The sequence below is a fragment of the Protomyctophum parallelum genome (genome assembly GCF_964188405.1).
Source record: "Protomyctophum parallelum genome assembly, chromosome: 5".
Lineage (NCBI taxonomy): Eukaryota > Metazoa > Chordata > Actinopteri > Myctophiformes > Myctophidae > Protomyctophum > Protomyctophum parallelum.
The window spans coordinates 27,645,791-27,789,969 of record NC_139702.1 but is presented as its reverse complement, the minus strand read 5'-3'; the positions used below and the strand labels follow the sequence as shown (position 1 = coordinate 27,789,969).

Genomic DNA, 144,179 nt, shown 5'->3' with positions numbered 1-144,179 from the left:
ACCACAACCATTGCCAAAGCTTGGAGAGACGGGTAAATGGGGATGTGTCCACTGTCGAAAATTGGTAAAAGATGGTTATAGCTCCTCCAGACTTTAGAACTCGGGTCAGATCTACAACAACGTTGGGATTTGTTTAAAATTAATTCGGCAATATAAGGTGAAATGCTCCCTGGCACACATTTAAATTTCATTTGTCTCATTCTCTCAATGGTGGGCTGCTTTTAATGCCTGGTCCTGACTTGTTAATCTCCACTGAAGAACACAAGTTGTAGTAATCTTAACTTGGCTATTCAAAAATAGCAGATGATATACAAGCTCACAGCGCGTCACTTCTATTTTTGAAAAAGCTTGAAAGTTTGAGAACTACTGGCTTATAGAAGGCATTTGTAGAATTGGGCCAATCGGCCTCAGGTCTTAATAGGTTTAAAAATCTTTAAAAAAAAATCTTTACGGATTTCTTGGTTTCCTTCCTTTGTCCCACTGTACAGGTCCCAGTAGGAAGACTGCCAGGGTAGAGGCTAGAGGGCTTTGGGTGACAGGTCGCTAAAACACTGTGGTAATAATAGCTGGCAGAGCAACTCTGCAATAGCTTAATGGCCTAACGTACTGCTTCTTAACCTCGCGATCACACAAAATGTGTCACAATACACGCCATTGGACTAGCCTGGTTCAAAAATTCAACTCTAGACTTGAAGCGAGAGCCAGGACTTTAGCTTTGATAGCACAACTCCAGTGGTGGTCAGTGGGTTTTGGTATTGGAGTGTTTTTGGCGGGTGTTCTGGAAGAAAGGTTTACCACATCTGGTGAACAAAGGAAAGGGAGCCGATTTAGCTGAGTCAATGTGATTGGGCTCCGTGGGCAAAGCCCTGCATCATTAACAGCCCTGAACTCCTAATTTCACATCCTGTGTTGTCAGTGCAAGGCAATATGATTATGCCCATAATATGATATAGGTCTTAACATGGCTTGAAGTAATGATAGTAAAGGCATGTATCCATTAGTTTTAAGGGGGATTGCTACTGTGACGTGAACACAGTGGCAGGTCATAGACCGTTGTGCCTGAAAATGAGAGCAGTTTGTATACGTCCTACTTACTGTATCCGTGATAGGCCTATATTATTATTGTTTCATAGAGAATTATTAGGGGAGATGGAGAAGGTTACTGTGATAGTGTTAGTAAGGACAGTACAGTATATACTGTATAGAAAGGGATAGACAGGCCCAATTGGCTAGTTCTGCTCCATGGCCCTCGGAAGTGATTATTAATTCACAAAAATGTCACAGTTGTCATAGACTGATGTATCGGTAACTGATCGCCCACACCCTATAGGTGGGGTTGGTAAAAGGGCCTTTCTGTGTGGAGTTTGGATGTTCTCCCTGTATCGCCTATAGGTACCCTCAGAAAAAAAAACATGCCGTAATCCTACAGGTCTCTAAACTGCCTCCCCCTGGTCAGCCGCAGCGCCTGATGGAGGTGAAAGGAACTGGTTGGAATAACGTGTTCCTTCCACGTGCTACGTCCTACCGGGGAAACTTCCCCTTGTCAGGTGATAAGGAGCTCACTCCTCCTCATGCATTGAAGGAATGAGCTCAGTTCGGGGCTCTCCCCAGGTTGGCAGATGGAGAGTAGCGCTCAAGATTACATTTTAGGCAATTGGCACCGGGTGGGAAAAAAAGGGTTACAAAACCGTGAGGGGAAAAAAATATATATATATACCGCTGATTGGCAGAGTGCAGCTATATGAGATTAGCTATACGAACATACTGACACAAAGACAGGAGTGAAAGCATGAATCTCCTGGTGGAGATCAAAATCTAATACAAATATAAAATACATCTTAGCTTCTAATCTAATTAAGGACACCAGTTGCGTCTGTTCCGTCCCCACTAAACAAGATGGGTTTTTTTTTTCATCAGGTCACAGAGTGTGTCCTACACTCATTGTGGTGTAGGGATTCGCTACTATGTCTATCATGCAATTTGTCCCTGCTGGCAGTACCCCTCCAGGCCCAGAAGGGGGCGGTGTTTATCAGACTACTGTCCTCTGGCCTGTTGGGATGCAGGGTGCATTATTGTCTGGCTGCTCTTGTACACTGGCCTGTTTGTCTGGGCACTCTATACCTATACCTGTCTGCCTTTTGCCTGCATGTGCACTCACTGATGGGTAACCTGTGCCCATGCCTGCCCACCATCTCTACCCTGTTGTCTGGCTGCCGGTCTGCCTCTGACTGCCTTCCATCCTCTTCTTGCAAGCTGTCTCTCTCTCTCTCTCTCTCTCTCTCTCTCTCTCTCTCTCTCTCCTGGTCTCCTGTATGTCAGTCTATCTGCTTAGCAGGTTGTGAGTGTACTGTATACGTACCTTCCCGTCTGTCAGTAAGGCTGCCTATATACCTTGTTGCCTGTCAATCCATCTCCCGCGTGGCTGTCTGGCTGGCTGTATGGCAGCCCCACAGCTGGAAGTGTCTGGGTTAAGGTGCTGGATAACAAGCACCCTGCAGACTCGCCACACACACACAGGAAAGGAGGGAGGGAGAGAGAGAGAGAGAGAGAGAGGCAGAGGAACAGTAGGACGTGATGGATGAAAGAAGTGATAAATGGAGAGAGGAGGGGACAACAAGGCAAGGAGAGGAAATGGAGAAGAAAGAGAATAACAGGGGATGTAAACAAGCGTGGAACACATGGAGAGAGAATCGCACAGTTAACGGAGGCAGGGGGGAGCCAGACAGGAGGGTGGTGGGGAGGAGGCGGGAGGGATTGGGGGGGTGAAGCTGGCGAGACAGGAAGAGCGAGGGAGGGCGAGATAGGTGGGGAGGCAGGTAGTATATAGACAGGAGGGATGGAGAGTGGGAGGTAGAGTGGAAGGAAGGAGGGAGGTGCTGATGTGATGGTGATGGTGAGAGGAATAAAGAACAGGGGGAGACGACGGGGGAGACAGACGGGGAGATGAGGCATGAGGCACAATGCTTATTAAGAGGCTCACGCTGCGGCTGTCGCTTTATTGAATTAACAACACAGACGTATACTGTTAGTCTGAGCAGCAAAGCTGTGGCTTTGACAGAGAGAGAGACACACATTTACAGTACAGTACATGTACACCTCTGTCTCTTTTGCTGCTTATAGCGTCTGGGTTTCTTCTCTGTGTTGTCTCTCTTCGCAAACAGTCAGTAATTGTGACGACTGACTTGCATAATTTTTTTTGTATAATCTGCCTGTATATGTGTGGCAATCTTATACATTCTGTATCTGTCTATGGTCAAATGCAGCTGTGCCTTGATGGACCGTGGTTTAAAACAGTTGGTATGCCATTGTGTTGTATGTGAAGCCGCTATAGGCATGATAGCTTATTATTAGGTAAAAATATTGTCCATAATCTTTATTAGTTGCTTCTGTGCTCTGTGAGCGAGTAATGGGATGTAGTGATTCCATCCATTGAGCAAGAAACGGAACGCGCGCGCGCGTGCGCTCGTGCGTGCGTATATACAGTATATATACAAAGTAACACATAGGCCTACTGGCTAGTGGCGAGTTTATAATGAAGATTCTAAAATGCATTCTAAAGGTCCTTGCAGACTGTACGCATTTTTTGGGGAAAAACGACAGAAAAGTGCAGCTAAAAATCTGAAAAACAGCCAGTGTGCAGATACTTTAACACTGAAAAGATTGCAAAAAGGGAACGCATGGCAAATACAACCTGTTTGTTACTTATCCTTGAGCCTGCTGAATTGAGTCCCAATCCCCCAGCAGAGTGAACAGTCCATTCGTGTGGTGACACACTTAATCTTTGATGATTTTCTGGGTCTTTACCCTACTTCTATGGCCCGTAGTCAATTAGTCATGCAGGACCTTTATCTACACCCATAATAGACTATGGGTGTAGATGACATGACTTCAACTTGTTGCCCAGTTCTGGCGATGCGCTGTGCGGTCTTATAGCCACCCTCTGTAGAGCGCATGGATTAAAGTTCTCAGTTGGCCCACGGCTGAATTGTCATTTGGAAGCATATCGCCGTGCACCGGACATAGCTGATCTACAAGCTATTCTGGGCTTGTGGCCAAGAAATGCATGTAGAGGAACTGTATTTCACACTATGCAATAGCAATAGTTCATCACTGACTTTGCAGTGTTACAGTGGAGTCAGACTACTGATTTCCATACAAATAGCAGGCGGGCTTTTATAGTAAGATAAGACGGTCAGTTTACACAATTCAGCCACATTCCCTATGGTTTCCCCACACATGGACTGATTGCTCATAACACCGGTTGCTCTATTTGCTGAGCTCGGCACTGTGTGTGTGTGTGTGTGTGTGTGTGTGTGTGTGTGTGTGTGTGTGTGTGTGTGTGTGTGTGTGTGTGTGTGTGTGTGTGTGTGTGTGTGTGTGTGTGTGTGTGTGTGTGTGTGTGTGTGTGTGTGTGTGTGTGTGTGTGTGTGTGTGTGTGTGTGTGTGTGTGTGTGTGTGGGCGGGGGGGGGGGGGGGGGGGGAGGAGAGGCGGTTGTATTAGCCTTTTTCTGTGTCTTTGATCAGCAGGGCTGCACCCAGAATCCTCATTCCCTACATTGCTCTGTGGAGAGATAAGAGGGGCACAAGCCAGCTCCCACGCCCAGCGTTACAGTCTGCACGTTGCATGTTACGCCCGCCCGCGCTCGCACACACACACACGCACACATGTGAGCGTTCTCACACAATATACTATACAGATATATCACCTTGGAATGTGCCCTTTTTAAGATAAATTACTTTGACTGCTCTCTCTCTCTCCCTCCCTTACACACTCACACAATCTACCAATGTGTGTAAAATGTACAGGTCTCCGTGTTTCTTTCTTCTTTCAGGCTCTTTAGCCATCGTGTCATCCATTCAGACAAAACTTCCCCTCCTCTTTTCCTCCCTCCCTCTGTCTAGTCCGGTGCGTTTACTTTTCCATGCCTTTGTAGCTGTGGTCAGTGAGGCCATCTTATGCAGCTGTAGCTACAGCCCTAACTAAAGTTTCCATAGGGGGGGAAAGGCCCATCGGACAGCACATAACAATGGAATGTGACCTGGGCCTGTCACAGCCGATACAGATATCTCTGGCCTTGTGTATTATTCGGCAGTCTATAGTGGCAGCAGGTGGGGGGGATTTCAGCTGTTTTATCGTTCACTACCGTAATGGATAATTGTCCTGCAATACATGACAGACCTGGTATAATGCAGTCAGTTGTCATAGGAAGCTGACGGCTGCCTGTAGAGAGCCTTTATAGCTCCCTGTTTTTTTTACTGAAAGCGATGTCTCGGGTTCTCTCTCACAGGGACTGAGGGAAATGTTTCTTGACACCTAGACTAAACCCGAACTGTAGGTAATGCATTTTAAAATGTCAGTGGAGTTGGTGTCATATGGTGGCATAGTGCCGTTAGTGGTGTATAAATCCGGCTGTGCCAGTTTAACACACTGTGAATCGCGATTATCAGAAGACAAGAGGGAAAACAATAATTGAAAGAGTTATTTTCCTTCACTGAAAAATATTAAATAGGGCTGTATTTTGCGTGTCTTAAGTACCAGGTCTTATTACTTAACTTACTGTAAGACCTGGAGGCGTGATCAATGCCATTTGGCTATTCTGAGTGGCCAAAGAGCATTGACCACGCCTCCAGGTCTTAAGTTAAGTAATAAGACCTGGTACTTAAGACCATTTAAGTATTTGGCTATTCTGAGTGGCCAAAGAGCATTGATCACGCCTCCAGGTCTTTAGTTTACTCAAGTTAGGTAATAAGACCTGGTACTTAAGACACGCAAAATACAGCCCTTAGTGTCTCCACGGATTTCCAGCTAAATGTACAGATTGGCTATAACTTAAGTGACACTGAATCTCAGAATCAGTTGGGCACAAGTACATAATACCAGAAAACCAGAAGAAAGAAAGACACGATCAAACCAGACAAACAGATATCCAGTCCTCCTGTAGAAATATAAATCCCATTCACTTCACATCTGTGTTTTGCCTGTGGCCCAATGGCAGACCAACCATCCTGAAGATGATACACTCTATATTAACATAGAACGGAGTCATCGTCTAGAGGTGATTTCTTCTCTTTTTTCTTTTTTTTAAGCACAGTACGAGCACAGAATGTGCATCTGGCGGAACGGCTACCTCCGCGCTGGTGGCATCGCAAACTTGGCACGGGATGCCGAGTGGCACAGCAGGACCGTGGCAGGCAGACGAGCGGCGGCGGGGACGTGCGCGCCGTATTCAGGACAAGCAAGGTCGCCGGCAGGCTGATTGAGCGCTTGTAGGTGTGGGTGACCTCCTTCGCTTCTCCTCGGCAACAAAGGAGAGGAGGGGAGAGAGAGAGGGAAGAGCTCATATCACCACTACTATACGGGTTGTCCCACTTTCTGTCTTCTCTCTCTCTCTCTCTCTCTCTCTTGTCTCTGCATGTACTCTGCTCTGCATCGCTGTCTTGCATTCCTCATCCTCTAGTATACTTCAGGTGTGATTTATACTTGTTTTAGATGTATTTTTCCTTTCTCGTGTGCCCACACTACCACACAGTACAATATGATACAATATGGTATAACTATTAATACATACCGTGTAAAAGATCACAGATGTATCATCATTTTTGAGTGGTGCAACCACTCCAAGGAACAGCAATGTCCGTGTGTGTTCACCTATGTGTTCACCTATGTGTTGGTTAATGAGCATCATATAATGAGTACCAGTAGGGGAGCTGTTTGCCAGAAACAGAGAGAGAGAGAGACAGTGCTGCACTGTTGCAGCAGAGAGAGAGAGAGAGAGAGAGAGGCAGGAGGAGGAGGCGGCGGGGGGGGGGAGAGGGGAGTTGCACCACTCGGTTCACACGGGTGTGATTTTTTAATCGTAATGGCACACTTTTAATCACCCTAGATATTTGTAAATGCTGTATTCCTACAAAAGCATGTTGATCAGTGTGCCACTGTGCCTGCCAGTGACTACACACCGCCCTCACTCAGTGGTACGAAACTACCATCCAAGTGACTGGATGGCTCGCTTTTAGATGAATCTCAATGCGTCAAAGCGGCACCCTGTGATATAAGACCTACATTATAATAATGTATGACTTTATCTAATATCTGAGACGCATTACCTTTGTCTTAATTGGGCCTGGCATACAGGACCTCGATTAGCAAATTTAGCATGCATCAATGATTACGCTGCAGCACCATGACAGTCTATAAGACGTCAAGTCCTGTTTGTCAATTGTCACCAGGTTTTTGATTGTTTTTGCATATCTCTCTCACACTTGCACGCACGCACGCATGCACGCACACACACACACACACACACACACACACACACACACACAGAGTCACATACCAAAGGTGAATTCTTTTTGTGATTCTTTAGGAACTGGTTCAGTGCATCATGACATCTTTTGATTTCATTAAATTGATACATAATACACATGTCAATGCAGGATTATTATTAAGAAGTGGAATAGAAAGTACAGCAAGCTTCAATCTTGGTCTACATCGACAAAGTACCACTACCAGTCACCGTACAGTCACCAGTTTATACCTGTACACCCTCCTGTCAGGGTGTGTCCTTGCCCTAATCGAAGTTGACCTTTGTCGGCCTCCCTCCAACAAAGCCAACGTCCCATCCCATTACTGTAGGGATGGGACGTTGTAGAGTGATTTGGGCGACTATGGCCTATGGATATCTCAAAATCTAACTGGCAGACTTGCTAAAGTATTCATGCTCCTTGGTAAGATGTTCCCTACTGATTTTGGGGACCTAATTGCCTTTCTCCTAGCACCACTGTAAGACCAAAATTCGAAATCTAATGGCCAGCTTTAGATTAAACTTAACAAGATTACATCCTACTCATGTCGGTGACCCCATGGCCTTAAAGGGACATTTCACTGGAAGAACTCAAATGTTAATAGTATTTGTAGTAGATAACAGGAGCGCAATTTGAAATTTGCACCCTATGGCCAGACAAATAATGTAGTCTGTGTGTTTGACTGGATTGCTGAATTCCTACAATGACCATGATGCCTTGGTGCACTGCCCCACCTTCTGGAGAGGGCTGTCTTACTGAGACAACATATAGTTCAGGAAGGAAGTGAGACCAGTGCCTGTGATGTCACAGGCACTGTGAAATACTAATAATATCTAAAACCACATTACACACAACAATCCCAGGAAAGTGTTCTAAATCTTCTAAACGCTATTAACATAATGTTATTTTTTTTATTATGTTTTGCAAAAGGGTGAAGTGGCCCCTTAATGCTTTCGCCCACACTCCACAAGGGAATTTAATTGGACTTAACTGAGAAACGCTGCTCTTATAGACGCATTAACTGCATTTGTTATTTCCTCCCAAGATAATATGACATCATCTGCTCTGGGTGCTGTTGATTTCCTCAATTTGCTCATGGGATAATTTTTCCAAGGCTTGTCTTTTTTTTTTAAATATTTTTAAAATAGCCAATAGAGAACTCAAAGTTATTTCCAAAATCTTTAAAATCGGTCACACATTTGCAAATTGAATTGTCTCCCGTTGTTTACTCCTTGTAGGAATTCTATGCGAGCCAAGGTGAGAATAAAACATAAGCTTCATAGTGGCAAAGCAAGTTCAATAATGGTGAACTCGTCCTCAACAAATCACAAAGAATTGTTGTATGTGGTTGAGCCCTCTTGGCTGGCATTGGCTGTAGTTTTCTTAGTGAGCCATGATCATGAAGGAGACCATATCTGGCAAAGCGAAGTCTGGTGTGCGTTGCATTTCTGCACTGCTTACATTCACCATGACAAGATGCAAATGCTGTCTTGGCAGACAGTGGGATGCCTGGGTACAGTACTGTGCGACCCACTTGGCCTTTCTGCTAGTCTGGAAAATGCCAAGTCTGTCACTGTCACCACGTGCAGCCCACCATGTGTGTGGGCTGCACGTGGGGCCTCTAGTCTGTTACCTTGCAGATATAGGTCTAGCTCCGACTCATTACTTAATACTTATAGGAATCGGGATCAATACGCCTACTCCCTCTCTGTCTCTATTTGTCCTTCAAGAATCTCTCTCTCTCTCTCTCTCTCTCTCTCTCTCTCTCTCTCTCTCTCTCTCTCTCTCTCTCTCTCTCTCTCAGTAGTTACGTCGTTTTGTTTATTTGCTGGGAATTGTAAACACTCGCTGTAAGCACTGGACCAGGGCTACCCCTGAGCCACCGCCGCCCCATTTTACGACCTGCGGTTCTAGAGTTATAAGGCGAAATGTAAAGTGGGCTGTCATAGCGCCACCATGAGGCCGACTGATGTAATTATGTATTACATAAATTTTTAATCATTATTATGAACCTCCCCTCCAAGTGTTGTAACTGTAGCTCCGACCGTTTCTGAGAGTTAAAAGACTTGATGTGAGTTTTTGCATTTTCACATGTAAGTGGATGGGAATTTTTTATTCACTAATAAATTAATTAATAATTTGTTGAATTGAAAAAAGGGTGGCGTGTGTGTGTGTGTGTGTGTGTGTGTGTGTGTGTGTGTGTGTGTGTGTGTGTGTGTGTGTGTGTGTGTGTGTGTGTGTGTGTGTGTGTGTGTGTGTGTGTGTGTGCACGCGCGCATGAGAGGGAGAGTTGGCAGTGACTCCTCTGCAGTGCATCCTGCCAGGGGTCCATCGGGGGCACTCACTGTAAACGGATCTTTGGGGACATCAGCGACTCCCAGGCTCACACCACAAACAAACATTCACACTTCACACACGCCCGTGACGTTCCTCTTACACATCCTATTTGTTCAGCAGGAGTTTTCAATTTGTCACCTTTTTTCTGTCATCTATCTATCTATCTATCTATCTATCTCTCTCTCTCTCTCTCTCTCTCTCTCTCTCTCTCTGTCTCTGTCTCTATAAACTGATTTCCTGTCTAGAACAGTTCGTTGAGATGTGGGCACATGAGAACCTCTTGTGTAGCATTGAGCAAGAATCACTGGTTTTATCTCTTTAAGAAAGAAAACCCCCCAAAAAACATGGGTTTTAATATTATTGTGAGTACCCAAAGCATGACATTTCTAGAAATGTCCTGAAGAATATGTGAGTGTACACAAAAATTAAATAAAGGCTTCGTTAAAGGTCTCTCTCTCTCTCTCTCTCTCTCTCTCTCTCTCTCTCTGTACTGTAGCCTTAATAGCCTACAGTACAGTAGCCTTATAGCCTACAGTACAGTAGCCTTGTGCATGCTTTTATCGTTTCCAGGAAGTGAGTATAAAACTAGTCTTGAGTTTCCCTCCCCTCCACTCGAAGCTTCCACGTGGAGAAAATAGACTCAGTTGTCGCCCTTGTCCAAATTTGTCCCCGCGTTGAACTGAAAAACAAACAGTGGCGCCTGGCCTGCCTGGCCCGGGAAGACGTGAGAAAGTGTGAAACTGTTTGGAGGGCTAAAGTTGGGAAATTATGGCTCCCACTTCAAAGCCTGGTGCCTTTTGAACGGTGTCTGCTTTTCACCATTCACTTTCTCCTAGATGTCATTTATCTATCTCCAGCCAGACCGGCAAGCAATAAGTCTGTCATCGTGATTTAAGTTCTCTCTTACATCACGGCTCGCTATTATACATCATTTTAGACTCTGCGTTATAAATTGTCACCCGTGCTTTGGCTGGAGCTCCGGTGGCAATCAGTCAAATCCTCTTTTGTTGCTTTCAAGGAATAGATTATCTTTTAAATATATTTAAGAAAACGTAACTTCACCTTTAAAGAATGAATATACCCCTGTTCTAATTTAAACTGTGTTGATTCCTAGAAGGAGGCCGAATGCTTGGTAATTTCCTGGAAACTACCAATCATCTGACGACATGGTTCAGTTTCCCTTCGGAAAAGCACCTCTCTCCACATCAGACTACACAACCACATTAGCACTGCCTGGCAAAACATGGTGCCAGGAATTATAGGCGTTGTTCAATCAAATTACATATATTATAGACAGTAGACAGATTACATATCTTAAGAGCCCTGGCATCGTATTATTACACTGGGGCCTTGCCTTCATGCTGTGTAGCTTTTAATTGAGAATCGGTCATTTCTTTATGCTCGTACATCCACCCATCCTCCTCCGCTATACATCACAGCAGCACAGTGCTCTTCTGGCCTTATGGCCTCTTGACATGCTCCGTCAGTCATACTCTCACCTTTAAAATTATTTCTAAAGGTAAGGCTCAACGGGTGGACAGGAGACTTCGTTGTCTTTCATGGTGCTGCATATGGCTTGTCATAACCCCGTTTTTCTCCCCTCACGTCTTTTTCTCATGTATTCTTTGTCAAGCAGCCAAGTAAAGAAATGCCTTCGACATGAATTCCACAGCAATCACTTTTAAACTCCACACACCCCCCCCCCCCTCACACACACACACACACACACACACACACAAGACAGCTTTCTACTTCTCTATTTCTATTAGCTCTTTCAGCGCACCATGCAAACTAACTAAGCAGCCCTTTGGCACAGCTCCCTCATGTGTCTTCTATAGCCTTTTTGCTGTGTTTCAGGAAGGCCTACGTTGCCAGCAGGCCTGAAACAATAGAGCGCCGTTTGCTCAGCTTGTTGCCTGTTGCTGCTCAGCGCGAGTCTTCGCCCGCGAGAGCTTAAGGGGAACTCCGGTCGGTCATGCCCCCTCCCTCCTCGACCTCCCCCTTCTCTCTCTCTCTCTCTCTCTCTCTCTGATGACTCAGAGAAATGTGCTTGGCTCTGCTCTCCACTGCCAGAGCCCCAAACCGAGGCCTGATGAAAATGGAGTGAAATTGACAGGAGGATTCCTTTATGAGAATCTGGCGGGATTAAGGCCTTAAGCTTTTTCAGATGCACCGAGTTCAATAAGTACAGAACGTATTAGAAGAGATGTGTAGCAGCAGCCAGACTGGCCTAGTGGGTTCGTGCTCCCGCAACGTTTCGCATGTAAGTTTATGTGCTGTGTGTGCCGTCTCGCTGGACGGATGCCAGGTGAACTGCTGTCGAGTGTTGTTGAGAACATTTGCAACAGGGGATTAAAGTGTACATGTTCTTTATATCAACTGATGGCTTATTCTAGGGCTGCGAATCTTTGGGTGTCCCACGATTTGATTCGGATTCTCGGGGGTCACGATTCGATTCAAAATCGTAGTAACTTGAAAATGACTGGAGACATGGAGGTTACTGTGATTAGGGTAAGCTTACATTTCATAACACAAACACCATGTAGTGAAAACTCCTGTAACTGTAAGCAGAAAAACATCTAATTTTTCGACGCCCCTAGTTTATTGTGTGCTTTTCTGTCAATCTCAAGAATTGTTTTGCAGAAATGCAATGCTCTACAGTACAGACTGACCATTAAGGATAGTCTCCGACATTGGTGGGCGTGGTGTATTCACAGTACATGGTGCTATACAGTAATAGCTTGGATTAACACTTGCCTGGATGACTTTACCAATTGGCCCAGTTGGTATTTTCACTTAGGTCTTGTGTGTCACACTGTGGCTAATCCATGACTCCGGAGTATTTTGTGCAGAATGCTAACCATGGTTTGTGGCCAGCTGGCCATTATCCCAGGGGAACTTTGTACCAGCTGTGTAGAGTATGTGTGCAGCCTCCTACACAGTATGTGTTTGCATGCGTGTAGGTGGCCTGTGTGTGTGTGTGTGTGTGTGTGTGTGTGTGTGTGTGTGTGTGTGTGTGTGTGTGTGTGTGTTTTGCTTGCGTGCATGAATGAGAGACTGTAGCCAATGCATGCGAGTGAGAGACCTCTTTGGTATACATACAGTATCACCAGTCCAAAGGACCATTGACTGTCTGGGGAATCACTCCATTAATCTATATAGCTCCCAAACTAGTATATCTCTCGGTAGCACTTTACAATAATGACCCGTTATAAAGCATTTATAAACGTTTATAAGCAGTTTGTAGACTATTAACAAATCATTATTAACCTGTTTGTTGACATTCGTAAATGATTATTAAAACCGTTATAACTATGGTTACAAATCATTTATAAGGTATTAGTAAGTAGTAAACTATTCATTAATAAGCCATTTATATACATCTGTAAATTATTATTAAATCATTTGTAATGACCCCATGATAAAGCATTTATAAACGTTTATAAGCAGTTTGTAGACTATTAACAAATCATTAACAACCTGCTTGTTTACATTTGTAAATGATTACTAAAACCTTTATAACTAATTTACAAATAATTTATAAAGTATTAGTAAGTAGTAAAACTATTCATGAATAAGCCATGTATAATACATCTGTAAATGATTATTAAATCATTTGTAACTGATGTTATATAATATATACAAGCTATTTGTATATTTGGGAAATGTGTTTGTTCATGTTTAACATATACTTTGTAAAACATTCCTAAAATATCTATAAATCCTTAGTACATGTTATTAAGTGGAGGAGGACAGTCATACTCGGATACGAGTGACCGCCGATGATGATGAAAGTGACGACAGTTCATCATTTACAACTGTCTGTTAATGTTTGTTCATGTTTAACATATGCTTTGTAAAACATTCCTAAAACATATATAAATCCTTAGTACATGTTATTAAGGTCCCTATAGTAAAGTGACGACAGTTCATAATTTACAACTGTCTGTTAATGTTTGTTCATGTTTAACATATGCTTTGTAAAACATTCCTAAAACGTATATAAATCCTTAGTACATGTTATTAAGGTCCCTATAGTAAAGTGACGACAGTTCATAATTTACAACTGTCTGTTAATGTTTGTTCATGTTTAACATATGCTTTGTAAAACATTCCTAAAACATATATAAATCCTTAGTACATGTTATTAAGGTCCCTATAGTAAAGTGACGACAGTTCATAATTTACAACTGTCTGTTAATGTTTGTTCATGTTTAACATATGCTTTGTAAAACATTCCTAAAACGTATATAAATCCTTAGTACATGTTATTAAGGTCCCTATAGTAAAGTGACGACAGTTCATAATTTACAACTGTCTGTTAATGTTTGTTCATGTTTAACATATGCTTTGTAAAACATTCCTAAAACATATATAAATCCTTAGTACATGTTATTAAGGTCCCTATAGTAAAGTGACGACAGTTCATAATTTACAACTGTCTGTTAATGTTTGTTCATGTTTAATATATGCTTTGTAAAACATTCCTAAAACGTATATAAATCCTTAGTACATGTTATTAAGGTCCCTATAGTAAAGTGACGACAGTTCATAATTTACAACTGTCTGTTAATGTTTGTTCATGTTTAACATATGCTTTGTAAAACATTCCTAAAACATATATAAATCCTTAGTACATGTTATTAAGGTCCCTATAGTAAAGTGACGACAGTTCATAATTTACAACTGTCTGTTAATGTTTGTTCATGTTTAACATATGCTTTGTAAAACATTCCTAAAACGTATATAAATCCTTAGTACATGTTATTAAGGTCCCTATAGTAAAGTGACGACAGTTCATAATTTACAACTGTCTGTTAATGTTTGTTCATGTTTAACATATGCTTTGTAAAACATTCCTAAAACATATATAAATCCTTAGTACATGTTATTAAGGTCCCTATAGTAAAGTGACGACAGTTCATAATTTACAACTGTCTGTTAATGTTTGTTCATGTTTAACATATGCTTTGTAAAACATTCCTAAAACATATATAAATCCTTAGTACATGTTATTAAGGTCCCTATAGTAAAGTGACGACAGTTCATAATTTACAACTGTCTGTTAATGTTTGTTCATGTTTAACATATGCTTTGTAAAACATTCCTAAAACATATATAAATCCTTAGTACATGTTATTAAGGTCCCTATAGTAAAGTGACGACAGTTCATAATTTACAACTGTCTGTTAATGTTTGTTCATGTTTAACCCTACATAATTTTATGTTGAAGATGTTGTGTTGCATTGTGGGTAATCCTCAGTACAGAGGAACTCCATACTGAGGGTAAGATGGTCTCCTGTTTGCTCAGGCACAAACAAATTAATTACAAACATCTATGCTTCATATAAGTGGCCAGATATGCACTCATGTTTACATAGTGTTATTCAGTAACATTCGTTTTTGAGAATTCACTTACATGGAGTGTCAGTGAATTCTCATGTAACACAGGCTACACAGCACAGCTAACAGCTAGCTAACATGCTAACCGTTTTCCAAACAATTAAATAAACAATGTCATATGATACCATGTCATACAAAAACGAATGTTACTGAATAACACTATGTAAACATGAGTGCATATCTGGCCACTTATATGAAGCTTAGATGTTTGTAATTAATTTGTTTGTGCCTGAGCAAACAGGAGACCATCTTACCCTCAGTATGGAGTTCCTCTGTACTGAGGATTACCCACAATGCAACACAACATCTTCAACATAAAATGATGTAGGGTTAAACATGAACAAACACATTAACAGACAGTTGTAAATTATGAACTGTCGTCACTTTACTATAGGCACCTTAATAACATGTACTAAGGATTTATAGATATTTTAGGAATGTTTTACAAAGCATATGTTAAACATGAACAAACATTAACAGACAGTTGTAAATTATGAACTGTTGTCACTTTACTATAGGGACCTTAATAACATGTACTAAGGATTTATATATGTTTTAGGAATGTTTTACAAAGCATATGTTAAACATGAACAAACATTAACAGACAGTTGTAAATGATGAACTGTCGTCACTTTCATCATCATTGGCGGTCACTCGTATCCGAGTATGACTGTCCTACTACACTTAATAACATGTACTAAGGATTTATAGATATTTTAGGAATGTTTTACAAAGTATATGTTAAACATGAACAAACACATTTCCCAAATATACAAATAGCTTGTATATATTATATAACATCAGTTACAAATGATTTAATAATCATTTACAGATGTATTATACATGGCTTATTCATGAATAGTTTTACTACTTACTAATACTTTATAAATTATTTGTAAATTTGTTATAAAGGTTTTAGTAATCATTTACAAATGTAAACAAGCAGGTTGTTAATGATTTGTTAATAGTCTACAAACTGCTTATAAACGTTTATAAATGCTTTATCATGGGGTCATTACAAATGATTTAATAATCATTTACAGATGTATATAAATGGCTTATTAATGAATAGTTTACTACTTACTAATACCTTATAAATGATTTGTAAACATAGTTATAACGGTTTTAATAATCATTTACGAATGTCAACAAACAGGTTAATAATGATTTGTTAATAGTCTACAAACTGCTTATAAACGTTTATAAATGCTTTATAACGGGTCATTATTGTAAAGTGCTACCTATCTCTCTTCTTTGCCGTCCTCAATCCGTCCTCCATATAATTACTTGCACATACTTTATACATTTCCCCTTCTCTCTCATTCTCACCTTCCATTGCTTCCTCCATCACTCCCTCCATCTCCTCACTCTGTCATATTGCTCTGCTGTAAAATTACCTCTGTTATCATCTCTTAATATAAAATAATAGCACTTTGAGTTTGCAATAAATCGAGTCACTTAAGTCTATTTATCTTTTATTCCTCTCTACTCTTCGCCTTGCGCCTTGCTAAAGACCCCGTTGTGTAATAACCAAGCAAAAAGAATTATTAAGATTAAATGAGAGAGACAAAACTATAGCTACAGTACATTCTATCCTCTTAGGAGTCTGGGGTCTAATATATTCAATCGTTGCGAAGAAAACTGGACCAAAGTACAGATCCTGCAGATGAAATATCTGTAGCCAGATGGTCTAGATGTGCCGATAATGCTGTGTTGGACTTTGTTGGCAGTGGTTTTTAATGTATTGGGGTTAGCTGGCCTGTTAGATGTGATGTAGCCGGCCAACTACTGTAGCTCCTCTAAAGTTAGCATTGTTAAGAAGTCAAGTCCCCCAGGTCTCATATTTTGGCCTTTTTTCTTCTTCTTTGGACTAGTATCTGTTCTGTTCTTTTCTGTTCTGCTGTGCTCTGCTCTGCTATGCTCTGTTCTGCTCTGCTCTGCTCTGTTCTGTTCTGCTCTGTTCTGCTCTGCTCTGCTCTGCTCTGCTCTGCTCTGCTCTGCTCTGTTCTGTTCTGCTCTGCTCTGCTATGCTCTGTTCTGCTCTGCTCTGCTCTGTTCTGTTCTGCTCTGCTCTGCTCTGTTCTGTTCTGCTCTGCTCTGCGCTGCTCTGCTCTGTTCTGTTCTGTTCTGCTCTGCTCTGTTCTGTTCTGCTCTGCTCTGCTCTGTTCTGCTCTGTTCTGTTCTGTTCTGTTCTGTTCTGTTCTGTTCTGTTCTGTTCTGTTCTGCTCTGCTCTGCTCTGCTCTGTTCTGTTCTGCTCTGCTCTGCTCTGTTCTGCTCTGCTCTGTTCTGTTCTGCTCTGTTCTGCGCTGCTCTGCTCTGCTCTGCTCTGCGCTGTTCTGTTCTGTTCTGCTCTGCTCTGCTCTGTTCTGCTGTGCTCTGCTCTGCTATGCTCTGTTCTGCTCTGCTCTGCTCTGCTCTGCTCTGCTCTGCTCTGTTCTGTTCTGCTCTGCTCTGTTCTGTTCTGCTCTGCTCTGCGCTGCTCTGCTCTGCTCTGCTCTGTTCTGTTCTGTTCTGCTCTGCTCTGCTCTGCTCTGCTCTGCTCTGTTCTGTTCTGCTCTGTTCTGCTCTGTTCTGTTCTGCTCTGTTCTGCGCTGCTCTGCTCTGCGCTGTTCTGTTCTGTTCTGTTCTGTGCTGTGCTGTGCTGTGCTGTGCTGTGCTGTGCTGTTCTGTTCTGTTCTGTGCTGTTAGGTATCATTCCACAGAACAAGTATCCATTTCACTATACTGTTTTTAATAGCCTGTGAACACCAGTGGGGGAAAAAGTTCTCAAATGTTTTACTTAAATAAAAGTATCAATACTGCAATGTAGAAATGCGCTGTTACAAGGTAAAATAATTCTAAATCTACTTCAGTAAAAGTACAAAGGTATTTGTATCAAAATATACTTAAACTTTACCAAAAGTATGAAAATCCTTTGAAAATACTGATGTACAAGCTTACAATGTGAGCTTGTAGATCGGCTATTTTCAAATGGCCAAGTGTATACAGTATATACATAGGGCTGAAGTGGTTAATGTATGTTTTGTATTACAAAACAATCTACAAACTAACTAGTAACTATAATGTTTTCAAATAATTGTAGTGGAGTAAAAGTACAATACTTGCCTCTGAGATGTAATAGAGTAGGCCTAGTAGTGAAAATAAAGAAATAGTAGTAAATGTTACTTTACACCACTGCCTGTGAACACACACACACGCGCGCGAGCGCACACACACACACACACACACACACACACACACACACACACACACACACACACACACACACACGCACACGCATACACACACAATCACACAATAATAAACAAATGGCCAGCAACTCTCCTTGTTCACACAAAGCATCTCACAGCCAATTGCGCAAAGCATATCAGATGGCTTGAACAACACTGGTGATAAATCTGTATAAGGAAATGGCCTGCTCTGTAGAGGAAAGAACAAGATTAGGCAAACACAGGGTTGTTGTTTGAGTGTGTGTGCATGAGAGTGTGTACAGTATACATGTCTGCACTTGTGTGAGTATGGCCATGCACAGTACATCATGCGTTCTTGTGCATGTGTGTGTGTTTGCGTGCATGACCGATGTCATGCACACCCTGGTCATCTTTGAGCAGCTAGGCCACCATTGGACAGGTTAAGAAAATTGTGTCTGACCCCTCCCATGTACTACACCCTATATGTATCGGCTAAGGCCATCAGGTAGGAGGTACGAGGTCCATGCGTGCAAATATAATAGGTATACAAGCATTCCTTTGTCCCTCTGTCAATCACACTCCTTAACAGAGTCCTTGCAGAGGGCAGACAGGGTAGGGGTCGAAGGTTTTGAGGTGATGTTCTTCCCCTCTTTTGCACTAGGTATGGTGGTGTGTGGTATTTTAATGTTGTACGGGTCACTGTGTGCCTTTGTTGTCTTGTATTGTGTATTGTATTGTATTGTATTGTATCTGTATGCTGCAGGGCGGGTCCTTGGGGTCCAAGACAAATTTCTCCCTCGGGAGACAAAATAAAGAAACCTTGAACCTTGTCGGTGTGTTTGTGTGCATGAGCGAGCATTTGTCTGTGTGTGTTTCTGTCTATGTCATATGTTTCTGTCATAGTTCTGTCTATGTCGCCGCCCATAGTGTTCTGTGGTCAAGATCCAGTTGGCAAACCCAACGCCTGCGTGCGCATTCATGTGTTTGTGTGTGGGAAGACGTGAGAGCATTGTGTGTACGACTATGCGTACAGTGTATGTGTGTGTGTTTGTGTCAAGCAGCACTGCAGGCACTGAGGTGTTTCATATGGTTGGGCACTGTCACTGCTGAGACTCTGTTGGAGTCTATACAGTATGTGCGCATGCATGTGTGAGCATGTGCATGTGGGCCATGACATACGTGCATGTGCAAACACACACCTTTAGACAGAACCTGATAGGCAGAATGACAGCTTGCTGGAAGGCACACCGCTAACAGTTGCACCAGCTAGCACCCACACACATAGACACATCTATCATCTAACACACACACCCACGTGTGCACGCACGCACACACAGTCATACACCTTCATAGTCAAACTGAACGGATTGAGAACAGTGTGTTGATTCTAACTGGAGGGCATTATATTCTGATTATGCCACACACAGCTGAGTGTTAATTAGAGTGTAAAATGTGACCCTTATGTGTCCAATCAAGGTTAGAGTAACACTCAGGATTATGCTGTACAACAGTGACCAGTTAAAGGGGCAAACATTTTACTTCTTTCAATAGATAAATTAGTCATGCATACATGCAGGTACAGTACGTACAAGCACATAAATCAAATATATATTTTTGTAGTAGTAGTTCTGTTCTGAAAAGCTAAAATGTTCTTCTTTGTCCTCTTGATTTAGCACTGTACCTCCACTTCTAGTATGGGAAGTTGAATGACTGTCTTTGGTTAAATATGTGGTAGGGAAATTCCTTTGTTACTCACACTAACTTAATGTAGGCGTTACCAAGCTTGCTTTGGGTTTGGTTTGGTTAGGTTCTGTGTGTGTGTGTGTGTGTGTGTGTGTGTGTGTGTGTGTGTGTGTGTGTGTGTGTGTGTGTGTGTGTGTGTGTGTGTGTGTGTGTGTGTGTGTGTGTGTGTGTGTGTGTGTGTGTGTGTGTGTGTGTGTGTGTGTGCGTGTGCGCGCGCGCGCGCGTGCGTGTGTGCGTGTGTTCTGTGCGTGCGAAGGAGAGGATTCCATCCCCACCCTGCATGGGTAGATGCAGTCTGGGTCATGACACTGAGTCATCCTAGCTTGCTAAGCTCTCCTCCTTCTCATTAGTATTTTCTGTGATGGTTGGTCTTCTCACCACAACCCTGTACTACACTAACCATTATGCTTAATTCTAGTCTCATACTGCCCTACAAGTTTTTTTTCCTTTTTTTCTCTTTCTCTCTCCTCCCAGAATCTGGGTCAGGACCCAGATGTGGATTGTGGAAAGATTCAAATGTGTGTCAAAAAATGGTAGAGAAAATGGTATTAGAAAAAAACATTGCCTTTATTAGCAATGCCCGAAGCCACTGCCTCGTAAATTGGACTGTCTGTAATAGTGTTATTGTCTTGTTGTTCGTCCTCATAAGTCGAGGAAGCATTCATAGCACATTAAGTGATGCAACTACTTTAGATAGCTGCAAAAGCCATTGTGCTGCTCCTTCAAGCGATATATTTTATGACCTGCATATATTTATCCACACTCTGTGGATGTATGCTACAGTATGTGTATACTTTATGTATGCTATGTATACTTTGCTATGCTTTTCAGGCCGCGACCGCCCAAAATAATCATGTTTGACTTTGAACTTGGGACCCCCCAACCTGACAATAGGGATGGGACAATTCACTTACCTCCCAGTTCGATATGATATTGATACCTAGAACATTTGAAAACAATTCTAAACAATATTGACCATGGAAAGTTCAATCATTCACATCAATGCAGCCAGACAGTCTAGTCAGTCTTTCTAACATGAGAACATATTTTGCCTATTAATTAATCAATCAATTAAATCATTAAATGAATAGAAATCGATTCTGAACAAAAGATTGTGATATATCGATTTTTTTCTAAAATAATAATTGCCCATCCTCTACCTGACAAGCACTTGGAATATCGGAGTTGAGGGCATTACCTGTATATTTGCAGATAGCAGATCTACAAGCTCACAACGCGTCGGGGCCCTGACCCACAGGTGTTTTGAGATAGGAGAGGCGCTAGCCCCTCCTATGTCCAGCTTTGTGTGTATACCACGGAATGTGATGATTTGATTGACTGAGCACGGAATGTGGCGATGTATGATGAGATGTGAGCGCCCCTCACTTCACACAAGTGTGATTTCTTTCTGACGATCGAAATGATGCTTGCAAATCTCACCCCCTTTACTCTTTAATTGGGACATTTAATGGGACAATTAAAACTATTGATGATCTCCAACCAAAGCCATTCACTAGGTTAGTATAGGTTCTGTCAGAATAGACCACCACCACTACAGTATATACTGTATAGATCTGGATCCACACACTGCCACTGTGCACAGCAGATAAAGCCAGCAAATCCCCTCCGGCTAATGCTTTGGATGTGGCCTAGTGTAGTGAGTGATGTAACATAGTTACATAGCACCTGGCACCTGTGTGTTTACAAAAGAACTCAAAGGAAGCACATATTATTTGTCTTCAATATATTGGTTGGTTACCCCTTTTCTATGCATGACTATATAGGTTTGAAATGTCTTAACTTTCAAGAAAGACTTACAAACAGCTGAAGTCAGTGTCGCCGCTCCGGGGCAAGAAACGTCAGTGGTTAGATTAAAGCACAGAGAAACGCCAGTACATGTCAGTCATTTTATGACCTAGATACTGATACCTATAGGAACCCAGTGCATACCGGTGAGCCTCAGTGCTAATGTAAACATGAGTTGAGCCATTCCGTCACAGTACGCTGAACACCTGCATCACACGTTTTATTAATAGGAGTGGGTGCAGTACTTAGTTTAGACAGTCTTTGGTTTAGACTGGTTCGATTTGGACGTGACCAAACTTTCATTGTATAGTCCCTGCAGTCTCTGCTATCTGCACATACTTATCTACTGGCGGAACCATCCCCCTGCATGACATTATTGAAATGCTTAATCAAATTCTGCTTGCATAAGCAAAGCGGTTGGCCTAGTAAACGCATATTGTTAGTTTCAGTCTTCCTTGGTATGTATTTGCCAAATGGCTGATAGCAGTGTGGACATGTACAGACATTTACCGTGTTGGAAAGGATGTCAGCAGTGGAAGCCTCTGTAAGCATCCATCATTATATCTAATATTTCTCAGGTAGACAGGTTCCCTGGGGATTCCTTCTACCTATACCGCCCCAGTCTTCCCACTGGCAGTATCAAAGAAACGTGTTGAATAATGAAGCTGCTCTCCGACTGAGGGTTTTGACACCTCTCCATGTCTGAACAGAATGCTCATGCAACTGAAGGCAAGTGTTTCCCAAACATTGGGTCGGGACCCGTTTTTTGGGTTGCGGATTTTTGGATTTTTATGGGTTGTTTGTTTTGTTTCCATTTTTTTTAGAAATAAACTGTGAAATGTAAAATAATTTCATAAATTAAACAAATAAAAATTAATCTAAGAAATTCCATAAATTGTAAAAAGTAGTGAAAGCAGATCTACAAGCTCATCGCGTCAAAAAACGTTGTGCGTGGCCAATTACTTGAAATACCCTCACAGCCGTGACGGCCCACATGTTGAGAACCCACTGAACTACATTCCATGAATATAGTACATAAATTTAGTTTTGATCGTATTGTTTTGCTTTAGCAATTTAAACCTACCGTATTGTTTTCTCATGCCAATAAAGCCCTTTGAATTGAAAATGTAATTGAACATTATTGATGCCAAAAATAATCAGCCTTTTCATATCGTTCATCCTTCATCACAAGATGGAAACGTTTCCATCCGAGCTACAATTCTTTACGGTAGACATCGACGGCATCAAAAAGCATTTCATAAGAAATGTAACGCAAAAAATGCAAGGTTATTTTCTGCTCACAACAATAATGTACATCTCGGGGTAGAAGACAAATTGTGGCAAATGTGATCAAAGGACCATAGCCTGGGTTTTGATGTGCTCATTATCATGGTCCATACATGGCATTGACCCTGATGTCCTATACTACCGCGTGGCCGTGACCTGCAGAGAGGCTTCTTCCGATATAGCATGCTAGTGTGAGTACTGAGTACTGGCATGAAGCCTGGAGAGACATTTTTATATGTTATCATATTTTATATTATATACCGTCACCAGGGTGAGTGAGTTCAAGTTACAGAGCATGAGTACAGACATGCCCGTGCCTAATGTATACACTGCATATACGTACATATAGACTGTACATGTTGCCATTTGGAATAAGTTCTTTGCTCTTGTTTGATTTGGTCTTAATCCGATCTGATTCAATAAACAGCATTATCTCATTATCAACGTATACCTTACACAGGTCAGAATCGTGAAGTTAATCGCTGAGGTATTTCAAACTCAAAACTGTCTGGGGGAAAAAAGAACGTCAACCAGGCTTTTAAGCCATTAAAACCGTTGGCTATTAAAAAATAGCAGATATATAAGGTTAGAGTGCTGTCACTTTGTGTTGCGCCATGAGCTTATACATCTGCTATTTTTGAATAATCTTGATGAAGTGTGAGAACTACTGAATCAGAAGGCATTTGTAGAATCAGAAGGCATTTGTAGATTAGTTAGTGAATAAATTAGTAAGTAAATAACTTTGGGCACCACCATTCTGTACATTTTGATCTTGTTGGAACAAGTAAAATGTCTCTTGAGTCAAGTCAACATTTTAATTAACCGATGTTAAACACTGGACTGCAATCAAGATCCCAAGTACAGCAGATGTAAAGATTTCCTTTGGATTAACTAGACTTTTTATTGCATAACAATGGCCACACTGATTATAAGCGCTGATGTGTGGTCCCTGAGCAGACCATTAATGTGTCATACTGGCGTATCAAGGACTCATGGACCAGTCATGTGGGACAATGTGACTTAGGCCACGGTCCACACTGGGGGCACTGGGAACAAACTAACTAACCGCTAGTGCGTTGAAATACATGATATTGTCTCTGTCGGGTGGAAACCTCATATGTAAAAAAAAAAAGAAACGAAACTGTGACTTTAGAGGATTCAAATTCAAAAGCAACAAAGGTCCACCAAGCTCAAAACGTGTGGCTTTGCGGCGTGTTTCCAACTTGTGGATCTGCTGCGTTTGCTGCTTTTGTGCGTGACGCTGTAGTATGTTCAAGAAGGGCATTAATACATTTACGAAGAAAACTGAAAAAGTTAAAATATGGAGATAACTAAGCGGTGTCTGCCCGACAGCAACGATATACTCTTTCTATGGTCTTCTTTTTGTTTGATACTTTTATTCATTTTCTTGTTTTTCCACAAAAATGTAACATTAACACAGACAAAACAAAGACGAAAAAGAGGAACGCTTTACGTGTTGTCTTTTATATCTTTTCTCTCTCTCTCTCTCTTGTGCACTCTCTTGTGTGCTCTCTCCCTCTCTCTCGTGCACTCTCTCTCCTTCTTTCTCTTTTGTGCCCCCCACACACCACCCCTTCTCTCTCTCATGCTTCAACAGAGATGTGTGATGTGGTATATAGTGGGGCCTCCAGAGGCTTGGCTCCTGGTGGTTTCTGGGAGCCGTACCAGAACGGTGACGTTGGTTCTCTCGCCAGGCCATCAGATTGGTTGAATCCATGGCCTCACCATTGGGCCATGCCTATCTCTGACTCTGCCTGGAGATTCAGCGTGGGAGTGGTGGTGGGTGGATGGAAGGGGGTGGGGCAGAGGCACTGTGCTGGCTGGGGTTGAAGTACGAGGGAGGTAGATAGCTTCTATTAAGACGAGACATGCTGGCTGGAGTTAAGAGTTGATCAGGAGTTGGTGTGTGTGTGCGTGTGCGTGTGTGTGTGTGTGTGTGTGTGTGTGTGTGTGTGTGTGTGTTGCGTGTGTCTGTGCGTGTCTGTGTGCGTGCGCGTGTGTGTCTGTGTGCGTGCGCGTGTGTGTCTGTGTGCGTGCGCGTGTGCTGAATGGTTCTTTTTGTTCCAACGTGACTCACTGTGTTCTAGCCACCATTGCAGCCTGAAGGGAGAGATGGATGGGAGGGAGAGCGAGAGAGAGAGAAAAAGGGAGAAGGAGTTGATGTGGTTAAGTCATTAGGAGACTACATGTTCCCTTGCTATGTCAAGCATCAGCCCACTTCTCTGATGAATCAATATAGGCCGACTGGGGGCTGCCCGGACCGAAACACAGGACGAAGTGAGACCAGATCCTGATCTGATGGTTGGCCGGGGCTCCGGATCGAGTTCAGCTCATTGTTGTAGCCATGACGTCTTTCCTTCATGGTCCTCATGTCGTGACTATAATGTCGAATACTATACCGTCGTATGAAGGTGTTTTACGACGGCAACAAACGCCGATCTACAAGCTCACAGCGTGCTGCGGAAGGTGGCATGTTGTGAGCTTGTAAATCGCCTGGTTTCCGGCGGCACAAGACGTGACACAGTGCACACCGCGCAGCAAAGAATACATCAGACTTAAAAGTATACATTCGCACATTGACCATGCCAGATGGTGCATGTGATTTCTCACCAGTGCCATGCCTATAAATTTCTGTTTTATTAAGCGTGCTGACATTTTGTGATGGTTCTCATTACTCTGTGAAGACAGAGATGGATTCAGTGAGAATAGGTCCTTTACTGCTGTTTTACTGTGCGTAGAATGGCCTGATTCTAGTCCATTAGACCGCTTTGATTTATCTTTTCCACAGTGACTTCCAAAGTGCAAGTGCCTTTGTAAATATACTATGTATTGTAAATACATGTTAATACGGCAAGCCGTTAGTAGGGCTACTAAATGAAAATCACCCTTGTAATGTTCCGTACTTACAAAATTAATGAGTTACTGTGGCCACTCCTCTTCTCAGCGGCCAATTTGAAACGTAAACACAGCTGAACGTAACGTTATGGTTGTGTTTGGGTTTTGGTGATACTGTGTGCCAGCATGGACAGCTCCTGTACAGTTAACCATAATGCTGGCACACAGAAACACCTTAAAATGAAACAAACCCACAATGAAGTTTATTACCTTCAGTTACGTTGCTGCTGGGAAACAGGTCCATTGCAATGAAAGTCCAAAGCTAATCTTTTGGTATTGTTTTTGTACACAGGAATGGGAGCAGTACAGGAAATGACTGTCCTATTACCATTTTTGAGTGGTGCAACCACTCTTACAACCAGCAATGTCCGTGCCTATCTATGTGGCTACCTATGTTGTCATGAGCACGAGTATATGACTATAGGGTACCAGTAGGGGGCGCCAGAAACAGAGAGAGGGATAGTGCTGCAATGTTGCCTGCTAATGAGAGAGAAAGAGAGAGAGGTGGGTGGGGGGGGGGGTGGGGGGGGGGGGGGGGGGGGGGGCTGCACCACTCAGTTCACAGGGGTGTGATTTTTCTAGTATGTTTTGAAAACTCCCATGAATAAGGTATGATGCTATGAGTCAAATTCATTCAAATTCCCCCCCCAACCACCTGTCATGTTCACGTGCAACAACAGAACATAGCAGCTTCCCCAATGCTTGGCTCCACTGTGTGTGTGTGTGTGTGTGTGTGTGTGTGTGTGTGTGTGTGTGTGTGTGTGTGTGTGTGTGTGTGTGTGTGTGTGTGTGTGTGTGTGTGTGTGTGTGTGTGTGTGTGTGTGTGTGTGTGTGTGTGTGTGTGTGTGTGTGTGTGTGTGTGTGTGTGTGTGTGTGTGTGTGTGTGTGTGTGTGTGTGTGTGTGTGTGTGTGTGCGTGTGTGTGCGTGTGCGTGCGTGCGTGTTTGTGTGTGTAATCCAGTCAAGGAGCGTTTTCTTTTCGTGTCTCCAGCTGAAAGCGTGGGCACAGGTGTACTCTTGCCATCCGAGCACACAAGGACCTCTCGTCTTGGTTTGCTGAGAGCCCCACTCCCCCTTCCACAGGTCCTCATTGTCACCCCAGCGTGAAAGAAACCACCTCTTGAGGCCCTGCACCCTTGGAACTGCAGGGGCCACCTTTCCCCATACTCTCTGAGAGGCAGTCACACACACACACACACACACACACACACACACACACACACACACACACACACACACACACACACGTGTGCCCCCTCCACCTCGCACCGTTTGCCATGGATGTTTCAAAACCATCTGACCTGGCTGTGCTAACGGGTGGCTATTTTGAGAGAGGGATGGCAAAACCGTCTGCTCTTCGCAATATACGTTGGAAATATAAACGGGGGATTGCAACAGGGAGAGTGCGAGGTGGATGAGCGGGTGGAAAGAACAGTGGGGGTCCTCTTTTTTTGTGTCTGTGTGTGTGTGTGTGCCTGTCTGTACATGTGAGTGTGTGAACACACACGTCTTTGCTTGCGCGTGAATTTGTGCAAGTGTGCATATGTTCGTGCCGGCAAATATGCCTGCATGTGTGTACTGTATGTGTAACCTACCACACTAGTAGCCAAGTGTAGTCTTGGAGTTATGTGTCACTGCTGGCCTTTGGGATTGCTGTTGAAACTGGAGATTTCACTCTGGCCAAACGCAAGACATTAAAATCCTCCCTGTTCCTCGTTTGTCCTCTGGTAAATGATACACAGTTAATGGTTTAACCTACATGGTTTTGTGAACGTAACAGTCATTTATAGGCCAAAACACCTTTCTTTTTGTTGTGTGAAATATTTATTTTCATGTCATGCAACTTTGGCCCATCCCATTATGGGATTATATGACACATTTAACAAAGTACATTGGAAACAACTGACATTACAGTCCTTCCTGTTCATATTCCATAATGCATTGTTAAATACATGAATACATTATTTGTACAGTATTTGAACAAAACTAAAACAAAATTAAAACAAATAAAAAGTGAATAAGTTAATGAGTTAGTGAATCCCGGCAAGCAGAACACAATTGTTTGCATAACCGTGTGAATGTTAAGTGGGCACATTCTGTGAATCTTACTTAACTGTACTCATGTTTAATGGACAAATCCTAAACTAAACCACAATGTATTTTGAACAATTTGGCTCCGGGCATTTGGCAGGCAAAAACCTTCAAAGCCTGCGCCATCTGCGTTGTACCGCTTTTCACAGAGAGAATCAATCCACGGTGAAATATATTCTATGGGAAAGATCCTGACGAACAGGTTAAGCAGTGGAACAAGCTCTGGGACTTGATGAAGTAAGTGAATGTGTGACAAGTATGATGGATGCTTCAGACCTCTTAACTGACTCACACCGTCCTGAACCTTGCCAGTTGAAGGCCCATATGCAAAATTAAAAAGTATTTTAAGACAGAGAATTGGCCCAATGTGGCCCCGTTCTGAGAAAAAGGCTCAGAATAGTCGTCTAGCAAGATCAAATGTCCTTGGAATTCTGGGACACAGAAAAGTAGCTGAGGCTGGACCCCAAACTTGATAATAGAATAACATATTTTTATATTGGACAGGCAAGGAATATCCTTAACCATTCACCCTATTTGGCACTGCAGGTGTTGGCAGGGTAGAGATCTATACAAGGGTAGGGCTCTTTAAAGTTTCTCTTTATAAAATAATTTATCTCTCCCTACGAAAACACCAACTCCCGAAAAATGCATTTCTCCTACCTACCTGTATGAGTATATTCCATACATTCCTGTTGCTTACCGTCAGCATAATTAATCATTTTCGATTAACATAGACATTTGTAGAACAACTTTATGATCTTTCAGGAAGACTTGAGTTAAAATAAGAAAATGTGCATCAGCAAGCAGTCACTGGGCTTTCGGTTTTGATCTGCTCCTATATAGGTTGGCAATTAAAAATAAAATGATTCTGGCCCTTTTCCTTTAAATCTTGACCAGCCCTGTTTCTAAACTTCAATCAATATGAATATGAACATTGTCATTCTTATACAGCTATATATTTAGCATTCCTTTGCAGATACTTTTTTCATGTGAGCATGTGGGTGGACTTACATATCAGACACGCACATACACACACACACGCACGCACACACACACACACACACACACACACACACGGGATCCATCTGTAGAGTGAGTGGGCCAGTTCTTTCTATTCCTCCTCTTATTTCTTATTAAATGTGTCCCCTGTGCTGGGAGTGTGAAGCTGCCAGTATTGTTCCCTACCTGCGCTGGACGCTATAGCAGCTGTATGCACTTACCAAGGATAAACACACAACTAACTCCTACGTCCTCCTGCAGCCATTTTCATGGGAAGGGAAGGAACACGCAAGCATTATAATCTGTTGAGTATTGTTTATGGAGCATGTCTTAAGCACAAGATAAGCCTAGTTTGTTTTTAGGCTCTTCTGCTGTAGTGTGTGTGTGTGTGTGTGTGTGTGTGTGTGTGTGTGTGTGTGTGTGTGTGTGTGTGTGTGTGTGTGTGTGTGTGTGTGTGTGTGTGTGTGTGGGTGTGTGTGTGTGTGTGTGTGTGTGTGTGTGTGTGTGTGTGTGTTGGGTGTGTGTGTGTGTGTGTGTGTGTGTGTGTGTGTGTGTGTGTGTGTGTGTGTGTGTGTGTGTGTGTGTGTGTGTGTGTGTGCGTGCGCACGCGTGCGTGCGCGTGCATGCATGCATGCATGCACATATGTTGCACGCAAACACATGTATGTGTGAATGTACATGGTCTGTTCCATTTGTCTGTGATGCACTATAGTGGTCTCTGCAGCTCCGGGCTGGGGATGCCAGGTTGAATGACCAGGCCTCCTGATGCAGCTCTGAGGTGGGGCTAATACGCTCTGTCATACCGGTCCAGGGTGAGGCCAACCTCCCACAGTAACCTACTTTCAAGGTTATTGTTTTTTTTGGTTGAATCTCAAGGCAATTTGTTCAAGATTCAACCACACAGTAAAATCCTCAGTGTTCACATTGGTCCATATGGTTCCATTTGTACAGCTGAGTTAACAACCCGGTCTCACCCAAACACGGTAAATAGCACGGATTGGCATTTCCGTATACATACACGCCTAGAAAAGCCCAAAATCTGTACATATTACACTGAAATCCTCCCCTTAGACTGTAACGGATGGTCGCCGTCTCTCTACCGAACTTGAGCCGCACGAGAGACGCCACCGAGCACGTGTTTCCGTGTCAAAAACACATTCTGTGCTATTGTAACCCAATGGCACAGAATCGTAAATAATGTCAAACCCCGATCTCACCGAAACACAACGAAATAGCACGGATTGGAAATTCCGTACATACAATACTAGTGAAAGCCACGCCTCCGTCGCGGTCAAAACAGTATACAATTTGTACGGATGTGGGGGTTTTCTAAGTGTGTACGTACGGAATTGCTAATCCGTGCTATTTCACCATGTTTAGGTGAGAGCGGGCTGGAGTTAAAGGGGACGTAACTAAGTGGTGTTTTTTGTAAAAAAAACAATAAAAAAATTAAAGCTCTTTATTTCCGACAGTGATTTGATATCAGAATATATTCCATTTAACAAGTACTTTAACAAAACAATATCACTTATACACCCCATTTAAAACTAACACTGAGCGTTTTACAGTGCGCTTGTATTCAGGAATTCTTAAAGCAATATAAAGGTGTCTACTTTAATCCAAGTTACATTACCAACTACAATCTAATACATTCTAATAACTGTACTGGCACTGCAACCTGACTAAAGTAGATTGTTTATAATGCATTATAGACATGGTACTGTATGCATAGCAAGTGTTAAGTTCTAGGTAACACTTGCTATGCGTATCATAATGCATCATAATCTGATGCAGCAATCATTAATGTTCATAATGCGTTATAACAATAATCACAACACATCATCATACTATAATTCTAACAATGTGTCTGTGTGTCTGTGTGTCAGAAACAAAGCATTATCTCCTCATTGCCTGCACCAATCGCTCCCACTCTTCACACAGGCATTGACAGTGTTGGCAAAATATTACTTTAACACTAATATACTACTTATTACTTAAAAAAAAGGAATAAAGTTACACTACTTATTACTACCCGAGAAAAGTAACCAGTTACTTATTACTTTACTTATTACTTTTTTCTCTCGAGTTACACACACTAGTTTAGGTTTAAGGCCCGCCCTTCTGCATCCGATACTTCACACATCGTTTCCGTATCCGCTCTAGAGTCTAGATCTAGAGCGGATCAGCAGTCTGCAAAGCAACTTGACCCCTATCCAGTCTACCATTATAAATAAAAACTCAAACCCACAGTTCCACCAAGGCTCGTGAAAATAGTAATAATATTACTTTTGGAAAAAAGTTAATGTAACATTATTACTCAAAATGTGAAAGTAACTAGTTAAGTTACATATTACTGGAAATGGAGGGCGTAACGGAGCCCTTTTTTCGATTTGACACATTAATGATTAATAATGAATTTATTAGTGAATTAAAAATGCGACCAGGGGGGGGGGGGGGGCAAATATCTCACAACGGGTAAGGGCTAGTTATTATAAAGCATTATAATGACATATAAGGGCAACTATTATCTCTATAATCTTTCAAAGCAATGACTGACCACTTATAGTGTCTTATTATAAAGAACTATGCATATACTGTATCAATGAGTTCTTATAACTATAATTATACTGTGTTAAGAACAGATTATAATAATAAGTATGTTTATAATGAATTTTATATGGTATGCATATAACAAGGTTTACCGTCTGTGTTAGTTATACTGTGACAATAAAGTTGTTACGGTAGATGAAGTTAATAAAGTCTATATTCAACAGGCTTCTGACCACACTTTCTCCCTCCAAGCCAGCTAATGAAATCTGTGACTTATTGCGTTTTATCAGACAAATCTTTAATTGACATTCCCAGCAATCATTAAGTTCTGGGCAGTGAACAACTTTTCTATGCCTTGTAACCCTGTGGTTTGCTAAAATAGGGAGGGGATGGGGGGGGGGGGGGGGGGATTACTTTACCACAGATTCTTAAGACACTACTAATACAAGTGAAATGAATACATACCAAGGTATGTTCTATAGTCTGTGGTTATTGCTTGCTTTTGTCGAAGGCCTTTTCATCATTTAATGTTGACTTTATTGTTGTCCAGGGGTGCCCCAGAATACTTTGATGATGTTGGAATGTATCAATATCACTTCAGTTTGAACAATTAAACCCTCCAGCACCTAATCTCCTCCCCAAAAATAGCCACTCTAAACTGACGACGCACGTTGAGCTTGTAGATCTGCTATTTTTGTGAATGTTCCCGCAGAATATATAGGGATGCTGCAGGGGTTCAAGTGGTTAAATGTCAAGGGTGTAGTTATTTTCAATCTGGCGTAATGTGACACATGTTGTATCTTAGAGGGAATGATTTACATATTTACGTACCGTAAATATGACAAATATATATATTATATAATAATATATATTTTATTGTAACAATGTAATTCAGGGGTGCGTTGGATGAAAAGGTTATTTACAGGCTGAGTCAAAAAACTTTGGGAACCACTGCTCAAAACAAGCTGTACGTGAATCATTTTCTGTTTTGTGTTTTATAGCTCTATTATTCCAATATCAATCATTGGTTGTTCAGTAGCAGAGGTCTGCCTTCTCTCCAGCTCTTTAGTAAACGTAAAACTCCTTTTCAGGTCAGGATACGAATTTCATCCAATCACGACAGAGAACTCATACAGGATGTATAGGTGAACGAGTGAAAATGGAAAATGGAAGCGACGAAGCAAATACGGTATAAGCAGACACAATTGGAACGGGAACTGGTTGGATGAAATGTGTTAAAATCACCCAGGAACACTAGTCTTGGGTATCTCACAGCTTAATATCTTTTTTTTAATCTCTGACCATACATTATCCCAATAGTGTTCAATTTTGGACAATCCCAAAATATGTGTTCATGGTCAGCATTTATACATCGCAAAAGAAACAATAAGTCTGCACACCGTTTTGAAAGCTCCCCAAAAACTTTATTTACCAAAAAACACAACATTTCAGCCTCTGTGGCCTTCGTCTGGTAACATCCACATAACCTCTAGCATGGTTGTTCCTCAGCTTCCTTGCTTCATTCTTTTTGGTTATGAAATATCGGGTAATATTCTTCCAGCGGAATTCTCTCCATGTTCCAGAGCTGCACCTTATGCACAGGTTACTTAAGCTATAAATCCATATCCATATCCATATTTTGGCCATTGTAACATTGGCTGCATTGAAAATCAGGGCTTGCCCTCAACTGTATCTCCGAGTATAAATAAAGGTGATGATGATGATAATATCACCTTATAAAAACGCTGCTAAATTATATAGATGCACTTTACACCTTTGTACTTTCCTTGTGTTTGTATGTTTTTAATGCTTTGTTTCCTAATGTAAGTATACTGTTTGTTTTATGTTTTTATGTGTGGACTGGCATATATTCAATTATTGTAGGCCTGTTTTTCCTGCTTCTAACGTTATAAAACATGAATGTGTGAGATGGTCATTTGTATCTGTGACTGTGCGTACATGCTTATCGTCACTGTTGGCTGGAAACGTACAAAACTGTTACTCAGAAAATAGAACCTGTTATCAAATAGGATTCCAGTTAGTTAATATTTGGCCACAGGCTCTTGTTAATACTCATTGGTTCAATGTTTATAAAAACACATTTAACCACTTTCACTTTGACAAAAAAATAACTATAGTATACCTTCAAGCTCCTAACACCTCACATAGCATGTGTGACACTGTAGGATGAAGTTCAAAAGAATACAAGTCTGCACAACAGCATTGCCTCGCCTGTGTGTTAAACCTATTAAAACCGGGAATGCATCCGTGTCATTTTAGATCTTTGCGTTGGCTATTCAGAAATAGCAGATATACAAGCGCTCAGTGTGTCACCTCGTGCCGTGCTGCGTGCGAGCGTGTATAAACACTTTTGAAAAATCTTGAAAGAACTACTGTTTTAGAAGAATGTTGTAGAATCGGCCTCAGGTCTTAATGGACTAATGTAATACTGAACAAGAATACCGGACAACTCTTTTTTCCTCCCGGATATTTCCCCAGTGAGGTGTGGGGTGGGAGGGGGCTAGGGCAAGACGAGAGCCCTGTATGCAGGTTCATCACACTGCCTTATGTACTAGCAAACAAACTTTACAATAGTTGCCTTAGGTTCAAGATTAATAACTTGTAATAATATGCTATTGGCTGTTTGTATTATTTTTGTAAAAATATAATAAGATACTCCTATGGAAAGGCTATCACTGTAGTAGCCTTTTCATAAATTATATTTCAACACTTAGGAGCAATACTATTGTGCAGACTTTCATTCTTTTGAACTGTAACTGTGTCCAACGAACTGGATGCGTGGCTGCGGAACCCACTGTTTTGAACTGTAGTATGATAAGTACTAAATTTACAAACAAAATGTTACAAAATTTACAAACCCACTGTTTTGAACTGTAGTATGATAAGTACTAAATTTACAAACAAAATGTCGACCCGTGTGTGTAAGCAAAATGGTAATATGAGTTCCCAGAAGTTTTATTTTTTGCCACTAACAAAATGGAGACAAAGGTGAATAAGGTTAGTTACATAATTTGCACATTTGCCCACACTGAGTGCTCTTTAGCAGCAACTTTGCATAGTAAATGGAGGCCTGGCAGCTTGGCTTTACATATTAATGCCCATGATGCAATTCCTTATTGGTCAGACCGTTTTGAATGCATCTGAAAGAAATGCAGGAATCGTTCCAAAAGTAGAAAGAATCATTATGCAGTGTCCTTGTTTTCAAATGTATAAAAGTCTTTTGAAAATAGAAGATCTACAAACTCACAATTGTGTCACATTGTGAGCTTGTAGATATTTTCAAATGGCAGGAATGTATAGGGCTGAAAAGTACTGACAAATGCTCCAGTAAAGGATTGTATTGTGTATTTAAGTATAATAATAATTGAGTAAATGTACTAGTTGTACCACTGGTGCATTGTCATACCTGTACATTATACTTCATGTGTCCAGGTGGGAGTTTTGCACACAGTTTTGCATTATGCAGAACAGGTTCTATATAGCCTATATAGACAAAGAGCGTCTTCCTGATGTAATTTATGTTTGAATACTTTGTATTAGTTTTCACTGCATTACATACAATCCAATATGACACAGCTAACTATACATACTATACACTGTATAATACACAATGAGACTCAAGACACATTTCATATCATTTTTGAGAAGGATCTTTATTCAATAATACTGTCTATTATACATAATGAGTTCATGGTTAAGCATTGAACCTTACAAAGGTTTATGTGTGTGTGTGTGTGTGTGTGTGTGTGTGTGTGTGTGTGTGTGTGTGTGTGTGTGTGTTTGTGTGTGTGTGTGTGTGTGTGTGTGTGTGTGTGCGTGCGTGCATGCATGCGTGCGTGCGTGCGTGCATGCGTGCGTGCGTGCCTGGCAGAAATCTTGTAACTCTATATTAATATTAAATATTAATATTAAATGCATAAACTATAATGCCATACCTCATCATACAAGAGTGTCACACAGTGACGATGACAGTGGTGAAAATAGCAGATCTACAAGCTTCACGTTGTGACACATTATTGTAAGCCTTTGATGGGCTATTTTCACTATTTTAAATTATAATAAAGATCAGACCTGTCTGAATTGAGTGGTACTGTACTGTACTGTACTGTACTGTACTGTACTGTACTGTACTGTACTGTACTGTACTGTACTGTGTGTTAGGCTGTGCAACAGTGACACTTGGTGGTGAACAAACGCTCCCTATAACGCTATTTTCATGCTCGGACACAGCCAGGGACAGACCCAGGACACAGCCAGGGACAGACCCAGGACACAGCCAGGGACAGACCCAGGACACAGCCAGGGACAGACCCAGGACACAGCCAGGGACAGACCCAGGGACACAGCCAGGGACAGACCCAGGACACAGCCAGGGACAGACCCAGGACACAGCCAGGGACAGACCCAGGACACAGCCAGGGACAGACCCAGGGACACAGCCAGGGACAGACCCAGGGACACAGCCAGGGACAGACCCAGGACACAGCCAGGGACAGACCCAGGACACAGCCAGGGACAGACCCAGGACACAGCCAGGGACAGACCCAGGACACAGCCAGGGACAGACCCAGGACACAGCCACACACATAGCTGTCTATAGGAGTGGTTGAAGGAACGGTTTTAGACATACAAGGTTTCCACCCGACAGCAACGACACCATCTTTTTAAGTCATGAATTCATTCCTCCAGTTAGCCCGTAATCTATCTTTCTGACCACTAACCTTTTATCTATCTTTCTGACCACTAACTTTTTATCTATCTTTCTGACCACTGTACTTTGCGTCTATCCATTCACCCCTCGATTTGTTCATCGATTCACTCCATTCAATTAGTGCTGGTCACATATATAGGCCACTGGTTCCAGGCGTTTTAATCAAATTTTATACAGCCACCATGCCAGACAATCTGTGCTTTTCATATCTTGGCTGCTGGTGAACTCAGTAACCCAGTGTTAGTGAATGCTACTCTAATTTAAAGGGCTTTGGGTGCTTGTACGCCAGTAGCCTCAGGGCATTTTGTTTTCAATGATGCTATACCTTGTGATGGGATGAGCCACACACAGACACGTGCCACGCACACACATCGATGTCGGCCAGAAACCTTGTATTTCCATATTGCGTCAAGCTTTTTTTATTGAATAAATGAATGCCCTATATTTACTTTGCACTAAAGTAGCAAAGATGGCTAATCTACAAGCTCGCAACATGTCACAATGCGAGACGTTGTGAGCTTATAGATGGGCTATTTTCACTATTTAAACAAAAATTATACATCAGGATTTTTGGACAGAATCTTAACCCATTTTGGGCGGGAACCCCTTTTGGTGTTAGAATTATGAAAAATAGCAGATCTACAAGCTCATAACGCGCCACCGTGGTTGTAGGTCTGCTATTTTTGAAAAATCGAAGAACGACTGACATAGAAACATAGCTTTTTCAGAAAACTGTCAGGATTTAGAAGACATTTTTAGAATCGGATCTCAGTGTGCATGCAAAGTTTCACGCAGATCAGTACAGTTATAGGTAAAAAATGCGAATCGGCCTGTTATAGCGACACCCATGAGGCTGCTTTGAAAATGTTCAAGTGGCCACTTTGTCCTCAGCTTAGTGGGAATGTGGGTGCAAAATTCCACATACGTTGCAATGCCGCGTTCATGATTTGACGCATTTTGTTCAAAACGGACCAATCCTGCAAACTTTGGAAGCCAATCGGGATGGAATATGGAAAATAGGACAGATCCGTGTTGGTAATATAGAGATAGTCCGTACCGATTTGCATGGTGTATGGATATAATGTGGAGTGGTAATATAAAAAATAATGTTTTGCACCAATATGCCTCGCATGGTGACGCTACAGGTCATTCTGGACAATTTGGGGCACAGGTTTTCGGAATTGGCATCCAGGGAGTGAGCGCACAATTTCGTAGTGACCAACGGGCCAGCGGTGCCGGAGATTTGCTGGCGGATGGATGGATGGACATGCGGACGTATGGACAGACGGACGGAACCGACAGAGGACAGGGGCGAAAACATAGTCTTCACCATGCTATCGCCTGGCGGAGACCAGAGACAATAAAAACTGGCACTGGATCCATATAGGGTTCCTAAAAAAAGTTATAGTTTTGGACATACAAGGTTTCTGCCTGACGGTGGCACAATTTGATTTGACCCTTTGGTGGTTAGATCGTGCCAGACTGCTCCCTTCATAAACCAAATGAAAGCGAGCGCATGTGGGCACTGTGTGGATGTGCAGTGGTGGTGACGCTTTATAAAATAATTTCATTTTTTTTTTTCATTTTCATTTCCTTTTGCTCTACTTTGCGCTACGTTTTTGCCAATACTTTGAAAACAGAAGTTGTGCCATGGTTATGGAACTTAGTTTTATTAAGCCAAAGTTGTATTAATCCATTTTGACCTGAGATCAGATTCTAAAAATGTTCTTCTACATCCTGACAGTTTTCTGAAAAAGCTATGTTTCTATATGTCAGTCGTTCTTCGATTTAAAAAAAAATAGCAGACCTACAAGCTCGTGAGCTTGTAGATCTGCTATTTTTCAATAGCTAAAGCATAACGTTTTATTTTGAGATCGTTGATGTCGGTGAGGGAAAATACAATAGTGTTGAAAAAAAAGTGGTTTTACATGAAATATGTTGCAATATGCCTCCTCTGTCAGGACGATGGATGACGTCAAGAATTGATTGATTACAATATCAAGATCCAGATACAAGATAACAGGATCCAGACCTTGATAGGGGTGAAATCCAGACATACATCACCGTGACAGGTACAGTATACTGCTGTAAGCTGCGTGATTTCATCAGAGAGAGACACTGAAAAGAGATTGCTCTCCGAGAGAAAGTGGGATACGTGATCTCCTGTCGTCGAAATATATGTGTTTAACACTCAGCATGACCCCCAGACGCATGATGCAAGTGAGTGTAAAAATCACAAATCCCATATAAGCTAATCTTTTATAATTGGGGGACATCTAGACCTCACATAGCTTTCGACATTCTGTGACAAAGTTTCAAAGAGTACATTTCTAGGACTATATAAAGCCATAGAAAACAACTTTATCATGGTGCTTCCTTCTCCTCTTAAGCTCAAATCACCCCCCTTGGGGCGAATGGGGTTGATTTATTGTCCACACGCTCTTACGGCGTTTCTTTTTTTCCCCCTTTTTTTCTTTTTTACAGGGGATTTTTGGTTCAGACGTTTTTATGGTCTTTTGAACCACGAGACATAGCGTGGCAAACGGGATGGAGAACTCATGACTATGCCGACGTACGGACGGGGAGACATGCCCCCCCCCACGGCTCTCTCTGTGGGATGCTTTTGTGTGATAAGAGGTCGAGTTCCACACCCGATTTGTGTCATGTGCTCCTCATTGCATGGCAACCCACACAGGACAACGGGATGCGTTTGTTGCATTTTTCTGTGAGAGGAATGTGTGTGTGTGTGTGTGTGTGTGTGTGTGTGTGTGTGTGTGTGTGTGTGTGTGTGTGTGTGTGTGTGCGTGCGTGCAGAGGAGTTCTGGATCAGGCTACATTTAGCTGAATTGTGTGTTTCTTGTCTCTATGTCTTATTGGCCGGTATGTGTGTGTGTGAGTGTGCTTGTTGTGCGTCTCTGTTTACTGCAGCATTGCTTGAGACCTGAGGCCGATTCTAAAAAGGCCTTCTAAATCAGTGCTTCTCAAAACGTATTTCAAAATTATTCAATCTTTTTCAAACACTTTTTGCAACCACTCCAAGGAACAGCTTTGTCCCTATGTCTAACCTATGTGACTATATGTCCCTGTGTCCCGATGTTTAGAGTACCAATATGGGGTGCTGTTGCACCACTCGCTTCAGACTGGTCTGATTTTCTTTTATAGCCAACACTAACATCTAGAATTACACAGATGCTTACCCAGTTTCTCAAGCACTCATTTGTGGGTCACAGACACATTTGTATGGGTCCCTTTATTTTTTTGTTTCCTATACATTTAGTTAATAATTATTTAAAAGTATTTCTAAACATTTCCCCCCCCAAAAAAACCAAACATTTAATGAATTAAAAACAAATGTAATTATTTATTTTTCCAGTAATTTCATGAAGAAATAAAAGAAAAACATCTTAAGAAATTCCATAGAATATAGCAAATCTATGTGAGTTTCTAAAAAGTTTGGGAACCTCTGGGTTAGCCCATTTTGGGGCGGGAACATGTGTTTTAAAAATTATGTTATAATTTAGCTATTGAAAAATAGCAGATCTACAAGCTCATAGCGCGCCACTGAGTGGCGCACTACGAGCTTGTAGGTCTGCTATTTTTGAAAAATCGTGAAAATATTTATTTCAGAAAAAATTAAAATAAATTGAGGTAAGGCCTAAATGGGTTAAACTTTAACCCATTTAGGCCTTACCTCAATATATTTTTATTTTTGCAGTGCAGTGCATGCTTTAACCGTTAAAGCATGCTGTGAGTGGGTGTGGACAGAGTCCGCGGGTCATGGCTCTTCGGTACTGCAGGACCTTCACTCTGCTCCCAGGGACTCTCCATACACGCACACCCACGTCACAATCACCAGCTCTCATTTAACCCCTGAGAGTGTACAAGACGGACCCGCGAGGGTCCGCCTTGGACACTCTCTGGGTTAAATTAAAGCCGAGGACTTTTAATGTGCAAACTCTGGATCACATCAACATTCCAATGATTAACGTCGGCACACACCCAACAGAGACATGCTCACGCACGCACGCACGCACGCCGATACTCAATAGATGGATGCATAATCTGCAGTAGATCAAAAACATAGCACAAATACACACCGCAAATCCTCAGTCTTAATTTACAAAGCTGAGAGTTTACGAATGTCACCAAAATGTGGTCACATTTGTACACTCGGGTTGAAATTACAAATACTGTATTGAAAATACACATGAAGACAATCACCAAAGGCATTTCCTTTCATCATTAAGAACAGACGGCATCACATTTTATTGTCATATATATACTTGCATATTTTTCGGTATTTTCAAATGACTCAGTCCCATGCGGTGACAAACGGGAAGGCTGCAGGATCAAAGCTTTGCTAGGATGTCATGTCATCATCCTGGGATGGGACACCTGTTATATCCTGTTTGCATGCATAATGGAAGGAAAGAGAACGTTGAGAGTACATACATGTCTGAAAACAAGCATGCAGCATAGAGCGTTGCAGTCCCGCCCCCTTTCATGACGACGCCAGGCCCAGGAAATGAATCCCAATGCATTTTTCCCCATATAGACATTTCATAAAGTATTTACGTCGTACGAAGCCAACTCTTGTCGTGACAAATCAGAAATCATGACAACAAACACAATATTTTGGACCAAACAAATAATTACAAAGAAGAAAAACAACAAATAAAGTGTTGTAAACTTGTAACCTGCCGTTTTTTTCTACGTTTTAATTATTTGTTTGGCCCAAAACATTGTGTTTATTGTCATGATTTGTCACAACAAGAGTTGGCTTTGTCAACGGCGTAAACGTCTTTAAATAAATACATTTCTGAAAAGTCTTTTCCGGGTCTCACGAGGGGAGGGCGGGACTACGACGCTCTATACTCTATACTTAATATCAAATGTCTGTATCGCTGTTTTTTTTCTGTCTCTTCTCTTTCTCAGACATGCGCACGCAACGCTAACGTGTAAATCATCCTAAGAGATGGACCGTGTGTGTGTGTGTGTGTGTGTGTGTGTGTGTGTGAGAGATCAATATACCAAACTGGGTAGTCTGTGTGCTTAATCAGATTTTTACTCGAAAATCTATTATTATTTTGGGGCATTGTGTTCCATCCATGTGCCGTGTGTGAGTGTGAGTGTGCGTGTGTGCATGTTCATGTTCGCGTGCGTGCGTGCGTGCGTGCGTGCGTGCGCGCGCGCTGAACGGAGGTGTGAATCACAGTGACAGTAAGTAGGGGTCCCTGGCAGATCTCAGATCAGATCTCAGCAGGTTCTCTACAGACATGCAGCTCAAATCTACTCCAGTGCTGCTGGTGTCACATGACTAGACCTAGCCTGGGTAAGCAGGGGGAGTGGGTTTACCCAGGCTACACTATAGACCAGCATTCATGATGGCTCAAAAGCTGCACAGTATGGAAGTATAGGAAAACTGCCATATTATAAAATAAATCAAATCAGGTTATTTCCAATACAGTTTTAAAAGAAGGGGGGACGACGACATTAATATACTCTTAATATACTGAATAAAAAAGCTGTTGCATAGATTAAATTGAGTCCTTAATCAGCACCAATGCATTTTGGCACACAAACTATACAGCTGTCAATAACTGAAATGCCCCCCCAGGCTCCCACCTAGCCTACATTCTCACTCCCTTGTCCATGGCAGCCCTATCTGTATGTTACGCATGCATGCCTTCTCACATAAAAATCAATCGAGCTCAATCCAACATTTTACAGGATCAGTAACCAATAAAGGAATAAAGAAAAGCAGTGGTGAGAGTGTGTGTGTGTGTGGGGGGAGGGGGGGGGGGGGTGAAGGTCCTTGAGAGCAAGGCTCCTCCTCTGTGTGAAAAACAGGTTCTTTATTTACCTCTCTCTACCCTCTCAAGATTCTTGGCCAAGAACTGTATTTACTTTGGTGGGTTTTTTAAGCGTGAGCGTTGACATGTTGCCATATCTCCCGATGCACTGATGATCGAAAGCCTCGTGCGATTTGATCCCACAGCCTTCTGAGCTGGTGACAGCTCTGCAAAGATACTTTCTGGATCAATTTGCCTGAACTTTGGAAAGTTGACCTCGTGGACTTCTCCTCCGTGGGGCCTCTGGCGAAGCCAGATGAGGCTCTGCTCTGACTGTCATCGTCGGCGGCGTGGGACAGCAACTATAGCTGTTGAGCTGTGCTTTTAGTGCTCGCTCCGTCTGCCAAGAGAACGCACAGTAGTAGGTTCTGATCTAACTGCTCAGAGGGAATACTGGATAACTCACCCTTTACCATGTATAATACATTAATAATATACTGCCATGTTGATAAGAGTATTAGAAAACGATCTGTTTAAGGAAGTGGTTCTCAACCAGTGGTCCGGCCGGGGACCACCATTGGTCCTTGGGGGGGGTTCCAGGTGGTCCTCAACTAAATGACGAGTGTAAAGTTAAATTATTGCTAAACATCTACATTACTTAAGTTAATTTACGATTAATCTACACAATTAGAGAATGTATCAATGATCAATGTTGTAAAAAAAGGGTGAGTTATCTAGTTACCCTCAGAGGATATACTGGATGGGGATGGGACGAGCAGATCTATTAGCTCATACTACAACGTGTCGTGTTGTGAGCTTGTATGAATTCTGGTGTGAAGAGTGGTTGGCAAAATGGAATTATACAATAGTTGTAAGCGTATTCTGATCATCGCAATAACACTGTAAACCGCTATCAGACTTTAGCCACAGAACTCATCCGTAGTACTGGATACAGATCTAACTGCCCAGAGGATGTACATATTTGGGCACTGGCCTGTTGATCAAGAGCCTCTTCTCCTAAGAAAGTGGTATTCTGTCACCTAGGACCTTCTAACAGACTTATTTAAGAGACTCTCAGACCCCCTACAAGCCTGGTATTATTGGCCTCGGCTGTCTTAACTCCTTGGACACCTGTTCCCATAGGGGGCGGTATATATACGGTGCCGAGTGCCAGCTAAATGTGCAACATGAGCAAAGAAGAGCGGCTCTTGTTGCTCTTGTCTGAAACAAAAGTAAAGTATACTCAAACAAAAGTATACTAAAAGTATACTCATACCTCGTGGTCTACTGAGGCCCACGGAGGTCTACTAGTGATGCCATCATTGTTTCGTTTAGCGGGAGCTCGAATTAATGTTTCCTTAGGCTCCGATCATGGCCATGCCATGATGCCAGGCTAGGTTGTATGTATGCTGGGGGATATAGATTGGTGAGGAGTGTTTCTATCGCAGGCTTATTTCCTGGTATAACACTGATATTTCATATACATTATGTTATGATAGGTTTGATGCATTTCTAGCTCTTGTTTTTACCGCTATTCCAGACATTTTACACAATAGGCTACCTGGGTTTGAGAGGGGACTTTGTTATTACAATTAAAACAGGCATGTGCCATTGTGGATTTTCAATGTAGTATATTCAGGATCCTTTGCTGACAATGTGTGCGAGTTCTAGAGGCGACCACAGTGCGAGACCCAAAGTAGAACCGAAACCAGGCCAAACACTTTCTATCACTGACTCCAAGCTCCAGAGGGTCATCATAATAATGGCTGTTTTGCAGTCCTCACTGTACCTCTACTGTTCTGAATCGATCCTGCACAATAAGCAGCGAGAGCTGCAAGCTATATATTCTTTCTTATGCATAAAGTAGAACTCAGTCACATTGTGTAACGCTAAACTCATGCCTCTCAGTGATCTCATTGCCCTCCGTTGGACCAGGATATTAATAATTTTGCTCCGTGTTCTGAGAGCTGAAAAGAGGACAGAACGTTTTCTCCAATATCTCACAGTGTTTCTCTCTCTTGGTAGTATAGGCCCCATGTGCGTAAAATGAAAGCTTTTTACCGTTATATGCAATGCACTACTATGCTACTGTATGTGCAGTGAGTAAAACGTGTGTGTGACTTTCACGAGGGCTATACATTCAGTGGCCACAGTTGAGTGGGAATGGGAATCGTATACCCATGGGTTCGACGCCCAGTGTATATCGTTGCTGTCGGGCAGAAACGTCTTATTTCCATATTTTAACTTATTCCCCCCCGTAAATAAATGCTTTACTTGATCCTACTATACACCAGCTCAGTGGCCTTGTGGTTAGAGTGTTCGCCCCGAGACTGGGAGGTCGGGGTTCGATCCCCGGCCGGGTCATACCAAATACTGTAAAAATGGGACCCAGTGCCTCCCTGCTTGGCACTCAGCATCAAGGGTTGTGTGAAAAGGCCCATGGAGCCTCCCTGCCAATCCTGCAATCAATTAAGGCTGAGTGGCTGGCAGCTTTGCTCACTGCGCACAGGTGTGGGAGGCTACAAATAGGACTAGATGCACTCACTCATTCATGCATGCTTCACCACACCGGCTTGTTGTCTACCAACCTCCAGCACCATCTCTCTCTTCACCCTCCAACTGTGTGCGTCCATGAACCAAACGTGAGTCAGAAAGCCTCTGGAAACCCAACTGTTATTCATTGCCATAATCACCGATCATGGACTCACTGTGTATATTGTTTATACTATGACCAGCAGTCTGTGAGAGTTTACTTGAGAGAAGGAATTCCTCTGCCTCTTCTGGGGTCAGCCTGGCCAGTGGCCAGCCTGCTCACCATTAGTCCATTACACCTATACCTATACGAACTATTTCCGAGTGCCACCACTCTTTCAGGTTGGATTGGGGGTAAGTCCCTGCGACGTACTAGCGTCATGTCCAGGGGGTGTACTTGTACATCAAGCTGCCTCAAGCTACAGAAACAGGAGATAGGCTCCTGCCCCTATGGGCCCCATGGCTCTGCAAGGCTACTTACTTGATCATACTACAGAGCCACACAAAAGCATCAAAAGTATAGAAGATACTACAAACTCGAAACGCGCTGCGAAGCGAGAGCGACATGTTTTGAGCCATCTGAGCAGCCAGCCATTAGCAGGGTGAAGCTAGTAATGGCACCTTCCCTGAGAGAGTATCTTCACCCTGTTGATTTACAATGGACCTAATATGATTTTCTAACTACGGTGCGTACGTGAAACCCACCCCAGCTTGGCTGCCACCATGGATGGCTCGGGTGTCACGCGGTGGCAGAAGGCACGATATACAAGAAGTGTACCAATACTGCAATGTAGAAATACTCTGTTACAAGTCCGTTTGGAAAAATGTACTTGAGTAAGATTACAAAAGTATTGGTATCAAAATCTAGTGCCAAAAGTAGAAATGTACTCATTATGCAGAATGTCCCATTTCACAAGTTTTCAGATGTTTAAAACTCTTTTGAAAATGGCAGATCTACACACACACCCACAATGCGTCCCATCCCAACGCATTGTGAGCTTGTAGATCGGCCGAAATATATATATAGGGCTGAATTGGGTAATGCATGTTTTGTAATAATAATCCAAAATAAATCTACAAAGTAACTATACTACTATACTATACTATACTATACTATAAGGTTTCAAATAAAGTAAAAGTATAATATTTGCCTCGGAGATGTAGTGGAGCAGAAGCAAAAATTGGAAATATTGCAGTAGAGTAAAAGTGTCTCAAAAGTAAATATACTATGCTTTCTTCTGCATAAAGTAGAGGTGAGGAGCTGCACGGAGGCGGTGAGAGGGAGAGAGGGAGAGAGAGAGAGAGAGAGAGAGGGGTTATGGCCTGGTCTCTGACCCAGATTTTAAATATGGTCTCTGACAACCTGATCTGCCCATGCTGCCTGTGGGGTCTCTCTTCCTTCCCTTCCATTCGTTATGGATGCTTTATGACCACGTGCTGCTCCTCGCGCCGTGCGTCTCCTACACCGTAGCCTGGAACTCACCTATGCTTTTTATGGCAGCTCCCGGCAGGATCCGCCGGGAGAAACTATGCGCAGCTGCGCGACATGAGACTAATTACTTAGAGCGACATGTGTGCGTGTGTATGTCAATTTTACAAAGGTGCAGACGATCAGAGTATCAGTGGGATCAGTGGGAGTATAAATATACCCCTTTAAAAAAAATTGTTTATCTACATTTTGTTTATTTCAAGAAGATTTTCCCGAAAATAAACGAGCTCGTAGAAGAGCTGCTATTTTCACTATAGTTTGGGTCCCGGGGAGGAGACGTCCAATTTCTCTCTTGGCTCTTCTTGAGCTAAAGCGTTTTGGGGAACCACTGTCCTATATATATACACAGTCACTGTGTGCCAAATGCAAGCGTGTTTATTTAACGCGACGTTACGATTAAAGAAAAGAAGAATGAAGAGAGGACTGGAGGTTGAGCGCGGTTCTCAATTACGACTACGCCCCGTTTTATCCTAAGAGCACAAGCAGTGTTGACCATGTCAACTTGAACCCTCCGGCACTTTGGCACACTTTATTTTTAAACCATTTTGGGGCGGAAACCCCTTTTGGTGTTAGCATTATGTTATGCTTTAGCTATTGAAAAAATAGCAGATCTACAAGCTCCCACCGAGTGGCGCGCTACGAGCTTGCAGGTCTGCTATTTTTATATTTAGTCATACGACACGTGCCTCATGCTGAAAATAGCTGATCTACAAGCTCACACTGCGTCGCTTGTATAGATCTGCTATCTCGGTGTGTGTGTGGCACCCTTGCACGACTGAGTATAAAGTAGGCATACGTCTGTGTCATATGAAGCAGTTGCTTATAAGAGTGTTTTGCGTTTATATATTTTTGTATTATCCATAATCCATAAACATTACAAATATATCTTGGGCATGTTATTATTAGACAACCATTTTCGAAAATGGAGAAGGGGAAAAACGTGTCACAATGCAATTGTGAGCTTGTAGATCTGCTATCTTCACCACTGTTATATGACCAAGTATACTATAAATACACAGTAAAGCTTAAGTGGTAAACCTGCAGTAAGTCTGGGGAAGTGGGCAGAGAGAACTTTGTCTGTTGTACTACTACTACTATAGCCTACCAACAAGAACACTTTGAGTGCAAGCTTAAGTTATTGGCAGTAGTTATTGGCATGTGTCGAGGTTACTGGCAGAGTGTATTGCCCATTTGGTTATTAGTGGGCAAGGACACCATATAACCAAGCCAGTACATGCACAAGGAGACATTTAAATGTGTGGGTGTTTAACAGCAGTTGGTGAATTTCTAATTGGCCTATATACAGTATGTATTCTGATAAAAATGTATGTAATGTACATTCATCTGATGATTAAATGGCTTATGGACATTCTGTATTAGTTAATATTTAATAATAATAATAATAATACAGATATAACAACAATAATAATGAATCTCAAACTTTCAAGGTGGTGTTGATAACTATTGTTGAAATTAGCTAGGCCTACCTGCAGAGTAAAACACTATAAAAATGTGATGAAATGGTCCATTTGGTTACAGTAATTTCCAAGAACATTTCTGGATGGAATACCAAAGATGTTAGAACTTTGTTGTCAACGTGCACATGGATTGAATTAAATGTACCGCTAACGTTAATTTATGAAAAAGACATTTGCACTCTGTCATTGGTTGAGGCATTTCAGCTTCTTGCACTAATATTGCAACACGTGTTTCTTTACCGAATTCAAAAGAATGAACAAAAAGGCACATTCTTGTAGGAACTGACACGCAATTCCATGTATTCCATATGTTGTATAACCACTTTCATAGCGTCTAATGTGATACGCTGTGAGCTTGTAGATCGGCTATTTTCACTATTAGTAGGCCTATATAGATTGCGGAGATGGCATATAGCAAATACTACACAGGACACAATCACCTGTGCATTGAAACATAGGCACATGAAGTAAAGCCTGAATTATAATTGGCATGACGGTGTCACTCGCATGCCCCGAAAATAGCTGATCTACAAGCTCATAATACGTTGCAATTGGATGGCGAGAGGAGAAGGGGGGGGGGGGGGGGGGGGTAGTGGAAGAGAAGCAGGAGAACAGGAGAGATGAGGATAGAGTTCTGCACCACCCTACGCCAGCTCCACTTCCACCGGTGACCTCTCGACTGTAAATCTGAGACTGGAGGCGCACTCCCTGCTTGCTCTCTCTCTCTCTCTCACTGGAAATATCACGGACTGAGAGTGGATGTCAGTGTTTTATTTCATGCGGATTCCATTTTATCTATCTGGCAAATCCCACTGAAACTATAATCTGTTTGGCAGGGGAGTGAAGAAGGGTGAAATCTTAGCGGACCCTATAGCTCTGTTGCAGATGTTTTGAATAGTTGCGATCGTGTATATAGTTTCCTAGAAAAGGTATGACGCTGACATGGCGATAAATATCACGGCCAAGTTATCACGTGTCGCATGTGCTGTCGTATGTTGACGCCTGCCTTGTGTTGTCCTCCTCCAGGCTCCTGTACCGACACAGTACGACGACATTTCTTAACTATACTCAAACCCTGAACGGGGTCGCCATAGTCCAGGGTCCGAGACAGATTTGGCTAAAAACAGCCATAGGTTTGGGCAAGTGGCTATGGCCGAATTTAGGCCAAGGAGTGTATTTCCTGCAAAACTAATGCTTTGAATGGATTCAGAATCATGAAAACCCCCTAGTTTGACACGTCACATGCTACTTAATTTTGATTGAACATTTTGCCATATTTCGGTTGTTAATGGTATGGACCGGTCACATATAACTGGCATTAAAGCTACTGAATTGGAAGATGTATCATACCGAAATATAAACTAGAGACATGTAGGAATACAAAAAGACATACCGGTACATTTTACTGTCACCTCAGTCACCTGGTATCAATTTGTGAAAATATCAGTGTTGGCCCCTGCACTACAAGGAGTCTGTAATTGGCCCCATCCTTTTTTTTCGTTGACAAACTTGACACCATATCTCTTCACAAAAAATAGCCAATCTACAAGCTCACAAAGCATCGGCTATTTTTTTTATTACAGGAGTAAGCTATGAAATGTACAGCATCGGGATGCTAGGTTTCATGTGGTTACAAATTCAGTTCGTTCCGTTCTCCACTGAGTTACTGAACATACTTCTAACATTAACATTTAAGAAGATTGCTCTTGTTGCTAGTTCAGCAAGACTATGTTTTTTACACCCACTCCAAAGCTCTCTGTATGACTGTCCTCTGAGAGAAAATAAGTAAAAATGAGGGGGGGAAAAGCTAGAAAGAACTTACTTACTACTTTAATACAGTTACTACCGGCAAACTAGACCATGACCGCTTAATTATATTGATGCCTGCGACCCAGCCGCATCTGAGCCACAAAACACACAAAGCACCAGATGGTTAGCTTAGTGGTTACCGGCAGAAAAGGACAACATTTTGTCAAGGTTAATGTTCTTTTTTTCCTCCATATGGCTTGCATGGTATCCCAAAGGTGACTTGTGGAAAGCTTAAAATGGCAACTCTAAATCATTCTCAAGAAATGTGTATCTAAACACTATTTAGATATAGCTATGTATGTTACATTGTCAAAGTACTCTAAATGAGTCCTTGCAATTTAACGTACACAGCGAAATCCTCAGTGGTAATTTAACACTGAGAGAGTAAAAATATACCCCTAAGTGTCCCTTAACACTAAGGCTGTAATTGTTCAGGCTGAAAAAATCAGGTATGGGCTGCCTTGTACGTAGGTACGAAACAAGCCCTCAAGATTATTGAGCATGAGAATTATCTAGGAGAGGCCATAGCTAGAAGAATTCTGAAAACAGGCCTATACTGTAAATGGACTGCAGTACATATAGCTTTATATGGTTTTTTTGTTCTGCCCTATGGACCCCCCTGTGAGTGTCTTGAATAAAGTTTGAATTAAATTGAAGTAAATATATAGGGCGATTTTGGCCATTCACACACATCAAAACCATGGAACGCCATAGCATATTTGTTAAGCTGTGCACATTCACACCTGCTCATCGGGAGTAATTAGGGTTTAAGAGTATCATGCTCAAGGACACTTCGAAACACATAGACAGAATGAGTGGGGATCAAACCGGGGAAACGGCTCTACCTCCTGAGCCACTGTCGTCCCTATAAGGTCAGTCAGTGCCCAGACATTAGACGCCTAAACTGAACTGCTTGACCATAGTGTTTCTTAAAGGCCATGTTTTTTGTTTAGCCGTTTTGTGTAGTAAGAGAATGGATTGGAATAGCAAAGCTTGGATTGTGAGCTAAACTCCCGGTAGCAAAGATATATTTTTTAGAAAGTAATATCTATGCCTATATGCCTGTTATTATGTTAGACATGGTTGCATTTATGGTATAAAGTTAGAAATCATTAAGCTTAGATATTACAGATGGTTAAGTTTAGGCATAAGGTTATTTGTTTATTCGTTATTACGTTGAGGCATGGGTTTGTTTTGATGTCATTTGTTTTGATTAAGGTTAGGTACAGTTGGTTAGATTTAGACATGGTTTGGTGTACATGGTTACATGTTTATTATGGAGGGACAGAACATTATTCATGAACACGGCAAACACAACTACATACAGAAGAGTTAAGGATTGCCGTGTAATAAAACAGTGGTTCTCAAACTTTTTTGGCTCAGGTCAACCCTGTAGGCCTAAATAACTTTCTGATCCTCAGCACACATGAATTACATAGCACCTTTTATCGTATTTACAGTACGTAATTATGTAAATCTTAGATAGTGGGTCACAAGGACAACTCGAGAGAATATTTGCTTCCATTAGGACAGACTGAAAATAACTTTTATACATAAGCAATATTATATGAGAGGGTGTGCTTTACCGTGATTATTGGTACGCCAGTGATGCTAGGCTTTAGCCGAGTTCCGCAAGCATCACAATGCATTCACAACGCATCGCATCATCACGTTGTGACTCGTGAGCTTGTAGATCTGCTATTTTTGGTGAAGAGACTTCATGGGGCTCCATTTTCGTCACCGATAAACCCCTTATCCCTAAACGTCTTTGCCTTTTTTTTTTACTATTTTGCTAAACATTTTTGAACAGTTAAAATGGCCAGTCTACAAGCTCACAACGTGTCAATGTAGATTGGCTAGTTGAACTATTCAAAAATGTTTTTCAAAATAGTAAAAAAATAAAAAGGCAAATAAGTTTAGGGATAAGGGGTTTAGTGGTGACGAAAATGGAGCCCTTGGTGTACTGTATACAGGCTAAAAAAAGAAAGTGACATTGATAAATTTAAAGTATTCTGACTCGGGCACCCCTGGACTTGTGTCAAGGCACCCCAGGGTGCCACAGTACCCACTTTGAGAAGTCCTGCCATAAAATAATATTATATTACAGAAAGATTGGTACCCTCAAAATGATTCAAAGAAAAGGGCATATTTTTGGTTTTGTAGTAGCTTAATCTTCAAATACACCCTACATTGTAGGTTAATAGGTGCATACTGTGCACCTGTGTATTGGGGAGGAACAGAACAAGTTAAACTGAGTTTATTTACTATCCCTCATCCTTGGGAACAAGTGTTTATTCCATTATGTACATGTTCTTTAATAACAATGCGATTTATTATAAGCTGTTGTTGCCAAGGCTCCACTGGCCTGTTGCATTAATTTTAGCCTCAATCTCTCCAGTCATGCCTTCTTGCAACAGGAGCCTTGAAACATCTTTATCTCCTTTCATGCTTAATAAAGCCAGGGTCGATTTGACAATTGAGCTCACAGAGAGGTAGAAATGTCACCACCAGACATGAGGAAGTCCAGCTCTCCATACTTTCCTTTTTTTTTGGAAAGACATGTATTAGTTAGCAGCACATGGCTTCATAGAGTTGTTTCTTTCTATGTAAAGTGTCAGTTGTATGGGCAGCCATAGCTGAATGGGTATAGAGAGGCCTCCTGGGAAACAGAAGGTCCCAGGTTTGATTCCCAGACCCGGCTATGAGTCGAGGTGTCCATGAGTATAAGATCCTAATTCTGCTCCCCCCTGAGCACTCAATATGAGCATCTGAGCAGCTACGTTAAATTAACACAATAGAGCACAGAAAAGCAGGAGGGGTCGAGGGGATTAGGAATGACATCAGTAGCACTGAGCTGACAGCGGAAGGCGTCATGTTGGGACCGCATCAATATGCCGACGGGCCGGTGTTCCGAAGCCTGCTATCGAGCATATAGCGGCCCATGACGTCATGAGTAAACAATCAAGACAAGAGGCGATCAAGAACTCAATCTAATCACCCACGCTGGCACAAATATGGCGGTCTAAAAGGGTATTGATTGACTGCCAACCAGCGCTTGCCCGGGTAAACTAAATTACGCATTTAAAGTGACGGTACACACATTAACCAGTTAACAGTTTCTTCAATATAATTTACCAAAAGGAAAAAGCTCAATTGCCTTCCGTCTCTGTTCTGTTCTGTTCTGTTCTGTGTGTGCACATGCATGTGTGTGTGCGTGTGCGTGTGAAAACTGGTATGTATTACTTGTTATTACTGCGATAACTATGAAACCTTGCGTTTTTTGACACCTCAATCCCCGTCACTTTGACACGTCACCTAACTCAAATCCCCGTCGCTCACCCCAGGCAGGTCACTGTGACATCATCGTGACATCACGTGAAAAAAGTTCCATACATGGGCATTCCCAGCCTTACAATCCCTGTTATGCCCATATATGGAGATCCCTGGCCGTGATCAATATTAAGCCCAGTTATGGGAATGCCAATATATATGATCATATCGTGACAGTCTCATGATGACCACTGTGGTTGCCGCAAAGGTCACAGTTAACTATATGGAATCATGCATTTCCCGTCAGTCAGTCAGTCAGTGTAAATCCCCATACATGGGGAAAGGCCCATATATGGTGCCCATGCACTGCCCATGTCTCGTGACATCGCAAGACATCATCAGGGATGGTGAGTAAATGAGACCTGCTGTCACAATTAAGCCCATATATGGAGATCCCTGATGTCATCAATATTAGTATATGGACCTGTTCTGACATTTCATATGTTGACCGTTCCCCATCCATCCTTCCTTTTGGATGTCTCCCTTTTGACTGATACCTGTCCATTCAAAATCTGGATGGGCCCCCAAAATTATTTGTGCAGCCGCGCCCGGCAGCCGGTGAAAACAAGAGTTCTCAATAGGCCCGAAAATCAAGGCCTGGCCCTACCTGGGCCCTCATCAAACCCTGCATATTCGATACACTGCCCATGTCAGAACAGGTCAGCTCCATATATAGATAGATAGATCTAAATCTATCTATATATGGAACTGACCTGTTCTGACATTCCATATATTGTTCTGACATCATCACACCCTGTACACTCAAGATAGGCTACATATATGGCCAGTGTACGCGACCTCGCCCTTTAGGGTGAGGTTGCTTCTTACTCTTACTGGTTAGTGGCCTATTGTTTAGTTAATATAATGTGAGTGAATTGTTTAATCTGTTTTCTATAGTGGTGGAAGAGGCGAAGTGCATAACAGCCTATAGCCTAATCAACACACAAGCAAACCAACATGGCTGTGTGTGCATGCGTGTGTGTGTGTGTGTGTGTGTGTGTGTGTGTGTGTGTGTGTGTGTGTGTGTGTGTGTGTGTGTGTGTGTGTGTGTGTGTGTGTGTGTGTGTGTGTGCGTGTGTGTGTGTGTGCGTGTGTGCGTGTGTGCGTGTGTGCGTGTGTGCGTGTGTGTGTGCGTGTGTGCGTGCGTGCGTGCGTGCGTGCGTGCGTCAGAACAGCGTGGCGGCCCGTCGGAAGACCGGCCCATCGGAATGATGTCTGGACCCGCTCATGTCAGTTGTGTTTATGCACATATACAGTACGTGTGTTTATGCACATATACAGTACAGTTGTGTTTATGCACATATACAGTACGTGCAAAGGCTAAAGATCATCTTGCTGTTTGCTAAGCAGCCATGCATTGAAATAATAAGTGAAGGGGGGCAAGGGGTATTGAAATAGTGCTAACAAACATAATATGAGTGTCGTCATGAAATTGGTTAACTTAAGAGATATAAAATATATTACCAAAACTGTTGAGTTTGGAGTAAGGTCGCCATCAATCCACCGTACGTATGCCCATGGAATGAGTAGGAAGTTCCAAGGAGGCACATTTCAGGGCTTTGGGTCGCCTCAGGCATGCTTGTCATTATTGTGGCTCCCATCATTCTAGTGCCAACATAAAACAGCTCTTTGTTCAACCTTAAAATAAGACGTGCTCTATGCGCACGCACGCACGCACGCAACGCACACACGCACACTCGCACGCACACACACACACACACACACACACACACACACACACACACACACACACACACACACACATACATTTGAAGTATTTATTTATGTCCACATCAGTTATGTCACATGGATGTGGCGCTGATATTTAACAGACTTGTCAGTTCAACATGTGCTTTGCAGACCGACATTACTTACGTTACTAGCACATCAAACTGCTTCGAGGGGACAAAAAGCACAGAAACACATTTCCTTTGTGAAACCAAAATGGAAGAATCCCGATACATAAGCCAATTAACATAAAGAGCACACATACAATAAATTACAATGTTTTCCCAGGGCCTTGAATAACTTCCTTCAATAGAACTGCAGAACCAATGAGGATTGAGGAACTTTGAAAAATATATCTATCCGTTTTCAAATGAGGTATTAGCCACTATCAACCTGGCATCCATACACTTCGGGCAAGTCGCGGGCAAAAGTCTCCAAAGATTCTGAAACATTTTCTTTAAATATTCAGCAGGGGGTCTCATGATGCGATATGTGAGCTTGAAGATCGCTATTTTAGCTGTTTTCATAGGACACTGTAGTGCGGTAAAGTATAAAATAGGACGTGGCTAACCAGATGCCCATTTAGTAGCAGAGGCAGGCTTGGACAGAACGCTGTACTGGAAGATGTTGCTCTTGTCTGCGTCGTGATGAAGAATGGTTTAAAAAATGATCATTTCTCGCTGTCTGTTGCCTCCAGATTGTTCATCCAAAATATGTTGCCCCTACTGTTGCTAACCATTTTGAAAGAAAATATTGGACTACCTTTCCTATTGTATCTTTTCGAGAGAGAGAGAGAGAGAGAGAGAGAGAGAGAGAGAGAGAGAGAGAGAGACAGAGACAGAGACAGAGACAGAGAGACAGAGACTGCTCCACCATGATTACTGAACGGTTTTAAAAGATAAAACATGTCCAGTTCTGCAAGCTGAGATGTTTGGTGAATTTTGGCATCGAAACAGTCAATTTCTGGCAAATGATGTGCCAAAACTCACACTCTTTTCCTCGCTTGTAAAAACCCAGCCACACAGTCTCACACACACGCAGGCGCACACGCACGCGAGCACACACACACACACACACACACACACACACACACACACACACAGACACTCTATCTCTCTCTCTCTCTCACTGGCTAACTCTACCTATTGGCTTGGCTGTATCTGCAACATCAAACAGATAACTGCCAATTTTACTACAGAGTGCAATGTTGCACAATGCTTACAGACAGCTGAGCTGAGTTCAACTTTCAGCTGGTTTTGCAATGCAAAGAGAGTGCTGGTGACAGACAGTGGCGTATATCTACATTCTACATTTGGCCTGGCCAAAATCCATACACTGAGAAAAAAAAGAGAGGACAAACACCAGACCTGAGAACTTTAGTGGACAGCGGATTGGCCGGTGTGCGACCCTCAATCACCCATTGGAATGCAAATGCAAGCCTTTCAGCCTTTGTAGCCTACTCGTCTGGCAGGTATATATCTTTGAAAACCTTTAGTGCTTCTGATTGTGCGTGCGGGGAGGACGGGGGACGGCGACAACGACAACAAAACGACAACTTGCCTGCCCAACATGTAATTCCTGGAAACGCCTCTGGCTGGTGAAGTTTGCTAATATTCATCATTGACCCCAAACAGGCAGAAATCATCTGTGTACATCTATGGCAATGGGATTGAACTGGGAGAAAGTCCAGAATCATTCTAATATTTGTGCTGAACAGAGGAACTGTTGTCCACGTCATGCTGTGGAGGACCACATCTTGGCTATATAAAAGCTCCATTTCTCTTCATGATACAAGCAAATAGTTTCAAGCAAGGCAAACTCTCAGAGACTGCAAATATGAAGTCTGCATGCAGTCACGTATGGCACACATACTCAGACAAACGGTGGAAGAGGAGGGCTGGAGAGGAAGACTAGCAATTTAATTGAATTTCATTCCAAACTCCATTGGCGCAGAAATGTTCAACAACAGTGAGCAGCGTAGCATTCAGTATGAAAACAAACAGTTGAGAGTTGGAGCGTTTTATGTCTGTGGTGTGTGCGCACTGCGCGCACATGTTTGTGCGAGTGCATCTGCAGCCCTGGTGTCTGACTGAGTTGGAGGGTTGGGAGATTTCAGTCAGGTGTGTGTGTGTGTGTGTGTGTGTGTGTGCTATTCTAGTGTTTATTTTCATCTTCTGCACAGTTCTACATACAGTTCTTATCCGTTTACAACCACATATGTTGAGAGACCGACTTTTTCAGTAGCACAGCTAGGCTTCAAATAGTTGCCAGCTTCTGTTAAAATATAATTGATTTATAGTTCCTGGTCAAAGCTGCATGTGAAGTGGGTGATTATCTCTCTAGTTAAATATTTTATCATACTAAGGCTTCGTACAGACATGTCAGACGAACATGCTCTGTGCTGTCCGTGTTTCATGCTTCTACAATGGAAGTCACGTGGTTTGACCAAACAGTTGTGTGTGATGGGGGGAGGGGGGGCAATCAAACACAAGTGTTTGGTCAGACCACGTGACTTCCATTGGAAAAGCATTGGGGCGGCCATGAAACACAACACAGTTGTTCTTTATGTGTGTAAGAAGCCTCAGGCCTCATTCACACGTACCAAACACCACTCAAGCAAATGTTTGGTCGTTTTTTTGTTTTTCTGGGCCACCGCAATGATTTTCCAATGGGAGTCACATGGTTTGATCAAACATTTGTGTTTGATTGCTGATTGCTGGTGGTGTTCTGCCCCTCTCCCCTCATCAAACAAAAATGTTTGGTCAAACCATGTGACTCCCACTGGAAAAGCATTGTGGTGGTCCAAAAAAACGACCAAACATTTGCTTGAGTGGTGTTTGGTATGTGTGAATGAGGCCTCGATCAGGCTTCGTACACACATAAAGAACAACTGTGCTGTGCTCTGCCTGTGTTGTGTTTCATGGCCGCCCCAATGCTTTTCCAATGGAAATCATGTGGTTTGACCAAACACTTGTGTTTGATTGCCCCCCCTCCCCCCATCACACACAACTGTTTGGTCAAACCACGTGACTTCCATTGGAAAAGCATTGAGGCGGGCATGGAACACGGACAGCACAGAGCATGTTCGTCTGATATGTGTGTACGAAGCCTCAAAGAATCCACAAGAGGACACACAAACTCCCATTCACTGAAACAAAAAAAGATATTGCTAATTATTGAGGAAATGACCATTGCACCGCTGCAACACTTTGATTATACACCCTCCTCTATTTACTCTATTAGTCCCACCTAAGGCAGATCTCACAAGCTGATTGGCTGAAACCAGGTCAGGAGGGTTCATTCTCATTTCTAAAAGGGGTTGCTACAGGCCCAGGGATCCACATGCAGAAAGTCTGCTCCAGTTTTTCTCTCACCTTTGTCGCTTCACTGTTTGCTCTTGATTTGAGTGGTTCTTCTATACCGCGGGAACTTTGTGAGTCCACACCCTAATGGCAACGTCAATTTAAGATCTAGGACTATGCGGCTGCTGCTAGGAGTGTGTGTGTTTGCGTGTGCGTTTGTGTGTGTGTGCATGTGTGTGCGTGCGTGTGCGCAGTACACATACTATTTACCCAGGGTGTGCGTGTGTGTGTGTGTGTGTGTGTGGGGTTCATAGGATTTTACTCTGTGTGGGAGTGTGCTTTCGGGTAGGGGGTATGGTCCCAAAGGCGTGTTCTTTTCTCATCGTCTCATCACCCTCTCGGTCTTGGATACGCACATAAACTATAAAACTATAAAAGTGTGCTCCTCAGAGCACAGGTTGCCTATACCCAGATGTATGTATGTGCAAACCTTTGAAAGCAGCCAGTCTTGTCCAACTGGAATGGGATCTTAAAAATAATAAGACGTTTGATGACATGACCCCCCAGAGATAATGTCCACCGTTTGTGTGAGTTTTCGACGAAGTCTGTAGGAGTAGTAGCAACAATTTGGCACAAATGGCCAGCACCTATAAACAAATCCACAGAGGGGTGCCCTGGCCGCAGCCATATAGCCAAGGTCAGGCCGCCAGGGGGGGTTGGGGGGTGGCTTCAGGGCCCAGCCCAAATTGATTGAATTATCAATTTGGGATTGCTCCAATCACTGGAGCAATTTTGATTTCTTCTCCACATTTGGAGTTACATCATGGCAAGCTAACTATTGACGATATGCACATGGTTGCCAGCCAACACAGCGTTACACAGTCACTCACAGACCTTTATTTGGTCGCACTTTGCAAGCCAGGAAGCGGGCCCATTCAAAACATATCTCAGGGTGCATTTAGCCTCATAGGATAAATGCCTAAGTCATTTTTTATGATTTTCGGATAATAAGAAAAAACACATTTTCTCGCAAGTATGTAAGAGTTTTTAATGCAGATTTTTACAATGGCTTCCTGAGGGGTTAACAAAATGTTTTTTACAAAAAGATAAACATGAGAGTCATTCCATAACAAAAAAAAGTGACTTAGGCCATTTTCAAGAAAATAATCTGTGACTTAGGCATTTTTTAATACATGTCTACTAAACACCTGGGGGTCTATTAGAGTGATGTTAACTCCATACTAAACACCTGGGGGTCTATTAGAGTAATGTTAACTCCATACTAAACACCTGGGGGTCTATTAGAGTGATGTTAACTCCATACTAAACACCTGGGGGTCTATTAGAGTAATGTTAACTCCATACTAAACACCTGGGGGTCTATTAGAGTAATGTTAACTCCATACTAAACACCTGGGGGTCTATTAGAGTAATGCTAACTCCATACTAAACACCTGGGGGTCTATTAGAGTAATGTTAACTCCATACTAAACACCTGGGGGTCTATTAGAGTGATGTTAACTCCATACTAAACACCTGGGGGTCTATTAGAGTAATGTTAACTCCATACTAATCACCTGGGGGTCTATTAGAGTAATGTTAACTCCATACTAAACACCTGGGGGTCTATTAGAGTAATGTTAACTCCATACTAAACACCTGGGGGTCTATTAGAGTGATGTTAACTCCATACAGAACACCTGGGGGTCTATTAGAGTAATGTTAACTCCATACTAAACACCTGGGGGTCTATTAGAGTAATGTTAACTCCATACTAAACACCTGGGGGTCTATATTAGAGTAATGTTAACTCCATACTAAACACCTGGGGGTCTATTAGAGTGATGTTAACTCCATACTAAACACCTGGGGGTCTATTAGAGTAATGTTAACTCCATACTAAACACCTGGGGGTCTATTAGAGTAATGTTAACTCCATACTAAACACCTGGGGGTCTATTAGAGTAATGTTAACTCCATACTAAACACCTGGGGGTCTATTAGAGTAATGTTAACTCCATACTAAACACCTGGGGGTCTATTAGAGTAATGTTAACTCCATACTAAACACCTGTGGGTCTATTCGAGTAATGTTAACTCCATACTAAACACCTGGGGGTCTATTAGAGTGATGTTAACTCCATACTAAACACCTGGGGGTCTATTAGAGTAATGTTAACTCCATACTAAACACCTGGGGGTCTATTAGAGTAATGTTAACTCCATACTAAACACCTGGGGGTCTATTAGAGTAATGTTAACTCCATACTAAACACCTGGGGGTCTATTAGAGTAATGTTAACTCCATACTAATCACCTGGGGGTCTATTAGAGTAATGTTAACTCCATACTAAACACCTGGGGGTCTATTAGAGTAATGTTAACTCCATACTAAACACCTGGGGGTCTATTAGAGTGATGTTAACTCCATACAGAACACCTGGGGGTCTATTAGAGTAATGTTAACTCCATACTAAACACCTGGGGGTCTATTAGAGTAATGTTAACTCCATACTAAACACCTGGGGGTCTATATTAGAGTAATGTTAACTCCATACTAAACACCTGGGGGTCTATTAGAGTGATGTTAACTCCATACTAAACACCTGGGGGTCTATTAGAGTAATGTTAACTCCATACTAAACACCTGGGGGTCTATTAGAGTAATGTTAACTCCATACTAAACACCTGGGGGTCTATTAGAGTAATGTTAACTCCATACTAAACACCTGGGGGTCTATTAGAGTAATGTTAACTCCATACTAAACACCTGGGGGTCTATTAGAGTAATGTTAACTCCATACTAAACACCTGTGGGTCTATTTGAGTAATGTTAACTCCATACTAAACACCTGGGGGTCTATTAGAGTGATGTTAACTCCATACTAAACACCTGGGGGTCTATTAGAGTAATGTTAACTCCATACTAAACACCTGGGGGTCTATTAGAGTAATGTTAACTCCATACTAAACACCTGGGGGTCTATTAGAGTAATGTTAACTCCATACTAAACACCTGGGGGTCTGTTAGAGTAATGTTAACTCCATACTAAACACCTGGGGGTCTGTTAGAGTAATGTTAACTCCATACTAAACACCTGGGGGTCTGTTAGAGTAATGTTAACTCCATACAGAACACCTGGGGGTCTATTAGAGTGATGTTAACTCCATACTAAACACCTGGTGGTCTATTAGAGTAATGTTAACTCCATACTAAACACTGGGGGTCTGTTAGAGTAATGTTAACTCCATACTAAACACCTGGGGGTCTGTTAGAGTAATGTTAACTCCATACAGAACACCTGGGGGTCTATTAGAGTGATGTTAACTCCATACTAAACACCTGGGGGTCTATTAGAGTAATGTTAACTCCATACTAAACACCTGGGGGTCTATTAGAGTAATGTTAACTCCATACAGAACACCTGGGGTCTATTAGAGTGATGTTAACTCCATACTAAACACCTGGGGGTCTATTAGAGTGATGTTAACTCCATACTAAACACCTGGGGGTCTATTAGAGTAATGTTAACTCCATACTAAACACCTGGGGGTCTATTAGAGTAATGTTAACTCCATACTAAACACCTGGGGGTCTATTAGAGTAATGTTAACTCCATACTAAACACCTGGGGGTCTATTAGAGTAATGTTAACTCCATACTAAACACCTGGGGGTCTATTAGAGTAACTGTTGTTTGCTGTGTATGCAATGTAAAAATGCCCAAGTCACACAAAGTGAGTTAGGCGGCAACGTAAAAATGCTCAAATCACACAAGTGACTTAGGCAGATCATCATTTTTGAAGATGGTGAGCTTTGTGATTGGCTGAGGACATAGGTGCTAATCCAGGACGATGCAGCAGCCCCAGGAGAGCAGCTGTAGGCAGAAATCTCAATTTCGCCAAAAAATGACTTAGGCATTTATCCTATGAGGCTAACGATACTGTAAGTTCACTTAAGAAATAAAACTAGTGTTGACTAATCATTACAAGTGGCCCCTTTTATTTTGAAGAGGAAGAGGAAGCCTGTTTTGGTTGTAGACAACGTTACTGCCATGACAGTTGTGATGCAGATACCGCTTGTAAACAAGAAGTGGTTGTGGATTAGATAGCATCTGATACAGACTTATAGCATGTTATGTAGACGGCACTATAATTGCATTGTATATAGTCATAGCACGCCATAGTACATATGTATAGCATAGTAGTATATATATATAGTTTATATGTATAGTCTCATAATATAGATATTCCACTGTTACTTTCTTAGCTTACGCATGTTTTATGATAAATGCTTTTGTGATGTATTCCCATGCTTTTGTTCTTGATTATTGTAAGTCGCTCTGGATTAAGAGCGTCTGCTAAATGCCTAAATTGTAAATTGTAAATTGGATTAAACACATGCTTTTAGCCAAAGTTAATATAGCCTATTTACCATTATGTAAACCATGCATCTTTGACTTAAACAATGTACACACTTTGGAATTATGTTAAACATGGTGGAACCTCTACGGCGGCATTAGGTGAGTAGTTAATTCATTGTGCAAGTTCCACGCTGGTAAAATCATCAACAACAGCTGCCCAAAAAAACATAAACAGGTAGGCTACAGTACAGTACAGTATAGTATAGTGTACTGTAATGTCACTGCCTGCAAGGATGTACTTGTAACTGTTTGGCCGCCTTTTCATATCTATTTCATAACTATTTAGTTAATTGGGTCCACCGTGCACTGTAGGCTACGTTGTGCAAATTGAATTCATGTGAGAGAAAACTGGTTTGTAAGACGCGCAGTTGTGGGGATATGATTGTTTTAACCCATTTTGGGCGGGAACCCCTTTTGGTGTTTTAACTAAGCATTATGTTATAATTTAGCTATTGAAAAATAGCAGATCTACAAGCTCATAGCGCACCACCGAGTGGCGTACTATACGAGCTTGTAGGTCTGCTATTTTTTTTTAAATCGGAGCGAACGTTTATTTTATTTTGACGTCAGGCCTAAATGGGTTTTAAAGTGATGTTACGTCAAGCGTTGATGAGTTATTATTACATTGCACCATAATTCATTGTGTCGTACGGGTAGGGGGTGGGGAGGCTGATCATGCGGCCATCCCCCTAGCCCGGTACCAAGTTGTTCCACCGCTGGCCATAGCTGAGGTGTACCATTATTCCATTAAGCACTGCTTGTCACCTCAGTATTGATTGCCTAGCCTACACCTGGCCTACAGGGCAAAGCTCTGTGGATTTGTCTGTAGACGAGTTTGTCTGTAGGGTGCCCTGGGCGCAGAGATCACAGAGGTAGCCTACCATTAACCCATTTAGGCCTGACGTCGGGAAAAGAAAGTTAGCTCTGAAAGAATATATATTCGAAGATTTGTGCCGCATTTTTACGATTTTTCAAAAATAGCAGACCTACAAGCTCATGAGCTATGAGCTTGTAGATCTGCTATTTTTCAATAGCTAAAATATAACATAATGCTTAGTTAAAACACCATGTCAGAAAGGTGCTAACTAGGTGCAACTTCCCATTGAATGCCCATTCACCCAAACAGAAAAGTCCAATCTAATTGTATTAAACAACGACAAACTCGCCAACATTGCAGCTGTACGGAAAGCTTGGATTATCCTCCTTCAATCTGCAGAGTTTTTGTTTAATAGAAATCCACCGTAGACATGTTATGAGCCACTTTCTGTCATCATTCATTGCAGGTGATTTCTTTTTCGAAGTGTTGGGAGTTTGGAAGTGCTTGTATATCACTCAACGGTCCTGCGTAGCCTACCACCTGTTTTGAATGTGCACTAATGGAGCATGCAGCAGGAAGTTGCTTTACTGATAACAAGTGCTTCCAAACTAAATAAACAAAATAAATCATCTGCAAGGTATTTCTTGACGGGAAGTAGTTCATAACGTGCGTACGGTGGATTTGTATGAAACAAACACTTTGCAGATAGAACGAGGATAATTCAAGCTTTTCGTACAGCTTCAATGCTGGTGAATTTGATGTTGCGGGCTTTCAATGGGAAGTTGCACCTAGTTAACACCTTGCTGGCAAGATGGCAACCATGTGCATATCGTCAATAGTTACCTTGCCATGATGTAACTCCAAATGTGGAGAAGAAATCAAAGATATTTGCTCCAGTGATTATCTACACCTGGCCTACAGGGCACTAGCTGCTCCATGGGTTCGTCTCTATATGGAGAGTTGTGTCATGAGATATAAGTAATCCAGGGTGAAATGCATTTGATGTGGATCAAGAGTTATAGGCCAAATCGTTAAGTGGGCTGTTATAGTGCCACCATGAGGCTGATTTGAAACATTTGGGGGGGAAGGTTTTTCATTTGTGTGTGTGTGTGCAATGTTTCATGGCAATTAGGTCGGTTCATGATTTGTAGGATTTCGTGCAAAACAGGCCACTCCCGTAACGTAAAGCCAATCATAGCCAATCAGAATGGAATCAGAGAATTCTGAAAATGGCAGTGACCTATTTGGGGAGTTGGATAATTATTAATTATTCAAGGAATCCAAGGGGAAAATATTTGATTGTATGACCTACAGTTCATTAGTTATAGGCCAAACTTGATTCATTTGTGAATCATTTGTATAGTGCAACCGCATGAGGCTGATTTGAAAAGAATTCGGGTGGCATTCCTTCCTTAGCCTAGTGGTAATGTGCATGCAAAGTTTCATGATTGTGGGATTTTGTGCAATACGTACAGGCCACTCCCGCACTTAGTTTATTCATATTCCATTGTGATTAGACATATGATTGGTTTCCACTTACATGATCATATGACTAAATATGTTTGGACAACATATGTAGGACAAAATCGGCCTGGTGGTGGAGCTATAACAGGTCGACGTGAAAATATTGGGGCAGAGTGTGCGTGCAGAATTTCATGCTGACTCCAATGGTGCCGAGATTAAACCCACACACACACACACACACACACACACACACACACACACACACACACACACACACACACACACACACACACACACACACACACACACACACAGCCCGACATGTAATGAAGTCCGACACCCTAACCCAAACCCTAACCTAATCCTAACCGTACACAGAAGCCACGGGTGAGTCTTAACCGGCCACGCATGTGTCTATACCGGCCACGCACGCCCACACCTGCACGCACGCACTCACGCACGGTCGCACGCACGCACGTCGCAAGCACGCACGCACACACACAGTCACACACACACACGGATGCCAATTCTTGCCTTTGCGTGTTTGGCTCCCTGTCAGTATCTGAATCATCACCAACACACACATCCAAAATCTCCTACTGGTTTGGCCTTCCAGTCACATGCTGGTAAAGAGAGAAGCCAGTTGCATGTCATGCTAATGTCACGCTTTCACTTGATCCGTCAGTTAAACACTCCACTAACATACATACAGTAGCTCGTCTGTCTGTTGAAGGCTACATTGACAAAGATCTCATTTTAAAATTGTCGAACCTATTTAAGCACCCATTAAAAAGACACATCAATTCCAAAACATCTAAAAAGGTTATTTTGTAGCTATGTGCCTTTAATGAGACATAGAAATACTAACAACATCACTGCACAGTCATAGCTACTGATACAGGCACTTTTTTATTGGGACATAATGATGAATAAGCCCAATGCAATATTATTTCCTGCCAGACACACACCTATTTTGATGCTGTTTCTTTTATACAATTTGCCTAGGCTGATCTACTATGACACTCTGTTTGAATGCTATTGCTGACTACCTTGTCTTTTGTATTACTTACAGATGTAATGTATCTAACAATGATCTTTTCTAATGTGTGGGATTATTGCTTGTGATATTCTTTCAGATTTTCAGATATAGGCGTTTTATAACAGGCCAATGCAAAAAGGGTGGGATATATTCCTCAGCCTATAGTAGAAAAGTCCATGAAAGATTTCACGTAAATTGCATGCTGCAATCTGGAGTAATATCAAAGAATGTGTTTTGCAAAGGTCGGCCTCCTGGTGGCGCTATAACAGGCCGAAAATTTGGTTAATCGTTGGCATCCAGGGAGTGTGTGTGCAAAATTTGGCATTGACCGGGTTAATAACAGTGCCGGAGATTAGCTGTTAACAGACGGACGGACGGACGCACACACAATCCTGCAAACTTTGAAAGCCAATGTTAGCCAATTAGGATGGAATATGAAATATCGGACAGATCCGACTTGAACACATGACTATAGAGATTCTGTGTAACGATTTGTGGGATCTTTGGACAGAATCTGGAGGAGTAATATCAAAAAATGTGTTTTACAGAAGTCGATCTCCTGGTGGCGCTATAACAGGCCGTTCTGGGAAATTTGGGGCAGAGGTTCATTGTTGGTATATCCAGGGAGTGTGTGTGCAAAATGTGGCATCGACGGTGCCGGAGATTAGCTTGTAACAGACGGACGGACGCACACACACACACACACACACACACACACACACACGTACTGAAAAACATACTCTCTCCCCATGCCTTCGGCCTGGTGGAGACAATAATGTTGTTCCTGTGAACGAAAAGGAGAAACTCTGTACCTCAACTGTTACTCTCTGTTTAGATAAAAGGCAATGACTTGCTCATATTATTTTTGAATAAAGGTCTGTGCTCAGATTACATGTTTCCACAACATTGCTTAATTCAGACAAGAGCAGAGAGACATGCGCCAACTTGCTGTAATTTAAAACCCAAATGTATGCAAACAAAGGCTCAGGTGAAACTCATCTTTCAAAGCACTACAATTCTTATCCTATAAAAAGCTGTTTCCATCCCTGATTAAATCCAGGACACTAACCTGTCTTGCCATATATATATATAATTATAAATATTTTTTATTTTTTAGAAAGAGACACAAAGGGATTTCAACATGGGTCATTGGGCCCTCACACACATTGTTGCCAAAAACCAAAGGTTACAGTTACTCAAGACTTGTGGCACAGTTACTCAAGACTTCACCCTTCTCGCTCTTAACTCTGAGGACCTAAGTCACATTGATTATCTTTTGCTGAAAGAGCTTAAATCTAATTTTGCAGTCAAGTGCAAAGTGCCTCTAGGTATAGCCAAACAGGAGTGAACACAAGTTTGATTAAAAATAAATCAAACACTACTTTCAAGTCAATTTCCCCCCCGCCCTTCCTTGCCCTCCACATATTTTGTTCACCTCTTGTCATGGATGGAAATGTGAGACTGATCCTAGGTCAGCGCTTGGGGCTAATGGCGGGTGGGTATAGCGGGTGAGCAGCAACCATGCGGGAAGCACACAGTCAGTCCTGTGATAGCCATATGAGATTCCACATGCTCTGATGAGTAATTTGTCCCTCCCTCCCCTCCCTCCTCCATACATCCCTCCCCTGACACTCGCTGTACGACCCTGAGTCATCATCCACACTTTCCCTCTCTGTCCTTTCCTCATTCCTTCTCTCTGTCTCCTTCTCTCTCTCTCTCCTCCTCTCCCTGTGGTGGAGATCGGGATTCTTCCTTCCTTCCACAGTGGCGGTCCCGGAGGGAATCTCAACAGAATAGCCTCCCTCTGATGAGTCATTCACCAACATCGAAATCTCTGCTCCACACACCACCCTCTCTCTCTCTCCAGCCCCAACACACCACCACACCACACCCAGGCCTGGATCACAGTTCTGCACAGCCCGTCTGTCAGTTCTGCACAGCCTGTCTGCCTGTCTGCAAAGTAAAATCCTCAGTGTTAATTTAACTTCTTTCTTTCTTTCTACTGTCTATCTGCTTGCGTTTGTATCTCACGTCTATTCATCTCTCTCCGTTTCGTCTATGTATCTGCCAGTTTGTCTCTCTCTCTCTCCGTTTCTGTATGTTTGTATATATATATATATATATATTCCTCTGTGACTCTTTCCTTTCTGCCTGCCTTCATGTCTGTCTGGGCTGGATGGCAATTTGTCATCTGTATCTGTACACCTGTCTGTGTTGCTCTTTCTATTCCGTTTATCTTCCTGCATGCTCAGCTCATCTGTCTGTCCATTCGTCCCCTGGCACAAAACCACAAAGTCAAAACCATGAAGGACACGGAGGACCGACTCTCTGTCTGCATGTTAAACAATGAGTACTTGGACAGAAATATAATGTCAGAGTAATTCATACGTTTGCCAAAAGGGAGCGTCGGTTTATAAGAGATGCATTTAATAATGTCTGGGCAAAGTGCGACATGTTCCCCTCTCGCTCCACATTCCCACAGTCCCCCATGTTTGCAAAATACGAAATCTTTGCATGTACAGCGAAACGCACAGCAAAGCCCCCTGAAGGCATTATAGTTACTGTTTTATTTCTAGGGGTTGTACCATGAGACGGTTGACTGCCTGGAAGAAAGAAACAGGTACATTTTTTATACATTTAGAGTTAAATTAAGTAGTTCATTGAGTTAACGGATGGATTGCTCTTCTGGATGTCTTACAGTACTACCTGCCTCGCATTCTTTAATAAGTTAACCATAGATGCCTGGTCCCCTTAGTGTGACAGCTTGTTGCGGTGATGTCATGCAATACATACTGACTGTATAGAGTTTCTCGGTGTGTTGCAACAGGAGAATTGTTGACCATTGCAAGAGCAATAAGGATTTTTAGGGGCATTATGACTGGGTTAATAAAACACAGCTGCCCCTAAAAGTCCCTCACTTTTCTTGCTGCCTTTTCTCTCCCTCGCCCCTCCCTCGCTAGCTTAACCTTCCTCTAATGTTTCATTCCAACATTTTGAGATGGAGCTGCAGTATTTACTGGCTCGTCAAACGGGATTTGAGTTCATAACTTTGGTAGCGGTACGAGTGTGGCTGAAGGACGGCAAACAACCTAGAATGTTTAGTATATTTAACGTTTGAGCAGGATTCATATACGTGGTTGCGCTCCAGAAATAGCTGATCTACAAGCTCACATTGCGTCACGCTGCGACACATTAAGTGAATTTATAGATCTGCTATTTTCGGTGTGCAATACAGCATGCAACAAAGTATATCAAGCCCTTTAGGGGAGCTGGGTCACATATTTCACACAAAGCAAGCGTGCTTGCCAGTGTTTATGAATTGTATATTTATAATGGCAGAGTTTTATTGGGATTTGCACTGACGTTTTTAAAGGGGGTCGAATGAGTTCATACCAGAGTTTCCGAGAAGGAACGCTCCTCATGTTCATTAGTAGTTCGGCTTTCACGCAAAAGGTAAACAGTCTGTTTTTTTTTTTACATTTATCAGAGTTTCCTACATAATGCTTAAATACAATCGCAAGATATAGCCTACTTGGCTGTTGTAAGGCATTCACTATCTCATTTAGAGAACTTGGCGAACTCGGTGACCTACACCTACAATGCAAAATGTAGGGAAATTCTATTTAAAGTAAGCCTATAACCCTACTGACAAATGGTGTGAGGAGAGAGCATATGAGACAGGCGTGATGGGAAAAAAAACAAAAGATGTAAGCAACACTGTGCAGTAAGTGGCGAGATGAGCCCGATTGGACCTTTTAAACGATGTGAAATGCCACTGAGAGAGCCTTGGCAGGCAGTAGCAGCCAGCACTGTTTAATATCACAACTTTAATCAGCACACTTGGTGACTATCCCAGAGTTCCCCATAGCTATGGAGCTTATTCAAACCAGGCCCATTCCACCAAGCCTGCCTTACTAGGCCCTGGACTCTCATACTCTGGCTGGCTCTTACTCTTGTTTTAGCATACATGGAGTGGATTTGGCTGGAGACTGTTTATCTGCATTTTTTGTGATATGTCATTTTGGCATATGTCATTATGGTAGACATGTGTAAGTGTGTGCTGATAGGTAAATGTATAGCTCCTAATCTAAAACGTACTACACTTATATATACAGTATCTAGACTTACTCTATCTATCTATCTATCTATCTATCTATCTATCTATCTATCTATCTATCTATCTATCTATCTATCTATCTATCTATCTATCTATCTATCTATCTATCGATATAGATGTGTGTGTATTTATTTATTAATTTTCACTAATGGATACTAATCTACATTTAATAGGAATCAGTGTCCATTTTCCTGCAACCCACTGTACTGTAGGCCCATAGCAACTTGCTACAATAGCAACAAAGAATGGCTTGTAAAAACAAATGGACTGCCACTGATTTGTTAAACATGGCCTTGGAGCGAGACCATAAATAACTATTCAAAAAGCCAATACTTGGTATAAATAAAACAAACTGAAAGATAAATGTAGTGATTTACTGTCTTGCTTGCCGGTGGCAAAGGGAGATGTTTTATATGACCATTTAAGAGTGTTTCTATAGCGGTCACAGTGGAGTGTTTTTTTGTCAGCTTTTAAAATAAAAATCCCATGCTTCAGCAAATATCTTACCTATGTGTCATTTGCAGCACGGAGATGCCACCATCACCATCCGTTCTATTAATTACATAAAGCATCTAGTGTCAGGATGCTAAATTCATTAGTGAGATATGTACGGCATGCTAGGGTCAGGACAGATATAGAAGCAGGCCTTCAAAACAACTTCTTCACCACTTGACATGCTTGTTCCATATAATAGTGGGTGGGCTTTGCTACTTTTCTTTATGGTCACTCATTTCAGTAACTTTTTTTTTATTATAGCCCTATGCAAGCCAGTCTTGACCAGAGAGATGTATCAAATGATGTTAACGATCTTTAAATTCAATGATTCAGTCTAAAGAGGATGGGCATATTGTCTGAAAACTCAACCTAATAACGGTTTAGATAGCCTTTTTAAAAGCCCATGCTCATCTACTTTTCACAAACTTTCGTTTTCTGGGGGGGCCTGTATATGTTTTTCCATGAGCTGGAAACACCTTTAGAATATATTTGTGGATTATTGTAGAATTAATTTTAAATACATTGAACAAAAAAAACGACATATTGGAATTTTGCTAGGTTTACAATAATGCCTCAACCGTGCAGTAGATAGGGCCCATGTGCTGCATACAGTAGCCTATACATGAGAATAAACTTGGCCTACTTTAGCCTACTATTATATTATCCAGTGTTATCGATATATCCATATCCATATATCCATATTTAACACCAGCCAGAGTTTGTTTGCTCTTGATCCCCCAATTTTTTTTAACTTCTTTGTAAATCAACAAGGAGTATAGCCTATATTGTTTGAGCTTCTGCTTCTTTGCTAAAAGTTGAATGAGTTGCACTTGATCTAAACAGAAATGTAGCCAATATGCTATTATTAGTTGCCAACGAGATTATATAACTTCATAACTTAACCACAGAACTGTCATACAATAGCCATGATGTAGTGAATTATAGCCCACAGTGGAGAATCTAACTTGGTGGTCACGTGCGCCAGAAACTGGGACTTTGTAGGCCAGTTGAATGAATGAGGACTCACCTTGCCCGCAAAGACCCAACCTCTGACACACAGCATCACTTAAAGTCCAAATGTAAGCCGTTGTTTGTTAATAATACAAAAAAATGATATTTCTTTTTGGTTTGTGCAATTTTCTTGTAGTATAGTAGCTATAGCCTAACTTAAACACCAGGTGTGTCATCTATAGAAATAGCTCAACATCCTGCCATAGATGGTCGGCATATATATAGAGTGCACTAGAGCTCTCAATCTATAAACTCTGCGTAGCCAAATCTATAAATTGATCCTCCGCTGTCTTGTCAGTGTGTGTAGATAGAAGTATGCGTCTCTATATAAGTGTCGCTGGGTGGCTGTTACCTTTCAGTCCAATGTCACACACACAATGATGAGCGCAGAGCACAGCGACGGGCTGGTGTCTGCATCCCGTGGTATTAAAGGCAGCAGATGACTTCGTTGTGAACAGACAGGACTTGGTCTGTATGTGGCGTGTGTTGAACTTGAAGTTCTCCGTTCCATCCCCACCATCACCACCACCGCCCCTGTTATAACATCGCGGATCAGTTGCGTTATAGTAGCCTATTGCACGAAGAACCCCACACATTTAGTAAGATTATCCGTTGGGACGAAATTGCAGCAATTTCTTCTAAAACAACTCGGACCAGTCCTGGCATTCCTCCCATGTCCCATCCAAGGAGGGGGGGGGGGAGACGCAACAGTGTGTATTGCTGCCTTCAGTGCCTTGTGGTGTCCGTTTCTCCTCCTGCGTTTCATTTGGCGTTTTCCAGTCCGAGGAGCGGACCTCGATCGTGCGCACGCCGTGCAGTGTGTGACAGTTAAACCAAAATATATCCGCTCTGTAAAGAGCCCGCTGATGTTATTGCCATGTTGCAGCTTTATGACCACGATATCACTTGGAGGTGGAAGGACCTGATATATGGTGTTGCGCCCTCGTGTTGGGCCCTCCCCAAAATGGACTTCTGCTAAGTGGTATTCTGAGCGCGTCACTCCAATTATAGGTTTCCGTCGCTAAGATTTTGTAGCGCAGCAGTGTTTGTTAATATTGATTTGGCAATGGCACAAGTAGCCTATAAAACAGTCAAGAGCACTGTTGGGTAATAATATAGCCACGATCCGTACGGACATATGTTTACCTAAAACATGCATACATTCCAGAGGTAGGCCTATGTTGTTGCTTCTTCGAAAGTCCAGTAACACAACTACAATAGCCTATATATCTCGGCTCATTATGTTTCCAATGGATTTTAAATCAGTTCCTGCAGTGGCGGACCGGTGTCCCCTGTCCGAGTGTCTTTACTGTGTGGGGTGATCGCATCTCTTCGTTTGTAATTTGACTGAATCCCCACCGGGGATCGATACAGATTTATCTTATCTTATCGTTTTACATCATTGCTGAATATCTTGGCGTGGCCTGACCCCTCGTGGTGAAAGTGTGCACTGCACATGTCATGGCCTTAACTTTCTTTTACATCATGGGGCAATCTTTAAATTAGGCTACCGGTGCCTATATGTGTGTGAGATAATCTCAGAGATTGTGTCCTTAGATTTGGCGGAAATTATATCCTAAAATCTAGGTAGGCCTATAGCTATAGATGATATAGACAGTGGTAGAGAGAATATTACATTTTGGGTAAATTGTTGATTTTGTTCTGATATGCAAAATGCAGTCACGGGTGTGCATATTCACAGAGGTGAAATATTGTATTGTATAAATTTGTATATTCTATTGTGGAGGAGGCTAATTATGCATTGTTGTTTTCCATTGTACGAGATGACGCCCTAGCCTACTTAGTCCGAGCGTGGTGACGCGCTCACACAGCAGCAAGCAATGTCACACTGGGTAGATGGGCCAAGAACAGCTACAACACCAGACATCATTTCATAACAGCTTGATATTTTACGCAAACGACAACACAAGTAGGCTACGGATGCGTAGCCTATGTTAATCCCACAGTTGCATTGGAAAACCGTTGGTAAGTATAGCCACCATTAACTAGGCTATGGGTCATTTAAACTAATACGTGTGCGTATACGAACTTCTATCTGTAAGCGACGTAACCAGCTAAACAATTAACAAGTGCGCCTTGTTCATTCAGTAGGCTATGCCTATAGGCGGCAGACAGACCAATGCAGGATTTGTAATAAATCCTAAATGTATCCTAATCACCAACATTGAGCCGTTTTTCTTAGATCTTTTTTGATTGATTGAAGTATTAACAGTTTGCAGAAACAGTACATTTCAAGTAGGCTACAACTCAATACAAAAACTAGCTGTCAACTGCAGGTGGACGACACCATAAAGTAGGTTAGTAGGCTATTACATTTTCAATTCATCATAACATTTAGAGACGTACAAATAACAAATATACACTTCTATATAGCCAAAAACAGGAAATCATCATAGAGGAGGTAAAAAGGGAGAGAAAAAAAAACATATTGAGGGGGGAAAATGGGTGGGCGGGGGATTCAGAATGTACGGGGGTCTGTTTCGAATTGGTGAACCGTAGGTGCCCTTTGAGAGCGGGTTTGAAGGAGTCAAGGGATTCGCATGTCTTAATGACGGTTGGTAGGGCGTTCCACATTTTGGTGGCATAGGAGCGAAATTAATTTAGTCCCTTGTTTGTGCCGAATCTGGGTTGCACATGGTTTGTTGCGCTCCCTCTGGTGTTGTGGGTGTGGACTTCGTTGACATTAAGGAAGTATTTAGTATCTTAGTGGTGTATAGCGAATCTTGTGGACCAGACCATTGCAAGATGCTGTAGGCCTACTCTGTCGTCAACCCTAAGCCATTCAAGTCTTTATTCTTTATATGTCAGCCCAGATAGCTGTGTAGTTCATGTTTCAGATTTACATTCCATATAGGAGTTATTATTGATCTTTAATAGTAATGTGATTCAACCCTATCATTTACAATGTTTATTGCTCCCCATGGGGATGAACAGCTGATATAAGGCCCATAGAAAACAACACTATGTGTCATGAGTGAGTCATGACGTCAGAGAAGGCCCAGTGATGAGTCTGTCACTTATTCAGCTGGTCTAGAGCAGGTGATGTGATGGTCTGAGATGGGAGTGGAATGTATATAAGGAAATACAATACCAGAAATGACTGAGACACCAATACTGATTTCAGAGCTGGTGACAGATTTTGTAGCTATTAATAAATCCCACTCATTCCTTTCTCATGCAAAACGTCAAAGTATAGGGCCACCCATTTCAACAAGCCCCGTGCACTGCCCCTCTCTCTTCTCTCTATTTGCAGTGTATAGTGGGTGCCCATAGGCACTGGATGTGGGCGGAACCTGCGCCTGGCTCCCCGTGGCCTGCTCGATGGTCTCTCCCACCATTAAGGCCGTGGTGGACGCGGCGTGGGCCGTGTGGAGCATCGGAGCCTCCGTCTATGACTACATCCACACCAACGCCATGGAGGAGCGCATCCATGACCTGGAGGATGCCATCGGCGTCCATCAGTGTGTCATTGGGCTGCTGTCGGCAGGCGTGGTGGCTCTCATCACCTACGTCTTTTTCCGAAAGATGTAGGTGATGAGAAGGAACACAAAAAAAGGGACGAGTGTGATTCTACCGGTTGGGGGTACTACACAGGGAAGGTGGACGGATCGGACCCAAACCAAACATCCCATCGTTAGATCAAAGATTCTCCCATTGCCGATAAAGAGATATTTGAGCTTGTAATTCCTATATGTTGCCCCTATAGAGTCCTGATCACAAAGCTCTGCTAAGGGTGTAGTTTAGTTTCCGTGGGTTGTAAGGTTGGGCCCACGCCAACCCTGCGGTTGTCTTCTCTAGTTGTACAGAAAGTTAGGAGACAGCATCTAATATAGGAATTGGTGGTAGTGGTAAACAACATGCAGTTAATGACCCCCCCCCCCTATACATGCATCATGTGGTTGCTTTGTTATTTGCATAGAGAAAGAGTTTGGCATCCGAAATTACTAAGAGTTGGCAGACTGTGTCTGTGTATTAGCCTTGACTAGGCTACTGTATATAACTCTTCAAAGGGATCTTTAACTGAAACATACTCCAGCTCAACTTATGCCTTATAAGCCTTGTTTCTCCTCTGAACTCTAACAGGGGCATTATTCTGTTTGCACTAATCTCATACTGAAGGCTGAATGTTGCATCAGAAGCAATGTGACGCAACATTCAATATTATGATACGAAACGTTGTCAAATATACGACAGGTTTCATGGCAAGATGCTTTGATGTCCGAGTTGAGGCAGTCAGGTTGCAGAGGGTCTGAATGTATTTTGTATTGAGGCATCTATAATGGATAATATCTATTGTATTCATGAAGCAATTCTCTAGATCAGGGTCTTCAACATTAACCACTTGAACCCTCGCAAGCCTATTCTGGGTGAACATTTGGGGAAATTGATCTATAAGCTCACAACGCGTCTGCAAGGCATTGTGAGCTTCTAGATTGGTTATTTTCAGCAAAGAGATTTGAGGTACAGGGGAAAAAAAGAGCAGACCAAGTAGCTACAAGGCCAAAGGTCAAGTGTACATAGTATTGAGGGTTTAAGCTGTTAAATGTCTGAAACTCCACTCTCAGCTAAAAAAAACATTGACCCCAGCTCTAGATCATAGATAGTTGGCTACAGGTTCTCCTCATATAAACATCACTTTTGAAAACAGGTAGTCGTTAAATAGTGTTCATGCTATTATACTGTCATTTCCTCATTTAGAGACACTAAATTTGTACTATTTGTAATTGTAAACCTTCTTGACAACGGACAGGCCAACATTTCTGACTCAATCAACAAGTCAAATGTCAATTTATTAAGCAGATTATTATGTACGATTGTTGTATGGTGTACTTAAAGTGCAGTGATAGTTTTGCTAAAACAAGTGTGAATAGATATTCTAGTAATCAATCATTACTATGTTTGTTCAGTAACTCTTTAGTAAATAGAAAATTCACTCAGGTCAGGATACCAATTTTATCCAATCATGAAGATAAAACTCAAAGGCTATAGGATAAACAAGTGACATTAGAAGTGGTGAAATATATACAAGACTAAATCTTATAAAGCTACCTCCTAAAAATGTCTTTGCCGTTGGGGAGACCCCCGTTACAGAACGCACTATTAGCATTGATTACTATCAGAATATACGGCAAAGCTTTGACTTAACCATAGACACAAAAAATCACACCTGTGTGAACTGAGTGGTGCAACTCTCCTCTCTCTTTCCCCCTCTCTCATTAGCAGGCAACAGTACAGCACTATCTCTCTGTTTCTGGCAAAGAGCGCCCCTACTGGTACTAATAGTCATACTCGTGCTCATACATACATAGGCGGACACGGACATTGCTGTTCTTTGGAGTGGTTGCACCACTCAAAAAATAGGGACTTAACATTTACACAACCTTTAACAATGCGTTTGTCCATTGTTTTTTTGTATTTTGTGTGTAAAATCACCATACAGTACACTGTAGATGTTTGGTATGCTAGAGTTCATTGTCCTTCTAAATCACACTTGTGTGAACTGAGTGGTGCAACTCCCCTCTCTCATTAGCAGGCAACAGTGCAACACTATCTCTCTCTCTGTTTCTGGCACAACAGTGCCACTTTTGCCCCTACTGGTACTCTAAACGGACATAGTCACATTAGGACATAGCTGTTCTTTGGAGTGGTTGCAACACTCAAAAACAGCAAACTTGTTTATTTGGTGCACTGCTAACTTAGTGTTGGGTAGCCTAGATAATTCAGCTAGTTTTATTAAGGCACAATGTTTCACCATTCCATAGTAAGTCATTTACCTAGTATGTAATAAAGTTATGTTAATGTCTTTATTATGAAGTGAGAAGTGTTTCAGTTTGTCACTTTAGAGACTATAAAGAATGTTTGTGTAAACAAGGTACTTTTTACTAATTTACAGTAAATGGTTATGTATGAAACACATCACATCTTTATTTGTTATATTATCGTCACAGAGGGACCACAAGAAAGAAAGCGTAAATAAATGTGTTTTTATATTACATTGATTGGAACTTGTTACAATATGTTTACGATGTTACTTTGTGGCATTAAACAGCATACATCAAATGCTTTGAATATACATTGAGTATGAAATAGAAACAATTTAGAACAACTTGCAATTACTAAAGTAGCCGACAAGAACAAATAGAATTGATCGAAAAGGCCACTTTCTGAAGAATAGCCTGGTTACAAGAGAATCACTGACAAGTAAAACTGCACATGGAACCAGCATTCTAGAGGATCACCTGTTCTCAGAACAATTCCGGTCACAGTGCTTTGTCAAACAACTCTTTCCCTTGCAGTGAAGATCTAATATTGTACACCTACAACTGGTGTACAAATGTGATTTATAGGTATTCTGAAAGGTCCATTGCTTGAGCCAAACATGTGTGTGTGTTTAGACATGTCCAGTTTGAAGTAGAGTATATTTAGACGTGAATCTTTCCACGCTCTCCCCCTCTAGAAGCTTCATGGCTCTCCAGTGAATCTTGCTACAATTCTCCGGCTGGCCAAGTGGACCCAGTTCCTCTTTGATGTACTCCAACCACAGATCTAAAAGATAAACAGAAACATAATTTTTGTCTGGGTAGTAGTCAAAACAAATTGAGCAGAATGTTCGTTCAAGTTCTTCAGGCCCGACCCCAAATTAAGTCCTGAAGTGGAGGACATGCAACATGTAACTTAAACTTATCATCTACTCAGTATTTTATATTAATAGAGATTTTCTTTAGCTGATGCCCTTTGCATTTCTTTACCATGATATCCTAATTGTATTTAATTTCCTCTCACCTTCATCTGCAGTGCCAAACTCCCGCAGAGCTCTTTCATGGTAGTCACGCAGATTGCTCATCTTTGGAGTCGCCTGGAAGAAGCGAGAACATTTCTTTTCAACCAGCAGTGCATTTTATTTTGACGTTTAGGTATACAAATAACTCCAGATCCCAGAAACCAATGTCTCCCCAGAATTATATCTTGGCACAATGTAAAAAGGTATGTGAAACATACACCTTTGACGCAGAAGCCATTAACTAATACAAATGTACTCAAGCACCTGTCCAAATAGTAGAAATTAATTTCATTGTGGCGCAAATGCCAGAATAGTAAAGGCTCATACATACAGTAGTCTGGATTTTCGGTGGTTAGGTGACCACCGAACTACAACATGACGTCACGAGCCGCGGTGAAGAGCAAACCACCACCACCGCTCCAGCCCTTCTCTCTGTTTTTACTCACCACCGCTCAATGTTATTTCGCGGTGGTCAGCAGTGGTCGCGGTGGTCAGCTCACCACCGAAAATCCAGACTATGAATAGGCCTTAAGAGTCGAAATACTGGAGTATGAAAAACCCAAAGCCTGTGTCAAAATGTGTTGGAAAAATTGGTTTGAGCACTTTGAGGTCATGGTTATTGGGCCACATTTGTAGAGCTTTCACATAGTTGGTATAGTTTGCTGGCTTACTTGTTCCTTCTCAATCTGGATCATTGTGGTGAAAAACGCCTTGGAGAAGGGCCGACTTTCATGTAAACTAGAGGAGGGGGACAAAAGTTAGTTTTTCTTTTTGGGAAATACCTTGAATTTCTGCTCTTATTCCTCATCCATTAACATAGCATCTTACCTAATGAAGGTCTTTCTCACTTTCTTGTAGCCACCCCAGCTACTCTTGTATGACCAGTCAAGGTAGCTCTCCTTCATCTCCATGGCAACAGCCGCCACAGCAGAAAACAGACCTCTCTGAGAACAGTCAGAACAAAATGTCTGAGACACTCAGTAAAGAAAATGAATGCTAATAATATTTACGGCACATGACATGACATAACCTGACCTGCTGCCACTTGACAGTGCTACGTTTTCTGACCAGAGGTTTTTAAGGGAGCAGAGAATGGAAATATAGGCTCTGTCTCAAACATATCACAACATTAACTAAGCATTATGTTATACTTTAGCTATTGAAAAATAGCAGATCTACAAGCTCATACGAGCTTGTAGGTCTGCTATTTTTGAATATTTGTGAGAATGCGGCACAAATCTTTGAATATATATTCTTTCAGAAGACTTTTTTTTTTATTTCGACGTCAGGTCTAAATGGGTTAAATTGTTAAAAGGTTCATGCACTCATGTTTTTGTTTTATTTGTAGGACACTTACTATCCAACACGTATCATCTTTGTTCCATTATAAGCCAATAGGAAAAGATGTCTTGTTAGTTTGGGGAATCATTTTCAGTAAATGTGTATGTTGTGCCGACAACATACAAACTAGATAGGCTGTCAAATAGGATGGGCGATAATTGGGGGTTTGTGTGCACAGGTTCTTTTTGTAGCTGTCCCAGAGTTGATGGACTATACAGTACCTTGAAAAGAGCTTCTGTTTCCTCAGGCTGTTGGTTCAACACACTCCACTGAACCTGGAGCTGCCAGAGTGGTAGACTCTCCTGTCAAGTATCAACACACAGGTGCAACAATGCGATAAGATATAGTTAAACCGTAATGAGCCGTTGGTAGACAGACACCATTTCCATTGTAGGGAACAGGTTAAAATTCACTAGATAGCATTTTCTCCTTCCCTATACCGATTCCAATAACCACAATCTTGTGTATCGGTCGATCGGTTCGAGTGTTGTCATTTAAAAACAAATCTAGGAGAGGGGTTCTGAAAGTGGGGTCCAGGCCAGGTCCAAATTGACACCTCACAGGCCTATAACTCTGAAAGTGTCTAAATGGAGCCGCCATTTGTACACTCTCAAGAGTAATGGGTGTTAAAGTGAGTTTGAGAACCACAGTAAGAGTATGAAACAGTAGTGCAACATTTCCCCCCCGTCAGGTGATAAGAAGAGGCCTGCTCACTCCTCATGCATTGAAGGAAGCATGAGCTCAGTTTGGGCTCTTCCCAGTTTGGCAGAGGAGAGTAGCGCCCAAAAATGTGGAGATGAAAAATGTTGCACAAAAGAAAAATAATAAATGAAGGAGTGCAACATCAACTGAAGCAATCAAAATATATTACAATTATGAAATATGTGCAATCCCTACTAGCTACTAACTAAATGGTTCTGGGTAGTTGTGTGTGTGTATTTTGACCCATATTATATGGCTGCTGTCCTTGTGTGTCCATAGTCTTTTACAACAGTTTCACTCTCAAAGAAACTTAATATCTTGAGTGAGTGGAGCTTACATAATGAGCATGGTGACTATAATCCCACTCACATAGCCATTTTTCAGTGGAAGGGTGTTTCAAAATGCATACCACAAGCCCTTGCTATTCAGCTATCTATGACAAAATCGTCTAGGGGTGAGTTGCTGTATACTGTGAAGGGTTAAAGTATGTACTAGTAGTAATACAGTGCTCCGATAATGGGGATATATCTTATTACAACTAGGACAGTGGTAGTTAAAGTGGACTACTACTACATGCAAAAACTATTGAAATGCTGAGGGGAAATCACATTCATTGATGGCTACCCACCAAGAGAAATACATCTATAACAAATATTTACGGTTGCTTGAGCTGGTAACTAAATGCTACTTCCACATATAATACCGTAATTGAAACTTCATAAAAATATATATTTATATCTAATAAAAGTGGCAGTAATAAAACAGCAAGCATGGGGGGGGGGGGGGAAGATTTTAAGTTCATATCCTGGAGTGGAGACTAATTGAGCCAGGGAGCTGGCCCAGTTACACAGCAGAGGTGGTGATTGGTCTGTGTTCTAATTCCTGTGTGTGTGTGTGTGTGTGTGTGTCAGACAGCCAAGTAGGGAAAACAACAATAGTGAGGAAACAAGTTGAGGAAACACTTGCATTACTATTCTTGCAAGGGCGAAAATGTCCCCATAAGTATAGTAGAGGACAATTTTCTTGGTCCACACAGGAGATTAAAATATGATTCAAATATATATTTTTTAGAGTTAGGCTTACAATTAGGAAACGAGGGCTAAAAGTAGGTATTTAGAAGTTAGATTTAGGGGTTGGAGTTATGCCTGATTTATACTAAAGGTGCATGCTGGTGTCGATGGCATTCATAAAATGGCAGTCCAAAAATGCTGATGCCCTCACAAGTATAGTAACATGTGCGCATGTGTGTGTGTACCTTGGGATTGATGTGTGTGAGTGCTTCCTGGAATAGGCTGCCTATGTCTCCTCTCTCAACCTGCATCAGAGTCTGAATGCTCAGGCACCATATTGCCACTGAGTTGCTGTTGCGCTGTGTGGCTGCCATGGCAACGCTGGCCGCTCCCTCTGCATCTCCTGATGAGAGTAGGACCTGAAGCTGGACAGTTAAGAGAAGATGGTGTTAATTGTAATATCCGTTTCCCTCTCTGAAGTTAGAGAAGATGGTGTTAATTGTAATATCCGTTTCCCTCTCTGAAGTTGATACAGAGTAGCAGATAAGGCTGGCCGATAAACCCTGACCTAACCCAATGTCAATTAAATAATAATAAAGTAATTTTAAACTTTTGCCTCAGTGAATCGATTACGATTAATGTATAAAATCTTACACATGAAAATAGCAGTTCTTTCACAATTTTTGTATGCCACCATTGTACAACCAAGTATAATACAAGAGGTCAGACTAATCGATTTTGTCAATTATAAAGAATCTATTCACCTTCTTTTGTGTCGATTTGTTGATAAAAACAAAATGAAAAAATATGTACAAAAAAAGAAAGAAATGCTTCTTGATTACTCGATTAACCTATATGAGCTAGATTAACCCATTAAGACCCGAGTCTGATTCTGCAAATTCCTTCTAAAATCAGTAGTTCTCACGCTACGAGCTTGTATATCTGCCATGTTTGAATAGCCAATGCAGTTTTAATGGATTAAGTCTGTTATTGTTCTAAATATCGGTGTCGATATATTTTCGGTTAATTGCCCAGTCCTAGTAGCAGACCATAATATGTCATAGTCCTATGGGGCACTTTAGCACAGTCTTTAGTTGTCTTACCCATTTCTTGTAGTAATCTTCCTTCAGCTGCATGGCATCATGTGCACGCTGAAGCACTCCCAACAGCCTCTCCTCCCTCTGGGACGAAAACATGCAGATACACAAACATGACACATTATCAATCCCAAATAATATACAGACATTTGTTCATATTTAAATCTTTAACAGCGACATTAATATTCTTACCTTTTCCTTCAGCTCCTGAACATTGGTCTTTCTTTTCTGTCTCTCAACGCAGAAGGCCACATAGCACGTCCACATAGGCTCTGAGAACAGACACCATACGATCGTCATGACGAGATCCACGACACACAATTTAGGCATTTCTCAGAAGCTCTAATCCAGTGACTCTCAAAGTGCAAGATCGGAGCATGAACCAAAAACAAGGTTGGGTAAACAGTCTAAGTGCCAGGAAATCAATTAAGTTCTACAAGGTAAACGTCAAACTCATCCGTCTTGAAAGAAAAAACAAATAACGTTTCCGTCTATAAGACCTTCATCAAAGGATAACCTGACGAAGGCCTAATAGACCAAAACGTTATTCCCATTAAACGTCCCACCCAGTTATTTCTTGCGCGAGCAGAGCGCGCAAGTAATAATTTTGCCCGGTCTTCGTTCACCGTGACAGCCAACCCGCCATTTGATGTGTATGCAAAAAAAACAGCAAATCCGTGCCTGGTTTACTGGGACCAGATTACATACGTAAATGACCATATGTCTTACGTCATCATTTAGAGCTAGTCATACGTATACTATATACATAATCAGTAAAATAAAATAGCAAATTGTGCCTGATCTGCTGGGACCAGAGTACGTGGTGTGTATATGTATGACTAGCTCTCAATGATGACGTAAGAAATATGATCATTTGTGTAATCTGGTCCCAGCAAACCAGGCACAAATCTGCTGTTTTATTTGCATACGCATCAAATGGCGGGTTGGCTGTCACGGTTTTTGGCGCAAAGTAACCACAGTATACCGCTAATCAACTTACAACTACATACTCTATATAGTATATGTATATGTATACGTATGTCTTACGTCATCATTTAGAGCTAGTCATACGTATACTATATACATAATCAGTAAAATAAAATAGCAAATTGTGCCTGATCTGCTGGGACCAGAGTACGTGGTGTGTATATGTATGACTAGCTCTCAATGATGACGTAAGAAATATGATCATTTGTGTAATCTGGTCCCAGCAAACCAGGCACAAATCTGCTGTTTTATTTGCATACGCATCAAATGGCGGGTTGGCTGGCACGGTTTTTGGCGCAAAGTAACCACAGTATACCGCTAATCAACTTACAACTACATACTCTATATAGTACTATACTATAATAGTATATGTATAACAGACCTTTCGAAATTAAACACATTTCTCGAAAACATGGTAAAGTATCTATCATCTCCGACTTCTGCAATTATGATAATAGGAGATTTCAATGAAGACCATTATACTGAGAAAGATAGAAGTATAAAGACCTTCATGTCAAGATTAGGCTTTAAACAATTAAATACAAATCCAACTAGATTACGGAAGTATTTTAGATCATGTATATTTTAACAAATGTGAAAGTATTATTACAAAAATTGAAGTTAGAGACACATATTACTCTGATCATGATTTAGTATTAATATCACTATAGTCCAAGATGATATACATTTAAAACAATTGACAATTTACAATAAATAATAAATTATACTGTATAACATATTTTAATTCAGTTTATATACCTTTTTTTCATCACATATCAATGATTTATTTTTCTTTGAAAAACTAAAAAGGGATCTAGAATATTTCTAAATTGATAAAAGTGTATTTCTTATATAGATAGAAACTTGAACCATACTTAATAATACTAGGTGTTTACATGCATAAAGTAGATAGGTAGCAAATAGTTACACCTAATAATTAGACATTTCAAACGTTCCTTCACAGAGATACTGAGATTCCACAGTTTACAGCAGTCGAAAGTACTTGCGCGCTCTGCTTGCGCACTAGTTGGCCGTTTATGGCCTACTAGTGTGCAACAAGCAAGTATGCACTCGACAGAGTGCAGTTCTAGTTATGTCTGTGTCCCTTTTATGCCCATACATGGAGTTCTTCATCAGGCATGCACAAATATGGAGTCTATGCAGAAGTCAGAACATATTGTGATGTAAGAACAGGCCAGCTCCATATATGGTTTTTGTGGTGGTTCTGGACAACCGTGGGTCTGACCGACTCGACACCGGGCACTGCACTCCCTGTGGGGGTGTGGAACGTGTGTGGCGAATTTGAAGTCGGTGGGGCTAACGGTTCTTGAGTTACGTGGATTACAGACGCGAATTAAAATCATTGCAGTTTGTATATTAGCAGAGTTCAACCACGCGGTATTCAGGCCACGTATTCAAAGACCTCCTCCATGTAAGTCGTGTGAATTCCACAAGATGGTCACACATTCCGTCAGGTCTCCAATTTCACCATTACACCGCCATGCTGGAGTTGATCCGAGTGTGAACGAGCGAGTGGCCGAGACTTAAATCTGGGTATTGTAATTTGGCTATAGTCTTCTTGTGTCAACGCCTTACCTGTATCAAGGCTCTTGAGGCCTTCCTCATACACCTGACAGCAGCGCTCCTCTCGTCGGGCGGTGTCGGAGGCCCTCCCCTTGGCACTCTGTAACTCCTCCCCAGCCCCAGGCGCCTCCAGCTCTCGCTTGGCCATGAAATCCCACGTTAGGCTGTCTTCTGTGTACTTTGTCTGTAAGCTAAAGACGACATGTAGGTGAGCAAATGTGTCCTTGCTTAGCCCATTTAGGCCTGACATCAACAAAAAATGAAAAAATGAAATACCCATGTTTCTATGTCAGTGGTTTAAAAAATAGCAGACCTACAAGTTCATAGTGTGCCACTCTGTGGCGCGCTATGAGCTTGTAGATCTGCTGTTTTTCAACAGAATAAGCATAACATAATTAAAACACCAAAACATAGGAATTAAAGAAATTCCAAAAAGGTAGCACATCCAAAAATTAAACAAGCGGGGGACAAAGTATGCTCTGATGAAGGCTGCATAGCCGAAACGCGTCAGCGTTCCTTTTTGTTGTGTGCCAATAAAGAAATGGAAATGTGAGTACTTTGTCCCCCGCTTGTTTAATTTTTGGATGTGCTACCTTTTTGGAATTTTTTTAATTCCTATTTTTTGGTGTATACTTGATTTGGGTTTGGCACTCCACTGAAAGCCATTGCTGATGCGCAACCTCTTTTTCTCATATAATTAAAACACCAAAATCTATCTTACTCTTGAAGTATGACGTCTTGGAGCTCTTTGGTGAAGTCAAAGATGGCTGAGATTTTTAAGAGTGATATGATGAACCCTGGTCCTGAGGGGAAAAAGGACATGGTTGGTTCAACATATAAACAGATGATCGATGAGCCAATATCCTAATTCTACTTTCTTTTCAGGTCTGGGAACACCACATGGATGATGTCAAAAGATTCTGTTAATACATAACTTCCCACCTTGGATTTTAGCTGTAGCAGCTCTGTACACAACCTCGGCCAGTTTTCCACTCAAAATCTCCGGAGAGAACTCATATTCACCCTGGAATGTATGAAAGGGGGTTAAAAGCGGCAGTCAAGATAATATTTGACTGTATAGAGATTAGAAAGTTATGGATAGCACTAAGCAGCTTTATATAACAAAGACAACTAAATATGTGCACGTGTGTGTGTATACACTCACCAAATCCATCTCAGTCTTCTCTAGTTCCTCTTTCTGCTTCCTCAGTTTCTCAGCGTGCAATAGCTCCATGCGGAAATACTAGCACACAGACACAAACGCAGTCATTCAAAACAGCAACATCTTTGACAAACATATATTCACTGCCGTTTTCCCTTACATGAAACAACACCAGACTGGTTTGTACAGTTAAAGAGTTAAGGATGTTTTGTTTTTCTCCTTTATTTCGATAGAGGCAATTAATGACAGAGAGACAGGAAAGGTGGACATGGAGCAGAGGAATGACATACAGCGCTGTCGCTGTGTGGTATGCGCCCTAAGGACCCAGGTTCCACAATTTAAATGTGAGGGATTTGGGCATTCTAGAGTCATGGTAAAATTCAAGATCAATTCAACAGGTGGAAGTGGCCTATGAGGTAGAGTGGCCGCTTGGGAACCGAGAGGTGCTCAGTTCGATCCCCGGCTCCCGCAGAGTCGAAGTGTCCTTTGAGCAAGACACTGAACCTCTAATAGACCGTGCGGTAAGCCCCGCCCGCTCGCTCAGCTGCCCTCGATACCGTTGTTAAGCAGGACAAACATCAGCGAACGTCCATTGAGGACCGTGTTATGTCGGCGTTTTCCGAAGAGGAATAGATGCATTCATATCACCAAGATTCATACTATAATAACGCCATGGTGAAACGTTGCTGTTGGGCGTCCTGCAACAGTGCTTAATAAGTACCCAGAACGTTTGGGGCATTTCTTTTTATTCCTTTTCCCGTGGGTGCGCACATGCACATGTCAATGTTTACATTCTGGAGGTGGAGGACGCGGCGGTCACTCATTCACCCTCCCTGCTACTAAATCATACTATTAACGTCAACTTTTACTAAACAATATTTAAATCAATCGTCTAATAAACAACTAACAACTTACCTTGGAGCAAATGGTGTGCTTTGTAACTTTCTAATCTCCACGCTCAGTTGCTTGTGTTGGTCGGACGCCAGCCACAGGCTCCAGCCTCCCGTCACGTTCCCTCCCACTGCGGTTCAGAAAAAGAACGCTGCTTACCATTTTCTGCACATTGTATCCAAAAAGTGAAGGTTCGCTAATGGTCTAAACTATTTTGAATTTAGGAACGGCAAAGAAAATAGTTTAGACCATTAGCGGACCTTCACTTTTTGGATGCAGAAGGGGGTAAGCAGCGTTCTTTTTTTTTCTGAACCGTAGTGGGAGGGGACGTGACTGGAGCCTGTGGTTGAAGACAGTTATGTGGCTGCCGTCCAACACAAGCAACTAGAAAGTTACAAAGCACACCATTTGCTCCAAGGTAGGTTGTTTGTTGTTTATTAGACGATTGATTTAACCATTGTTTAGTAAAAGTTGACGTTAATACTAGTATGATAGTAGCAGGGAGGGTGAACGAGTGACGCCACCGCCGCTTCCTCCTCTAGAATGTAAACATTGTGCGCACCCACGGGAAAGGAATAAAAAGAAAATGGCCCAAACGTTCTGGGTGCCTATGAAGCACTGTTGCAGGACGCCCAACAGCAACGTTTCACCATGGCGTTATTATAGTATGAATGTTGTTGATGTGAATGCTTCTATTCCTCTTCGGAAAAGCGCCAACATAACACGGTCCTCAATGGAGGATCGCTGATGTTTGTCCTGCTTAACAACGGTATCGAGGCAGCTGAGCGAGCGGGCGGGGCTTACCGCACGGTCTATTGACCCCGATGAGCAGGTTGGTTCCTTGCGTGGTTTGGTTTCCTCCGCCATCGGTGTATGAATGGGTGTGTGAATGGGTTAATGTAATGCACAATCATTGTAAAGCGCCTTGGATAAAGGCTGCTTACCTCCTGGTAGACCTTTGAGTCCTCTGGGTGAAAGCGCAGTGCTCTCAGGAACAGGTGCCGGGCACTCTCTGAAGAATTCCTGTCCTCCAGTTCCATTTTAGCTGCCATGATCCATAGGGCTGAAAAGTAAATTAATAATCATCTGTCATTTCTATTTATCATTCATTTAACTCAAATGTATTTTTAAAACATTATTACTACTAATGTTGGTCAATGTGACACAGTTTAGAACTCAACTTGAAAACTGAACTGAATGTTTAACCAACTGTACCTGGTTTGTCAGGGTGGATAGCCAGAATGGCTGAGTACACTTTACTCAGCTCACTCTTGGTGGCCTGTCATTAAAACGTCAAGAAACATATTACCAACAGCAGAGAGTATAAATATTAGCTGAAAGTTAGTCAATCATGTACAAACCAGATGATCGAACATACCCATTTTTTGCAGAATGCAATGTGCGATAGCCACAGCTGGATGTCATTCTGTGATAAAGGAAAATGTTAAATCTGTTATCTGCTATTTTTGAATAGCAAACGCAAAAATCTAAAATGACACAGATGCTTTCCCGGTATTAATGTGTTAAAACCGGGAAAGCATCGCCCATTTTAGATGTTGCTTTAGCAACCAGATTTTATTTTTATTGTCTGAATAAAAAAATACGATTTTTGGAAAACCTGAGGTTAGGATTGAGATGTTTTTAAAATCGAACAGAACCTCAGATAAAACATCTGATTACCGTACACTATTTTGTATGTGTCTGAGAGCAATGCGCTATTGTCAAAATCCCTGTATGTGTATATACCTGGTCAATAAACAAACTGATTCTGATAGATGCATCCCCAATTAATTGCATTTCCAAGCAAAAGGTTATGGAGAACACTCAGAACACATCAATACACTTGCTCCCCTGAAGCCAAACACCTCAGACACTGTGTAACATTGATTATGCAAGATCAATACCGGCTAGCTTAAATTACTACTAAACATGACATGACATCTACCTTCCACTTTGTTGTTGCTCTTCTGAAGACGATATTTATCCTACGGATGATCGGGTATTCAATCTCCTCTCTTTTGAACTGGTAGCAAATATGCTGCAAATGAAAGGTAGTTCTGGTGTTATTTAACAGTAACCGTTGATGGAAAAAAAGTGTACTAAGCTATGTTCCACTGCATCACATTTCAGTAATTTGATTAACAAGCATCCTTTGCAGAATCAAGATTTAATTTGTAACAATGTCATTTGTAACAATATGTCATTTACAGTACACAAAATATAATAATTAAACAATAACAAGGTAAAGGAAAATGTACAGTAATCATAGCACACTTTTGAAGGTGCTGTGTGCACTGCATGGTCCTATACTGCATGTGTGACAGTTATTACAGATTTAAAATTTTAATTCTAATGCATAGTGAATCTAAACATAGGAAAAAATACTCATGTCATTTTGATTTGAGAAAGTACTGTAACATCGTGCAAATCTCTTACCTCTCTTCTCTTCTTGATAAGTTCCAGAACATTTATTTCATACTGTAATCAAGTAAAGCTCAGGTTAGTATTCTCCCATCCAGCCTCAACCATAGCCAACACATTGTGATCCTTTAGGATTTTAACAATTCCGGTTTCTTAACGACTCCAGCTCTTAACTGTCCGATTCTTTAAAGGTTCAGCTTCACATGTATTCCTATATATACTATATTAGTATATATACACCTGGTCCAGGGACCCTCTGGGTTACCCGACAGGGTTCCAAATGGACCCTTAACTCTGAGTGTACAAATGGAACCATTTGGTTCTATTTGTAGTACACTCTCAGTTATGGTGATCCTTGAAATTAAAACATTCGAGAACCTCTGGTATTTCATTCCGGATCCCAAACCCAATTGTGATATTTATTGTATAGAGTTTGATGAGCTTACCTGAACGTAGGCAATGAAGTCCTCCTTATTGATGATGTACCTGTGGAGCTTGTATTCCAAGGCTGTTGCTCTCTTGATCATGGACCTACACATCAGGGGAAAAGAACCCATTACGATTGGGAAAGCATCCGTGTCATTTTATATATTTTTTTTAGCTAAAAGGCATTATTTTATACTTTGGCTTTTCAAAAATAGCAGATATACAAGCTCATTCTTTTTAAAGCAAACATTTTAAGTTTTTAACTAAAATCTTTGCTTCTGGGGGTCCCTCATGGAACAAAATATTTTGCCCGTGGTAGAGCAAATGGTAAAGTGTTGGAGAAATTATCAAAATAGCGTAAAAATAGGATTAAAGTTATCCGACCATTAGCTAGCTGACTGTCACTGCTGGACTTTTCAGTGTAAAGTTCTCACCTGACTTCTTTGTTGGTAAACAGTCCTACTCTTTCCAGCTGCTCCAACTCGGGCACTCTGTCCTCCAAACGGTGCTGAACGATCTCTGCCATCCTTCAGACTGTTAAAATTCACAAAATAATTAAGACAATAACACTGTATGAACCAACTGCTGATGTCTCCTACTACACACTACACACTACACACATGTGTCGAGTGGAAGCAGGGGGTGGAAGTTGTGATTGCCTCGTCTTCCGGTCCGTGTGTAAAATAGCTCCGTGGAGAAACGTGTACATGAAATTCACTTTACCATGAAACTTATTTTAGATGATGGTTTATAGGAAAATATACGTGGAGACAAGGTTAAATAAAAATGGAAAAGGGCTGGTATTTATGGTTACTACTCAGAGTGTCTGTAAAAAAAGATTTGATTATTTGTTTAGTTTTGTTAAAAAGCAGTAACAGTATAAACAGAAGCATTGCAACAAACCGCATTTACATTCTTCCACATTTAAAAGCAATTACTGTCATGTCACTACAACCACTGTGCAAACTCACATAAATAAAACAAATATATAAATTAATGGTGGATCAGTTCCATCCATGCAAATTATGTGCATGGCTCGATTTCCCGCAAAATCGCAGAAAGTGATCCCGCGGTCGCGTGTCATTATGCCTCATTTACGCCCACCCACAGCCGTCCGCGGCCAATCACCGGCCTCACACAGCTCTACCCGAAGCCCATTGGCCGAGAAGTGCTTAATGCTTTGCTATCCAGTACAAAATCGGAGGAAAGCAAGCCAACTACTGTAGGAGAGAGAGATAGATAATATCAAATAATAAATAACTCTGTCCAAAAATAATCCACCTCGCCTACACCGGGCACCGTATATCCTCTGCCGGGGGACCAGAAAGGGGGAACTGAAGCATCTAAACTGGATGTCGGTGTGGTAGCATTAAGCCAACGATGCTAGCCTTGCTAGCCAGCTAGCCAGCAGCATCTGTCCCTCCTCTCCTCGCCTCCTCCTCTGCCTGCCAGGCTGCGAGGCTTGTGTTCTGTTCTGCTAGCCAGCTGTGGCTAACTGAGGCTAACTGAATAAACTGATGCCATTAGCCAGGTTGGATTGATTTTCTTTCTGTTGCTGTTGTACCCAGGATCTGTGTTTAAAGACAGCATTTTCGAGATTCTTTGTCATTACCACTCGTGCTAATGCCCAAATAGTGCCTAAACAAATAGCTTATATCTCCACTAGTTAAGAGTTAGCATTGTGGTTTTCGCTAACTTGGACTAGTGCTAATGGCTAATAATTGAGCTAAACTGCGGTGGTGCTGTTTGTTATCATGGCATTGTTGTGGCTGTGATCTGATATCGTGTTTTTGTGAAGCCCTCAGGTCTTACTATGAGCGGGGTGAGTTGTAAAGCGAACGGAGCGGCGTACCCGGCCTCGTCAACCGCCATGAACTCTGTGAAGAAGCCCAAGATGGAGCAGATTCAGGCCGACCATGAGCTGTTCCTGCAGGCCTTTGAAAGTGGGGACCCAGATTATAATTATTTCATAATGCGGTGGTGGTGTTGTGGGCTACTGTTGTGCTGTCAGTCAGATGGACTTCCTCATAATTGGAATGAACATTATGTTCCACTACAGTTGTTTTGTCTCTTGCATGTACATTTTTGCTTTCCACATCTGAACATATGTCATGATGATGGTGGGGCCTGTTAGCTGAACTTGGTGTGAAAGTCATGAGGGTGCTACAGTACATGCATGTTTCCCTCCCACAGACAGACATTGCTAAATATCTTTTGGACAAACCGGTGTCACACCTTTTAAACACACATTGACTTCAAACAGTCTTAACATTCTTAAATGCTTAACATGTAGTCATGTACTATGAAAAGTTCTATTATTACTGGTGTGGGTGTGTGTCAATGAACTACAGTAGTTGTACATTGTTGACATTCCTTAGTATATGGAGTTATTTGGCACAACTTCTTTAGGTTGTGACAATGATGTTATAATGGGATATGGGTGGGTGAGTGGCATTTATTACAGTGGACTGATGGAAAACTGAGAAATGCATTCATAAAGTTTACATTTCACATTCACTATTTAAATTGATCTTTATTTCTAGAGCCAACTCAGATATACAGATTTCTGCGCACAAGGAATTTGATGGCAGTAAGTTGACACATTTATTTATTACTGTACATTTTTGAGAAAAATACACATTTTGGCAAGGATTAAAGGAGTATTCCATCGCGCCTCAGGCCCAAATTAGACAGACCCATAGTTTAAGATTTAGACTCATATCAATTTTGACATTTTCCATCTACAAGAGTCTTAAGTCCATTCTCTCTGTGGTGTTGGACAGACACAGCTGTCCGACACAGACACAGCTCCGAACATGTACAAAATACAAATGCAAAATATAAGGTGCTTACCCAGATTCCCCAAATGTTAGAGAGACTGCTAGGGTGCTTGTGCAATGTATTAAGTCTGTAGTTTTCAATAAAGAAGTGTTTTAGTCCTGTAAGTGGCCAAACGCCATTTTCCCATCCCCCTTGTTTACTGAGCTTATTGAGGGTAATTCCGGATGCGCCTGTTCACTAAAGCCATTGGAAACTTCCGACAGAATCGACCACTTATGGGATTAAAACACTATTTATTGAAAACTACAGAGCTACAGTGTGCTAGAGAAACATTTTCCCCCTCTACCACTGGTTAATGGATATAATAACATAAGAATTTGGTAAAAAAAACTGCCAGTCCGAAATCCTCCTTTAAAGTGAAAGGCTCCAATCTTCCGAGTTGCTCCAGCGCCTTCTTCATTCAACACATTTGTAGCAAGTTGTACTAATCTGCTCACATTTCTACTCTAGCCGATATTCTTGCACAGGACACTCACCTTCATGACTCACAGAAATACAAGAACAAATGCCAAAAGGTAAAACATTTGAGTAATTAATTGATACAAAATATGATTTAGAGTGGATTTCCTATTCAACCTCACTTGTCATCAAAATACGAGCACTCCTGGTTAATGTCGTCCCTTCATTTCAATTCTTGTAACCAGGAAAACATTCAAAGTGGATGATCTGTTGCAGAGAGTGGAGAAGATGAAGGGAGAGCAGGAATCTCAAAAGTAAGATGTCAATATGAGTTTCATACGATGGCAATGTTATTCAAGAATTCATATATATGACGTGTGTGTGTAACTGAGTGCGTCGGGTTGGGTCCGGGGTAGCAGAGTTGCTTTTCCAGTTCAAGTTCTTTATTAGTGTCCCGACTCCCCAGAGGGCAATTTGATTTGCAGCAGATCATAGAGGTTTAAAACATAAAAGTACAAAACAGACAATGTGACAACATAGTATAGGACAACATGGCATGAGCACATCTGTGCAATTGATAAAAAAGGATAAGAAATAAAAGTAGCCAAGTACAGTACAGGGTGAAGCATCGTCCCATCTGAATGTGACCATGTCAAACCCTCTTGTTTTTTCTGTGTCTTTAGTTTGTCTTCACATCTGCAGCTAACATTCACTGGGTTCTTCCATAAGGATGGTAGGCCAATGTTACTGTTTAATAAAATGAATATGTCTTAGTGATCTTGTTCTGAATTTGTGATACTGGTGAAATTATTTGTTAATGAGCAAGATGAAGTTGATTTCACTGAATTGAAACATGACTTGCCTTACAGAAAAGCCATCTCAGAATTCTGAAAATGAACAAAACTCAGTGTCCCTTGAGGTGCTACTTGTCAAAGTCTGCCATAAAAAACGCAAGGTAGAGTTACAAATGTGAAATTAATGTTCAGTGAAGATTTACACATACCACATGCATCTGATTTAGCCTTTCAAATTGTATGTGTCTTTCTTCCAGGATGTCAGCTGCCCGATTAAGCAAGTGCCTACAGGAAAAAAGCAGGTGCCTTTGAATCCTGACAGCAACCAAACCAAGTCGGGCTCCTACCCGTCTTTACTTGTCTCTAGCAATGAGTTTGAGCCCAGCAACAGCCACATGGTGAAGTCCTACTCACTCCTGTTCAGGGTGTCACGCACAGGGAGGAGAGACACCAATGGTCTCGTCAATGGAGAAGCCAACGAGAACATTGGTGAGTAGAAACCCCTTGCAGGGTTTCCAGGGTCTTAAACACTTTACAATTTACAATTTAGGCATTTAGCAGACGCTCTTAATCCAGAGCGACTTACATTAAGCAAGAACAAAAAGCATGGGAATACATCACAAAAAAGCATTTATCATGAAACATGCGTAAGCTAAGAAAGTAACAGTGGAATATCTATATTATGAGACTATACAAACTATATATATACTACTATGCTATACATATGTACTATGGCGTGCTATGACTATATACAATGCAATTATAGTGCTGTCTACATAACATGCTATAAGTCTGTATCAAATGCTATCTAAGTCTACAGAAATGCTATCTAAGTGCTATGGGCCATGATGGAGTCTGAAAAGGTGGGTTTTCAGACTACGGCGGAAGATTGGGAGTGATGCTGCAGTTCTGACTGCAATGGGAAGTGCATTCCACAGTTTTGGAGCCAGAAGGGAGAAGAGTTTGGGACTTGTGGAGCGTTGTCCCGGCGTTTTTAGTGAGGGTACTTCCAGCTTCCCTGCGTTGGCTGATCTGAGTGTGCGGGAGGGTTTGTAGGGTTCAATCATACTTGCAAGATATGGGGGAGCCATACCTTTGGTTGCTTTGAATGCCAGCATCAGAGTTTTGTATTCTGTGCGGGCAGCGACCGGGAGCCAGTGGAGGGAGCGGAGCAGGGGGGAGACATGTGAGAATTTTGGCTGGTTGAAGACTAAGCGAGCTGCGGCATTTTGGATCAGCTGGAGAGGCTTAAGTGCACATGCTGGTAGGCCAGTAAGGAGGGAGTTACAATAGTCGAGTTTTGACAAGACTGTTGTCTGGATTAGGAGCTGGGCTGATTCCTTCGTGAGGAACGGTCTAATTCGTCGTATGTTATAGAGTGTGAACCTACAGGATCGAGTGACAGCTGTGATGTGAGCTTTGAACGAGAGCTGACTGTCCAGGACAACACCGAGGTTCCTGGCTGTTGGGACAGACTTTACCAGGGCGTTGTCTACGGAGATAGTTAGCTCCCGCATAGGGCAGGACTTAGCTGGGAAGAAGAGAAGCTCAGTCTTGTCTGGGTTCAGCTTGAGGTGATTGGAGGACATCCACTGTGAGATGTCAGCCAGGCATGCAGTGATGCGCTCTTCCACCTGAGTGGCAGAGGGGGGGAAGGATAGAAACAGTTGTGTCATCGGCGTAGCAGTGATAGGATATGTTGTGAGCAGAGATGATAGTGCCAAGGGATTTAGTGTACAGTGAGAAAAGGAGGGGACCAAGTACAGATCCCTGTGGGACCCCAGTTTGGAGGGTTCGGGGGGATGATAACAGACCTTTCCAGGAAACCTGGTAGGTCCGGTCGGTGAGGTAGGAGGAGAACCACTTTAGTGCCGTTCCACCGATGCCTAGATCCGCTAGGGTGTCTAGGAGCAGCTGGTGGTTCACTGTGTCAAATGCTGCCGATAGGTCTAGGAGAATCAGTACTGCAGAGTGGGAAGCAGCTTGGGCAGCATGTAGTGCTTCTGTGACTGCCAGCAGGGCAGTTTCTTTGGAGTGGGCCTTCTTGAATCCGGACTGGTTGGGATCCAGCAGGTTGTTCTGTGAGAGATGGAGAGAGAGCTGGTTGGAGACAACACGTTCAATGGTTTTAGAAATGAATGAAAGGAGTGATACCGGTCTGTAGTTCTTGACATCTGAGGGGTCAAGGGTTGGTTTCTTGAGGTGTTACTCTGGCTGACTTGAGGGCAGTTTAACCCTATTGGTTTTTAAATGTAATCTTTGGATATAAATAGCTGATCTACAACCTCACAATGGTTTGCAATGTGACATGTAAGCTTACTGTTTTCATGTTCTGTGTGAATGTTCCCCCAGAATGGGGATTGCTAGGGCGCAAGTGGTTAAACACAGCAGGGAACATTTCCTTTAATAGTTGACATTAAAGGCCTATTCATAGTCTGGATCTTCGGTGGTGAGGTGACCACCGCTCCGGTGGTGAGCTGACCACCGGAGCTGAAATAACGTTGAGCGGTGGTGAGTAAAAACAGAGAGAAGGGCTGGAGCGGTGGCGGTGGTTTGCTCTTCACCGCGGCTCGTGACGTCATGTTGTAGTTCGGTGGTCACCTAACCACCGAAAATCCAGACTATGTATGAGCCTTAACGGCCTCCCTTCGGGACAGGGCAGCAGAGTGGTGCTGTGTCTGTTTGGGTAGGGAGGTAGAGAGATGTCCTCAGCTGTTGTCTTCTACACTCAGTGACATGTAGGAGAGACTCAGTGACAGAGGAGACATTACATTAAATTAGAAAAAAAAGAATGGAATAGTTGACATTAACATGTACCAACTACAACATTAGCAGAAGAGTGCTACACACAGGTTTTAAATGGTTGCTTAGCAACAAGAGTCATGGCAAGCATTTTCCGCAGGCATTTATAGATATAGATATTGTACGGCATCCCTATTGGAGTCGTAGCTACTTTATTGGCAAGTGAGGAGCATAGCACATTCAAATGATAACCAATCAAACTACATGCTCACTGTTCAGTGGTTGATTGAATGTATTGAAACAACAAATGGAGCCTAGTACACTGTGAGCGTTTAACTTAGAATTGAAACGGTAGACATCATTTTGACAGCTGCCAGGAAGGAACAATAATGGTGGTAATAAACGGCCCAGAAAAGAGTTTGATGTACTGATTTGCAACCCCATAGAGCAGTGTCTCTCAACCTTTTTTGTCCCGGGGCACACTTTTCATAGCCTAAAAATCTCGGGGCACACCTAGATATATGGTGTGTGTATATACTGTATATATAATATATGATATATATATATATATATATATATATATATATATGAACCCAATATACTTTTAAAAACACACATGACAGCACTCGTCAAATTACTTTAAAGAGAAAGAAAAGGACAGAGAGAGACAGTGCCTCAGTTTCACCAATTTATTTTTGAAAACTCATACAAAATGTAGCACACACATGTTCAATTTGTCAATGCAAAGTAATACTTCTAAATAAAAAAAGGAGTTGTAAAAACAAGAACAAAAATATTTTGCCACAATACAATGGTCTTAAACTTGAGCACTTTTGTACAAAGAAAATCGTAAAAAACAATTGATAAAAAGAAAAGTAAATATTTTTGACAAGTTCTGTCTTAGTGTGAACCTTGAGCTTGTTTTCCTGAACAAAGAGTTTTTATCCTGGCTGGATGCTGGACAAACAGACACGGAGCTCTTCATTTTCAAGTCAGGCTTGAAAAGCTAAGCTCACAGGTAGGTTGTGGAAAAGGGGAGCAGCACTGCCATTGCGCTGGCTGTGATGGCTGGATATTCTTTCAAGTATCAAGAGACTTGCCTGCTTCGTTGTGTCTTTCTCCTTTTTTTCTTTCAAGCTCACGAAAAAGTGTTTGTCCTTCGTAGCGAGTTCATCATGATTGGTATGAAGGTGGCGCTTCAGTTTACTCTGAACCATGCGCTGTTTGCAAGCTTGAATCCACAAACTATACACAGCGGAATCGGGTACGTTTTATCCCCAGTAAACGTGAATCCAAACTTCATGTAATCATCGCGGTACAGTCTGGCAGGGGCTTTCTTTGTAGGCGTTGCGTTAGTAGCCGCCGTTGTTGCTGTTGTTGCTGTGCCGTCGTCAGGTGGAGGTGACTCGGCGGCGCTGTGTGTGCTGCTGTCGGGTTCTGGTGGTGTCTTTCTGGAGGGAGCGAAATGTCTGTGCTGTGCCCCATTTATACAGTAAAGTTGCCAGGCGATTAACATTTCTATGGCCGATGGTCGTTAAGAGTGAAGAGTCTATTGTTCCGTCGTCATGTTGTTTTCGCATGTCTATTTAGACGTGTGACAACAACAACGACGCAACAATAGGACGCCTATCTATCGCTTTCGGGGGAGGGCTAGTGTTACTTTTGGTCAAAATCTCGAGGCACACCTGGAGATTTCAAAGGCACAGTAAAGTGCTGCGGTACATAGGTTGAGAAACACTGCCATAGAGTACACCTGGGGTTGGCATTGCCTTGTTGTTTGGTTGAGTTAGGTAGGACGGATCAACTTGTTGAGATGTGTTTACATGTGCCAGAATGATACGGCTTTTTCAGATGTTTGATGCAATTTAATTGTTTTCTCTGTGTAGATGTGACAGAAACTCCGAGCAGAAAAAAGAGGGGTTCGTCCCACAGAGAAGAGGGAGACACCACAGAGACATATGTTGCACAGATGACTGTCTTTGACAAGAACAGGTGAGTGGTGGATGGGCTCATGCTAAAGGGTGCAATAAGCGTCAAAATGTATTCAGATAGACTTTATTGGTTCCCGTGGGGAAATTCAGGTGTTGTCTGTAACCTCAGTAAGCATGAAGCACTCCTGTAGTAATAGAAATAGCAGAAAAACTATTGTTAGCCTGTGCGTCAAAATCGTGCTCTGTCCTCCATCCCTCTTAATTGCCATCTGTGTCTCCCCATTCAGGAGGCTGCAGCTTTTGGATGGGGAATATGAGGTGTCGATGCAAGGTATGGAAGACAGCCCTGTCAGCAAGAAGAGAGCAACATGGGAGACCATTCTGGACGGGAAGGTTCGTGTTTGAGCGAGCCAAGTGTATTCCATGTATTTGTCCGTTTTTACTTTTTCCGTGTGTCTTTGCTGTGTTAATAAATAATCATGTGCATTACTGTCCTCCTTCGCACACAGAGGCTGCCGCCGTTTGAGACATTCTCTCAGGGACCCACGTTGCAGTTTACACTGCGTTGGACAGGTGATGCCAGCGACAAGTCCACTGCCCCTGTGGCCAAACCGCTGGCCACCCGCAACTCGGACAGCTCCAGCCCCATGGAGACGCGGACCAGCAACAACAGAGCTGCCCTAATGTGTAAGGCTGACTGGCTGGCTGATCTCTGATCAGAATTATTTGATTCTGAATGACGAAATAGTGTCCATGTAAATACGGAGAAGGATTTGTACAGGTGTACACCTTTTGTGTTGTTACAAATAATGTATTGCTGACGACGATATGTTTGTTGGTGGATGTCCATATGCTCATCCTGCAAGTTATTAAAGTAAACTGATAGTTAAAGAGTTTTTGTAGAGTGCATTTTCACCCTTACTAAGAAACAAATATGTTTTAATTCAAAACAAAGATCAGAGTGCTCCACGAAAAGAAAAGTTATGGAATTCCAACCCACACTCTTCTTAAATATTGGTGTGGAACAGTGTATTTGTTAGTTACTACAGTATTCATCTAGGGTCTAATTGATTTAGTGAATTTGCTGTTCTAAGAATAACTCCCATGTCTTCCATGCAGCTTTGAAAGACTCGGTCACCACAGATGTACAGATGAGGAAAGAACTGATCCTTTGTGAGCCGCGGCAAAAACTACGTATATTTTATCAGGTACAACAGTCACAACACAGGATATGCGTGGGTGTAGGATATGTTTGTGTCGTGTGTATATATATATATACATGCCTTAATTTGAACACTTGATAGACCTAAACACAGACATGAAATGAGGTACACTCGGCTTGTTAGTTAAACAATAAACTGAATCATATTTGATTAGTTGACCAGTGTCCATTGTCAATCTGATCAATTGAAAAGCTGGTAACAATAGACCAAATACTGCATATCCTATCATACAATATACCTCAATAAATTGACCAGTAGGTATAACTATTAACTAGGGTTGCGATCCTTTAGGAGTTTCTTAACGATTCACTCTTAGCAGTCTGCTTCAGTGCTTCCTATATATTTTTAAAAATATATTTAATTTTGGCCTTTATTATATTTTATAAACACAAATTCAATCATACATGCAGCATTTCATATACTGTATATAAAGAGGATATGTGCGTGACATCATCATTCATCATACGTCAATGCCTCCTGAGTGGCAAAAACTACTTTCTGGCCTTGACAGTCCATACATCCAAACCTGATTGCATTAAACTACGATAAACTCACTTCGCCACTCGATTTGCCACTCACTTTATGCATGCGCATACCCTCTATCCGATCCTCTGAGTTACTTAACCCATTCTGACCGGGCACCCATTTTGGTGTTGGCATCATGTTATGCTTTAGCTATTGAAAAATAGCAGATCTACAAGCTCATATCGCGCCACCGAGTGGCGCGATACGAGCTTGTAGGTCTGCTATTTTTGAAAAATCGAAGAGCGACTGACATTTCTAGAATCTGATCTCAGGTCAGAATGGGTTCATCAGACCAGTGTGTGTCCAGTGGAAACCTCGTATGAATCTGATCTCAGGTCAGAATGGGTTAAAGGGGTTACAAATGATAGTTTACAAATGGAACCAAATGAACCCTTATGGGTCCATTTGGTTCCATTTGTACACAGTTATGGTAGTCCTTTAAAATTGAAAAGTGAGAGAACCAGTGTATGTGATAATCCGCTTCCAGTGACTAAATACACCTATTCTTTCCTGTGTGAAGTTCCTGTACAACAACAACACACGGCAGCAGACCGAGGCGAGGGATGATCTCCATTGTCCCTGGTGCACCCTCAACTGTCGGAAGCTCTACAGTCTGCTCAAACACCTCAAACTCTCCCATAGTCGCTTCATCTTCAACTATGTGGTAAGGGTGCGTGTGTGTGCGTGAGACCGTGTACACTGACTGGATAGTGGATACCTCATTGCTTTATCATAGTGTTTAAAGGATTTTAAAACATCCTGGACTTTAAAGAATGAATGTAAAGTGTTTGAAGTGTGCCTGTAAAGCGAGCGGTGGAATGTTACCGCAGTCTTGGAGGTACTTTTATTAAAAACCTTTTTCACGTACCGTAGTAGTTGGCTTTTTCTGTCTAAAATCGTAAATGTTCCCCTTATAGTATCCTGTGTCGATGTGTGTGTGTGTGAAAGGGGTATTGCATAGCTATGATTTGTGAGAGATTGGTTGTGCTCTTCTTGCATATAACCAAATTGCAGTTTGTTAATCGTTTCTCTTTTCTGTCTGTTGTGGGTCCCTCCAAAGGCATTGTGGTCGAGGTCGACATGCTCTCGTTTAATTGGCATTTTTTATATTCACAGCCTCACCCGAAAGGAGCGCGAATAGACGTGTCCATCAACGAGTGCTATGACGGCTCTTACGTGGGCAACCCTCAGGACATCCACAGTCAACCTGGCTTTGCTTTCAGCCGCAATGGCCCTGTCAAGAGGACTGCCGTCACTCACATATTGGTGTGCAGGTAAGAGTCGCCCCTATTTAAAAGTTACAGACCACCTGCTGTACAGAGTCGAGCAATTAGTGTCCAACCCTAATTTATTCATGAATTGTTAATTAACCAAATTCAGATTTTTAATGAGCATTTGATTAAGTTGCAAAAAGGAAGAGAACTGCGCACAGTTGGGCTCCAGTTGTAACATGGCACACCTGCCTGCGACATTTCCAGCTATATGCTTTTCATCAGACATGCTTTCCATTTGCCAAACAGCATGTAGCTCGAAACGTCACGCTGTTCTGTCATTTTGCACTATTTCTAATTTCAAATTTTTACATATCTAATTTCCTAGTGTTTAAAATGAGATATTCCTCTAAATCGGGATAGACATGTAAAAGAAAAATCACATCCGTGTGAAGTGAGGGGCGCTAATATATTAAAGTCTAACTCATGTTGATTGGTGATGTGATGTAAAACAAATGGTGCCAACACAAACATTAAATTCATTAATTAAATGTTAGGGACAAGATGTCTAAAATGTTCCCTTCATTGTCAATGTCGTTTTTAAAACAAACATTGAACTAAAAACAAACATTAAACCTGTATATAGGAGGGCCCTCAAAAATGAAGGTGCATTTTCGAACTCCAGCCCCTGCCCTTCAAATTCCCTCTGCACGTCCCTGCCCTATCCCCTCTTGAAAGCAATTGAATGGACTGGACTTGCTGGTTGCGTCCCACTGGGAGGAGACCCCTGGGCAGACCAAGGCGCAGTTGGAGGAAATGCATCGACTCACTGGCCTTGGAACGTCTCGGAATCCCCCAGGAGGAGGTCACTAATGTTGCTCTGGAGAGGGAAGTCTGGAGCACTCTGGTGGAGCTGTTGCCCCCGCGACCCAACTACAGATAAGCGGTGGAAGATGGATGGACTTGCTGGTTGTTAAAAGCCGGGCGTTGGGCTACTTTTAATTTTTGCAGGCCGCGGGACGGGCTGGTCGTTTAATATATTGTTTTGTGGGGCGGGTTAGTGCGGGCTGGCTCCCGTGGCGGCACAGGCGGGTTATGAAAAAGGCCGGCCCGCGCATCACTAGTGGACTGGATTTTGGGTGTGAACTGGAATGCAAACAAATCAAACTGAGGTTTTTCTGTGTCTGTGTGAATTATTATTTATTATTGAGTTGAAGGTTTGCTTGTGGGTAACCAATGTGGTTTTCAGGTGAATGCGCTTGTGGTTATTTATCCTCGCAAATCCTTTCTAAAAAACCTGTTTTGTCCAAAACTAAATTGTGTTAGGCATTGGACTAACTGGCACTGCAAAACGGTAACATCAAGTCAAACTTACAACAGTGTGCAATGAAGTATATGAATACCTTTTAGTCTGTCTGAACCTCTCGTTGTCATTAAAAAAAACTAGAGCGGTGCCCGTTGGGCACTGGCCTACTTGGAACGATGCAAGTTGGAAATGAATGCCCCACCCGGATATTATGTCTGTTTTTTTTATGCCCATATATGGAGTTCTTTGTTAGGCATGCTCCAAATATGGAGTCTATGCAGGCCAGCTCCATATATGGACACTGGACGGGGGCCTTTTTGGAGTGGTTCTGGACCACTGTGGGTCTGAAGAATCGACACCGGGCACTGCACCACCCCCCCCTGTGGTGGGGTGTGGAACGCGTGTGGCGAATTTGAAGTCAGTGGGGCGACCATTTTCTCGAGTTGCATGGATTACAGACGTACGTACACACAGACTAGTTTGATGATAATACACATCCACATAAATGCCTTGTCACTCCTGCTTGTCATCCGTCAGGCCAAAGAGGACCAAGCCGAGTCTGTCAGAGTTCCTGGAGTCCGAGGACGGGGAGTTGGAGCAGCAGAGGACGTACGTGAGCGGTCACAACCGCCTCTACTTCCACAGCGACAGCTGCATGCCCCTCCGGCCGCAAGAGATGGAAGTCGACAGTGAGGACGAGAGAGACCCCGAGTGGCTCAGGGAGAAGACCGCCACGGTAAAGAGGCCATTGCTCAGAATGCCATGCTTGTAGGGACTTTTATCTATGCAGCTAATTTAGACCCATACATGCCAGTAATGTAATAAAGTACAACCCAAACACACTTGAATAGACTTGAAATTGCTTAACCCGTTTAGACCCGAGTTAAAAACATTCACTTTGAAAGAATATATATTCAAAGATTTGCACCACATTTTTACGATTTTTCAAAAATAGCAGACCTGCTATTTTTCAATAGCTAAATTGTAACATAATGTTTAAAAGACCAAAATGGGTAAATGTACAGCAGCCAAAAACTTTAATTTTAAAATGTACAAATATGAGTAATAATAATGAATTACAATAATTACGGTATAATGGAACAAAGTCCAGCATGCACATTTTCTTTTGGGAGTTGTAATTGGGATATAAAGAAATTATCCAAATAACATTTGATGATTCATTTTAATTTCACCTCTACTGTGTTGTGACCATCGTGAGTCTCTTTACAGTGCTGTGCTTTCCTTCAGTGGAAAGGATAGTTTTATAAAACAAAAATTACAACCGGTAACTTTTCCATTAGTAACTAATTGGCATCCATTAGTAACTAATTAACATGTACCACTGCAAAAACGTTTGCAATGGTTGCTTAGCAACATGAGTCATGACTAGCGTTTTCCGCAGGCATTTATAGACCATGCCAGTGTACTTGTTCTCGCTAGAGTACAGCTTGGGTCCCACCTTATTTCCTGTCTACTGATATTTCACAAACACTGCCACAGGAAATTAACTATTGAGTGCAGCTGGTTAAAATAAGCTTTCGTGTACACTTGAATCCCACTACTTTGCTGGGAACATACATTGCCGACATCAGCAGGGAAGAATTTGTTAATCACATGGCAGTTTATATAACTGAAATGTGAATATTTACAGTATCCATGAAAGTACATGAATAAACTTAAAACAATGATTGGATACTTTTTTTTTTAAAGTACATTGTATTTGGCATTTTTCTCAGCAACTGGACGAGTTCACAGATGTCAATGAGGGAGAGAAGGAGGTGATGAAACTCTGGAATCTACACGTCATGAAGAATGGGTATGTATACAGTATGTTAAATATGGACCAAATGTTGACACCATCTTGTAGCTTCCACATGGTCATCAGTTAAAACTAACCTACACACAGTATTTGATTAGCCTATAATATAAACCATTGACCGATGAACTGTGTGATGTGCCACCCGCAGCTCCACATAATTATTTTCCGTTTGTACATTTAGGCATTGTATTTCTCAGATTTTTCTTGCAAATGTCGCTGCTTTGAACTGCTGGAAACTCACATCTGATCAAACTGTCATAGCACCCCACCCTCCCCTTGCAGCCTGATCGCGGACAACCAGATGAACCAGGCCAGCATGCTGTTCGTGGAGAACTGCGGCGCCTACATCGCCCGCCGCAATCTCTGTCGCAACTTCCTCCTGCACCTGGTGAGCATGCACGACTTCAACCTGGTGAGTGTGGCGACCATAGACCGCGCCATGGCGCGCCTCCGGCAGATCCAGGAGGAGCTCCCGGACGCCGTGGAGGGGGACCACGACCTGTTGGCGAGTCTGATGATGGGAGGAACCTGGCCCTGCAACGGGACCACCAGCTCCTCCAGCGGAGGGAAGCACGGCAAGAGGACAAAAGGTGGCGTAACGGACTGATGTCATTCGGTCGGACGGATGGACAGACGCTGATCGCTGTCTTTTTTTGGGAGTTTTTGTTTTTCTGACCATTACCGGCCCTTTTGGTGCTTAGATAGGTGGGAGGAGTTACAGTGCAGGAACTCTCTTTGAGACAGACAGATATATACCGGGTACATAAACAATCTTTTTAGGGACTTGAGAAGACTGAACCAAATATGAACAATTATACAATACAAACACCCACATCCACACAAATCTGGTATTTGAGGACGGGATAATTGGAGTTGAACCAACTTAATATGCATCGTGTCAGGGCCACAAACCGGAGCTGCTGTTGTGTGAGGGTAAACTGATAAACCTTGTTATTTTGGTGTGACCGTCTCATAAGGACTGTATCACCAATACAGTAAGAAGTATACAATAACAGTGTCACTCATTGTTTGTACACGTACACAATAACCTTGTTGGCTCTTGCTCTTATAGTTGATTATTTTAGAACTTGGTATTCATATTTTAGAAAACTGTTAACTTGAATGTTCAAGTTTTTTATTTGATCCCTGCTGCATCATGTCAAATGCAGTTTGTCTCAAACATTCTGAAATGTCTTTTCCCTTGTCATAAGGGAAACCGTTTAGTTTGATTTTACAGTCATCCGTGATATTAATTTGGTTTAATGAAAAGTGGGACTTTTACCTGCTAATGTTAGAAATCTAAAGTATGGTTTGTTGAACGACAACTCTGCTGTACTTTGTTGAAGGACAACTCTGCCATCTTTCAAGCTAGTCTCCCTTTAGGACTGCAACTTTTATTAATAATGTTCTTGGCAATACTTTTGTGAGAAATGTATAATGTTTATAATCGACTACACGATTTAGTCTGATGAACCACTTAAGCCCTCTTATGCTCCATCTCACACACACTGTTTTGCAAAAATAGTATGAAAGGCAAGGCACATCTACAAGCTTAGAATGTACGTTCACACATTCTAAACTTGTATATGGCCTATATTGACATGCCCAAGGATGCTAGGTTGAAAGTGGTTAAATGAACTGTTGCAGCCCTATTGAATTTAAATCCATTTATGCTACTGAAATTCAAACGTTTTGTTTTTCTTTTCTCTCCTTATCTGATCAAATTTATTTTTCTGTTTCATGTGAAATACACCAGATCTACCTGTCCATGTTGTCTATATACCTGGCTGCAGAAAGTTTCCCTGGACCAAATGAGGTGACCTAGTTATGTCAGAATATAAGGAAAAAAACTTTTCCTTTTCCACCATCGATATATATTTTTCTCTTAAGTGGTAGTGCTTTAAGTGGTAGCTTAATCACTAAGTTCTTGAGCAATTTTCAAAGATTTTAAACTTTCAGGCCCTTCAACTTTCATCTCCTATGTGGTGCAGTGTGACCTAAACAGGCGTACAGCTTTTGTTTTTCCATAGGATCACTCGTACACACCAGCGGGGACAGGTGATGGCTCTAGCGTATACTGTACGTTTTATAGCGTCTTGTAAGTCGAACTTTGTAGTTAAGCCTGTGTACTGGTGATGCAGTTAAAGCCAGTGCTGGACTCACAAGGTGAAATCGACTTTGAGATCTTCACACCAAAAGATGCAATTTGAGATGAAGCTGAAAACTTGTGGAGTTGTCCTTCATATTATGGATCAGTGGGAGTTGACAACATTGCAGTACAGTAGTAATGTTATGAGGCTGGATTCCAGGTCAAGAGAATAACTGATTTGGATTGCAGGCTAGAACTGTTACCATAGGGCTACATTTAAAATGATCGTACTCTTATTAAGCCTTGTGGCCCACATTGACAAAACATTCAAGAACAAATTACTTATCTATTGACATATTTTGATAATATGCTGAAACCTGTTTTTTGAGTACAAGGTTCGAAAAGGTTGGGAATACAAAAGGCCTGATGGCATCCTGTATTATAAAGCAGGGTTATACTTGTTACTTTACAGAAACTTTGTATACATTGTAATGTTAAATCTAGCTGTACCCCATTGTGAATCCAATTATCTCTGATTTTATTTTTTCTTCCTTTCCTCAAAGCAATATGCTGATGGTTGGTTTTGAGGTCCAACTCACTTGTTTTATCCTATTAGGTGCAGTTTATGCCAAAGTGGGTGATTTTCATTGAAGTCTTTGTTAGTTCTGTTCTACTTTTAGCACCTTCTATCGTTAGTTCATTTCACAATAAGGTTTCAAATCCATAGATCTATGGTGTGTACAAACTGATGGTAAACACCTTATTTCTCTTTTTGGATAACCACGATAGCCTTTTCCCTGCCCTCAGCCTTTTGTGCACATTTTCCTTTTGTCATCTGGAATAGGGAAATCCAGTCAATTCACCACTATTATCAAAGCACCGTGTTAAAATTTGTGAAATGTAAACTTTGAATATGGGGATTTTTATATTTAAATAAAATACATTTGACCTTGTTCTTGTATTAACGGTTCTCAATCTTAACATGTTTATACAATAGCCATTGGGCTCTATTCAAATTCTAGCTGCTAAGAACAGTTTTGTGTGAACATTAACAAATTGGTCATTGGCTACTTGGTTATAACATTGATGTTGAAATAAGTAGGCTACATTACAATGTTCACTGCCAAAAATTATTTAAGTCTGTAATGTAAGACATTACATTGTACAAAGAGTCTTCACCCTTAGTGGACGTGACACTGGATTCACAATTATGGTGACTTCATTGCATGAACGAAATTACTTGAATCCCATCTTGGTCTATTTGGACTTAAGATGGATGCCTAGAGACATGTCTATGTCTGGATATGTTTAAAATATATCAAAAACAGACAGTAGCACACACAATGCTATTTCTTTTTACAATTACAATGATTACAGAGTCAACCCTAATTGTCAACTTAAGTTACAACTGACAATTACAATGACAAGTTACAGTTATACAAAAGTGTATAATTACTGACCCACAAGCACTGGGCTGCAATTTTTCAGTTTTATAAAATGTTTTTCTATTAAAACACAACACATCATTGTCCAATCCAATGAGACGTAATCCAGCGACGTTATACTCTGGTACAGTAGGTGGCGGTAGATTCAAGCAATGGTTGCAAACTTGCAACCCGTCATAAAACTGTAAGAAGAAGAATTACTATTTCCACCAATAAAAACACTAAACAGCAAAACAATCGTGAGTAAAGCTAGTTGTAGTTCAGTATCAGTAAACTGTGCAATGAACTCCCTGCAGGACAGGCAAGTGTGAAACTTAACGTCATGTTTCAAACTCGGAACAAACTCAAACGGAGAAAAACATGTAAGGATGCAACTGACTTATTCAACGAGCATGATCATGTCCATGCTGAAACTGAAGCCTGCGAGAAGGGTTCAGGAACTTCAGGTTCAACTCTCCTGTCTGAATACACCCCCAAGTGTACTAGCAGCACAAATGGTGTCATCAGTGGAGAACATCATCCACAGTATGGGAAGAACTGTATGCCAAACATCAAACTTGCTCCAATTTTCTTAAGGGCAACAACGCAGCAAAACACCAGCGTTAAACAGACAGGTAAAGGCAGACTGAAGCACCCCTTAGATAGGGGGCCACTGCTGCACAGATCATCGGGTACCACTGCTCAGACTAGACACCATGAGGTGAAAGAAGAACAACCAACATCATCATCCAGCCTGATGATAGAGAGAAAAGGGCGATGCGAGCTGTCCGCGTCTGCTCAGAATAGCTGTCTGGAAGAAATTACACAAGATAACCCATCCTTTCCACTGAGAAGGGTCTTTCTTGCTCTGAAGACGAAACATAGAGACAGCCTACGAGATATATCCCAAGGTGAGCCTGAGTATCGGATGTATTTGGACAAAATCTGTCTAATTACATCCAGATTTTGTCTACATACCTGTACATTTTGCCATTCTGGATCAAACTTACAGTATATTACATTATCACACTGACATTGAGGTGTCCATTTGGTTTCCAACTATCACATTTGGTTCTCAACTCAAGGTTCAAGGAGTTTTGTTGTCTTTCTGTCAGTACAGAAGTTACCAAGATCCTGGTCATGGCAGAATAAATAAAATACACCTAAATGCTATACATTGCAATACAGTGCAATAAAGTAATTGCAGCAGCAGCATTAAAAAAAGGTTCAGTTCATAGTGCAGTATCATATAATTTAGCTGGGGGGGAACCCCTGAAACCCCACTCCAGGCCTGGGGGTCCCCTGACCCCGCTTTGAGAACCAGTGCACTTCAAATCTGTCTGTGTGATCCAAATCGATTATTAATTATTCTGTTGCCACAGAGACAGTCCCAACATCCAGCCAGGTCCCATGTGACCACATGGGAGCGAAGAGGAAACAACCGTATGAAAGCGATGGCTCAGACAACTCACTGATCAAACGTCGGCGTTCCAGCATTGTTTCAAGGGAAGGCAGTGCAACAGGTCATCGTCCGTCACCACCAGAGCACAATGACCCCGGTGGTGTTCAGCCCAGAAGAGGCAGGCTCAGTCGTACTTATAGATTGAAGCAGCATGAGCGAAGATGCCAGGATGTCAAGTATGAGCCAAAACCTAACCTGACAAGTCAAACGGAATCGGCAAGTGTGGTGTTTGAAGCCGGTGCCAGTCTCCAAAGACGTGAGGATTCTTACATGGACATTGACTTATTTTTGTTTTAGAACTCATCAAGTTGTATATTACAGTATGTCAAACGGAGTCAAACCCTCATCTTTCTTTCTTTTGCTCATCTGTCTAGACTCCATTATAGCAGATATGCTTTGGACAGGGAGGTACAGCCCTCGGCATTCAAATGAAGTCATTGAAAACGCCTCCTCTGTAAATAAGCTCCACAGGTGATATATTCACATAAACATATTATTCCATGCTTTTCTACTATTCTAATTATATTGCACTAGAAATTAGGGATGCTCCAATCAGATTTTTTGGGACCGATGCTGATCACCGATTGTTTTTCTCATGATCTACCGATCTTGTGCCTAAGGGGGAAATTTGAATATTTCCCAAATTATAAATAAACCCACATCAAAACTGTTCCTGCGTGTGTGGGGAGGAAGGGGGGAATGTTTAGGCCTGTCACAAAGATGCAAAATTACATTATACTATATATCTGACTTTTATACAATTTAAATGGTATAAATAAAGATCGGTTTCTGCAGATAGGGTTAATAGCACATCACCGATCGAGTCATTTGGAGGCCGATCGGTGGCCAATTGATCGGAGCATTACCACTAGAAATAGATTACCGTATTCGGAAGTTACTAAACGTAGTTTATCATTTGTCTTTGCAATGCAGTTGGTTAAATAAATGGAAACTGAGAGCTGATTGTGATGAAAGTAAAAATGAGCTGGAAATGAAACGTGAAGAAAGCAGTAATGGTGAGGATAATTATCTTTGTCCATGTAATATTCTTATACCATATTCCTATCCCTCTAACTGTGACAGTGACAGGGTCAATGTTGGATCTTATTTACAAAATGTCTCGTACTGTAGGTGTTCTTTGGAATGTTGAGCATTTCCAGGAATGAATATGACATAATTATCTTGCCTGGCAGAGTCATGGGACTGTGGTGACTTCCAGGGTGAAGCTGGATTGGAGGAGAAACGGGAGCAGTTATGTACTGCGATGCTGATCACAGGACCTCCAGGCGTTGGAAAAACATCCTCTGTGTACGCCTGTGCTCAGGAGCTGGGCTTTAAGGTTGGTGGTTTAAACAAAACATAAAACGATGTAAAATACTCGCCCACCACACAGAAGCAGGGTTTGCTTCCTGTATATGTGTGTGTCACATACCCCTCTGTGTAACATACCCCTCTGTGTCTCATATAGCAACATTTTTTGTTTTCCTTTTTTAAATGAGAATAAAGGTTAGGTTTTAGAAGGCGTTTTTAGAATCTGCCTCAGGTCTACATGGGTTAATTAGCTTGGTCTTTCCTACAGGTGTTTGAGGTGAATAGCTCCTCCCAACGAAGTGGCCACAATGTTCTTTCCCAGTTGAAGGAGGCTGTCCAGTCACACCTGGTGGAAACCTCTGGGAAAGACGCCCTCAAACCAGCTTACCTCAACATCTACAACACCACCAACGTTTCCACAACTAAACATGATACCTTAACTGGTAAGACGATACTGATGATGTTTAAACCTGTGACATGACGGTCTCGAGTCATGTAAAATATATAATAACGGAGTGTTATTTTCTTTTAACAGGAAATAATATCCTGTCTGCCAAACATGTTATCTCCACCTCAAAAAGAAGGGGACAGAAAAGTGAAAAATCTCGTAGTAAAAGAAAACCTAGCCCAGCTTCAATTATTTTGGCCAACTTCTTCAAGATGAAGGCTAAAGCAGACCATTTGCATTCCAGTGTCCTATCTGAGAAGCCAGCCATTGATATTTCATCAGTACCTGGTAATGAGTTGAGAAATTGCTCAACGGTGATGGAGAGGAAAAAGATGGCCACATCACTTATTCTATTTGAGGAGGTAAACCATTTGGCATCATTAAACTGCATATCTGGTTGTGCTTGTGCATAAACTCCTTTATTTACTGTAGCTGTCACTGTCCCTGTAGGTTGATGTGATATTTGATGATGATATAGGATTCCTTACAGCCGTCAAGACGTTCATGAGGAACACCAAGAGACCGGTCATTCTTACTGCCAGTGGTAAAAAAAAAAGAGATTCAAATGGATTATAATGTAATTATAATATAATCACCACAAGACAAGGTCTAATGAAAGACAATCTCTTCCTTCTTAGACCCCTTATTCAGAGAGAGGTTTGATGGACATTTTGAAGTAACCATTTTTAAGACACCTTCTTTGGTAAGTAAACCCTTCACCTTTGCATCCTTTAAATTGTCTAAATGCAGAACATAATTAGATTGCAACATCATACAACTGTTATGGTTCAGTCAGGACAACTCGAGAATGGATGGAATATTTATTGAATACAAAATGAGCAATATATTTATTATGGTTTGGCGATGAATTGGATCTGCGTTTAGGTACTGAGAACAAGCGCATCAGTCCCAACCATATAGGGACTCTGAATCCCACTGAATCCCACAGCAGATCCAAAACGACAGGTGGTAGCTGGGGGTGGAGGAGGGTAAGCTGCAAAAGTTTAAGCAGGCAGCAGCGCAGTATCCGTGTACAGCAGCAAGTAAGAAAGCAGATTGAGCGGTGCAAACTTCCAGTTTAAATAGCCCATGAAAATGGGATGAGTGATTGGATGAAGTGAATCGTGTGCACGTGATGCTGAGGAGGTCCAATTAAAGGGAGTTTCCTGGCTGAACTTGCTCTGTGCATGTCTGACAGACGTGATGTTCATTTCTTCACAAAGATGTCAATTTTCAGGTGAATGTTTGCAGTTATTTGCGGCTGGTGTGTTTGGCTGAGAGTGTGAGGACAGAGTTGGGCGATGTCACCAATCTCTTGAGACTCTGCAGGGGGGATATCCGATCTTGCCTCCTCCAACTACAGTTCTGGGTGCATAGTGGTGGGCAACTGGCACCTCAGAGGGAATATCTGCAGAAGGACCCCACCAGGACACTGTGTATGTTGCTCCGTGTTACTTAAACATCTAAATATGAAAGTGAATGAATTGAATGTGAATGCCATTTTATAAATGATTTAAAGATTATGACTCTATTCTAGTATCCAATATAATTGAAGTGGAAGACATTTCAGACAATCCCCATCTTCCTCCCTGTGATGTGGGGTGCACTCCCAGCATGCTGGGGTTTCAGACAGAGACCCGTCTGAGCTTACTGACCCTTTTGAAGGTAAGTGTGGTCTTTTTTTATTTTTTATTTAGACATTTCTATGCTGCATTTCAAATAGGTCAGTGTAGAGAGAGCAATCTGGGAACCCATTGGCAAAACTAAGGAAAGAGCGCCCTCTTGTGAGTTAGTCAACAGTCTGTCTCGAGACTAGAGAAAGAGAGAGAAAACCAAGGGCAGAAAGAAGAGGCATTCAAGACAAGATGGGTCGGATTTGAACCTGGGTCCTCGTGCTCACTAGGTTCGTGCACCACAGTATTGTCATTACGATTATCTTATAGATATGTGTTCTATTCTATCTTCTGTTCTACAGACCAATCTTGATCTGAACAAACTTCTGAACATTCTAGCTGAAAGCTGGAGGAGAGGTGTGCCACTGCTTTACTCCAACATGGACTTGCTTCTGCCCCTGACAACCACTGCCCGGGGATCCTCCACCTGTGCAGATGATGTGACTTGTTCTGGGTTGCAGAGTGATCAAACGGCCCCTGCCAGGCAGCCTCAAAAGCAACAGTCGGTTGAGGTAATTGATCTTACAGGAGCCACATCTGTGAATTCCGTCAGGAACTTTTCCAGGCTTGGCAGAAGGAAATGTATGCCAGCAGTGTTTGATGACCGTTCATCTTCTGGTGTTGCGGCCAAAACACACATGACCTCGGTGTCACTGACGGGGACACAATATAGAGCTACGTGTTCAAATGACAAGCCAAAGACTGAAGACAGCGTGACTAAACTGGCAACCCTTGGTTTGGATGCCTTAATTGATTTCATTGATCACATGTCATACCTGGATTCCACAGTGCCGACTGAAGAATCGCATGTATCTGGCCCATGCAGGTCAGCAGAGTTTGTCTGGACTGGGGCGGAGATCAGAGATGGGTTGTTGGATGAGATGAGAAACGGGGACAGTTGTGAGCAAGGAGAGAGAATATTGGAGATTCAAGCTTCTGTCGAGGGCTTGGCATTTCGGACATGTTGGAGAAAGGTGTCTGAGGTCTGGACTAAAGTCCAGGGATACCGACAGGGACTGGGGGACAGAGAGTGGCAGAGGCTGGTGGAGAGGTTCACCATTCCCGTCTCATTCCACAGACAACGTTTCAACTTTAGTTCAACCCTTTTCTGTGACCCAAGGTGAGTGTATACTCGGATCGGAACTCCTACATTATTTCCATTTCAGTCTACTGTCTATGTGGGCCCAATTCAGTTTGAGATCATTTGATTCAGTTATATGATCAAGAGCCCTAAAGGTAGGTATTTTTGTTAAAAGGTTAAATCACTATATTCTGATAGTAATCATAGTTTGTTCAGTAACAGTGGTTTCCCTGTACTGTATGCAGGGGCGCAATAAGGTAGGGGACGGAGGGGTTTCGTCCCCTGCCAGCGTCACATTGGTCCCCCCCAAATGAGTTTGGGGGTCCCCCCCTGGCTGGGGGGTCCCCCCCTTTATCCCCCGTGGCTCCAAAGTTATCTTAGGAGTAATACTTTTGAAATCCTGCGTTCATAAACGCGATATATTTTGAAGGATATATTTGGTCCACCCCTGTATAAATCCCAAAATGGTTTGGCCCATCTACCGTGTTCGGTTGTTTGGAAGTTGTTACACCGCCATCAGTGACCCAATGTGCTTTGCAATCTGTAGTGATTGCGTAATGATTCTAATAATACAGGAACAGGATTCAATAGGTCACCACATTTGGTGTCACGCACCACTTTTGGTAACGTGTATTGACTAGATCGATAGGAGATGAATGAATATACTTTATCCTCCCTTTTCGTGTCAAGGACCCTCAAATGGACACGTATTAGCCCGCGGACCCCCCCCCCCCCCCCCCATTTGAAGAGAAGAGAATGACCCCCATAAGAGAAGATTTATACAGCTCTAGCAGTAGCAGTGATTCTCAACCTGTTTAATTTCAAGGACCCCGCTGCGTCCACATGACATGCCACAAGGGTTCATTTGGTTCCAAACTATCATGTAGCTGTACCCCCTGGAACTCGCGGCTCAAAGACCTCTGGGGGTCCCCGGACCCCACTTTGGGAATTATATTATTATATTACACCATTTTGGGATTTATGGGGAAAGGAGGAGATCGACGCCGCTAGAGAAAGCTCCACAACTGTCAACACCCGGTAAGGATATTTAAAACATGCGAACCCTCTCCTCTCCTGAAAACTGCCCAGGTGTTGTACATTTTATATAGAATAGGCTAACTTACAGATGGTCAGTGAGTTTTGACCTGTTCGAGGCACTGCTGATAATGTGGTTAAACTTTTACGTTTTGGGACACATGGGAGGAGGAGGAATCACAGCCAGGTATTTCATAATAATAATAATAACTGTGACAAAACGCAGTTTTGTATGTACATTGAGTCACTGGAACAACCTCTCTGTAGTCCGACCCACCCTAACCATAACCCCACGTTTTTGTGGTTAGACCCCCCCATCCCCCCCTCCCTTAGGGTGGTGGGGGGGACGGGGGGGACGGATTATTCGGCGGCGCCGCTTCGCGGCGCCGCTATTTGTCCCCCCCTAGCGTTCGGTCCGTCTTGCGCCTCTGACTGTATGTAGGTGACACATTTTCAGCCAATTAGGAGAGAGTAGCAGTTGAAGAGCTTACTGTTCCAGTTCCATCACTTACAATTCTATTTGTTTAATCTGTATGTTCTCTCCCTGGAAATAAAAACGTCTGGGTTTCCAAGGCTATCTGTATACAGACTGCGTTCTCTATCCTGATTAGATAAAATAGGTATCCCAGTTTCAGTTTCTGAAAATGTATTTTGTTTAATAAAACACTGGAGAGACATGGAGACTCCTGTTACTGAACAAACACTATATCAATGAGTACTATCACGATAGAGCTTTTTTTAACACTTATTTTAACCAAAGAAAATAACTTACACTACCTTTAAAGGTATATTCAGTGATTTCACTTAATTCAAATATCACTTATTTTTTGTTTTGTTGTGATAATCCTCCCTACTATAGAGTGTGCTGGCCATATAAGGAGTTCCTCCCTGTCCCCAGTTAACCCCTGGGGGTCAAAAAACCTTAGGTTTCGTTTTTGACTCTCTATCCTGATTGGACGAAAGGCTGGGTCCCACAGCCAAAAACGAAACCTAAGGTTTTTTGAGTGAAATCACTGAATATACCTTTAAACCTAATTTGTTTCTGCTCTGTATACAAAAATGACCTCTAGCCCAATAGTATTGGCTTGCAGTTGTAAAACCTGGAAGTTAGTTTTAGATTAATGTAGGAAGAGGTGTGTGGTCAATGTAAGCCTGAAAGAGGTTCACATTTTGTGTGCATATATCTAAAATGAGTGTGTGCTAATTGGCGGCATAATGCAATATGAGGGTGACCGTGCATTTGAAGTGGTTGCCCCCACTTTTGTTGCCCTGCCCCTTGAGCTGAAGAATGCAGAGTCTGTCGACGGTTTTAAGGAATTGTTAAAAACGTATTTATTTCGTCAGCACTTTATTTTATGATATATTTTTAGTATTTTTACTTGAATTATTTGCATCTCAATGTTTTACCTTCTATTGTTTGTTTCATGCCCTTGTTTTAACATGATTGTTTTACCTTGTTGTACAGCACTTTGTAACATTGTTTCGAAAGGTGCTCTATAAATAAAATGTACTTACTTACTTTACTATGACCACATGTCTGTCCAGTGCCGCCCAGAAGAGGTATGAGCTGAGCAAGAAAGTTCTACGCAGTCGGTTCTTCAGCGTCCTGGGAAACAGACGGGCTGTCACTGTTGAATACATGCCTATGCTCCGCTCCGTCTGTCGCTCAGACAGGGCAGAGCAGCAGGGGCAGCCGCCGGCCAGGTGAGTCACAATATAAAATGTCATCGAATTAAAATCCCAAAGCGGAGTGTCTTATATTGAAGGTCAAATTTGCATATTTCTAATCTAAATCCTATGGTTCTATTGTGAGGATGCTGTGAAAATCTGAAAAACATCCCCATTCGTTCTGTCATGAAAGCTTGCCTTCAAAGGCTCTGAAAAAAAAAAAAAAACTTATCTGGCAGAGTAGACATTTATTATGTATGTGATTATGAATATGAGCTCTCGAGCATTGGGAAGTTTTGTACGATTGATATCCTCTCAATAGAACCATAGGACTCGGTTTCAAAATAGGAGATATGATATGACCCTTTACATTTTTACAAATTGTCAGCCTAATGTTAACAAGAGTATCTTTTGTATAGGTAAATGCCTCAAGATGGCAGATGACATTGCAAGCATGCCACACCGTCGTATGAGAAAATAATTGTCAACCTTATGTATCCATTTTGTCCCAGGTTGTACTACCTCAGCGACATTGGACTAGGCCTCTCCAAGTCAACTATTCAACTCCTTTCTGAAGAATTCCCATAGACAAGCCAATACCTGGTCCTCATCAACCACACTATATATTTAGTTTTTTAACTGTGCTTTAATACTGTGAATAGAGATGAACTAGATTTTGAGTAAATAAAAATCCATTATTTTGTTGGGAGGTATTTCTGGACTAGAGCCAGGTATGAAAAAGTTACATGTAGCTTGATTTTGATACAAAGATGGGTTGCTGGAAGCCAGTTCATTAATTTAATCATCGTTCTTGTTCCTCTAAGATTGAGCTGCTGCAGAATTCACAGATCCTTACTTAGAAAGAATAGCGACAAAAGCAAGGTCCAAATACCATCCCTGTATGACAATGAAATCATATTTTATGATCAGATGTTCAGGATGATCTACCAGTACCAACCACCATCAAAACATTGTTACACATGTATTTGTCACAGTATGATTAGAAAACCAGTTGGATTGAAAAAGGTGCACTCCTTTTTTTCGACGGAGGCACTGCTGAGCGAGTTTGAGCGTTTGCGAAGTCATCTTCAGTCAACTCAGCGCTGTCCGAGTTTTGTACTGATAGGGACAGAATCGCAAATGAACCCCCCTCCCCGAGGTGATCACTAAAAGAAAACGAGCACTCCTTTTTCAATCGTACAGTAACATTTATACCTGGACAGATTGGTAACGGACAGTATTTTAATCAATTGGAAGGCTCACACAGGAGTCAAAATTCATCCATGTTTGTCTGGGTGACTAACAGTTCCCAAAGCATATAAATTAATGTCAAACCTATTTGGAAGCTTCACTCAGCAGTTCGTAAAAGGCCACTCCTTGTAGGAGGGCATCACACAGTTCATCCCCTCGTCCCGTTCGCATCTGGAAAGCGTCCCTGTACTTGATCAGGAGCTCATGGGGGAAGTTTAACCGAGGTAGCTTCTGTGTCACAGACTCCGTCATCATCTGACGCACCAGCTCCGCCCCGCTGGTCCGTGATTCGCCGAGCATCAGTCCGAAGTGACGGCCCACTATCCCACGCTTCATGTTCAGAACCCTGGTGAAGGAGGGGGGGGGGGGGGGGGGGGGAACAGGATGAATTGTTATTTTTGCATGACAGTGTTAACTTATGGTTAACCCATTCTGACTTGAGATCAGATTCTAACTAGAAAAAGTGCCCTTCTGGGCACAGGTCTCCACCAGGATGAGCAGATGTGAAGAATTCCAGGCAAAGGTTTTTCCTTGGCCTCTAGGGAGTTGGCATACAAAGTTATCCACAGATCCGTGCAGTTAGAGGTGAAAACAGTTTTCGGCCAGTTATAGCGCCACCTTGAGGCTGAGTTGAAATTGTTCATGTGGCATTTCGTCCTCGGCCTAGTGGGAATGTGGGTGCACAATTTCACGGAAATCACGCGATGTGTTCATGATTTGCAGCATTTTGTTTGAAACTGAGCACTCCTGTGAACTTTGGAAGCCAATCTTAACCAATCAGGATGGAGTCTGAGAAATCTGAAAGACTGGTTTCGTTGAATGGCTCTAGAGAGACTGTGTACCAATTTGCGTGATGTTTGGACGAAATCTGTAGGTGTACTGTGCAAAAACTTGTTTTGCACAAAGCGGCCTCCTGGTGGCGCTATAACAGGCCGTTCTGGAAAGTTTGGGGCAGAGGTTCATCGTTGGCATCCAGGGAGTGTGTGTGCAAAATTTGGCATCGACCGGGTTAACGGTGGCCGAGATTAGCTGCTCACGGACACACGGACGGACGGACACACACACGGACGGACGGAGTGCAAAACATACTCTTCCCCCATGCCTTCGGCCTGGTGGAGACAAAAATGTCTTATTTTCTACATCCTGACAGTTTTCTGAAAAAGCTTTCTGTCAGTCCTTAGATTTTTCAAAAATAGCAGACCTACAAGCTCGTAGCGCGCCACTCGGTGGCGCGCTATGAGCTTGTAGGTCTGCTATTTTTAAATAGCTAAAGCATAACATAGTGCTAACACCAAAAGGGGTTAATCAATTCTAGATGTGTATAAAATAATTACTATATAAGAAAATACAAATAATCAATAGTTGTAAGTTGTAACCCTTTGTCTTCTTCTTCACCTGTGAGGGCTGTTGCCATCCGCCGCAGAGTATCGGGGCTCTAACAGGGCAAACAGCATAGCCTCGACAGTCCGCATGTGAGCCAGGATAGGGAACAGTGTTGTGTTTTGTAAAGTGATGGCGTTCTTCTCCACAATGTAGAAATCAGCAGAGGGGAGGAGTGACACCACATAGGAGATCTGTAGGTGGAAAATGCATTACAAATCATAACTAACCAAAGTTGTCTCACCTAGACACAGAATCTGACACAAATTTAATTTTGACCTGTCAAGATTCAATTTATCCTTTGAACAAGCAGGTAGGCTCTATTTAGCTCAAATAAATAAATCTGCGCTTTTCTTTAAGCCTGACATTGTCATAAAACGAAAATAACTAATCTAAGAGCTCACGCGTGACAATGTTGCATCATATCATTTTGAGAGCTGCTATTTTTGCTCTGTAACCACACCACAGGATCATAGGCTTTTGTCATTTTAATAAGTGTGCTGCGTGCAAATGGGTACTGTGAAGGAAAATGAGTGATTATGGATTGTGTGTGATAAATGGAATGATCAACTTGAAATCTAAATGCTTACATCATTCAAGTATGATGAGGCATCGTAGGTCCCCTTCAGGAAATTAGGACAATCCAGTTGCTGCCAGTCCAACACGGTCATCCCGCGGCCCACATGTGCCCAAGCAATGCTGTTAGTTCCACATATTAATGACACAATGGAGCTGGCTTCCTGAAACAACAAATCACAGTTGTTGAACCCTAACGTCCTAGCTTGTAGATGGGCTAGATTTGGTGTGTATGTGAACGTATATAGGGTTTAAGTGGAAGTAAAGGTAGTAAATTCAATAAAAGTGAGTAAGTGACAATGGTCAATGCATTGCAAGCTACGGTAAATCAGAAACTCACCTCCAGCCAAGACCTGTCAACTTCTGGCCTGATAAACTTGGCCAAGTTCGTTTTAACTTTTCTCTCTTTCTTTTGCGGCGGATTGAGAATGGAATTGAAGACTATGATGGCACTTTTGTGTTTCAGTAGGGGAACACTTGTCACACTTTCCAGAGTTTTAAAAGGTCCGTTTATGGTCCTATGATCCACAATGTTGACCGACTTGCGGCCACGTAGGAGCTTGACAAGTGTAAGTTCTGACACAGTAGCGTTGTTGAGGAGGTTAAGGATGACAGACCGTTGATCTGAAGTGTAACAGGAGTCCAAGGATCTCTCGTCATCCTTACAGTCGCCAGAGGATGAGATGATAGGGTTCAGGGTCTCGAACCCAGCGATGGGAATCCGACTCCTCCAGCAACACGTACACTGAAGATATCGTAGCACAGGGAAGCAGCTTGGAGGGCGTTGGAATAAACCAAACTGACCTGCAGATTGTCCTCCTACAAGAGAATGGTACACAAGATCTGATAATATTGTAACTTCTCATAGGAATATGATTTAATTCGAGCTGGTCAGTCAAGCTGCAGGCACACAATTGTGCTGGGACCCAAAGCTCCACCTAACTCAAAGTTCTATCTAATCTATGGGGGTCCCTACTCCCTATCACATCATTTCAGAATTAAATAAATGATTAAATGCACAGAACACGCAAATCCAACGCATTTCCCATACATACAAAGTTGCAGGGCTAACGGTTAGCTGATAGCTCGAGTAACCATAGCTCGTAACTACCTTACGAGGAGTAGTATAATTATGGTAACTACAATATAAATTACCAGTGCTTAGACTTAGTTGGTTAGAACTACACAATTTACCTCTGTGAACGACCGATGACAGAAATCTCCTTGCAACCCACATTCTCAGCATCCAAAACAGCTACGTATTAATACATTATAATAAACAACATTATAAAACATGCAGGTTGAACAATTTTGCCCTTTGGCTACTTGGTTGTTTTGCTGTGCGACACTCTTGACTGTCCGATATTGTAAGCGTGCTGGTGTTAGATGGTTCCGAACGTTTTTGTTCCGCAGGAGAATGGCTTAATTTTCTTTCCCTCAAGAGGTAAGGCGTCTTAGGCGTGTCAAACTTATTTTCCAAAATATTTAAATAAATAATGTATATGAAAACGCTAGTAGAAATGTATTTGAAAGCACAACATTAGAATGTGTGATGGACTGATGGTGTTAAAGCTAAAAAAACGTATTTTGTTTGGTTTAGGGACGGGTTTAGGGCCTATTACTAAGGCCTATTATGCTTAATATGTTACGTCAACCCCATATGTTCCTATTTTGGGCATTTCAGTTCTTACCCCCTCCCCATTTCCCCTCACTGTATATCTTTTCCCCTTTTACCTCCTTTTATGATGAGTTCCTGTTTTTTATTATAGAGAAGTGCATATTTGTGTATGTCTAAATGTTCTGATGAATTGAAAATGGTGGTCCCTATTGTAAACAAGTGTAATATGCTTTATGGTGTCGTGTACTTCCACAGTTAACAGTTTTTGTATTGAGTAGAGTTGTGCTTGAAATGTACCCATCCTGCATACTGTTAAATAATACATATTTCAATCAAGCACTACAAAAAGCATTGTGAGCTTAATTGTAACAGCTATTTAAGGAATTGAATAGGGCAAGTTAACAGGAAATATGCAAGCTATTATTCACCAATTATCAAACTCACACAATTGTTCTGTTACCGACATAGAATTCTATCACCCATGGTGGTGGTGCCTTGTTTCACTTCCTTTCTGTTATTTCTGGAGTCCAGTGTTTGTGTGCAGAACAATAAATCCATAGTGCTAAGAGACGAAGAGGAAATGTTGGGAGTCCTGCGGCACTCCAACAAGGGAGAGCACAACTGAGTAGAACCACACTGTCTAATGGATAGAATAATTATTTACTTAATATCTATATATTATTTGCTCTTTGGTTGTTAACTTAACAAGTGTTCCATGACAAAAAAAATCTATTTTCACCTATGGCAAGCCTGGAGCGAAATAAGAAGGTTCTGCTTGAATTGGTCAAGCAGCCAGGCAACAACAGCTGTGCTGACTGTGGAGCCCCTGGTGAGTATGTTCTCAAACAATGTAATAGCTAAAGGAACTGAAGATCAATTACAGTGAAATTTAAGTTTGATTAAAATGTATTTATGCTTTATTTTATTTTATAAATAACAGGTGAAACAGTGTTGTCTGAATTCAATGTTTCAAACACTGCTGACAAAAAAAGTGATATTTGGGAAGACATGTATAGCAGCCTGTTGTTAATTTTGTTCTGATAGTGTAAACTGAAACATATTTTTTGACATATTTGACATACATAAAAATATTCTGCACTACATGCACACAGTGATGGAAGAAGTACTCACATTTTGTAATAAGTAAAAGTATCATGTTACAGCAATACAAGTCCAGTATTCCACATTTACTTACGTAAGAGTACAAAATATTGGCATCAGAAGTACCAATGCATAATGTTCATTATGTAGACGGTCCCATTTCACAAGTTTTCATATTTATAAAATGTATAACAATACATTGAAAATAGCAGATCTACAACCTCACAACGTGTCGCAAAGCAATTTTCAAATTGCACTGCAGTATATAGATCTGAAGTGGTTTTGGAATATAATAAAAGATTATAGGTCTGTAGTGTGTGTGTGTTTCGGAACCCTCGGTTAAGCTTTTCTGAAGTTCGGACGTCGCTTACCCCAGGGTCCCTGAGTACTTATTCCACCCTCCATGGGAGATGTACATACCCTCCGTTCACGGCGTGCGGCGCTCCGCTTGAGTGTTGGTGAGATGTTGTCAAAGATGCATAAAGCGGCTATAGGAGACAACGGATTTCTCCCACGTTTCCGCTGTCTCCTACATATATCCGCTTTATACATCTTTGAAACATCTCACCAACACTCAAGCCTATGTACATCTGCCTCCCATGGAGAGTGGAATAAGTACTCAGGGACCCTGGGTCCGAACTTCAGAAAAGCTTAACTGAGGGTTCCGAAAGGGGCTAGCGTGCGCCCTGCAGTGGTCAATGGGTGAGTGCTTAGTGTGAATGGCCTGGCATCTGCAGGGGTCAATAAGTCCTACTCTAAACAGACGGACATAGGCACGGACAGACACGCACAGGGGCACACATAGCCATTTCCGCTCAAAACAATTCTCAAGTCAAAATTGTACTTGCAGTATTTGAGCAAATGCACTTATACAGTAGTTACTTTCCACCACTGCGCAGCACTACATGCAGTGTTGTTTGTTTCCGAAACTGATAGTTTATAGATCTGTCATGTTTTGAAATAAACATGAAATAAAAATGAGAGGAAGTGACTGCTACATGCTAATACTTCAGTTCAGTTTATGATCTGATTGTAATATGTTCCTTTTTTCATGGTGGACTGCAGTTCATCAGAAGGGCAGCAAGTAATATAGAGATGTTTACTGTAACTGTCAAAGTCCAGAATAAAACTGATAATACAAACAGAAGTTATTTTGTGTGCTGTGCTTATCACATTGGCCAGAAAATATGTAATGCATTGTATTAGCTTGGAAAAGAGCAAAAATGTGATGTATTTCTATGTTATAGCCATTCATTGTGATAACTCTGTGTCTCTCTGTTAATTTAACTCTGAAAGTCTGAGGGTGTACAAATGGACCATTTTGGGTCCATTTGTACACACTCAGTTAACATTCAAGATTTTCATGTCTTTTTCCTCACAGAGCCTGATTGGTCCTCCTACACCCTCGGCATATTTGTGTGCCTGCACTGTTCAGGGACACATCGAGATTTGCCAGCCGTCAGCAAAGTAAAGTCTATACGCCTGGATTTCTGGGAAGATTCCCTTGTTGAGGTATAGTTTGTATTCACTTGTTGAGTGATTGTGCTCCATCAAGTCCCTGTTTCCAGATCCCAAAGATCACATATGCACTGCACATACATATTTAAATGGATACTTTTATTTTTCTTATTTCATCTTTGACAAAGTCACATATGCACTGCACATACATAGCAATGGTGGAATTTAAATGGATACTTATTATTTTTCATCTTTGACAAAATACTTGATATGAAGGCATGTTTGTGTTGTTGTTTTTGTTTTTCTCATAGTTCATGAGGAACAGGGGAAATTGTGCTGCCAAAGCAATTTATGAGAAGTTGATCCCTGCTTTTTTGTACCGCCCACAACAAAAAGATTGTCTGTGAGTGACTGTCATCATATGCAGCTACTGTTATCATTCAACGTTTTGTTGCGGAACTGAAAACTCATGAATCAACCAAATAGTCCATTCAGTTTGAGAATTGACAGGTTGTGCTGTGCTTAAAAGAGGAACAAATACTAGAGGCTGTAAGCTCAGTGGTAGGCCTATATAGTGGAGGCCTATGCCTACCATAAAAAAGGGGAAAAATCCTCCATGTAAGACATATTGACCAGACCACCTTGAAATGTTACAAAGTACACACTTCTCAAGACACTACACCACTGATTAGGCTAGTACTGTAGGTGGGAAACATTGTTGGGCACATGATCACTCAAGCGGCTAATTGCAAGTTCAACCTGTTGTTGCCTGCCTGGGGAGAAGCATTTTATTCACATCAAATTGATTGCCTGTTAGATCAAAAAGTGGTAGATGCCCAGAATTTCCCACCCCCGCTGTAGCATAAAGAATTGTTGTTTTATTTGATTATTTATTTTTTCTTCATGAATATTTTTTATTCAACTACAGATATTCACATATTTTGGGGGCTTCTATCTATGTCTTTATTGATAGTTGATTGTTGGCAACACGTGAGGCTTATAGTCATCATGAGACATTTTATTTTTTATTAGTGTTCTGAAGGATCAATGGATTCGAGCAAAGTATGAGAGAAGAGCATTCACTGGAGAGAATAACGCCCTTCAGCAAGCATACAGTTCAGGTAATTAAACACAGACACATTATGCCTCAAAGATTCCTCCCCACTTATATGTATTATTAATTTATAATTCTGCATGCCAAACAGCGTTGTTTGATTCATATGCTCTTTTGATTTCATCCAATCCAGACACATTTGAGTCCATTCTGTGGAAGAAGGGCAAGGACAACAAACAGTTCCTGAAGAGAACATTCCAGCTCTCCCAAAAAGACTTCACTCTTAGATACTTCGTTAAAAAAGATGTGAGTATTTATGTTTTATTTTTAACCATATGCCTGTTTACTATATTATAACAAGCCCCCCTGACATACAGAACTACCGGTACGTTTCTCTTCATATCACATTATATTTATTTTAATGCTTTCATTTATAGCAACTTGTTTCACATTTTTCTTTTTTATTCATTTTGCAAGCAAATCCTGAACATATTCCATCAGGCAGGTGTAAAAAATGGACAATTATTGTCATGATGATCTTTTTCATCACTAATTTGATAATATACACATAATCCTTCTCCAGTCTCCAAAAGCTGTCATCTCCTTGAAAGACCTGAATGCAGTTTTTCAGCCTGAGAAGATAGGCCATGCTCATGGACTACAGATGTCATATGTCCAAGAGGGACGTACCAGGAATCTATTTGTTTACCATGAGAGTGGGCAGGTGAGAATTATGTCAATATTTGTAGTTTTCGTTTGACATCTTTAGATGATTGTCATAACAAATACATTGATTTTGTCCTCACCAGACAAAACACATTTTTTCATCAAAAAATAAATGCATTTAAAAAATAATGCCCCTTGACTTCCTGTTTCCATTACCTTATAGGTAATTGTATCCTGGTTTAATGCTATTAGGGCAACCCAGTTTGTCTACCTCAAGAAGAAACACCCAAATGCTCAAGATAGTGAGGTAAGACATTTTCACACTTTTATAAAGAGTACAACTATTTACAAACTTCACATTTTAATCCCTAAACTTAGTTGACCGGGGTCCTCCAAAGCTCTATACTTGGTCTTCCCTGTTTTCCCCTCTACACCAAAAATGTCTCAACAAAAAAATAGTTGATCTGCAAGCTCATGGGACCTTGTAGATCTGTTATTCTGGCTGAATGTTCTCTCCACAAGTGGGAAGCTAGGTTTCATATTGTTAAATAAATTCGTTTATTATTATTGATTTCTTTACTGTATTCAATTTCAAACCTACTTCTCTTATGATTTTTTACTCCAAGGAACAGTCCCTATGTCCCTATGTTTAGAGTACCAACAGGGTGTTGCACCACTCACTTCAGACCGGTCTGATTCTTCTTTACAGCTCATACCTCAGTTAAATACAAGTAGTCTGAAAGAAGGGTACATGGAGAAAACTGGCCCAATGGTAGGTTGATCTTCTAGCTGTGAATTATTTTTCAACTGTCTTTACCTATCCAAAAGCTGTGTTTGCCAGGCTTGCTTGCTATTGTGTGTTTGTAATTTCAGCAATGGGAGCCATTCAAAAAGAGGTGGTTCACTCTAAGCTTGGACAGAAAGCTTCTCTACTTTAAAACTCCACTGGTAATGATTGTGCACAGTATTTTTTTAAATTTCAAAAGCATGCACATATCTGCCTACAGTATGTTAATTTACACACATCATGCATTATTTTTGGCAACAGGATGCTACTGAGCTGGGTGCTGTTTTCATTGGCACAGAGAGCCACAACTACTCTGTAAACGAGGGATCACCCAAAGCCATGCGGGGCAGCAGATGGCAGTGTGGTATCACGTTGCAGACACCAGGCAGACAGTTTGTGTTCATGTGCGAGCAGGAACAGGACCAGAAGGACTGGATAGCGGCCTTCAAGCAGATCATTGCTCAACCCCTGACCATGCAGGACTATGCAAGTAAGATATACTTGCATTTCATAAATAAACTACAAGCTCACAGCACATCACGTTGCAATGCGTTTTTATCTTATAAATTGGTTATTCTTTTGAATGTTTTGAAATTTTCTGACAAAGCTTAATTAACATTTTCAAAAACCTTCACCTATATATAATGAATGACATGCCCAAAAATAGCGATGCCAGGCCTAGGAGTTTATGGTTAATTTTCACATTTGGTTGGTGATGGGTGTGGGCACCGCATTGGCGCTTCATCATTGGTGAGAGCGCCTCGGTGGGTGGCCACTGGCCACCAGTAGCTTACAAATGAAATGTAGGTCCTTACCAGCTCACCTTAAGGCTGTTTGGAGGCAGAGGAGGAGAGCTGGGAGCGATACAATTTGTTGACCGCATTTAAACTTTATTTCATTCATTCATATTTGGTGACTGTTTGCTCACTGGTTAAATTATTGGATTCTTTGCACATATTTATTACAGCTATTTATTGGAAATATTGTAACGTAACGTCATTAGTTTATTTGACACCAGGGTTAAGGTATGTGCTTATCAGGCAAGTGCAGTATAATTAATGCATGCATTTCATTTTCACTACAAAGGATTCAAGGAAAGTAAGTGTGTGTGTGTGTGTGTGTGTGTGTGTGTGTGTGTGTGTGTGTGTGTGTGTGTGTGTGTGTGTGTGTGTGTGTGTGTGTGTGTGTGTGTGTGTGTGTGTGTGTGTGTGTGTGTGTGTGTGTGTGTGTGTGTGTGTGTGTGTGTGTGTGCACGCGTTGAAATTGATATTGTCCTCTTTGTTTATTTCAACAGCTGAAGCCAATTGGCCGAGGTTAAAATGACTTCAATCAGCATCAAGAGAAGACACTGACTGGATGTGGATATAGGAGTGAAGCACCCTTGTTGGAATATTAAACAACATTTCATAATGGAAGCAGTAGCTAAGGGAGTGCACTGGCAGCCCAGATCAACACCAATGACAGAATTACTGCAACTGCTAATATAACTCTTTGCACATTCTACACCGTAGAGTTGTAGACACTATAACAGGACAAATGGGACAGCTTGGTCCAAGTTGCTTAATCACAAACATGGCTTCATTCACATAACTGTATCTTGCTTTTTGTTTGTTTTTTAAACACTGTTTGTTTGTTTACAGGGTAAAGTCAGTGACTTTCTTAATAATATAACTCTGTTAGTATATAGGCTACTCAAAATGTACCCAATTTCTTATAAAATGCGGCATTTTATTTTAAGTGTTGTATTTTGGTAGCTTTCTCCTTTATATAGTGTAGAAAGAAACTGAGATCAAAGAAAGGGGAGAAGAGCTGGCTGTGCCACCAGACAACCAGCAGATGGCAGTATAGGACAATATTTACATATTGTCATGACGTAAACCGACGGAAAGGTCAAAGCAGATCGTTTAATTTCACTTTCATTTCGAGCAACTTGAAGCCGAAGCTGCTGGCTCAAGATGGAAATAATTGAAGGTCTTCTCAACATACTAGATGGATTCATTGAATGTCCTATATGTCAAGAAAACTTCACTGATCCGACGACACTGACCTGTGGACATAGTTACTGTATTGAGTGCATACGTAAACACAGGAAAAAGACAAAAACTTGCCCCGATTGCAGAGCACCAATTATCAAAGGCATGTTATTACATAAGAGTATTGCACTATGCAACATTGTCAAAACTGTTTTGGAACACAAATCGTTTGTCTCTAATGAAGTATCTTCCAACGCCGAAAGGGTAAGTTGTTGAACGAAACTGTAAGAGAGTGAAAGTGACAGCTGTCAGTCAAGTTAATTAGCCCTTATTTTTTCTAAATGCTGCTTTTTCAGTAGGCCTTTCAAAATTACTAGTCTACACAGCCGAACAAATACCTACTACTCAGTGCTCACCACCTGCACAAAACGTATTTACAAACTGGTTTTATGCCCACGTTTTCATGGTGATGGTGGTGGACATAAGGAGTTGAATGTGACTCCCGGAATTGATGAGACCTCCACACTTTCACCAAACCTGGCATGTGATCCTGGCACTGGCAGTGATGCTCATATCGTTCATTTAAGAGAGGCAAGTGAAAACATTTGGCTATAGATTACAAAAGTGTAATGCAGGGTTGCTGCAGGTCCAGGACAGTTCCCTGGAACAAAGGTCAGTTATTTAAGCATTCCCAATGGATGGTATAGGCAAGGCAATGTAGCCTATTTGAAGTATTAGCAGAACTCTTTCTAATGAAACGCGTAACATCGTCATCAGTTTAAATTTATGAAATGATTTCAGGTTGCTGTTGCTGCCAGTGCTGCCAATGCAGAGGGGGCAACAGGTGATGTTCCACTGGACACCGACCTCAGTGAAAGACTGTCCCAGGACTTGGCAATCAGCCAACCACTGCAGGACAACCATAGAGCAGAGGGTGGGTACCACTGTGCAGTGCTATAGCACTATATTGTTTATTGAGTTTCCTATTATTACCGTGTTACTGCATGTACACTATAGGCCTACAGTAGCCTACATTAGCATACAACCGTTTAGAATACACAAAAAATTGAGGTTTCCATTTTTTTGTGTGTACGTGTAATAACTAACCTACTATATCAATACTATAGCCTATATTCGGTGTATGAGACAGTTTGTGCTGCCTTTAAATGCACCTCTGTATTGTAGCAGAGGTGAATATCACAAAATTCTCCATCACATTTGTTCCCTAGTCTACTGTACAGTATGATGTTGGTAGCCTACCTGATATCAGATATAGTTACAGCACACAGTAAGTGGCTGATATAAAATTGCCAGGCAGAGCCACAATCACCAACAGATTCAACAACTGAAATGTACAAAAAAATGAAAGTGAGTATTTGTTCAGTAACTCTTTAGCTCTTCAGCAAACTGAAAATGCATTTTCAGGTCAGGATACCAATTTTATGTAATCAGGAAATAGAACTCCACAAATATTAATCAACTGCTCATTTTGTTGTTTCATGACATCCAACTTCAGTTGTTTATCCAGAATGAGTTCTCGCTCCTGATTGGATTAAAGTCATATCTTAACATGAAAATGTATTTACTACGTTTATTTTGACAACAAAACTTACAACAATATTGATATTTATTTAATATACCCTGCTTTTAGACTTCCCACCATTGCCTGGTGCTACGTTCGCCGTCCTTACATTCACGCCAGCCCTGGGCCAGCGAGGTCTTGGCTTCAAGACAGCAGGCAAAGTGGTGGTGACCAAGGTAGGTGCTTGTGTGTTTGTGTTGTCTGTGGGATTTGTCCCACTGTGTCAAATGAAAGCTCCTAATTTTTATTATGTAGCCTACATGCATACACCAACAACATATGCGTGACCTTTATTATAATATGTTGATTATTGTATGCATGTATGTATGTATGTATATATGTATGTATTCTCCTCTAATTAACTTTATCTCTATTGTAAATCCACAATAGTCCTCTGCCGGACGCCAGAACGACCGCTTCAGAATCAGCCAATGGCTGGCCGAGCAACAGCTCAGCGAGGGGCTCCATTACTGGGATGTGGACACCACAGGAAGCCAGGGCTGGGCTGTTGGCGTGGCGCATGACACCATTGGATGGAATGACCAGCTGGGACGCACTGCTTGCTCCTGGTGCCTGGAAGGGAGCAAGGAGAGTCTGAGTTACTGGCATGACGGCAATGAAGAGCCACTGAAACATGAGAAGCCCCGTTTGGTGAGAGTGGCTGTGAGTGTGGACGACGTTACAGGGGGATCGCTGTCTTTCTACAGCTTGGAGGATGACCAGACTTTGTTGTACTGTGTGAACGGAGGGTTTTCACAGCCAGTGAGGCCAGCGTTCTGGCTGTATGGACTTAAACTGCACAACTCACTATCTTTCCCTAGACGTAATGATGCATTGTAGTGGAAAACGTGCACTTTTCTGTTATTGTGAACATCATGAACCAGTGAACTACCCAGAGAACTATATGAACTCAAACAAATACTTTTCTGTTTTACGCAACCTATCTACTTCGTTTTTTTATCCTGTGATTTTATTCTCTTATTTTCATTTTCTCAAATGTTTTTTTAATAAATGGTGTTTCTTATGCAGTGCATAAGAAACACCATTTATTAAAAAAAACACATCTTGTGACTATTACTGTTTTGTGTAAAGCACTTTGAGTGATATTGGTTGATTTATTTGGCGATAAAAGAAAAGAGCACATCAGCAGCACATATATAACACACACACAATTGCACACACGCACACACTGGCTGTGGCTACACTGGCAGGCGTGAAAGCTTCAGTTGTCCGTCGCGTCAGGTCTCACTTTAAATCCTTCCGGGGCTTTGGGCGGTTCCTAGAGGAGACGCACACGGAAGCCTATTTAAACGCCTGTAGTCCTCTATTTCTTCGTTAGCGAAGTGGGCGTGAGAGGGACGTTTGAGTGACAAGATGTTGACACAGACAAAGGCGCATTCTAGTGTAGGCTCTATATGTTGCTGCCTTGCTACTTGGCTACGGAGTCAGTCGACAGTCCACTGGTTAATGTACTTGCCTTTGGAACGGGGGACCCGGGTACGCCTCCCGGCCGAGGAGTTTTAAAACTAGTTTTGTTTTCGCCGACGACTTGCGGACGGACAACTTACATCTGACGCTCTCCTCCGCGCGGCGTCAGATGTAAGCTGCCGACAAGCGTGTGTCACCCGGCGGTGAGAAGGAGAAGGAGATTTTTGATTGATTGATTTAAATATTTATTAACAGTTTGCAGAATTACAATACATTTCAAGCACAAACTCAATACAAAGACTGTTAACTGTGAGTGGACGAACCAATTAAGCATTACACTTGTTTACAACAGGGTCCACATTGTTCAATTCATCAAAACATTAAAGACGTACAAATAGACACTTCTATATAGTTAAAGAACAGAACAGGAATTCATCATAAAACAGTGTTCCCTGACCGGGAATCAAACCCGGGCCGCGGCGGTGAGAGCGCCGCACCCTATCCACTAGACCACCACGGAGATGGATAATGACGATGAGAAGGGCAGCACATGATGAAGAGAACGGGCTATTTTATAAAGTATAAAAAAAAGTTATTTTCAATGTCATGGATCAGGGTTACAGTAAATGACAATGTAATTCAGCCAGGGGTGCCATGGATGAAAAGATTACAGGGGTGATCTGAAGCAAACATGAGAACCAATGCTTTACTTTATTTCTTCAGGCGATTTTTCAATGTTTTGTTAACAATTTGGACATAATGTTACTTCGAGCAGTTCGAGCTGCCCACTGCCCAGATGTCTTCCTGTATCCCTTGACATGGCTTCACAATTCCCTCCCAGTCCCAGGGGGCGTTTGACAGCGTGAAAGAAGACAACTACAAGTATAACTCCTCCCAGTGGATGGGCTGCAGGCTGCATCTGTTCCATTGGCTAGTGCCTATCACTTCCGGGTGACACGCTTCATTTTCACGCTTGTGCGCGGCTTCCATTTGAGTCTGTCCGTCGCGTCCATTTGAGACTGTCCGTAGCGTCCGTCGGGCGCGGAGGTGGAGCTTATTTTCCATCCACCAGCTGTCTAAAAAACCCACGAAGAAGAAAAGTTGAGCTTCAAGTTCACGCCTGCTGAAGGCTAGATGTGCTCACAGGGCCTCCCTGTGTACTTACTTACTTACTTGTAGTTGTCTTCTTTCACGCTGTCAAACGCCCCCTGGGAGGGAATTGTGAAGCCATGTCAAGGGATACAGGAAGACATCTGGGCAGTGGGCAGCTCGAAGTAACATTATGTCCAAATTGTTAACAAAACATTGAAAAATCGTCTGAAGAAATAAAGTAAAGCATTGGTTCTCATGTTTGCTTCAGATCACCCCTGTAATCTTTTCATCCATGGCACCCCTGGCTGAATTACATTGTCATTTACTGTAACCCTGATCCATGACATTGAAAATAACTTTTTTTTATACTTTATAAAATAGCCCGTTCTCTTCATCATGTGCTGCCTTTCTCATCATCATTATCCATCTCCGTGGTGGTCTAGTGGTTAGGATGCGGCGCTCTCACCACCGCGGCCCGGGTTCGATTCCCGGTCAGGGAACACTTTTTTATGATGAATTCCTGTTCTGTTCTTTAACTATTTAGAAGTGTCTATTTGTACGTCTTTAATGTTTTGATGAATTGAACAATGTGGACCCTGTTGTAAACAAGTGTAATGCTTAATTGGTTCGTCCACTCACAGTTAACAGTCTTTGTATTGAGTTTGTGCTTGAAATGTATTGTAATTCTGCAAACTGTTAATAAATATTTAAATCAATCAATCAAAAATCTCCTTCTCCTTCTCACCGCCGGGTGACACACGCTTGTCGGCAGCTTACATCTGACGCCGCGCGGAGGAGAGCGTCAGATGTAAGTTGTCCGTCCGCAAGTCGTCGGCGAAAACAAAACTAGTTTTAAAACTCCTCGGCCGGGAGGCGTACCCGGGTCCCCAGTTCCAAAGGCACGTACGTTAACCAGTCGTCTAAACAGCCATGACAGCGAAGTAGCAACAGAGCAACTTATAGACTACATTAGAATGCGCCTTTGTCTGTGTCAACATCTTGTCACTCAAACGTCCCTCTCACGCCCACTTCGCTGACGAAGAAATAGAGGACTACAGGCGTTTAAATAGGCTTCCGTGTGCGTCTCCTCTAGGAACCGCCCAAAGCCCCGGAAGGATTTAAAGTGAGACCTGACGCGACGGACTTCTGACGCTTTCACGCCTGCCAGTGGAGCCACAGCCCCTGTGAGCACATCTAGCCTTCAGCAGGCGTGAACTTGAAGCTCAACTTTTCTTCTTCGTGGGTTTTTTAGACAGCTGGTGGATGGAAAATAAGCTCCACCTCCGCGCCCGACGGACGCTACGGACAGTCTCAAATGGACGCGACGGACAGACTCAAATGGAAGCCGCGCACAAGCGTGAAAATGAAGCGTGTCACCCGGCAGTGATAGGCACTAGCCAATGGAACAGATGCAGCCTGCAGCCCATCCACTGGGAGGAGTTATACTTGTAGTTGTCTTCTTTCACGCTGTCAAACGCCCCCTGGGAGGGAATTGTGAAGCCATGTCAAGGGATACAGGAAGACATCTGGGCAGTGGGCAGCTCGAACTGCTCGAAGTAACATTATGTCCAAATTGTTAACAAAACATTGAAAAATCGTCTGAAGAAATAAAGTAAAGCATTGGTTCTCATGTTTGCTTCAGATCACCCCTGTAATCTTTTCATCCATGGCACCCCTGGCTGAATTACATTGTCATTTACTGTAACCCTGATCCATGACATTGAAAATAACTTATTTTTATACTTTATAAAATAGCCCGTTCTCTTCATCATGTGCTGCCCTTCTCATCATCATTATCCATCTCCGTGGTGGTCTAGTGGTTAAGGTGCGGCGCTCTCACCGCCGCGGCCCGGGTTCGATTCCCGGTCAGGGAACACTGTTTTATGATGAATTCCTGTTCTGTTCTTTAACTATATAGAAGTGTCTATTTGTACGTCTTTAATGTTTTGATGAATTGAACAATGTGGACCCTGTTGTAAACAAGTGTAATGCTTAATTGGTTCGTCCACTCACAGTTAACAGTCTTTGTATTGAGCTTGTGCTTGAAATGTTTTGTAATTCTGCAAACTGTTAATAAATATTTAAATCAATCAATCAAAAATCTCCTTCTCCTTCTCACCGCCGGGTGACACACGCTTGTCGGCAGCTTACATCTGACGCCGCGCGGAGGAGAGCGTCAGATGTAAGTTGTCCGTCCGCAAGTCGTCGGCGAAAACAAAACTAGTTTTAAAACTCCTCGGCCGGGAGGCGTACCCGGGTCCCCCGTTCCAAAGGCACGTACGTTAACCAGTCGTCTAAACAGCCATGACAGCGAAGTAGCAACAGAGCAACTTATAGCCTACATTAGAATGCGCCTTTGTCTGTGTCAACATCTTGTCACTCAAACGTCCCTCTCACGCCCACTTCGCTAACGAAGAAATAGAGGACTACAGGCGTTTAAATAGGCTTCCGTGTGCGTCTCCTCTAGGAACCGCCCAAAGCCCCGGAAGGATTTAAAGTGAGACCTGACGCGACGGACAACTGAAGCTTTCACGCCTGCCAGTGTAGCCACAGCCACACACACACACACACACACACACACACACACACACACACACACACACACACACACACACACACACACACACACACAGGCTGTGGCTACACTAGGCAGGCGTGAAGCGTCAGAAGTCCGTCGCGTCAGGTCTCACTTTAAATCCTTCCGGGGCTTTGGGCGGTTCCTAGAGGAGACGCACACGGAAGCCTATTTAAACGCCTGTAGTCCTCTATTTCTTCGTTAGCGAAGTGGGCGTGAGAGGGACGTTTGAGTGACAAGATGTTGACACAGACAAAGGCGCATTCTAGTGTAGGCTCTATATGTTGCTGCCTTGCTACTTGGCTATGGAGTCAGTCGACAGTCGACTGGTTAATGTACTTGCCTTTGGAACGGGGGACCCGGGTACGCCTCCCGGCCGAGGAGTTTTAAAACTAGTTTTGTTTTCGCCGACGACTTGCGGACGGACAACTTACATCTGACGCTCTCCTCCGCGCGGCGTCAGATGTAAGCTGCCGACAAGCGTGTGTCACCCGGCGGTGAGAAGGAGAAGGAGATTTTTGATTGATTGATTTAAATATTTATTAACAGTTTGCAGAATTACAATACATTTCAAGCACAAACTCAATACAAAGACTGTTAACTGTGAGTGGACGAACCAATTAAGCATTACACTTGTTTACAACAGGGTCCACATTGTTCAATTCATCAAAACATTAAAGACGTACAAATAGACACTTCTATATAGTTAAAGAACAGAACAGGAATTCATCATAAAACAGTGTTCCCTGACCGGGAATCAAACCCGGGCCGCGGCGGTGAGAGCGCCGCACCCTATCCACTAGACCACCACGGAGATGGATAATGACGATGAGAAGGGCAGCACATGATGAAGAGAACGGGCTATTTTATAAAGTATAAAAAAAAGTTATTTTCAATGTCATGGATCAGGGTTACAGTAAATGACAATGTAATTCAGCCAGGGGTGCCATGGATGAAAAGATTACAGGGGTGATCTGAAGCAAACATGAGAACCAATGCTTTACTTTATTTCTTCAGGCGATTTTTCAATGTTTTGTTAACAATTTGGACATAATGTTACTTCGAGCAGTTCGAGCTGCCCACTGCCCAGATGTCTTCCTGTATCCCTTGACATGGCTTCACAATTCCCTCCCAGGGGGCGTTTGACAGCGTGAAAGAAGACAACTACAAGTATAACTCCTCCCAGTGGATGGGCTGCAGGCTGCATCTGTTCCATTGGCTAGTGCCTATCACTTCCGGGTGACACGCTTCATTTTCACGCTTGTGCGCGGCTTCCATTTGAGTCTGTCCGTCGCGTCCATTTGAGACTGTCCGTAGCGTCCGTCGGGCGCGGAGGTGGAGCTTATTTTCCATCCACCAGCTGTCTAAAAAACCCACGAAGAAGAAAAGTTGAGCTTCAAGTTCACGCCTGCTGAAGGCTAGATGTGCTCACAGGGACAGAGGATAAAAGCATTAAAGGCTTATTTCCTTGTTGAAATGTGCTATACAAATGAACGTGCCTTGTCTCGCTTAAACTTCCAGAAGGAGTAAGTGCACTCAGTTTTTTCCAAGTTAATGTCATTGATCTAACAAGATGTAGGCTATGCATATTGCATTATGTACGATTTAAATGTTTATAAAAATGTATTTTTTTCCCTGGTGTCTTTGTAAGTCATTTGATATGGTCGATTGATTGAAGTATTTATTAGCAGTTTGCAGAATGGGTACATTTTACAAGAAAGCACAACTCAATACAAAGGCTGTTACTGACTGGACGACACACTGATAAAGCATTACACTTGTTTACAACAGGGTCCACCCTTTTCAATTCATCAGAACATTTAGAGACGTACAAATATACACTTCTATATATATATTTAAAAAAACAGGAAATCATGTAAGGAGGTAAAAAGGGAAAATAAACATAGTATGGGGAAAGGGTTGGGGGATTCACATTTTACGGGGGCCAGTTTCGAATTGCAGCCGTCCGTAGGTGCCCTTTGAGAGCAGTTTTGAAGGAGTCAAGGGATTTGCGTGTCTTAATGGCTGTTGGTAGGGCGTATTGGGCGTTCCACATTTTGGTGACATATAGGAACTTGTTCTGCAGAGCTGGCCGTTTTGCAGCACAGCACAGGACGGTGCAAGGTGTCTTGGTCTTGGACAAAAATGCGAATAATAGGCCAATCGAGTCAGGCCGTGCAGCAGAGCTGCATCGCAGCCTCAGTCTCCGTGGTTTCAAAGATAATGGCTCTATGGCTGCAGCCCATGGTTTCAATTCGCTCGTCAAGTCTTAAGGAAGCATCAATCTTCCGGTTGGCGGACTTCACAATAATCTATTTTAATGAAAAATCACTAGAAATACCAGAAATGTAATTAAGGAAAAAATAAAATAAACGTTGACATGGCAGTGTTCTTTGGAACAGTGTCAGACTGTGCTGCCAGTTCTTGTTTAACATTGGATGATTGGAACCTGTTGAATATGACTGTAAGATATGAACATAATAGGCCTACATAATGATTTGCATGCACAGCAATACATTGTATTTTGTTCAGGATGATCAGATGATTGGGTAGGTAGCTGTAGTAACAGCTACCTACACCTCACTCTACAAAAGAGAAAAATAGCTTACTTATATAAGGGCTGTTACAGCTTTATATTTGAAACTGCCTACATATATTTTGGGATTCTTGGTCCAATTTAAAATGTATATTCCCAAATTTCCCAACAGAACACTCATACTCATATTCCAGAATGTAATTTGGCTTGTATTATGGTGTTTATAAAATATCAATAGCCTATACTTTTCCCTGACACTGTCCCAAAATTGTTTGTTTTATTTGGAAAAAGCAACGAGCCGTACAAATTACACACTATTCGTTAAAAGTAACACTAGAACTGTTTTGGAGAGACGATCACTTTCACAGTTTCACCTTTTCATGTCTTTTTTGTAAACCTGAAATCTTAAAATGTCAAACAGATTGTTACCATGATGTTGTACAAATATTATCTTCTTTTGAAGTCCAGCAACCGGACGTCACATGTTTATGTAGGTGGTGTATGACGAGCGCGCTGGGGTTTACTTTGACGGAACAGGAACCGTCTGACGTAGAAAGCTCACGCCGTCTCGCTCTCTGCCATTCATCCAGATGAGCATATACATGATTGTTTATTAAAATAAACACACCCAGCGCTCTGTTTCTCAACGCTGACGAAGATGCGCAAAGACGTGAGGATATTATTAGTGGGAGAGCGTAAGTATAGGCTAATGTGAATTTGCTTGTGTTGTTGATTTGTGACTGTCAGGTCACCCTCTGATTTCTCTTTTGCATCTCTGACAGCTGGGCGCGTGATGCTGACGTCCACCCCACGAATAATGTGTCTGTGCACATCGCCTCTCAATCTCATTCATCTAGGTTAAATAAATCTAATATTCAAACATATAACCCAGAGTGGCTCTGCCTCTGATATAACCCACACCCATAGTCTCTGTTCCATAGAGCACTGCCACCACCGAGGTAGTCAAGAATATAGCATCTCGCTTTTAGAGATAAGCAAGATATTGACTAAAGTGCCACATTCACACCAAAACATTATAGACTTGTCTTATGCTCACCAAGAATAATGCTGACAGTAGTGCTCCTGATCAAATATAAATTGCACTGTGTCCTTTTAGTGTGAAGGTGTAGTGTAGGTATGTATGGCTATGGCGACCTGATCATGTTTATGGCCTGATTAGCCTGATTGCCTGATTAGTTCACAAATTGACACACACACACACACACACACACACACACACACACACACACACACACACACACACGATTTGGCACCCAAAGGAATGTTAGGCTATATATTGTGTAGAAATGCATTTACAACACACACATTTCAACAAATTGTTAATGGATGATGAACCTTTTCCCCCCCAAATGATTCCACAGCCAAGGTGGGGAAGACCTCTCTCATCATGTCCCTGGTCAGCGAGGAGTTCCCGAAAGTGGTATGATTTAATTATTCAAGCAATTACATCCACTGCTATGGTACAGAGTTAAGATTAACGAAAGGACCACAAATCAAATCAAATCAAATCAAATTTTATTTATAGAGCACATTTTCAAAGACCAGGAGGCCAATTACCAAAGTGCTGTACAGGAAACATGACACAAGTAACATAGTAAAACAAAATCAAAGCAACACAAAAAGTACACAGGTTAATTATAGGTCAAACATTGAAAGCCAGGGAGAAGAAATGGGTTTTGAGTAAAGACTTAAAGGCCTCTAAGGAGGGAGCAGACTTAATATGAAGGGGCAGACAGTTCCAGAGTTTGGGGCCGGCCACTGAAAAGGCACGGTCACCTCTGGACCTGTAATTGGGAAAACAAAGGTTAATCTATACTCTGAGAGCATGCATATGCTTTGATAAGACGTTTTTGGGGGTGTCCTACCCATTCACTGGACAGACTGTTAACCAATGTTAATGAGCAAATGTATGCTGAAATGTAATGCTGATATGAACTGTGATGAGCACAATGGTTTACAAATGGTAGTTGAGCCACTTTCCTCATCAGAAGGTGGCCTGTTAAGGCATTATATGCCGGAGCTGTTTTTTTTTTTTTGTCCCAGTCCAACTCTGTCACAATACGGAGAATACATTAAATTAGGCTTTGATAATTAGTTTAAAGCCAGCTGTATTGCATTGTGTGTGTATCTGTCACAGGTTCCTTATCGTGCTGAGGAGATCACAATTCCAGCAGATGTCACACCAGAAAGAGTTCCTACACACATAGTTGACTATTCAGGTACCGTCATGGCTAAGACTATTTCTCATTTATTATATATATTCTTTTACTTAGTGGTGTTTGTAAAGTCGTATCTTATTCAATATTCTCCATCGTATTGTAATTGTACTTTTGTACATTATACATTGGAATGGAGAAAAATACCATGTCCATCATGTCAGTGAGTAAAACATATATCAAAAGAAATGGCTTGAGAAAGGAGTGGACTTTTAATAAGTCATATTTTATGCAACCACAGAGGCAGAGCAAACGGATGAGCAGCTGTTTCAGGAGATTTCCAAAGTGAGTTAGTTCATTGCTCTGACACCCTTACAGATTAGACGATTCCAGGTAGAATCCTAATGCACATGATCGCCGTCTGTTTCTCTCATTGTAGGCAAATGTGATTTGCATTGTCTATTCTGTCAACAATAAGACTTCTATGGAGAAGGTCAGTTACCAGCTTTGGTATACAGTTAATATTTTTGGTATTTTGTTGTCACCATGCTAGCTTGATAAGCAATATGTGTTTTCCCAATAGCCTCTAAAACACTTGATATGTCCATGACCATATACCACTGTGGTAAAATAGTGATAATCATCTCCTCTCTAACATCCAGGTTACTAGCCACTGGATCCCCCTCATAACTGAGAACACGGACAAGGATAGTAGGTGAGTACCCTATATTGGCCTGAATATAAGACTGTTTTTGTCCAATGGAAATTTCCTAAAAACATGGTCGTATTCATCTTAGAGTCTTCTTATATTCGGCACAATACGGTAGTCTGTGGATAGTAATTGTGATTGAGGAACATACAGAGGAGAGGGTTCACGTCAATACCGTATAAGGGGGCAACAAAAGTACAATTTTACAAGCTTGTCTATTATTATGTTGCCCTCATGGTGTTTATCTTTTGGTTACTTTTCAGGAATAAAAAAAAAAAAAAAAAAAGCAAAATGTGTCGCTTCGCACCACATTTTGAGCTTGTGGATATGCTACTTTTGATAGTTTTGTCTAATGCTATTTTTTGATAAAATTGGGTGTTGATGGCACGGTGGCACAGTTGGTAGTGCTGTTGCCTCACAGCTAGAAGGTCCTGGGTTCGATTCCCGCTCGGGACGCTGTGGGTGCGCTGGCGGCGTGTTTCCTCCTCCGCGTCATCAGTGCCCATACCCGAGGCGTGGTTGGCGAAAGGGCCTTTCTGTGTGGAGTTTGCATGTTCTCCCCGTGTCCCTATAGGGTATAGGTACCCTCACAAAAAACATGCAGTAATCCTGTTCTCTAAACTGCCTTCCCCTGGCCAGCCGGGGCGCCTGATGGAGGGGAAAGGAACTGGTTGGAATAACGTGTTCCTTCCACGCGCTACGTCCAACCAGGGAAACTCCCCCCTGTCAGGTGTAAAGGAGCAACTTGGACACTCAGGCATAAAGGAAGCATGAGTTCAAGTCCGTTGCTCTCCCCTTGTCCCCCATATATGGGGACTAGGTTGGCGGAGGGTGTGTAGAGCCCAGGATCACATTAGATAATTGACACAGGGGTGAAAAATAGGTTACAAAATCGTGGGATAAAAATTATAAAGAAAAAAAAATTGGGTGTTGATTTACAAAAAGAGATAACAGGTTGTGTTGTGTGTGCAGGGTTCCTCTGATCCTGGTGGGGAATAAGTCTGATCTGGTGGAACACAGTAGCATGGAGACCATACTGCCTATCATGAACCAGTACAGTGAGATAGAGACCTGTGTCGAGGTAGGACCAGGACCTCCACATGCACTGTAATAGAAGACTTACAAAGAATGCTGATGTATGGGTCGGAGATATACTGTGAAAACGTTTGGGTCCATGTGTTTTCTCTTTTCTATGTATGATTATTACTTTTTAATGTTAAGGCCAGTCCACACTAATGCAACTCCTTGCAACAAAACAGTTTAAGAGACGTTGCTGCGGTCGGGACTGACCAGTTGCAGACTGGTGGTCACTGGTGCTATTTGGGAATAATGGTTGCAAGGAGTTGCAGTAGCAAGGAGTTACACTGGTGTGACTGTGGACTGGCCTTAGCACTACTCTGTTCTGTTTCACCTGAAGCTGGCCCAAGACAAGAATGATGTTCCGTCTCTCGCTTCTCTTGATATTTCATTATAGAAACATCATAGCTGACTTTGAATCTTGAAGGAAAGACATTTACATTTTCTACTCTTTTACTGTACATTGTTAATGGTTCTCATGCCGATTCTTATTCAGAACATCTTGATTTTATTTAATTTTGTTAATGTACATTTATTTTGCCACTTCTCTCCAAAGTTTAGTCTTTATGCCAATTATCGTGCTATTGTAGATGAAAAGGAAGGAAAGACGTGCACACGATAAAAATCACACTTGATGTGAACTGTGAAGTGAGAGGCGCTCTTAACATCATACACCAAACATCTCATTCCGTGCACAGCCAATCAAATCATCACAAATGTCATTCCGGCCGATCACTTTTGGCGTCTTCACCTTTATGCCCTCACGTTTATGCTCACTATGTACTTTGCTCAGCCAATCAAATCATCGCTATGGGGTGATCAGCTAATCATCATTGGCAGAATCTGGGCTTGCACACTTGCACACTGATTGGATCCACTTAAAATTAATGTATGTGTGTTTTGGGCTCACATGCCCTATATCATATGCTGCTATTGTACCCTACTGGCTCACCTGTCTGTGAAGAGTCCCCCCCGGGAGGGCGTAGCACCCTCTGTCCTGCACCTCTCTCGTTTAACACCTCCCACTGACAGGCATCGCTCCCATGACGCATTGAAATATTGTAGATTAGGCTATTTTTAGTTGCTACAGTTTGGCCAGCTATTTTAGACATGGTCACTCACTAAACACACACACACACACACACATACACACTGACTGACTGACTGACTGACTGACTGACTGACTGACTGACCGACCACACATGCACGCACGCACAGTCGTGCACACACACAGACAGAAATACAAGAAATGGCCCTACTTTTGAGCTTTCGATACTAACAGTCCCCTCTGTAGAGTGGTTATGAAGGTATAAAGATATGTCTTTCAGGAAGCATTTGTTTATCTATTTCATAATTCTTCTTCTTAATGTTTGCAGTGTTCGGCAAAGAACTTGAAGAATATATCAGAGATGTTCTACTATGCCCAAAAGGCAGTACTTCACCCCACCGGCCCCCTCTACTGCCCAGTGAAAAAGGATGTAAGCTGAAGAAGGAATCTATGGATTACATCATAATGTATTATTTTTCCTTATGACCTTGTGTAACAGCCCAAAATGTACCCCCGGCTGCCCGGGGTTAAAGTGTTTCATACAATGGGGTAGCCTATATTCTGGGCTATAGTCCAGTTTATTCACCCGGGGTATCAAACAGGCTAGCCAACTTTAACCGTGGTTAAAGTTTGGCTGGGGGTACATTTTGGGTTGAAGATAGACGGATGGCTATTGGCTAGAGTATATTGTTTTTAGTATAGTGGTTCTCAGCTGGTTTTGCATCTTTACCCAACTACAGAACATCTTAACTGATTTTTCTTTGGCTCCATATTTATTACAAAACTTCAATTCAATTAAAAAAACTGTTCTCCATGCCTGGAAAATGTTTGGAATTACTTCCTGCTTGTTAGAATATGATTGCTATAGGTCTGGAAATTAGGTAAAATACTTTGGAAAAGTTGTAAAAATTCATTGTTAAAACTGTGTGGCAACTGGGAACCCTGTTTTAGTCGAAATCTACTGAGTTGAAAACCAGTATATTTTACTGACTGAATGAATCCTGTTACTGTTTGATTTCCAGATGAAGTTACTTTGTATGAAAGCCCTGACACGAATCTTCAGAGTGTCCGACCTCGACAACGATGGAATTCTCAATGACATTGAGCTAAACTTCTTCCAGGCAAGTAAACCACTTATACCCTATACTGTACATCATATCATATCAACCCTATACAGTATACATTGGGTCTGTACTTGGTAACCACTGCATAGGAGGGGTTAGCGCCCCTCACAAATAGCCAGTCTACAAGCTCATAATGCATCGCAAACACGTGAGCTTGTAAATCTGCTATTTTCCAAAGAAAGAGTTACAATTTAATGACTCTTAAGAAATACCCTTTTAATACCAAAATATGTCAAATATTACATAAGAAAGAGGCAAAATTTGTGAAAATAGCCGATCTACAAACTTGTAGATCTGCTATTGTCACTATATTTAATCGATGGAACCGAGTCGAACTAAATGTAATGACTACAATTCCAAGTGCTTATCAGTTCAAATG

General features: G+C 41.9%; 7 protein-coding genes and 1 long non-coding RNA gene across 12 annotated transcripts in view; 5 read left to right on the top strand and 3 right to left on the bottom strand.

Moving 5' to 3' along the window:
• Window positions 1-40,055: 40,055 nt before the first annotated feature.
• Window positions 40,056-72,170, bottom strand: LOC310858794. The gene is made up of 3 exons (XR_014569227.1): window positions 71,536-72,170; window positions 54,252-54,443; window positions 40,056-40,762 (listed from the first exon to the last, which is right to left on the bottom strand). It is a non-coding gene; the product is annotated as an uncharacterized lncRNA (long non-coding RNA).
• A 5,004-nt stretch (window positions 72,171-77,174) lies between these two features.
• On the bottom strand, window positions 77,175-91,465 carry utp6 (UTP6 small subunit processome component). 2 transcript variants are annotated; one of them, XM_083766025.1, is made up of 20 exons: window positions 91,419-91,465; window positions 90,041-90,140; window positions 89,627-89,711; window positions 89,196-89,237; window positions 88,705-88,797; window positions 88,138-88,185; window positions 87,975-88,038; window positions 87,704-87,822; window positions 85,872-85,949; window positions 85,649-85,730; window positions 85,428-85,509; window positions 84,719-84,897; window positions 82,328-82,407; window positions 82,142-82,219; window positions 81,284-81,463; window positions 79,548-79,628; window positions 78,814-78,929; window positions 78,657-78,723; window positions 77,988-78,060; window positions 77,175-77,750 (listed from the first exon to the last, which is right to left on the bottom strand). In XM_083766025.1, exons 2-20 carry the CDS (start codon window positions 90,130-90,132, stop codon window positions 77,596-77,598), a joined length of 1,794 nt encoding a protein of 597 aa, XP_083622151.1. In that variant the 5' UTR covers window positions 90,133-90,140; window positions 91,419-91,465; the 3' UTR covers window positions 77,175-77,595. The 2 variants fall into 2 exon arrangements, with proteins under 2 accessions (XP_083622151.1, XP_083622150.1); XM_083766024.1 differs by lacking the exon at window positions 91,419-91,465 and having other exon boundaries at window positions 90,041-90,213.
• On the top strand, window positions 90,805-107,439 carry suz12b (SUZ12 polycomb repressive complex 2 subunit b). Of its 2 annotated transcripts, none has more exons than XM_083766023.1 (17): window positions 90,805-91,137; window positions 91,412-91,549; window positions 92,150-92,196; window positions 92,898-92,962; window positions 93,092-93,160; window positions 93,530-93,579; window positions 93,716-93,801; window positions 93,898-94,129; window positions 98,269-98,374; window positions 98,601-98,706; window positions 98,823-99,000; window positions 99,433-99,521; window positions 100,582-100,725; window positions 101,178-101,335; window positions 103,116-103,314; window positions 104,315-104,394; window positions 104,659-107,439. In XM_083766023.1, the coding sequence occupies exons 2-17, from the start codon at window positions 91,420-91,422 to the stop codon at window positions 105,002-105,004; spliced, it is 2,085 nt and encodes a 694-aa protein (XP_083622149.1). In that variant the 5' UTR covers window positions 90,805-91,137; window positions 91,412-91,419; the 3' UTR covers window positions 105,005-107,439. The 2 variants fall into 2 exon arrangements, with proteins under 2 accessions (XP_083622149.1, XP_083622148.1); XM_083766022.1 differs by having other exon boundaries at window positions 91,405-91,549.
• A 717-nt stretch (window positions 107,440-108,156) lies between these two features.
• On the top strand, window positions 108,157-117,233 carry atad5b (ATPase family AAA domain containing 5b). 3 transcript variants are annotated; one of them, XM_083765830.1, is made up of 14 exons: window positions 108,157-108,821; window positions 109,293-109,628; window positions 109,747-109,843; window positions 110,306-110,388; window positions 110,566-110,711; window positions 110,952-111,126; window positions 111,219-111,493; window positions 111,582-111,675; window positions 111,770-111,834; window positions 112,369-112,567; window positions 112,702-112,796; window positions 113,107-113,924; window positions 116,466-116,624; window positions 117,101-117,233. In XM_083765830.1, the coding sequence occupies exons 1-14, from the start codon at window positions 108,254-108,256 to the stop codon at window positions 117,174-117,176; spliced, it is 3,186 nt and encodes a 1,061-aa protein (XP_083621956.1). In that variant the 5' UTR covers window positions 108,157-108,253; the 3' UTR covers window positions 117,177-117,233. The 3 variants fall into 3 exon arrangements, with proteins under 3 accessions (XP_083621956.1, XP_083621955.1, XP_083621957.1); XM_083765829.1 differs by having other exon boundaries at window positions 112,669-112,796; XM_083765831.1 differs by lacking the exon at window positions 112,702-112,796 and having other exon boundaries at window positions 113,144-113,924.
• Window positions 117,234-117,914: 681 nt separating this feature from the next.
• On the bottom strand, window positions 117,915-121,127 carry tefm (transcription elongation factor, mitochondrial). Its single transcript, XM_083765833.1, has 5 exons — window positions 120,990-121,127; window positions 120,136-120,614; window positions 119,810-119,959; window positions 119,235-119,413; window positions 117,915-118,185 (listed from the first exon to the last, which is right to left on the bottom strand). The coding sequence occupies exons 1-5, from the start codon at window positions 121,039-121,041 to the stop codon at window positions 117,924-117,926; spliced, it is 1,122 nt and encodes a 373-aa protein (XP_083621959.1). The 5' UTR covers window positions 121,042-121,127; the 3' UTR covers window positions 117,915-117,923.
• Window positions 121,128-122,109: 982 nt separating this feature from the next.
• On the top strand, window positions 122,110-127,911 carry LOC310859347 (arf-GAP with dual PH domain-containing protein 2-like). The gene is made up of 11 exons (XM_083765832.1): window positions 122,110-122,242; window positions 123,896-124,026; window positions 124,284-124,375; window positions 125,005-125,093; window positions 125,220-125,332; window positions 125,610-125,750; window positions 125,916-125,999; window positions 126,402-126,464; window positions 126,566-126,640; window positions 126,741-126,969; window positions 127,774-127,911. Exons 1-11 carry the CDS (start codon window positions 122,155-122,157, stop codon window positions 127,800-127,802), a joined length of 1,134 nt encoding a protein of 377 aa, XP_083621958.1. The 5' UTR covers window positions 122,110-122,154; the 3' UTR covers window positions 127,803-127,911.
• A 396-nt stretch (window positions 127,912-128,307) lies between these two features.
• On the top strand, window positions 128,308-131,042 carry rnf135 (ring finger protein 135). The gene is made up of 5 exons (XM_083765834.1): window positions 128,308-128,716; window positions 128,939-129,043; window positions 129,254-129,386; window positions 130,104-130,210; window positions 130,425-131,042. Exons 1-5 carry the CDS (start codon window positions 128,435-128,437, stop codon window positions 130,872-130,874), a joined length of 1,077 nt encoding a protein of 358 aa, XP_083621960.1. The 5' UTR covers window positions 128,308-128,434; the 3' UTR covers window positions 130,875-131,042.
• Window positions 131,043-138,254: 7,212 nt separating this feature from the next.
• rhot1b (ras homolog family member T1) overlaps window positions 138,255-144,179 on the top strand; it is an 18,353-nt gene continuing 12,428 nt past the window's right edge. The window contains exons 1-9 of the mRNA XM_083764950.1: window positions 138,255-138,360; window positions 139,048-139,106; window positions 139,824-139,905; window positions 140,144-140,187; window positions 140,282-140,335; window positions 140,505-140,557; window positions 141,524-141,632; window positions 143,005-143,106; window positions 143,699-143,797. Of these exons, the coding sequence (XP_083621076.1) occupies window positions 138,324-138,360; window positions 139,048-139,106; window positions 139,824-139,905; window positions 140,144-140,187; window positions 140,282-140,335; window positions 140,505-140,557; window positions 141,524-141,632; window positions 143,005-143,106; window positions 143,699-143,797 (639 nt within the window). The 5' untranslated portion in view covers window positions 138,255-138,323. The remainder of the gene's footprint in view (window positions 138,361-139,047; window positions 139,107-139,823; window positions 139,906-140,143; window positions 140,188-140,281; window positions 140,336-140,504; window positions 140,558-141,523; window positions 141,633-143,004; window positions 143,107-143,698; window positions 143,798-144,179) is intronic.

Excerpts from the sequence above, each read along its gene's own strand:
- utp6 (XM_083766025.1), bottom strand. The coding sequence starts at position 90,132 with ATGGCAGAGATCGTTCAGCACCGTTTGGAGGACAGAGTGCCCGAGTTG. Across the intron at positions 89,712-90,040 it reads TTTACCAACAAAGAAGTCAG|GTCCATGATCAAGAGAGCAA; the intron begins GTGAGAACTTTA and ends CCTGATGTGTAG. Across the intron at positions 84,898-85,427 it reads CAAGACGTCATACTTCAAGA|CTTACAGACAAAGTACACAG; the intron begins GTAAGATAGATT and ends TGTCGTCTTTAG.
- suz12b (XM_083766023.1), top strand. The coding sequence starts at position 91,420 with ATGAGCGGGGTGAGTTGTAAAGCGAACGGAGCGGCGTACCCGGCCTCG. Across the intron at positions 93,161-93,529 it reads GGAGAGCAGGAATCTCAAAA|TTTGTCTTCACATCTGCAGC; the intron begins GTAAGATGTCAA and ends CTGTGTCTTTAG. Across the intron at positions 93,580-93,715 it reads TGGGTTCTTCCATAAGGATG|AAAAGCCATCTCAGAATTCT; the intron begins GTAGGCCAATGT and ends CTTGCCTTACAG.
- atad5b (XM_083765829.1), top strand. The coding sequence starts at position 108,254 with ATGTTTCAAACTCGGAACAAACTCAAACGGAGAAAAACATGTAAGGAT. Across the intron at positions 111,494-111,581 it reads CACTTATTCTATTTGAGGAG|GTTGATGTGATATTTGATGA; the intron begins GTAAACCATTTG and ends CTGTCCCTGTAG. Across the intron at positions 112,797-113,106 it reads GCTTACTGACCCTTTTGAAG|ACCAATCTTGATCTGAACAA; the intron begins GTAAGTGTGGTC and ends TCTGTTCTACAG.
- tefm (XM_083765833.1), bottom strand. The coding sequence starts at position 121,041 with ATGCTGAGAATGTGGGTTGCAAGGAGATTTCTGTCATCGGTCGTTCAC. Across the intron at positions 120,615-120,989 it reads GTCATCGGTCGTTCACAGAG|GAGGACAATCTGCAGGTCAG; the intron begins GTAAATTGTGTA and ends ATTCTCTTGTAG. Across the intron at positions 118,186-119,234 it reads GATGGCAACAGCCCTCACAG|GGTTCTGAACATGAAGCGTG; the intron begins GTGAAGAAGAAG and ends CTCCTTCACCAG.
- LOC310859347 (XM_083765832.1), top strand. The coding sequence starts at position 122,155 with ATGGCAAGCCTGGAGCGAAATAAGAAGGTTCTGCTTGAATTGGTCAAG. Across the intron at positions 125,094-125,219 it reads TCAGCAAGCATACAGTTCAG|ACACATTTGAGTCCATTCTG; the intron begins GTAATTAAACAC and ends CATCCAATCCAG. Across the intron at positions 126,465-126,565 it reads TGGAGAAAACTGGCCCAATG|CAATGGGAGCCATTCAAAAA; the intron begins GTAGGTTGATCT and ends TTGTAATTTCAG.
- rnf135 (XM_083765834.1), top strand. The coding sequence starts at position 128,435 with ATGGAAATAATTGAAGGTCTTCTCAACATACTAGATGGATTCATTGAA. Across the intron at positions 128,717-128,938 it reads TATCTTCCAACGCCGAAAGG|GAGTTGAATGTGACTCCCGG; the intron begins GTAAGTTGTTGA and ends GGTGGACATAAG. Across the intron at positions 130,211-130,424 it reads GCAAAGTGGTGGTGACCAAG|TCCTCTGCCGGACGCCAGAA; the intron begins GTAGGTGCTTGT and ends AATCCACAATAG.